The sequence below is a fragment of the Aotus nancymaae genome, unplaced genomic scaffold (assembly GCF_030222135.1).
Source record: "Aotus nancymaae isolate 86718 unplaced genomic scaffold, 86718_ANA_hifiasm-v0.15.2.pri h1tg000099l, whole genome shotgun sequence".
NCBI classification, from domain to species: domain Eukaryota; kingdom Metazoa; phylum Chordata; class Mammalia; order Primates; family Aotidae; genus Aotus; species Aotus nancymaae.
The window spans coordinates 3,835,055-3,971,317 of record NW_026988514.1 but is presented as its reverse complement, the minus strand read 5'-3'; the positions used below and the strand labels follow the sequence as shown (position 1 = coordinate 3,971,317).

General features: G+C 48.1%; 2 protein-coding genes, 1 long non-coding RNA gene and 2 other non-coding genes across 11 annotated transcripts; 3 read left to right on the top strand and 2 right to left on the bottom strand.

Moving 5' to 3' along the window:
- The first annotated feature begins 65,259 nt into the window (after positions 1–65,259).
- LOC135271990 (U6atac minor spliceosomal RNA) lies at positions 65,260–65,380 on the top strand. Its single transcript, XR_010340109.1, has one exon. It is a non-coding gene; the product is annotated as a U6atac minor spliceosomal RNA (small nuclear RNA).
- A 1,297-nt stretch (positions 65,381–66,677) lies between these two features.
- Positions 66,678–93,106, bottom strand: LOC135271947 (uncharacterized). 3 transcript variants are annotated; one of them, XR_010340072.1, is made up of 5 exons: positions 92,887–93,106; positions 92,159–92,272; positions 76,130–76,222; positions 69,268–69,520; positions 66,678–68,950 (listed from the first exon to the last, which is right to left on the bottom strand). It is a non-coding gene; the product is annotated as an uncharacterized LOC135271947 (long non-coding RNA). The 3 variants fall into 3 exon arrangements; XR_010340070.1 differs by having other exon boundaries at positions 92,159–93,106; XR_010340071.1 differs by lacking the exon at positions 69,268–69,520 and having other exon boundaries at positions 92,159–93,106.
- A 4,845-nt stretch (positions 93,107–97,951) lies between these two features.
- Positions 97,952–98,055, top strand: LOC135271987 (U6 spliceosomal RNA). The gene has a single exon (XR_010340107.1). It is a non-coding gene; the product is annotated as a U6 spliceosomal RNA (small nuclear RNA).
- Positions 98,056–100,994: 2,939 nt separating this feature from the next.
- Positions 100,995–106,090, top strand: FXYD4 (FXYD domain containing ion transport regulator 4). Of its 4 annotated transcripts, none has more exons than XM_012477099.2 (9): positions 100,995–101,094; positions 102,111–102,156; positions 103,093–103,150; positions 103,825–103,857; positions 103,961–103,987; positions 105,283–105,357; positions 105,450–105,489; positions 105,787–105,824; positions 105,903–106,090. In XM_012477099.2, the coding sequence occupies exons 3-9, from the start codon at positions 103,114–103,116 to the stop codon at positions 105,920–105,922; spliced, it is 270 nt and encodes an 89-aa protein (XP_012332522.1). In that variant the 5' UTR covers positions 100,995–101,094; positions 102,111–102,156; positions 103,093–103,113; the 3' UTR covers positions 105,923–106,090. The 4 variants fall into 4 exon arrangements, with proteins under 4 accessions (XP_012332522.1, XP_012332519.1, XP_012332523.1 ...); XM_012477096.3 differs by having other exon boundaries at positions 103,018–103,150; XM_012477100.2 differs by having other exon boundaries at positions 100,996–101,066.
- A 9,703-nt stretch (positions 106,091–115,793) lies between these two features.
- Positions 115,794–135,453, bottom strand: HNRNPF (heterogeneous nuclear ribonucleoprotein F). Of its 2 annotated transcripts, none has more exons than XM_064370101.1 (3): positions 135,388–135,453; positions 124,787–124,921; positions 115,794–117,890 (listed from the first exon to the last, which is right to left on the bottom strand). In XM_064370101.1, the coding sequence occupies exon 3, from the start codon at positions 117,836–117,838 to the stop codon at positions 116,591–116,593; it is 1,248 nt and encodes a 415-aa protein (XP_064226171.1). In that variant the 5' UTR covers positions 117,839–117,890; positions 124,787–124,921; positions 135,388–135,453; the 3' UTR covers positions 115,794–116,590. The 2 variants fall into 2 exon arrangements, with proteins under 2 accessions (XP_064226171.1, XP_064226172.1); XM_064370102.1 differs by lacking the exon at positions 135,388–135,453 and adding an exon at positions 133,962–134,040.
- Positions 135,454–136,263: the final 810 nt, after the last annotated feature.

Below are 136,263 nucleotides of genomic sequence, written 5' to 3'. Positions count from 1 at the left end.
TGGTTGGAGTTTGCATTCTTGTGGGAAGTGGGCAGTGAATGAAAACACACATAAGTAGTTCATGTGTCAGATGCTTCAGATCCCAGAGAGAGGCCCAGCGAGGAGAGGGAGAGAGTGAAGAGAGGGGGAAGGGAGTTTGTAGGGTGGGGAATTTTTTTTTTCTGAAGGGGAGGCCTTGCTGTGTGGCTCAGGCTGGAGTGCAGTGGATATTCACAGGCGCAATCACTATGCTTTACATCCTGAACTTCCTGACTCTAGTGAGCCTCCTGCCTCAGCCTCCTGAGTAGCTAGAACTGTAGCCTCTCATCACCATCCTTCCCTGCTGGGTTGGGGATTTTTATTTTGGGTCGTCAGGGAAATCTAGGCTGAAAGGGTTGTATTTGAGCTAAGATCTAACTGAGGCAAGCCATGCTGAATCTGAAGAATGAACATTTTCAGCAAAAAGAACAGCACATGCAAAGGCCCTGGGTGGAGGATGCCTTAGAAGGAGGCCGGGTGGAGATGAGCGAAGAGTGGTAGGAGGAGCCTGCAGGAGCTGCCAGGTGGACCTGATCACGAAGAGCCTAGCCAGCCATCATCCCTCTGTGGCTTTGACTCAGAGGGAAGTGGAGGGTTTTGCACAGAGTAGTATTATGATCTATTTTTTACAAAAAAATATGTGGAAGATTTCAAACACTTATAATAATAACGGCTAAAAAGATATATACAATAACTCAATGGGCCAACTTCAATCATTATCGGTTCATGGCGAATTCTGTTTCATCCGTATGCCCACCTACCTTTCTCCGTACTATTTTTTTGTTTATTCATTTTAAGAAAACTTTATAGCTTTTTTATTTTTTTGAGAAAGGGTCTCGCTCTGTCCCCAGGCTGGAGTGCAGTGGCACAATCAGCTCACTGTAACCTCGAACTCCTGGGCTCAGGCAATCCTCCCACCTCAGCCTCCCAAGGATAATTTTTTTTTTTTTTTTTTTTTTTTTTTTTTTTTTTTTTTGAGACAGAGTTTCGCTCTTGTTACCCAGGCTGGAGTGCAATGGCGCGATCTCGGCTCACCGCAACCTCCGCCTCCTGGGTTCAGGCAATTCTCCTGCCTCAGCCTCCTGAGTAGCTGGGATTACAGGCAGGCGCCACCGTGCCCAGCTAATTTTTTGTATTTTTAGTAGAGACGGGATTTCACCTTGTTCACCGGGATGGTCTCGATCTCTTGACCTCGTGATCTACCCGCCTCGGCCTCCCAAAGTGCTGGGATTACAGGAAGGATAATTTTTTGTTAAAATTATAACAAAAAACTTTTTTGTTAAGTATAATTATAACAACTTTTTGTTAAGTATAACATACATAGACAAAAATCATAAGATTGTGCTCCATGAATTTTCAATAAGAATACACCCATTCAGTGAGAATATTAATAGCTCTCTGCACTTGGATTTTCACTGTAGAAAGGTTTTTAATGACAGATTCATTTTCTTTAATATGTATAGGACCATGTGGATGATTCACTTCTTCCTGTGTAACTTTTGGTAAATTGTGTTTTTATGGATTTTGTTCATTTTTTCTAAATTTTCAGATTTTCTGACGTCCTCATATTCTTGTTCATAACATGGTTATATTATCCCTCAGATGTTTGTAGAATCTGTAGCTATGTCCCACTTCCATTCTGATATTGGGGACCTTTGTGTTTTTCACTGTCTCTCTTTTTTTATCAGTCTTGCTAGGGTTTTGTCAATTTTATAATTTTTTTTGAAAGAAACAACTGTTGACTTTGTTCAGCTTTCTCTGTTGTACTTTATATGTCATGAATCTCTGCTCTTAGTTTTGTTGTGTGTAAAGCTCTCCTCTGGGGGAGTATTAACTGTCTTTCTAACCTTCCTTCCTTCTTTCTTTTTAGTTTCTGAAGTTGGAGGCTAGGTTCATTGGTTTTCAGCTTTCTTTCCTACTCTGTGAACTTAAAGCTATATATCTGCCTGTTAAGCACTGCTTTACTCTCTCACACAATTTTTTTTTTTTTTTGCCACTATCATTTTGCTCAAGAGACTTTTAAATTTTCATTTTGAATTCTCTTTTGGCCCATTACTTATTTGGGAGGACATTCCTTGATTCCAAATATTAGGGGATTTTCTAGCTACCCTCCTGTTACGGGGTTCCAATTTAATCACACATCAGGCAGAGTATACTCTGTGTGATTTCAATTTTCTGAAATCTGTTCATACATTCTTTATGGCCCGGAATATGTTCTGTTTTGGTAAATGCCCCATGTGCCTTTGAAAAGAGTGAATATTCTGTACATTTCAGTTAGCTTGGTTACTCAAATCCAAATCGTCTATATTGTTAATGAATTGGATCTCATATTCTATCAGTTCCTGAGACAGGTGTCTGAAAATCTCCAGTATGGTCCCCAACAGGAAACAACCCAAAAGTCCTTCAGTGGCTGAATGGATAAACTAATTGTGGTATATCCATACAATAGACGACTACTCAGCAGTAAAAAGGAGCAAGCCATTATTCAATGCAACAACCTGAATGGCTCTCAGGTACGTTATGTTCGGTGAATGAAGTCGGACTCCAAAGGATCTGTTGGACTTTTATATGACATTCTAGAAAAGACAAAACTGTGGAGATAGAGATAGTTCAGTGGCTATGAGGAACTAGTAGTAGGGGAAAGCAAGCGTTGACTAGAGCATTGGGAAACGTTTAGGGACCATGAAGAATGTCCCTGTATCTTGATTTGTGGTGGCGGTCACATGACTATGCATTTGTCAAGACTTAAAGTAACTGCACAGCAAAAAGAGTGAATTTTACTGTATGTAAATTGAAAAATATATTTTTCTATATGGAATCTAACTCTGTTGCCCAGGCTGGAGTGCAGTGGCGTGATCTTGCCTCACTGCAACCTCTGCCTCCTGGGTTCAAGCGATTCTCATTCCTCAGCCTCCCTAGTAGCTGAGATTATAGGCTTGAGCCACCACACTCAGCTAATTTTTTGTATTTTTAGTAAAGATGGGGTTTCACCATGTTACCCAGGCTGGGGACCTTTGCCTCAAGTGACCTCAAGTGATCCGCCCACCTTGGCCACCCAAAGTGCTGGGATTACAGGCGTGAGCCACCATGCCCAGTCAAAATGTAATTTTTAATCTTCAATGTAATTAGGGGATTTTGTGAATACTTTGTGATTGCTTTTTGTTCAGATGTTGTCCTTGAGTGTTTGGTTTGCCACCTCTGTTTTTACGGGGCAGGCACTCTTCTGCAGGGGGGTGTTCTGGCCACAGGATCCAGGGAAAGGGGGGCTGGGAAGCGCATCTCCAGGGATGTCTGCACAGCAGGATGCAACAGTACTTCAAGTGTTGCTTTCTTTGGGGCTTTGAGGTAGAGGAACTTCTGCAGGCTACGGAAGCTAAAACTTGTGCATCAGTGACACTTCAGATACCCACTGTTTGCTGTGACACAGACATTGTCCTGCCCAAAATGTGCTCCCCCTTCAAGATCTCTCCAAGGTAGACCCATCACCACCATGGCTCCAGTTGGCAACATGGATCATTGACTGTACCGGGCCCTCTAGATCATTGAGCCCCCACAAACCAGCTCTTCTGGGGATTTCAGCTTTCCCACTCCTGATTCCATGTGCCAGCTCCTTCAGCTTTGTTTACATAGAATGGGTTTTCAGTTATTCCATACCAGTACCCTACGTTTCCCTATTCCTTTTACCTTCATATCTCCCACCTAGCAGAATTCCTGTGACAGAGGAATCCAACTCTGCCTTCTCTAGGTCTCCTGTTAGGTCTTCAGCACTGTAGAGCACAATCCCCAACCTTTTTGGCACCAGGGACTGGTTTCATGGAAGACAATTTTTTCAAGGACAAAGCAGGGTGGGGGTGGGGGTGTGGGGGGATGTTTTTGGGATGAAACTTTTCAATCTCAGATCATCAGGCATTAGATTCTTTTTTATTTATTTCTTTATTTTTGATTTTTTTTTTTTTTAAGATGAGGTTTCACCATGATGGCCAGGCTGGTCTTGAACTCCTGACCTCAGGTGATCCACCCACCTCGGCCTCCCAAAGTGCTAGGATTACAGGCGTGAGCCACCACGCCCGGCCGGCATTAGATTCTTATAAGGAGCGCACAACCTTGATCACACACATGAGAAGTTCACAATAAGCCTCGCACTCCTATGAGAATCTAATGCCCCCACTGATCCGCCAGGGGGTGGAGCTCAGGCAGGAGTGCTCCCTTGCCTGCTGCTCACCTCCCACTGTGCAACCCCATTCCTAATAGGCAACAGATTGGCACCAGATAGTGGCCTGGAGGTTAGGGACCCCTGCTGTAGAGGATATCATAGGGTCCTGCTATTATGCCAAATTCATGATCAATTCTTCAGTGAAACTGAAAACTCAACACTACTCAGTCATTCTGCTGTGTTCCTGTCTCTTCTTTTTTTTTCTGATTGTGAAATATGTCCTACATACTGAAGAACTGTGAAATGTAGATGTGCAGGCTCAAGAATAAACCCACCACTGGGGTGAAGCAGTGCAGCACAAGCCCTCCCCACCGCCGCCTCCCAGAGGTAACCACTATCCCGATGTTTATTTCCCTGACCCTTTAAACTTCCACCCCTAGATAGGTATGCCAGGTTTTGAACTTTTGGGAATGGAATCATACTCTTTCTACTGTTGCTTGTTGTGTCATCAATATTATGTTTGTGAAATCCACCCATGTTGATGAGTGTAGCTCTCGTTCATTCATGTCAACTATTGTTTGGTACTCAATGAAAATACAGTGGTGTCCCCGCCCCCAATCCAGGGTTTCACTTTCCAAGTTTTAGTAACTGGCAGTCAACTGTGGCCTAAAGATAGGTGAGTACAATACAGTTAGGATACTTTGAGAGAGAGAGAGACCACATTCACATAATTTCTATTTTGTTATATTTTTATAATTGTTCTCTTTATTATTGGTGATTGTTGTTAATCTCTTACTGTGTCTAATTTATAAATTAAACTTTATCATAGATATATATGTATAGGAAAAGATAGTATATACAGGATACTACAGAAATATATTTCATGCATCTGCTGGAGGTCTTGGAGGGGAAAGCTAAGGGGAGACTACTGTATTCTGTAGTATCCCACCACCAAAAAAGTTATGTATGAGGTAATGCATACGTTAACCAGCTTGACTTCACCATTTCACAGTGTATGCATATTTTAATACAACATATTGTACACTATAAATACATGCAATGTTTATTTGTCTACTTAAGCAACTAATTAACTTTTAAAGGCACACTGCAGTAGATGAATTCAATCTACTGCTAATAGACATTTGGGGCATTGACATGTTTTTGCTATTATGAACAATGCTGTTATGAGTATTCATCTATTCACTGAACAATGTTTCTTGAGTACCTACTGTATACTGGTCACTATTTTAGGCATTGGGATACAGCAGTGATCAAGAAGATGAAAATTCCTTCCCACAGGGGTATTCCGGAGGTGGTTGACTACAATGAGCGGGAAGAAATCGGGAAATTGTGTTGTATGTTAGAGGGCAGTAGGCACTCACTGGGAATGAAAAGCAGAGAAGGCGAAAAGTACCAGGGTAGGGGCTACACAGCCCTGAGTCAACATCTAGGCAGAGACTCATTCTAGGCCACCTGCATTTCTGACCAACTGGCTACAAATTTAGAATTCACTGGAACACCCTCGGAACTCAGTGTTCTGCTCATGATGACATCTTCACCACAGCAGAAAGGGCCAAGTCAAGACCAGCCACAAGAAGAGTCTCAAAAAAAAAAAAAAAAGCAGTCTTGAAGGATGAGGTCTGGGAGGGTCCCAGACACAAAGCTTCCATGGCCTCTCCCAGGGAGTCAGGGGCATCACCATCCTGACACATCCATGGGTAACAGCATGCACGAGGCATTGCTCATGAGAGAGGCTCACCCGAGCTTGTGTGTCTAAAGTTGGGTTTCTGTGTCCAGGGCTTCGTTGCACAGGCATGACTGAGCCACCAGCACCACGTGCTTCACCTCTAGCTCCTCTCCCAGGAAGCTGGCATGATAGCAGGTGGCTCCAAGCCCCACCCTCTAACCAAGCCCCACCCTCTAACCTTTCTGACCTGACCAGCCCTACTCTGAGCCATCTTGGGATAAATTCAGATGTGGTCCGAGGTGTCCACCAGGAATAACAAAGACTTTCCTGTCACTGGGGAAATTCCAAGGATTTAGAGGCTCCTTTCCAGAAACCAGGAAAAAAGCTGGCCCCATTCCTCATTCCACAGCACCCTGTGTGGCTGGGGAAGAGTAAATGTGGCCAAGAATAAAAGAAGCAAGATCAGAGGGTTGTGAGGACTAGACCCAGGGAGTGCTGGGTACCTGTCTCCTGGTGCCCAGGTGCAAGACCTCCTCAGATGTAGGCTGGAATTTTCAACTCCTGGGTCTTAGGCAATACACATGTCCAACTCTTGGGAAATGTCCCATTGTTTTCTATAGAGTAAAGCCCTCCAAAATGTCCATGTCTGAATCCCTGGAATCTGTGAGTATGTTTCCTTACATGATAGCAGGGACATTACAGATGTGATTAGCGGAGGATCTTGAGATTATTCAGGTGGATCATCTCATCTCAAGGGTGCTTATAAGAGAGATACAGGGGGGTTTGAGTCATGAAAGGAGATGTGATGACAGAGGCAGAGGTCAGAAAGAGTGAGGCCAGGAGTAGTGGCTCACGCCTATAATCCCAGCACTTCGGGAGGCCAAGGTGGGAAAATCGCTTGTGACCTGGAGTTCAAGACCTGCCTGGGCAACATAGTGAGACCCTGCCTCTACAAAAAAATATAAAAATTAGCTGGGCATTGTGGTGTGTACCTATGGTCCCAGTTACTCCAGGGGCTGAGTTGGGAGGATCACTAGAGCTGGGGAGGTTGAGGCTACAGTAAGCAATAATTGCACCACTGCACTCCAACCTGAGTGACAGAGCAAGACTCTGTTTAAAAAAAAAAAAAAAAAAAAAAAAAAGAGGAAGAAGAAAGAGAGAAAAAGTTTGAAGATGCTCCACTGCTGGCTTTGAGGATGGAGGAAGGGACCAAAGCCAAGGAAGGCCTGCAGCCTGTGGAAGGCAGAAGAAGCACAGAGACAGCTTCCCCCTCCAGGCTCCAGATCAACCAGCCCTGCTGACATCTTGGTTTTGTCCCAGTGAAACTGATTTTGGACTTCTGACCTCCAGAACCACAAGATTGTGGATTTTTCTTGTTTAAGCCACAAGATCGTGGTAATTTGTTACAGCAGCAGTACAATTACATAATCCTTGCCAACCCCTCTAAGGGATGACTTTCCTACTTTGGCCAGTCTGTTGGTTGTATTATGCTGTCTCATTGTGGATTTAATTTTTACTTTCCTGATGATGAATGATGTTAAATATCTTTGCAGATATCTATTAGTCATTTGGGTTTACCCTTTAGCAAAGTGCCTACTCAAGTTTCTTGTTCAATTTTGTTTTTTCTCCTCCACGATTTTTAGCATGTATACAAAGTTGTGTAACCATCACAACAGTCAATTTTAGAACAATTCTATCACCCTACGAGGAAACCCCAAACCATGTAGCTTTTCTTCCCACCCCATCCCAGTCCTTTGCAACCATTGATCTACTTTGCCTTTATAGACTTGCCTATTCTAGACAGCTCATGTAAATAAGAACCATATAACATGTGGCCTTTTGTGTCTGGCTTCTTCCACCTTGCATAATGATTATTTTCACGTTTTTTAACTGACAAATTTAAATTGTATACATGTATTGTGTACAACATGTTGTTTTGCAGTATATGCTCATTGTGGAATGGCTAAATCAAGCTAATTGACATAGGCACTACTTCACATGCATGTCATTTATGTGTAATGAGAACATTGAAATCTACTGTCTTAGCAATTTTCTTTTTTGTTTGTTTGTTTAATATTTATTTGTTTATTTATTTTTAGAGACAACTTCTTATTATGTTGCTCCAGGCTGGTCTCTAACTAGTTTTTTGTTTTTACTTTTGTTTTCCTTCTTCTTCTTCTTTTTTTTTTTTTTTGCCAAGGAGCAAGAAACAGTGGTCTCTAACTATTGAGCTCAAGCGGTCCTCCTCCCTCAGCCTCCCCAGTAGTCTCTTAGCAACTTTCAAGAATATAATACATAGTTATCAACTATAGTCATCATGTTATACAATAGATCTCCTGAACTTATTCGTCCTGTCTAATGGAAATTTTGGATCCTTTGACCAACATCTCCCCAACCCCACCCACCTCCAACCCCTGGTGACCACCATTCTACTCCCCATTTCTATGAGATCAACGTTTTTAGATTCCACATATGAGTGAGATCGTGCAGCTTCATCCATCTGTCACTGCTTAGTTCGCTTACTATAAGTCTTCCAGTTTCATCCATGTTGTCCAGATTACAGGATTTCCTTCCTTTCTAAGGCTGGATAGTACTCTGTTGTGTATAGGTGCCACGTTTGCTTTATCTATTCATCTGCTGATGGACAGTTAGGTCGTTTCCATATCTTGGCTATTGTGAATAGTGCTGAAAACAACATGGGTTCAGACACCTCCTCAGCACACTGATTTCATTCCCTTTTGATACATAGCAGGTAGTGAGATTGCTGGATCTTTGCTCAGTTTTCTATTATTTATTCTTCTCACTGATTTAAAAGATTTCTATACTAGATGCTAATGCAATGAGAGTTAAATGTATTAAAAATATCTTCTCCCTCTTTGTGGCTTATGTTTTATTCTCTTAGTGCTGTCTTTCGATGTAGAGAATGTCTTTACTTGTATAATGAAGTCCCTCATTTGACTGTCTTCCTTTATGGTCTTCACTCTCCTCTTCTCTGAATTCTCCAAACACTCTCAACAATTTCAAATCCTCTGGCCTTCCCTAGCCTTCTCTCCATTCCCCTCCCTGTCAAAGAATGACTCTCCCTCTTTTACATCCTAGGGAAATTTAAAACCACTGTTAGGAACTGTCTCAACTCTTACCCCCTGGTTTATACACTTGCCTACACACTGCCCTCATTCCCTCCCATCTTAAAAGAGCACATAATCTCTTTTTTCCCATCAGTCATGCTCTCACCCTCTGCCCTGGATACCATTCCCACCATCCCATCCTCTTTAATGTCATGCCATTAAATATATCTTTCTAGGAGAGGGAGGAATATTTTTCCTCTACCCTTTTAGGTTCTCAGCTGGGGCCCCTATTACAAAAGACAGATCGACAAGAGAAAAACAAACAGAGGCTTATTAACATATACATCTCACATATACATTGTAGACATATACACACACACACGTTTATGCATTGTATAAATATAAACACATATTGTGCGTGTGTATGTGTGTGTATATATATATGTACACTTATATAAACTGGAGAAACTCAGGGATGAGTAAACTCACAAAGTTGGTTAGAACTTGGACTTTCTTTTTTCTTTTTCCCTGACAACTTTCATTTAAAGAACTTGGGCTTAAATACCATCTTCAGCTAAAATAAAGGAAGAATGGTGTCAAGGAAGCCAGTCATAGGGATGTGACAAGGAAAAGCACAGCAGCAAGTGTAAAGTTTGGTATGCAGATTTAATTCAGTGCCTCCTCCATTGATAAGAGTCTCTTATGATTTAGAGTCATCCTTTTCTTCCTGGTATAGAAAGAGACACCTTTACAAATGGAGACATTTTAAAAATAAACTTCCCTTATAAAGGGATAATTAATTAATTATTTATTTATTTTATTTTACTTTATTTTATTTTTTGAGACATGGTCTTGCTCTGTTGCCCAGGCTGGAGTTCAGTAGCATGATCTCAGCTCACTGCAACCTCTGCCTCCCCAGTTCAAGCGATTCTCCCATCTCAGCCTCTTGAGTAGCTGGGATTACAGGAGTAATCCACTGCACCTGGCCAGGATTGTGACGTTTTCCATAAAGGCCAATACATATATACAGCGATTTGACTGGTTACAGCTTGCTGCATGCCAAGGAAGACTGCTTGAATGTTCTGTGAGGAGGAGTGATGTGCTTGAATGTTCTGTGAGGAGGGGTGATGATCTGTGGGGGTCTCATCTCTGGCACAGCAAAGCCTTTCCTAATCACTTACAAGAAGAAGCAGAAGTTGCAGCTGCAGGCTATGCGACTCAGATTGTGTAGCCACATTCCTCAAGGCCCAAAATAATTTAGAGTTCCAACAGCTTTAAGTTGGAATTATTTTATTTCACACACCCCAAACTATGCTTCTTTGGCATGAGGATTTATCTGAGCTGATTACCTTGAGAAACAGCAAGCTCAAGAGAAGCTCTAAAAGCAGAATATAAATTACCCTTTTAAGGCCAGACACGGTGGGTCATGCCTGTAATCCCAGCACTTTGGGAGGCCAAGGCAAATAGATCACATGAGGTCAGGAGTTTGAGACCATCCTGGCTAATATGGTGAAACCCAGTCTCTACTAAAAATACAAAAATTACACAGCTCTCATGACGGGCATCTATAATTTCAGCTACTTGGGAGACTGAGGCACAAGAATCACTTAAACCCCGGGAGGCAGAGGCTGCAGTCAGCTGAGATCATACCACTGCACTCCAGCTTGGGTGACAGAGCAAGACCCTGTCTCAAAAAACAAAAAGAAAGAAAGAAAAGAAGAACATCAGAGAATGAATAAATGAAGGTAAAATAAAAGCTTTTAGTGTCTTTAATTGCTCTAACAGATAAAAGTTTCTTCAAAATAATAATAGACTCTATTAGATCATGTGTTCTTGCACATGTGTGTGCATGTGTGTGGTGATCATGCCACTGCATTCCAGCCTGGGCTTATGTAAAAGTGAAATGAATGACAGCAGTAATACAAGGGATAGGGGCGAGAATTAGAACTATTTCATTATTATAAGGTACTTGAACTCCCCATGAAATGATGTAGTGTTTTTGTTTTGTTTTGTTTTGTTTTGTTTGAGATAGGATCTCACTCAAGCTGGAGGGCAGTGGCACAATCATGGCTCACTTCAGTTACCATGCCCAGCTGGCTAATTTTTTATTTTTTGTAGAGACGGGATCTCACTATGTTGCTCAGACTGGTCTCAAACTTCTGGGCTGAAAAATCCCCTCCTGCCTTGGCCTTCCAAAGTGCTGGGATTACAGGCGTGAGCCACTGCACCTGGCTAATACAGTATTATTCAAAAGTAGTCTTGGATTAGCTGTAAATATATAGTGCAAACTCTAGAGCAAACACTAAAAAAAGTGTTTAAAAAAAGAAGTATAATTGATATACTAAGTATACTTATCAATATAGCTGATATACTAAGAAAAGAGAGAAAATGCAATCAAGAAATTGCTCAATGAAAACCACAAAAGGCAGAAAAAGTGTAGAAGGCAAAAGTAGAAAAAAAGGACAAGGACAGCATATAGAAAACAATGGCAAATATGGTAGATATTAATCCAACTGTATCAATAATTACTTGAAATGTCAATGGTGTAAATGCTAACGAAAAGGCAGATTGTCAGAGTAAATCAAAAAACAGTACCCAACTATATGTTGTCTATAAGAAATTCCTTTAAAAAAAAAAACACAAATAGATTAAAAGAGATGGAGAAAGATATACCATGCTGGCACTCATCGAAAGAAAAAAGGAGTCACTAGTCACTATGTTAATTTCTTTTTTTTTATTTTTTGAGACAAAGTCTCGCTCTGTCACCCAGGGCTGGAGTGCAGTGGTGTGATCTCAGCTCACTGCAACCTCCACCTCCCAGGTTCAAGCAATTCTCCTGCCTCAGCCTTCTAAGTAGCTGGGATTACAGGTGCCTGCCACCACACTTGGCTAATTTTTGTATTGTTAGTAGAGATGAGGTTTCACCATGTTGGCAAAGCTGGTCTCGAACTTCTAACCTCAAGTGATCCACCTGCCTCGGCCTCCCAAAGTGCTGGGATTACAGACATGAGCCACTGCGCCCAGCCACTATATTAATTTCAAACAGAGCTGACTTCAGAGCAAGGAAAGTTATCAGGGGTGAAGAGGGGCATTACGAAATGATAAAGGGGCCAATACTCCGAGAAGGCATAACAAGGCTTCATATGTATGTATCTAACAGCAGAGCTTCAAAATACGTGAGACAGAAACTAAGAGAACTACAAAGAGAAGGAAGTAAGTCCACTACCACAGTTGAAGACTTCAACTTCTCTGTCATAAATGGACAGATCCAGGAGAGAGAAAATTAGTAAGGACACAGTGGAACTCAACAGCATCATCAATGAACTGGATATAATGGATATGTATAGGCTCCTTCAGCTAACCAGCAGATTATGCGTTCTTCTCAAGCTCACATGGAACGTTCCCCAAGGAAGGCCACATTCAACAAATGTAAAAGAATAGAAATTATGCAGTATCTGCTCTCAGACCACAGTGAAATTAAATGAAAAATCAATAGCAGAAAGATAGCTGGAAAAACCCCAAAACACTTGGTGACTAAACAACACACTTATAAATAACACATGGGTTGAAGAAGAAACTTCAAGAGATGTTTGTTTGTTTGTTTGTTTGTTTTGAGACAGAGTTCTGCTTTGTCACCCAGGCTAGAGTGCAGTGGTGCAATCTCAGCTCACAGCAACCTCCTCCTGGGTTCAAGCAATTCTAGTGCCTCAGCCACCTGAGTAGCTGGGATTACAGGAGTGTACCACCATGCCAGGCTAATTTTTTTAATTAATATTTTTAGTAGGGATGGTGGTTTGCCATGTTAGCCAGGCTGATCTTGAACTCCTGGCCTCAAGTGATCTGCCTGCCTTGACCTCCCAAAGTGCTGGGATTACAGGTGTAAGCCACCACACCTGGCCTCAAGGGAAATTTAAAAACATATCTAACAAAATGAAATTAAATGTAACATCAAAACTTGTGAGATACAGTGAGAGCAGTGCTTAGAAGGACGTTTATAGCATTGAGTGCATATATTAGAAAATAAGAATGATCTAAAACAGTCATTTCTAGTTTCCTAAGCTTTCACTTTGGGAAACTAGAAAAAGAAGAACAAATTAAATCCAAAGTAAATGGAAGGAAAGAACTAATAAAAGTTAGAGCGGAAATCAATGAAATTGAAAATAGGAAATCAATGGAGAAAATTAACAAAACCAAAAGCTGTTTATTTGAAAAGATCAATAACATCAATAAGCCTCTAGCCAGACTAACTTAAAAAAGAGAGAGAGATGACAAGAATTACTAATAGTCAAAAATGAAAGAGGGGACCTCACTGCATATCCAATGGACATTACAAGGATAATAAAAAACGACTCTATACCCACAAATTTGATTACCTAGATAAAATGAACCAATTTCTTGAAAGATGCAATCTACCAAAACTCACACAAGAAGAAATAAACAATCTGAATAAGCCTATATTTACTATAGAAATTGAATCTATAATCAATGACCTTCCAAATCAGAAAGTACCAGGTTTAGACGGGTTTCCTGGTGAATTCTACCAAATAAGCAAAAAATTACATAATCTCTTTCAAAAGAAAGAAGCAGAAAGAACATTTCCTAGCTCATTCTATGAGGCCAGAGTTACCCTAATACCAAAATTAGACAAAGATATTACAAAAAAAGATTCAACTATTTAAGAAAATATCATCTACACATATTCTTAGCTGGGTTCATGGAAACTATAATAAGTGCAAAATTCTGAAAGGAAGAAACACGTGGGGGACCACTGTCCTCTCTCTGCAGTGGAGTCTCCCGCTCTGACCCAGTGGGTCACCTTTACCAGTAAAACCAGAGTCCACCTGACATTGGATCAAGGCAGGTGCCAGGGTCAGCCTGCAAATTAATTATTTTAAAGCTGAATTTTTCTCTATTTTAAATAAATTGATATAAATCGATCATCCTGCTTACCCAACATTGGAAACGACTGCTATATTCGGGATCAAATAGTTTACCAAATACCCGCCCTGTGCTGAGTCTGTAACATGAATTACTTTATTTAATTATCACAACTCTATGAAGTGGATTCTAAGATACCCCTCATTTATTAATGAAACTGATGATCGGGCATGGCGGCTCATGCTTGTAATCCTAGCACTTTGGAAGGCTGAGGCAAGTAAATTACTTGAGGTCAGGAGTTCAAGACCAACCTGGCCAACATGGTGAAACTCCATCTCTACTTAAAATACAAGTCAGGCATGGTAGCAGGCACCTGTAATTCCAGCTACTCAAGAGGCTGAAGCAGGAGAGTCGCTTAAACCCAGGAGGCGGAGGTTGCAGTGAGCTGAGAGTGCACCACTGCACTCCAGCCTAGGTGACAGAGCAAGACTCCATCTCAAAAGAAAACATTTAAAAATTTAAAAATTATATATATATATATATATATATATGAATGAAACTGATGATGAAATTGAGGTTCAGACATCATCAAGCAACTTCGGTCACTCAGCTGTTGAGGGTTAGATGAAAACCTAGAAATTTCTGGCCCTGATCAGAGCCATTGCTCTTAATCATATTTGTCGTGGCAGCCATAGCTGGGGCAGTGTCCCTGTTCTTTGCCTAGTGCAGTCATTCTTCTTATTGGACACAAATCAAGTGAGACCTTATGCACCTTTTTAGTGACCCAAGGCTTCAGTCCCTTCTCAGAGAGAGGGTAGAATCCAGAGATGCCCCAGCTGTCTTGCCTCTAGTTCTTGGATCTCTGCAATAAGGGATGGTCATGGGGCTCTGCCAGTGGTTGGGTCAGGATTTCTTTTTATTTGGTGTTGTCCCATCCTTTTCTGGAAGAATATCTTGAATATACAAGTTTCTGATTTGTCAGTGTCAAACCTCTCCAATTTCTGGCATCGATGCATGCTTTTCCTATTTCTGTGTTCTGTTCTTGGCCATTTCAATGGAAATTTGGAAAGAATTTAGAGTTGCATGCAAATGTAGCCATTTTATCTGAAAGTCTCTTGCATCAAGTGCAAAAGCTAAATCTTCTTCTTGCCTCTAGAATGTGATTATGGACAAGTTTTCTGAACTGATGAGACATTATTTGTCTCATCTGGGCTAATGGCTTGTACCTGAAACTATTATGTAGAGTGTACTTCTGTCAAATTAATGGAGCCAGGAGGAGCTGGAAGGTAGAGGAGGGTGAGATCTTCAAAATGTCCCCAGGCTACACTTTTCAGTTCACCCCACCAGGACCTATTCAAAGGCTGCTGTTTACAAGGCTCTTTCTAGGGTTAAGGTTTTCAGTGTGAGCTCTGTGAACCCCTGAAGAGTGGGAAGAGGCTGAGTATGAGACTCCAGAGCCCCCCATTTCCACTTCACTCAAGCTGCTGCATGAGAAGATCTATTCTAGGAACATGGTCCAGATCCCGGTTGGACATTTACACATGATCTAAGCAGGACTGAGCCAGGGGCACTATTCCAGAGTGGGAAGGGTGCAGGGGCTCCTGGGTTTCAGTCATCACCCTAAGTCAGGAAGTCCTGAGCCCGAAGCCAGGAAGTCCTGGCAGAGCTGGAAGGATCCTGTCACAAGAGGTGGTAGGGAATCCTGTCCCCTCTGTACCTGAGAGTAAGGTACAATTTATCTCCTTAAGGAGGTCCAATTTCTCTCATTTCACAGAAGAACTGGGGTTGTTTTCATTACATGGAAAGTGAAAGAGAGAAACATCAAAGCAACACTTACAAGACCGATGCCCTCCACCCTGGAGGGCTTCTGCCTCTGAAGTGCAGAGTGTGCCACAACAGCTGCTCTGAGAGAAACGAGTCCACATAGGGCTCTCAGCACCCGCTTCCGAGGCTGAGTACAGCCAGGCGGTGTCAGACATCTGCTGTCATGAAGGCTCAAGATCCTGCAACTCTGCAGCCTAATCCAGCTTTCTAGGAACATTGGAATCCCACTCTGCCTGAGGGTCCTTGGCCGCCGGCCACAAGGAGGTGCGCTGTTGGTCAGCACCGAGGACAGCTACATATTGGAGACCCAGGAACTCAGCCTGGGTTTTTTGGACACTGAATCATCAGCAGGTCTCCAGTCAGGAGCTGTGAAGATTGAGCATGGGGGCCTCCCTGGCCACATGTGGCTGGCATCCCAAACTAAAAGGTGAGGGGGCCTAGGGGCACATGAACCAGAGGTGGAGAGAGATGGGCATGCTGTGAGCTAACTCAGTCCCAGCACTGCCACTTCTGTGTGAACTGGGCCAAGTCCCTCGTGCGCCTGAGAAGCAGTTTCCACATCAGTAACATGGAGTAAACTGAGGGTACCTCTTTGGTTAAAGGAGGAGGGAACACCAGGAAAGTGCCTGGCAATGCCAACAGAGCACACACACACACAACTAAAAATATGCTTAATTTAGTGCAGCAGAGCAAGCCCTCACAGACCAGCTTTTGAATGGTAAAAATATTGGTCTAGGGCTGGGCGCGGTGGCTCACGCCTGTAATCCCAGCACTTTGGGAGGCCGAGGCGGGTGGATCACGAGGTCAAGAGCTCGAGACCATCCTGGTCGACATGGTGAAACCCCATCTCTACTAAAAACACACAAAAAAATTAGCTGGGCATGGTGGCGCATGCCTGTAATCCCAGCTACTCAGGAGGCTGAGGCAGGAGAATTGCCTGAACCCAGGAGGTGGAGGTTGCGGTGAGCCGAGATCGCGCCATTGCACTCCAGCCTGGATAACAAGAGCAAAACGCCGTCTCAAAAAAAAAAAAATATCGGTCTAAGAGTGGTGAGCCCCAAGAGGCTGACAGCATTCCTCAGGAGATACAGTCCATGTCCCTCTCCTATGGGGTGCATTGGGCCTCCTTAAGACAGCAGATGTTGGGTCCTTGAAGAGGAACACGGGGCCCCATGGACCCTGCCATCTGCTTCCCTCATCTCCTAGGCCCAAGCTGGTACTGGTCAGGAGAATCTGTGGGTGCCCCTTCCTAACTCCCCTATTTCCCTTCTCCTTTCTCCTCTAGAAAGAAGACAGAGGGAAGAGGGCACACTGCCCTCCTGCTAATGGAGGGGGAGGCTTGAGCATTATTTTCTTTCCAGAGGTTGATGTGTTTGTCAGAATCCAACTTCTGCCCCTGCTCACAGATTAAACCACTCGTTTCTAATTGGGATGAAAAGCTCCTGCGTGGGTGTCGCTGTGAAAGGCATTGTTTTTCAACTAAATGGATCATACACTGATTGGGAAGAGTTCTCACACTTTTGATGCTTCCCAGAAGCAGCCAGTGGACGCTGGGTTGCTGGGGAGGCTTAAAGCAAAGGCCCCTAGAGAAGCCACAGGAGGGTTTCCAGGGCTGGGTCAGGCCATGCTGCTGTATCCCATGCACATTCAGCGTGCAGCACAGGGCAGGCTCTCAGCGCACCCTCGCTGAACAAATGAGGAGGGAGAATGAATGAATGAATGAAGGGAGGAAGCAGGAGTAGACATGGGAAATGCAGGGAAGACTCACATTAGTCGAGCTGGGCAAGATGGCCCTCAGGTCCCGGAACACCCTCCTCTCTGGGGAGGACAGGCAGCCATTTCACAGAGAAGGAGATAGCCTGAGGGGTTGGGAGGCTGGCTGCACCCCATGGCAGGGACAGGGCAGAGCCCAGCCTTCTGCCTGGGCTTGGGTGGGTCATAGTCAGGCCCCCAGCCATTCTGTCAAGAGGACTGGGGAGGCTTCCTATGGTGACCCCAGGAGTGGAACCACAGCTGGCCCTGGGGTGGCCCCTGAACCCATGCCTGGGCTAAGGGATGGGAGAGTAAGTTTCTGCCTCATCCCGGGGCAGAGGGAGACTTTGCTCAAGGAACTCCCTGCAGCTGGGTCACTGCTCCCAATTTTCATGCCTTGTGTGACCCCATCCTTGCCAGCCCTCCTTGGGGGCAATGGGGCAGCTGAACCTCTCCCCCGTGCTCTGGGGCTGACTCAGTGGAGGGGACGGCACCAAGGGGCCATGGATGCTGAAGCGACCACCCAGCTCTGCCTGCAGCACAGCTGACACCATGTGATGAAGCCAAGAGTGCCAACTGAGGCCCGCTCAAGCTGGGGAGAGGAGACAGGAGACAGAAAGAAAAGGATTCTTTGAGAGGGAGTGGGACCAGGACAGGAAAGAGGAAACAGAAGCAGATGTGGAGAAAGAATAATCCCACCCTGCTGAGGACCACAGAGTGCTGTGGGCTGCTCCGAAGGGAGTGTGTCTGTGCACATGTCTGCAAGGGCACGTGGCGGTGTCTGGTGTGTGTACCCAGAGTGCTAACGGGGCACACTCAGGCGTATAGGGACACCCCATGAAACAGCAGAGCTTGTTAGAGTCTCTGGACCCCAGAGTGGGGAGGATTTTGGCTTTCTCTGCTCCAGTGAGTCTCCACAGACCCCACAGGCCTGTGGCACAGGCACTGCCCAACCAGCCCACAGGGAGGTGATGAGACCCTGTGACACCTGAATGCACCTCAGTGCACAGGTGCCTCCTAAGCATGCTCCGTGTTCATTCCCATGTTGGCCTTTCAGAGAGGAATACTGCACCCATTTTACAGAGGACAGAGGGAAACCAGCGAGGTTAGTTTTCTAGCCCCTTATTGCCACAAATGGGTGGCTGAGCCGGAAGAATCTCTTGAGCCCAGGGATTTGAAACCAGCCTGGACAACATAGGGAGACTCCATCTCTACAAAAAAAATTAAAAAGTAGCCTGGCAGGGTGGTGCATGTCTGTAGTCCCAGCTATTAGGAAGCTGAGGCAGGAGGATCACTTGAGCTTGGGAAGTCAAGGCTGTAGTGAGTTGTGTTCACACCACTGCACTTCAGCCTGGGTGACAGAGCAAGACCCTGTCTCCAAACAACAACAGCAAAGATGCTGGGCTGTGCTGCAGGCTCTGGGAGGAAGCAGCAGAGGGACCTGCGCTCTGAGGGATTTGAGACCCTGGGCAGGAGTTGAGGGGTCAGCCCCTGTCCTCCTCCTTCACTTGCTCCAGGACAGGGCAGAAGTGTAGGCATCTGGGCTTCAGAGGCCAGGCAGAGTCTGGGGCAACCTCAGGCAGCTGGGTGACCCGACTCCAGAAACCCCCTCCAGGTGAGCCCACAGCTGACCACAAGGCTTGCCCTGCCCCCTTGTGCCTTGGGCAGAAGAAACAGAACAGTCACACTAGTAAACAGGAAACGGAAGGGTGAGGAGGAGCCCCGTCATGAGTCACTGTGATTTAAACACCCAAGGCGGACAAGTAGCACAGAAGAGGAAACCAACGCATCTCATGGAAAACACATTCAGGGACCCAGAGCTAATCTGACAAACAGAATAAGACTTTAGAATAAGTATAATTAATATCCACAGAGAGATGTGCGTGAATCGGAAGCCAAAACATATTCCATTGCAAATCTTGACAGCATCCAGATTGGAAAGGAAGAGGTAAAACTCTCTCTGTTTGCAGATAACAAAATCTTGACTATAAAAAGTCCTAAGAAATTTAGGATACACACACACACACACACACACACACAGCCAATAGCAAGTTTAGCAAGGCTGTTAAGGTGTAAGGTGAATATGCAAAAATCAGTCATATTCTTATACACTAGCAATGAACAACATCAAAATCAAATTGAGAAAACAATGTTAATTTGGAGGAACACCATAACAAAATGCCACCAACTGGGCAGCTTGTGGGTAGCTTACAATGTATTGTCTCATAGCTTTGGAGGCTGGAGGTCCAAAATCAAGGTGATGTGGGGTTGGTTCCCTCACAGGGGGTCACGGGGGAAAGCTCGGTCCCAGGCCTCTCTCTTATTTGCTCCTTGGCTTGCAGCAGCAAAACCCCAGTCTCCACCCTGTGTGCCTGCATCTGTGTCTGTGTCCAAATTTCCCTTTTTATAAGGACACCAGTTACATTGGATTAAGGCCTACCTGCTCCAGTGTGACCTGATTCAAAGTTACCTATTTGCATTTGCAGTTATCCTATTTCCAAATAGGATCACAGTTGCAAGTACTAGGAGTTAAGACTTTAACATATGAATTTTAAGGAGATACGGTTCAACCCATAACAAATTCTGTTTACAACACATCAAAAAGAATAAAATATTGACTGGGCACTGTGACTCCCAGCACTTTGGGAGGCCAAGGCAGGAGGATGGCGTGAGGCCAGGAGTTTGAGGCCAGCCTGGGAAATTTATAGCAAGACTCCATCTCTGCAAAAAATATGTACATAATTAGCTTCTCAGGAGGCTGAAGCAGGAGTATCACTTAAGCCCAGGAGGTCAAAGCTGCAGTGATCCGTGTTGACACCACTGCACTCCAACCTGGGTGATCCTGTCTCAAAAAAATTAAAATAATGAAATATTTATCATGGACACAGGGAGGGGAACATCACACATTGGGGCCTGTTGGTGGGTGGGGTGGGGGCCAGAGGAGGGATAGCAGGTGTAGGAGGGCTGGGGAGGAAAAAAAAAGAAATATTTATAAATAAATTTAACAAAAGAAAAGCAAACCTTGGGGCCAGGCGTGGTGGCTCATGCCTGCAATCCCAGTACTTTGGGAGGCCAAGGTGGGTGGATCACCTGAGGTCAGGAGTTTGAGACCAGCCTGACCAACACGGTGAAACCCTGTCTCTAGTAAACATAAAAAATTAAACAAGCATGGTGGTATATGCCTGTAATCTCTTGGGAGGCTGGGATTACAGGCATGCACCACCATGCTACTTGGAAGGCTGAGGCAAGAGAATTGCTTGAACCTGGGAGTTAGAGGTTGCAGTGAGCTGAGATTGTGCCATTGCACTCCAGCCTGAGCAACGAGAGCAAAACTCTGCCTCAAAAAAAAAGAAATGCAAAACTTGTACACTGAAAACTATAAACATAGCTGGAAGAAATTAAAGAATACTTAAATAAATAGAAAGACATCTGTGTTCATGAATTGGGAGACTTACTATTACTAAGATGGCAACACTCTTTAAAGATCTCTGGGTTCACAGAATCTGTATCAGACTCCCAGGTGAATTCTTTGCAGAAAGTGACAAGCTGTTCAGAAAATTCATATGAAAATTCAAGGAACCCAGGATAATTAAAACAGTCTTCAAAAAAAAGAACGAAGTTGGAGGACTCACAATTCCTGATTTCAAAACTTACTACAAAGCTACAGTAATCACCAGGTGCAGTGGCTCACAACTATAATCCCAGCACTTCGGGAGGGCAAGGAGGGAGGATCACTTGAGATCACAGGAGTTCAAGACCAGTCCGGACAACGCAGAAAGACCCTGTCACTACAGATAATTTAAAAAGGAGCTGAGTGTGGTGGTGTGCGCCTGTGGCCCCAGCTACTTGAGAGGCTGAGGAAGGAGGATCACCTGAGCCAGGGAAGTCGAAGCTGCCGTGAGCTGTAATCCAGTGCCATTGCACTCCAGCCTGAATGGCAGAGCAAGATTTTGTCTCAAAAAAAAATTAATTAATTTAAAAAATAACTTTTAAGGGGCCAGGCTTGGTGGCTCATGCCTGTAATCCCAGCACTTTGGGAGGCCGAGGTGGACGGATCACCTGAGGTCGGGAGTTCAAGACCAGCCTGACCAACATGGTGAAACCTCATCTTTAAAAAAAAAAGAAAAAAGTATTTAAAAATAATAATAATAACTTTTAAAAGAACAACAGAACAAGCTGGGCTTGGTAGTACATGACCGTAGTCCCAGCTACACAGCAGGCTTGAGCCCAGGAGCTTTGGGAGTTGTATGCAGTGATCATATGTGTGGCAATAGCCACTGCACTCCAGTCTGGGCAACAGACTCCATCTCAAAAAATAAATAAATAAATAAAATCCAAACGGAAATTAGCAACCACTTAGAAATGGATGACAGAACAGAATGTTCCACTTTTTAAACTTGTGAAATGTTTCAAAGCAATATCCAGAGAAAATTTAGAAGCCTTAATGCGTTTATTAGAGAAAAAGAAGATTAAAAATAAATGAACCACTATCGTAGTTCAAAAACAGGAACACCGACATTAAAATAAGCCCAATAAAGTTGAATAAAGTGATTGAAAGAGAAGAAGGCAAGGCTGGGTGCGGTGGCTCATGCCTGGAATCCCCCACCCTCACCTGTGGGAGGCCAAGGTGGGTGGATCACTTGAGCCCAGGAGTTTCAGACCAATCTGGACAACATGGTGAAGCCCCGTCTGTACTAAAATACAAAAAGTAGCCAGGTGTGGTGGCACACACCTCTAGTCTCTGCTACTTGGGAGGCTGATGCAGGAGAATGGCTTGAACCTAGGAAGCGGAAGCTGCAGTGAGCCAAGATTATGCCACCGCACTCCAGCTTGAGCGACAGACCAACACCCTGCTTCAAAAAACAAAAACAAACAATAAAAATAAAAAACAGAGAAAAAATAGAAAGTCATGAAATAGAAATAAATGGGAAAATAGAAATTCAGTAGGCAAAAACTCACCCTTAGAATGGAGTGATGCTGTGAGTTTGGACAAAAGCAGACGAGGCTCAGGGTTTTGCATGAGCATTTGCAACCTGGGTAGTGCAACCCAGGCAGACAGTCAGGAGAAGAGGGAAGACACAGACAGATGATGTGGGGAAAGATGAAGTGGGGAAAGGAAATTAGTCATCATAGCCCGATATGTATGAGGAAATGTTTGAAATCACAGGCATCATGGAGAAATGTACAGGAAAATACAAATTATCAAAACTAGTGAGAAAACCCCAGTAGACTTAAGAACTACAGGAAAGGAAATGGACGAGAGAATACAAGATTTATCATAAAATGCAGCGTCATTTTTTCAGACAATGTGACTTTCTACATTGTCTAGAAAATTGAACTAACAAACTATAAGAATAATTAGGACAAATTCAACTATGTGGCAAGATCTATCTACACAAAGCTCTCCTAGCTATGAGCAATGATGAATTATAACATAGATAAGAAAAATGTCCTTCGTGATAACCACACTCTTACAGCACAGGGAGGGGGAACCCAACAAAAGATGGGCAGGACCGATGTGGAGAAGACTATAAAGTGTAGTGTGTGTGAATGTATTTTAATTAAAAATTGCATGAACAGAGATATACTGTGTTCCTCAATGGAAGATTGAATACGGTATGTATGTCAGTTATCCCCCTAAATTAGTGTAGAGTTTAAATTCGGCATCAATTACAATCAAACAGGATTTCCCCTATAAAACTAACAAGCAGATTCTAATATTAGAAGTAGAAAATGTACAAAAATAGTCAAGACAAGAGTGAAGAAGAGAAGAATGCAATAGAGATTTTCTGTGATATACAAAATATGCAATAAATGATTTTAATTGAAATGATATATAAGAATAAACATATAGCCAGCCTGGACAACATTGGAAGACCTTGTCTCGGCCTAAAATAATAATACAAATCATCTAAGTGTGGTGGTGTGCACACCTGTAGTTCCAAATACTCAGGAGGCTGAGACAGGTGGATCATTTGAGCCCAGGAGTTCAAGACTACGGTAAGCTATGATCATGCCACCACACTCCAGCCTGGGCAACAGAGTGAGACTCTGCCTCTAACACAACAAAAAATAACAATAAATAAAATTTTTTAAAAGGATAAATATATAAAACTGATATTCACTTTTAAAAAGAATAATGTCCTGAAATAGGCCCATGCATTTAGTAACTTCCTTTTTTTTTGAGGCAGTCTTGTTCTGTTGCCCAGGCTAGAGTGCAATGGCGTGATCTCAGCTCATCCCAACCTCCGCCTCCCAGGTTCAAGTGATTCTCTTGCCTCAGCCTCCCAAGTAGCTGGGATTACAGGTGTGCGCCACCATGTCTTGCTAATTTTCCCTTTTTTTTTTTTTTGTATTTTTAGTAGAGACGGGGTTTCACTATTTTGGCCAGGCTGGTCTCGAGCTCCTGACCTCGTGATCTGCCTGCTTTGGCCTCCCAAAATACTGGGATTACAGGTGTGAGCCACTGCACCCGGCACATTTAGCAACTTCCTATAAACTAAAAGAATGTAAAAATACAGATTATTCAAAAAATGGTTCTGGGTTTACTCACCACTACATTTGTAACATGAGATACAGAGTTATCTCACAACACTAAAACAAATCCAGATGATGTATTAATCTAAATTATTGCAAGAAAATTATAAAACCTTCAACTCATTTGATAATAAATGAAAGTTAAAAAAGAAAACTATGAAACTTAAAGAAAATATGCAAAAATATAAGTGAAGAAAACATAAAAAGATATATATTGAGGTAGAAAAGTCATTTATTTCATTTTACTATTTTATTTTGAGATGGAGTCTTGCTCTGTCGCCCAAGCTGAAGTGCAGTGGCGCAATCTCAGCTCATTGCAACCTCCCCGTCCTGAGTTCAAGCGATTCTCCTGCCTCAGCCTCCCGAGTAGCTGAGACTACAGGTGTGTGCCACCATGCCCAGCTAACTTTTGTATTTTTAGTAGAGACGGAGTTTCACTATGTTGGCCAGGCTGGTCTTGAACTCCTAAGCTCAAGTGATCTGCCCTCCTTGGCCTCACAAAGTGAGGGATTACAGGTATAAACCACTGTGCCTGGCCGGTAGAAAAGTCATTCTTAAGACATGAATTACAAAAGCTAAAAATGAAGGATTAATACATTTGACCACATCAAGTGTAAAACAGAAACTTTCTATTGAATAAAAGACACTAGGCAAAGCAGGGTAGCTCACACCTGCAATCCCAGTATTTGGGGAGGTTGAGGCAGGCAGATTGCTTGAGTCCAGGAGTTCCAGACCGGCCTGGGCAATATACCATCTCTACAAAAACTAGCAAAAAATAGCTGGGCATAGTGGCACACGACTAGTCCCAGCTACTCAGGAGGCTAACATGGGAAGATCAGTTGAGCCTGGGAGGTTGAGGCAGCAGTGAACTGTGATGGCGTCACCTGCCGCCCTCCCAGCCTGGATGACAAAGCAAGGCCATCTCAAAAACAAACCTACAATTAAAGACATTAATTGCAAACCTAAAAGGCAAGATACAGTGTAGAGGCAACATTGGCCACAGCTACACCAGGAAAAAAAATCCCTGATTAATGAAAATTCAGCAACTGAGTGAGGAGAGGACACAAACAAGCAAGTCGAAGAAGAGGACGCACTGGCCACTAGGAGCCACGGAAACATGCGCAATCTCAACGGCCACTAGGAGCCACGGAAACATGCGCAATCTCAACGGCCGCTAGGAGCCACGGAAACATGCGCAATCTCAAAATACAAGACACAGTTTTCACTGGTCAGTTTGGCAAAAACTGTGAATGATAAAAATGTTTAGGATGGGTGGGGTGTAAATAGGTGCTGCATTTCTGGAGGGCAGTTTGTCCATAGCTACTAATGTCCCCAGTGTCTGGCAACATGGAAAAGTGTAAATAAATAAATGATCCCTATTCAGCAGTTTAGAAATGAGGTCGTCCTATATGCATTAATATAGACTACATTGCTAATTGGGAAAAGCCTGTCGCAGAAGCATGAATCCACGGGACACTTTTCAAGTTATCCATTTGTGTTCTCACAGATAAAGCTCAAATTACACACAAGTGAATTAAGCGGAAGCTCTCAGGAGGGACGTACACTGGAAGGTTGCCATGTCATCTCCTGGGGAGGGCCCCAGGCTTGGTGGCAGGGAGCAGGCGGCCTCGGGGGACTGCTACTGCATCTGAATATCTCCCTGCCATAAATGACAGTACAGTTTTGTGTATTGTATTGTGCATACAATGGATTCCCGGGCTGTTTTCTCAGGTCACGGAATCCTCGGAAACATAAGGAAGAGGCCAGGACTCAAGTGTTCTGCCAATCATTGGGGGTAACTTGTCCCTGGGGCAGAAGAAAGAGCTGCCTTTTCCATCCCTAAAGACACATTTCTAGTCCTTACTAATATCCTGGGGTGGAGGTGCAGGGAGAGAGACTGAGTGAGAGAAAGGCGCTGGAGCCCCTTTCTGACTCTGAGACAGCGAGGCCCCGGTTTTGCACACCGCGCCGTCCTCTTCGCCAGCAGGACTGGGTGGCATGGCACTTCCTGACAGAACGTCTGCTGTCTTTCTCCAGATTCCCTTCGGTGCCCTTCTCCGAGGTGGAGATTGGTGCTTCTGTGATCATACCAGCAGGTGTCAGCAGAATGTTCTGGACACCGTCCCAGACCCTGGCTTCTTCCTCGTGATCCTTTGGTGGTTTGTTGGAAACCCTGAGGGCTGGGGTCGTCCAGTCAGCTCCCAGGTGAAGGTGTGCAGAGTCACCCAGCTCCTGACTCTGAAATGCTGAGAGTGAACGCGGCTTCGGAACAGATGGAAGGCACTGCTTCTCTCCCACACACCCAGTGATGGCAGAAAAGGGCAGTGCAGTCTTCTAGTCACCCTTCCAAGTGATGGGACAGCTGCAACCCAATTTTAGATGCTCCGAGAGGTTAAGTCAATTCCCCAGGGCACACAGCCACCAATGACAAAGGCAGGACTTGAACTCAAGACTGTGGCTCTGAACAATGCCCTCTCTACTCTGCTACACCACCAAGAAGGCGTTTCTGGAGGGCTTGAGGCTGCGTGTATCATTTCCTGTGAATCCCAGGGTGACCAGGTGCAAAAGGCCTGCCACAGCTCGGACCCCCGGGGTCTTGCTCTGGGCCTTCCCCTCCCTAGGCTGGAGCAGCTCCACCTGTGGGAAGATCATGCTGTACTTTAGGGTCTCTGAGAGCCCCCAAGCACCACAGCCCCGTGACTGAAAACTCCAGAAAGAAAACTGAAGTGCAGCTTCACTTCTCTGCACCTGGACTCAGGATGGGCCTTGTCTGGCCGAGGACCCTGGACTTCATGTCTGTCAAAAGGCTGTGCCACTGAAGTTCCCTGAAATAACCCTGCCCAATGAGGGGACACACCCTACAGTCCTCTGGTCCAGGGAACACTTGTGAGCAACAGCCGCTGGACTTGGACAGCCGATCCTGCCCTGCATGTGGATGACTGCCCACTACCCTAGAGTCCCGGATCCTGGAAAGAGAGATGGGAATGGGGAAGCCTGGGTCCATCCGTCAGCCAGGACAAGCACCTCCTCCTTGATCCTGGAGACATTCTGGGGGTGGGGGTGAGCACAGGGGGACTTCCCAGGGTTGAGAAGCTGCTGCCTGTGGGGCGAGAATGGATAGATCACTTGAGATCCTGTGGTTACCTCACCCACTTCACCTGTGGTCCCCCCACCTCCTGTGGTGACTCCACCCCTTCCTGCGTCCACCCAGGTCCTCCTGTGAACACCCCACATCCTTTTGGGGTCCTCTCACCCCCTCCTAGGGACATCTTACCCCCCCTCTGTGGTCACGTACCCCCTTCTAGGGTCATCTCACCCGCTGTGGTCTCCTCATCCCCTCCTGGGGTCATCTCACCCCCTCCTGGGGACATCTCACCTCCTGTGCACACCTCAGCCCCTCCTGGGGTCACTTGCCCCCTCCTTTGGCCCTCCTTGCCAGTCTCGCTGACCTCTCAAGCCCCCAGCCTCTGTGTGGTCCTCTGAACACCCCAAGTCCCTGTACCCATAGCTGGAGCTGGACTCTGGCTTCAACCCTGCCGGGCTCAGCCCTGAGCCACCCCCTGACAACTGCAGCAGCCCTGAGTCACTGCTCACCTGGCCCCAGAGCTCTGTGGATCTGCTCCTCTCCTCCTCACAGGGCTCCAAGGGGGAGCCTAAAGGGCAAGTGGACATCCAGCTGTGGAGGGTGCCACTTGCTGGGAGTCCCTGCCATCCCTCCCCACTGTTGGGGGCCTGCCTCCCCAGCTGACAGCAGACTGGGGATGGAAGGGCTCCGGCAAGGAAGTCTGAGCGGCAGTGGCCTGGGCACCCCCAGGCAGAGCTGAGGGGCCGGGTACTGGGCTCCCTTTGCTCCTCTCTGCCTCCCACAAGCCCACAGGTCCCAGGTGTGACCTGTGCATGCTAAGGCCCCGGCTGAGGGAACTCGCAGTGGACAGTCCACATGGGTAAGAAATAGTCCTCTGAGTCACCAGCCTCTGAGATCTGGGCCCCTTCATCACAGCAACATGTCTTAGCCTGAGCGGGCAGGTGTCAGACACAGCAGGTGGGGGTACGTGTGGGCCCCTCACCATCTGCCTTTTAGGGATGAGGAGGGTGTTGTGCCAGCAAAGTGAGTAAGAGAAAACAGTCCCTCAAGAGCAGAGCAGGCAAGGGCAAGGTCCTTTCAGGGATGGCCGGGCCGAGGGCAGTGGCTGGGAGCCACCAAGTGGCAGCGGGCAGGCAGTGGAGGGGGCGCTCACGAGGCTGGGAGCTGTGCCTGTGTCCAGCAGGCCGAACCCCTCTGCCTCCTCTCACCCCTCACAGGAAGGCATTAATACAGGAGGACGTTAATCCCTACATCTGGAGACCGAGAGAGACCAAGTGACGTTGCATTCTTGGCTGTGTTTCTTTTTGCCTTTCTGTTTTTTGTCTGTTTTGTTTTGTTTTGTTTTTGTTTTGTTTTGTTTTTGAGAGAGAGACAGGATCTTGCTCTGTTACTCAGGCTGGAATGCAGTGACTTGAACATGGCTCGCTGCAGCCTTGAACCCTGGCCTCAAGCAATCCTCTTGCCCTCAGCCTCTCAAGTAGCCAGGACTACAGGAACACATCAATACACCCGGGTGACTTGTATTTTTTTCTGGAGCTGAGTCTCACTGTGTTGCCCAGGCTGGTCTAGAACTCCTGGTGTCAAGCAATCCTCCTACCTCAGCCTCCCAAAGTGCTAGGATTCTAAGTGTGAGTCACCATGCCAGGCCTGTGTTTCAGTGCAAAATAATATCATTGCATATCTTTCAAGTCTCTCAGGAATTATGAAATGTTGCAGATGCCTCATTTGGTGAAGTCGAGGATGCCATCTTAGATGTGCAGGCAGAGGCCATGCCAGCTAGCACAGGCCTAAGGCATGTGGAAGTGGATGGCACTGCCAAGGGATCAGAAGCTGGGTGCACCGGTCAGGGGTGGGTGAAGGAGGTGGAACCTCCTGGGGGGAGGGCACAGCCACATGGAGAAGTCCCGTGTCCCCACCCCTGCCCCAGGCTCCTCCATAGGTGTTCCGGCAATGGGCAGGTTGGTAAGAGGCAGGCTGTATGAGGCTTTGCACGAGGAGAGGTAGAGTCATCTTCGTGGCCCTGCCCTGAAGGAGGGAGACCACCACCTGGTGAGAGACACTCGGAAAGAAACTGCTGGGGAAGCCTGCAGTCCATCTACCGTTAATGAGAATAGTCCCCTTGGAGGCACAGGGCAATCTCACGGGGACATTTATCTCAGCAAACATGAAGCCCAGCCACAGAGATTTCAGTGAAAGGAACACAGATTTCTGCTTCTTGTTAATTTCATGCTTGACTTAACCATTCTTACATGATTGTGGCGCTGGTGACTGTTCACAGGCAACACTATTATTTTTCTTCTCCAGCTGATACTTCTCTTTCTTTGTCCCAAAGATTCAAACTCTTGCTTTTACTCAAGTTCCCTGTCTTAGGGATGCATTCACATCATTGCGAGAGCATGTTTATTTTGCCTGTCCTGGCCGGGTGCAGTGGCTCACACCTGTAATCCCAGCACTTTGGGAGGCTGAGGTGGGTGGATGGATTGAATCCAGAAATTCAAGACCAGCCTGGGCAACATGGGGAAATATTATTTCTACAAAAAATTAGCCAAGTGGAGTGATGCACACCTGTAATCCCAGCCACTCGGGAGGCTGAAGCAGGAGGATTACTTGAGCCAGGAAGGTTGAGGCTGCAGTGAGCCGTGATCACGCCACTGCACTCCAGCCTGGGAGACAGTGTGATCCTGTCTCAAAAAAACAAAACAAAACAAAAAACTTGTAATAGTAGGTGCTCAATAAATGTTTATTTTTTAAAAAGGAATATTATAATCGTTCACATTTTTAGAATGATGAAATTGAGGCTTGGGAGAGTAGGACATTTGCCCAAGGCCATTCGGCACATAGATAGCAGAACAGCAGTGGGAATTCAGATCCCTCAGACCCCAAAGATTGAAATCTGCCTTTGTGGGTGGGAATAATTCCACCTCTCCTCAACAGCCACATTGGACTGAAGCCGGGAGTTAGGTAAAGAGGCACTTGGGGAGGACATAAGGAAGAACTTGTCAGCAGGATGGGCTACATGGTTTTGAATAGACTGTAATTTAGGCTGCACATTAATCTAGGAGCTCTTGATTGCATTTCCAAAGGTGGCCACACATGCTCTTTCCACGGTGCGACGTGGACATGCCTCCATCGAGAGGTAGAGTCCAAGTTCCCTCCCCTTGACCAGGGCGGCCCTCAATAATTGCCTTGACTCATAGCGTGTGACTTCAGAGACAGACCCCACAAGGCCACACAGCTTCATCCTGGACCTCTCTTGGAGCAGGCACCTTGGGATCAGCTGCAGGTGTGAAGTCTGGCTGCCCTGAGGCCACCATGCTGGGGAGGCCACTTGGAGAGTCTGCCAGAGATAGCAATGCAAGCATCCTTTGAGATGGGAGGATCACTTGAGCCCAGAAGCTCAAGACCAGGCTAGGCAACATCGTGAGACCTCATCTCTACTAATAATAAATTAGTTGGACGTGGTGGTGTGCGCCTGTAGTCCCAGCTATTGAGGAGGCTGAGGTGGGAGGATCACCTGAGCCCAAGAGGCAGAGGCTGCAATGAGCCGTGATCGAGACCCTGTCTCAAAAAACAACAACAAAAAGAAATATTATTTAAAAAAACTCTCTAATTCTATTTTTCTTGTGCCTCTTTTTGCTCCCATTTCTAGCAAAATATGCTAAAAAATTTCTCTAACTTTCATTGTCTATACTCATTCCTACCCCATCACTCTTGAATCCATTCCAATTCATTTCTTCAACCAAAACTGGTCTTGTAAGACTTCAGTGACCCCTACAACAGCCAATTCTTTTTTTTTTTTTTTCAGACGGAGTTTCACTCTTGTTGCCTAGGCTGGAGTGCGGTGGCACGATCTTGGCTCACTGCAACCTCTGCCTCCCAGATTCGAGTGATTCTCTTGCCTCAGCCTCTCGAGTAGCTGGGACTACAGGCATGTTCCACCATGCCCAGCTAATGTTTGTTTTTAGTAGAGACAGGGTTTCACCATGTTGGCCAGGCTGGTCTCGAACTTCTGACCTCAGGTGATACGCCCGCCTCAGCCTCCCAAAGTGCTGAGATTACAGGTGTGAGCCACCATGCCCAGCCCACAGCAGCCAATTCTAGGCACCAATCCTTAGTTCCCTATGACGTAGCCTATAGTGACCTATCTGTGTGGGCTTGCCCCTGCTTTTCTAAGCCCCTCCTTCCCCTGTGTCCTCCTCCTCCACAGCCTCTCCTCCTCGGCCTCCTCGCCTGCCCAGGACATCTCTGCCCTGTTCCCTCCCCTCAACCCCCTTTCCTGGTCCCCCACCTCCCACCATGTATTGGTATGCCCAAGTCTCAGTCCCTGTCACCGTGCCTCTCTCTGCATCCACCTACTCTGTGATCTGTCCCTATCTGGCACTGCAGACATGGTGCGGGTGCTACCAGGTCCAGACTCACACATCCAACCTGGGCCTTGCTGGCTGGAGCCAGAATCCCAGCCTCCTTTGGGTGATGACCTGTTGATCACTTTACTTGAATTCTAAGAGACATCTCAAGCGTCACATCCCACATCCACATTTCTGATCTTCTCCCCAAAATCCTCTCCTCCTATTGTTGCTTACTTCAAGTTTACTCCATCCTTCTGGATTCTCTGGCCAAATATTATGGAGCTGACCTTGACTTCTCTAATTTTTTTTAAACCATCTTCCTTTTGGCTTGACTGTGGAGGTAGGAATTGGATCCAAGTACTGTGCCCACCCGTCCTCTATGTGTGGCACCTTCACTGTCTCCCCGAGGGTTATTAAAGCAGCCTCCTAGAGGGCGTCCCTGCCCCTGCTGCCCTTTCATCCATGCTCCAAATAGCACAGAGGCGGTGGATGGTGGGTTGCAGGGGCGGCTAGTGAAAGGTCCACCACGGAATCCTGCATCACCAGGTGTGCACACCACACTGGTCTATCCGGCCTCACCTCCTGCTCTTCAGCCTCCCTGCTGTTTTCCACCTAGGGACTCATGTCTTCTGCGTCTTTTTTTTTTTTTTCCCTATGGTGTCCCCACTGAAAATTTCCTCTCTGTTCTACCTTTACCCCAGATGTCACCAGTGACTTGTCCCCACACCTGCTTCAGGACTTTGCCCAGGTGCCATCTCTGACTACCCTGTTTAACATGCACCCGGCATTCCCTCCCACATCTCCCTCATTTTTCTTCATAGTCTTTTTAACAATGTGTGTATGATGCGTGTTGCCTTTTTATCAGTTTTATCACACACACACACACACACACACACACACACACACACACCAGAATGTAAATATCACCAGGCCTAGCTCACAGATGCCTTCCCAGCACCTAGAATGGTGACTGGCACATAGTAGGTGCTCAAAAAATATTCCAAAGGAACTTGCTATGATTCTCCAATGTGGTGCTCTCCTTTGAACAACTCCATCGTTATTGCTTTTGCATGTCATTTTGCAGGGATGTCTATGTGTGTTCACTATGAGAATCTGAAGTGGGTCCTTTCAGACCCTCAGTATACTCATGTGAAACACTTTTAACCTGAGATGTGACTCGTGTACCTAGAAAGCAGCATTTTCCTTCTCCTACTTGCAAAAGTAGGATCTGGAACATCAAAAAGCTCCTTGTACACCATATCAGAGAACCCAGTCTACCCCCTCCCACCTCAAATCACCCCTAGTCTCAGGGATAGACATTGCCAGTGGTGAGACGTGAAAGACATCTCCTAAGGTTTTCTGAAAGATGATCTTTTTTTTTCCCCTGGGTTCAAGTGATTCTTCTGCCTCAGCCTCCCAAGTAGCTGGGACTACAGGCATGCGCCACCATGCCCAGCTAATTTTTGTATTTTTAGTAGAGACAAGTTTTCACCATATTGGCCAGGATGGTCTCGATCTCTTGACCTCATGATCCACCCGCCTCGGCTACCCGAAGTGCTGGGATTACAGGCACGAGCCACCGCGCCTGGCCGATGCTCCTCTTAAGGAGAACAACATAGGAACAATCTCTTTTTCCTTCCTGCTTTGGCATAGTCATGCGAGGAGTTAATGCCAGGACCTATGGCAGCCGTCTTATACCCATGAGGAAAAAAGTCAATAGAATCACAGAGAACACAAACCAGATCCCTGCCAAGACTGAGGGGCTCATAATTCCTCCCTGAAACGCTCTGCTGTCGAGTCAGCCTCAGGGTACATTAGCTTCCCTCCAGTGACCTGGATCACTCCACATCCCTGCTCTTCAGGGAGTTCGTGTGCTCCCTAACACCCCTGCTGTGAGGGCGAAGTACACACTGGATTTTGAATGCTTTGTAAGAAAAAAAGGATGTAAAATGTCTGGTTAATAACTGTTACATGGCTAGTCACAGTGGCTCACACCTGTGATCCCAGGACTTTGAGAGGCTGAGGTGAGAGGAACACTTGAGACCAGGGGTTTGAGACCAGCCTGGGCAACAAAGGGAGAGTCCATTTCTACAACAGCAACAAAAATGTTAGCCAGGTGTGATGGCACGTGTCTGTGGTCCCAGCTACTCTGGAGGCTGAGGCAGGAGGACGATCACTTGAGCCCAGGAGGTTGAGGCTGCAGTGAGTTGAGATCACACCACTGCACTCCAGCCTGGGTGACAGACACTCCATCTCTGAAATAAAAATAATAATTGGCCAGGCATGGTGGCTCACGCCTGTAATCCAGCACTTCGGATTACAGGCTGAGGCAGGCAGAATACAAGGTCAAGAGATCAAGACCACCCTGGCCCAACATGGTGAAATCTGTCTCTACTGAAAATACAGAAATTAGCTGGGCATGGTGGTGTGCACCTGTAGTCCCCTCAGGAGGCTGAGGCAGGAGAATCGCTTGAACTTGGGAGGCGGAGGTTGCCGTGAGCCGAAATTATGCCACTTCACTCCAGCCTGGCAACACAGCAAGACTCCATCTTAAAAAAAAAAAAACAAAGATCAGGCACAGAGGCCCATGCCTGTAATCCCAGAACTTTGGAAGGCCGAGTTGGGTGGATCACTTGAGGTCAGGAGTTCAAAACCAGACTGGCCAACATGGTGAATCGCTTGAGCCCGGGAGGTGGAGGTTGCGGTGAGTCGAGATCTTGCCATTGTACTCCAGCCTGGGTGACAGAGTGAGACTCCGTCTCAAAACTAAATAATTAAATAAATAAATATTATATTGAGTACGTATTAGAGTAATGATATTCGGGGTATATTTGGTTAAAATCTATAAGATGAACTGCACCTGCTTCTTTCTACTTTTTAGATATGGCCCTAGGAAAGCTGAGTGTGCATATGGGCTCCACAAGCTGCTGGACTCTGTGGCCCCCTGGGCACTCTGAGGTCACACTAGGAGCCCCCAGACAGGGCCCTCTGCTCCTGGCTGTGGACAGAGTGGCACCCCATTCTCCACCTGGAGGGCTGCATCTCCAGTATAGCCTGCCAGCCTGCAGTGCCATTACCCCAGCTTAAGGCGATGATGAGACTGAGGTTTCTAAAATGTCTGTCAAGGGGCAGCAGAACCTGGCTCTGACCCAGCTGTTGGGCCACAAAGCCTCCCCCCTGGCCCTTCTAGCCCCACTGGGGCCTCGCATCTGCACCGACCTGCTCCTGGGAGCGGGTATCTACACCTCCTTCCTGCATAAAATTAGTCCATTTTTGGCCAGGCATGGTGGCTTGCAAGAGTGAAACGCTGTCTCAAAAAAAAAAAAAGAAAAGAAAAAATTCATCCATTTGAGGTGTGAATCAATGATTTCTAGCTAATGTATGCAGTTGATCAACGCTCACCACAATCCGGTTTTCAGGCATTTCTGTCGTCTCGCCCCGCCCCCATCCTGACACCCACTTTCCGTCTGTGGACCTCCTTCTCTTAGCACTTGACGCAAATGGCATCTGATCATACATAGCCTTTTGCATTTGGCTTCTCTCACTTAGCATGACCTTTAAAAGGGGTGTCCATGCTGTGGCATATTTTTTTTTATTGCAAATGATTTATTCCTCTCAGAGACGGCAGCTGCACTTGTTCCTGAACTTGTAAGGGGGTTAATTTGGGGGGCAGGATGCCCCTCCTGAAGCCCATTCTGAGTGTGCCCTCCCCAGCCCTAGTCAGCGAACCTCTCCATGGGCAGGTCAGCCTTGCAACTCCCTCATGCACATGGAGATCGTCACACTTACTGTCAGATCTGATTCTGGAGAGGAAAGGAAATGCCAGATTCATGTCACTATTTTCAATGGAAAGACCATGAGACTCTTCAAAATAGCCGCTCCCCAGCCTAGTCTCATGTCCTGCACTGATGTCTCCAGGTGTGGCCCTGGGCATCTGTGTGTTTAAAATTCCCGTAGTGGACAGAGTTGACAATGGAAACTTTGCTTTCTGCTTAACTCTTACATTTCCTCTTATTTTTTCAATTGAGAACTAATGTTTGAGTTAGAAATTATGACATTCCTGGCCGGGTGCGGTGGCTTATGCCTATAATTCCAGCACTTTGGGAGGCCAAGGCTCATGAGGTCAGGAGTTCAAGACCAGCCTGGCCAACATGGCGAAACCCTGTCTCTATTAAAACTACAAAAATTAGCTGGGTGCGGTGGCAGGCACCTGTACTCAAGAGGCTGAGGCAGAGAATGGCTTGAATTCAGCAGGCAGAGATTGCAGTGAGCCGAGATCACGCCACTGCACTCCAGCCTGGGTGACAAAGCAAGACTCTATCTCAAAAAAAAAAAAGAAATTATGACATTCCCAAGTTCTACTTCAATCTTTTTTTCCTTTTTATATGATACACATGGCTTATTTAATAATTGTTTAGCAACAGTACATCTCAGTCTCACAATTGGCCTAATGGATTAACATTTTGTTTTGATTACTCAAATAATTGTGCTTTGATGATCAATTGGCCTGTTAGCAACATGGCTTCTTTCTTAGCTATATGCACACTGACAATAGGCCTCTTACACGTGGCTGTGTGCTCACTGTGTGGATGGGATGGAATCCGAAGGTCCCGTCCTCCCAACTCAAGCAGCGCATGTGGTTTCCCAGCAATCTCTGTGACACAAAACCTGAGAGAGCAAAAGGCCCAAAACATTCAGTGTCATGGGTGGACACTCTTCCAATTCCGGTTTGCACTTTTTTGGTCAAGGAGTGTGTTTGCGCATGCGTAGAGAGGAGAATCTGTGACACATATGCTATTTTTGCACTGACACCCAGGGTATTAAATACACATTAAAAATAGAAAAGCTGACGTTTGGAGTGCATCTTTCTGCCTCTTATGCTGCCCCTAGGATGCCCCCAGGATGCAGAGGTGGAAACCAACACTTTCCTGCTGTGGGAACAACCACGGTGTTGACTGTGTCCCACCTCCTTTCCTAAAGTCAGCCTGGGCATGCCCACAGGAGCAGGCACCCCGACCAAGGGGGAGCCTCGTGGTGCAAAACACAGGAGGCAGCTGTTTCATTTGGTGGACATTCTCCATACATGATCACTGCACCTGCAAACCACAGCTCACTATGGCACAGTGACCTGCACATTTGATCTCATGCTTGATTTTAAAGAGGACGCTCCTAAAGTCTTAAATGTGGCAGTTGCAGGTCTTGGTAGATAAATTTTAACAAGAAAAGGAAATTCCCTTATAGATGTAGTTTGCAAAGAGGTTTTGTCTGTTTATTTTTAATTTCTGCATCCACCAGATAGATCATGCTTTGCGGGCTTTTTTGTGGTGCCTTACAAGCGATGTACTCTGGTTTTTTGTCTTGTGGATTTTTTGAGACAAAGCCTTGCTCTGTCACCCAGGCTGGAGTGCAGTGGCATGATCTTGGCTCACTGCTACCTTCACCTTCTGGGTTCAAACGATTCTCATGCCTCAGCCTCCCGAGTAGCTGGGATTACAGGCATGCGCCATAATACCCCACTAATTTTTGCATTTTCTTTTTTTTTTAATTTTTATTTATTTATATTTATTTGAGACAGGGTTTCACCTTATTGGTCAGGCTGGTCTTGAACTCTGAACCTCAGGTGATCCGCCAGCTTCGGCCTCCCAAAGTGCTGGGATTACAGGCGTGAGCCACCACGCCCGGCCCAATTTTTGTATTTTCAGTAGAGACAGGGTTTTGCCATGTTGGCCAGGCTGGTCTTAAACTTCTGACCTCAAGCAATCCGACTGCCTCAGCCTCCCAAAGTGCTGGGATTACAGCCACGAGCCACCGTGCCCAGCAGCAATCCACTCTGTTTATTTTTATGGTGGTTGTCCTTAAGATCCACACTTACATTTATTTACTTGTATTTGTTTCATAAATTTAACAGTTGTCTATTTTTTTTCTACCACAAAAAGAATTTTACCAATTCTCAAGCCCCTCCCGTTGTCTCTCACCCCTGTATGTGCTGTGCCTCACTGGGAAGGTTTCATGTATACTTATGATGAGCAGGCTCACAGTGCTGTTTCTTACCCTGGGTATTATGTAAAGAGACACCCATTCCTCTGAGAATGAAAAAAAGAGAATTTCAGTATTTTGGTTTTCATTTAATAATAAAAGAAGTTGAACATTGTTTTCTGGCTGCTAAAAATGTATAAATATATATGTAGAGAATGTGTCTTGCACTGTTGCCCAGGCTGGGGTCCAGTGGTGTGATCTCAGCTTACTGTAACCTCTGCCTCCTGGGCTCAAGTGACCCTCCTGCCTTAGCCTCCCAAGTACCTGGGACCACAGGCATGCACCACCATGCTTGGCTAATTTTTCAATATTTTTGTAGAAATGGGGTCTCACTATATTGCCCAGGTTGATCTTGAACTCCTGGGCTCAAGCAACCCTCCCGCCTCAGCCTCCCAAGGTGCTGGGATCACAGGCTGAGCCCTGCCAGGCCTCAATGCACATTTCTGGCTCTGAGCTGTCTGTTGATGGCCTTTGCCATTTCCTTCTTCATTTTCCTTTTTATTGTCTATCTTGTAATACTTGTTGATTGTAGAAATTAGTAAAAACAAAGAAACTAGAAGGTAGAAAAAAGTGGCAGGCACCTAAATTCCCAATGTAGAACCACATTACATGTTTCACCCTGTGACCTTTCAGGTTTCTCTCAGATATCCACCACATGGACCTGATGTGGAAATTTCCACACTCTAAATGGTGATGCTACACATTCAGACATTGAGACAACCTCATAAATTTCCTTCAGGTATTAATTTTAAGAAATGCTCCTTGAATAAACCCCCATGCTCCAATGCTGACATGGAAAGGAGGCATTCAGAGTAGAGGAACAGCTTTCATTGAAATCTTGATTTTGTTCTGAAATTAACCTTAGGAATGACATGATCCTTTCCCAATCAGCACAGACAGGGCTACCGTCCATCCTCCTCTGCTGGGTGTGGCTTCAGGATTTTCCCACCTTTATTTCTTTTTAAGTTTGAGAAACATAAAGGTTTGCTTATGATCTCTTAGATTATTTTGAACTCTTTGTTGTGTTAACAGACACTGGAAAGGATAAGAAAAAAGAAATTTTAATTCCTCCAAACGGTTTTATCTTAGGTGATTATTTTTTACTTCTTTACTTCACTTATATCATACATAGGAAAACAATCATAGAACTCATCTGAAAAACCTACTGTCAACAGTAGCAGGATCACTTGAGGCCAGGAGTTGAAGACAAGTCTGGGCAACATAGTGAGACCCAGTCTCTACAAAAAATACAAAAATTAACCAGGTGTAGTGGCTCGCACCTGTGGCCCCAGCTACTCCTGCTCAGGGGCGCTGAGGTGGGAGAATCACTTGAGTTTGAGGCTGCAGTGAGCTATGATCTCACCAGTGCACTTTTGCAAGACTTTGTCTCTAAAAAGAAAAAAAAAGCTACTGTTGTTTATTTTCGTTTGCTTCTTTCCTTCTTTTTTGTCCCCTCTTATTCCTTTTTTCTTCTCTCTTTCCCTTTGTCACTCCCTCTCTCCCCTGCTCTCCTTCTTTCTCTTTAGGATGGACCTGAGAAGGCAGACGCTCCCTCTCCGCGTGGTGGCAAAAGGGCAGGATCAAGACATCTGGGATACTGTGAAGTCTGGTTTGGGGTCTTTCAACGTGAGGCTGATTAGGACTAGGATAAGGGTCACAATATAGCAATTTAGAAGAGTCGAACACAGCAAGGCGAAAGTTCAGAGAGCCCTAGGGATAGATATGTTTCTGCTTTCTACTGAAGAGTTGATGGGCCTTTCTGGAAGTTGCTGGAATAAACGATGAAGATGTCTCAGGGCTGTGCTGAGAAGGCAGCCCAAAAGCTACAGCCGCTGGCGAGGACGCTGAGCCCAGCCACAAGCGCGGCCTTGGAGCCCCCTTGTGGTCAGAGGACAGCGCCGGTGCGGGGTCGGGGGACGATCCATGCAGTTTCAGCCCCCGGGCAGTTCACCTGCTCCCCTTGTTGGATGAACATTTGAGGATCATTTGCAGGGCCGCACCTGCACAACAGCATTTTAAATCAAACACTGGGCCAGGAACAGTGGCCCACGCCTATAACCCCAGAACTTTGGGATCCCTAGGCAGGTGGATCACTTGAGGTCAGGAGTTCAAGACCAGCCTGGCCAACATGGTGACACTCCGTCTCTACTAAAATACAAACATCAGCTGGGCATGGTGGCACATGCCTGTAATCCCAGCTACTCGGGAGGCTGAAGCAGGAGAATCACTTGAACCTGGTAGGTGGAGGTTGCAGTAAGCTGAGATCGAGTCACTGCACTCCAGTCTGGATGACAAAGCGAGACTCCATCTCAAAAAAATAAATAAATAAAAATAAATAAGTCAAACACTGGGCTGGGCATGGTGGCTCATGCCTATAATCCCAGTGCTTTGGGAGGCTGAGCTTGAGGCCAGAAGTTCCAGACCAGCTTGGACAACGCTGCAAGACCCCGTCTCTACAAAAAAACACACAAGTCTCTAGCTCACTGCAACCTCAAACTCCTGGGCTCAAGCGACCCTCTCACCTCAGCCTCCTGAGCAGTCCAGACTACAGGCATGCCACCACCCCAGCTTATCAACAGCATCCCAGTCATCAGGTAGGTCTAAAGAAAAAGAAAGCGGCAGTGTCCTGTGAGGCCTGTGAGAGTGAGGCCGCCTCCACCTGGGCTCCAGCGGCTCCCTGCCACCTTCCAGGCTCTAGCTCAGTGACAGCCCAGTGCAAAGAGCAGCTCCCGCCACAGCCCTGGCACTGCTTAGGGACATCAAGACAGGGAGGCTTCCATTTCAGATGCCTGCCCTGTTGTGGTTTCTGCTCTAAAAAAATCACCTAATGGTTAGTCTAGTTGCCCAGGAACAAGAGATTACAACGAAAGGAACCTGGGTGAGTTTCAAAGGAAACTGGCCAAGGGGCAGGCACTCTGGTCAGCATCTTCCCTGCTGCAGCCACTTCGAGGGTAAATCGCACACGGGACCAGCCACAGACCACACTCTCTTGGCTATCCCAGGCCCACAGCAGGGACAGACCTGGCCCCTCACTGACAGCATCCCTACCCCAACCCATAGCAGTGCCCCTCATGAAGGCTTTACGCTATGGTGGGGGCATTCAGTGATTCATGCAGGTCCCCAGGTGAGCCCCAGAATGTCATGGGACCCTGGCCTGCCTTCCACACCCTTATCCCCAGCCCAGGCCTGAGGCTCCCCACGGACGCTGCCCCTTTGCAAATGGGAGCAAAATGGGAACAGGAAAGAGTCCATCTCAGGCCTTCCGGAGCAGGATGGGTCTCTTCCAATAGGTGGCTTTTAACGCCTCAGGGGTCACAGACCCTTGGAGAGCTGAACAAATTGGCCATCTCAGAATATTTACTTTGTCACCTACAAACACAATTCTGAATACACTTACCCCACACACCAGCATGAATGTGATTTCACAAACTGAGCTCTATGGGCCTCAAGTCCAGACTGGTTCTCAAGGTAGACTTGCTTCTGAGGACTGTTCATGGGTCCCTCAGACCCTAGAGGAGGCAGTGCAGGAGGAAGAGACCGCCAGCAAGCCCTGGGCCTCTGCAATCAGACCAGCAGCCGGCAGCCTGGCAGCTGGTGGAGAAGAAGTTTTTACTCAGCCATGAGCTGCTGGCCAGTTCCATTGGGGAGACAGTCAGGGGCTTGGACATGGAATCGGTTCACTGCTAGACAGCCCAGATCTCAGCAATGAGAATGTCTGCTCATCATGATGACAACCCTCAGGACAGCCCAGCACTCAGCAGGGGTTAGGCCGATGATGCACAGGACAGGCTCGTCCTGGGAAAAGGACGTCCCTGCCATTTAGCCAGCCTGAAAGTATTCTGGAAGGAGGGCAGAAAACCTGCCTCAGCCAGTGCCTCCCAGGGCATCACGACAACATGAAGACAGGAGTGTGTGGGAGGGAGCTGAGGAGAGACTGGGGGCTCTGGGCCAGGGAGGCAGGGGAGGGCCTGGGGCTGGAGGTGTCTCGGGACAGAGGAAGCTGGGCTTCACTGGTAGCCCCACTGGCCCTGAGTGCTCCCCACCTCCTGTCCCACCGATTGTCAGCCAAGCATTCTAGAAAGAACACCGTGAAAGCAGAGCAGGCCGGAGAACGCCATGGAGAGTTCATGGAAACAGCAAAACCTCAAACAGCTCGGTGTCAGAAGGCAGAACCAGCTCTGTGACCTTGGGGACAGGGCTGACCTCTGCAGGACAGATAGGGATGAGCCTGTGCCTGCCACCCACCCAGCAGTGCCTGAGCTGAACCCCCTGCTCCACCATGAACAAACATCTGGCATCAACTCACTCACTGCTCTCCCCATTCTGCTTTAGTAGAGAAGAGCCTGGGTCAGGCTGAGCACGGGTTATGCTGACCCTTCCCATCACCGGGAGACTGGCAGAGGCGGCAGCATGAGGAAGGGGATCCCAGAGAGCACAGGTGACAGAAGTCCCAGGAGCCAGAGGACGGGGCAGGACTTTGACTTGCAGCACCTGATTTCAGATGCTGGGTTGGCCACAGGCCATCTGCTCAATCTTGGACAAGTGACTCCACACTCCTGGGCTTCCTCTCACTTTTTCAAAACTGGTGGCTGTAGGCATTGAATGAGTTAAAGTACCAAGTGCTCAGAACTGGGACAAGCACAAGTTGTTCTCCAGGGCTGGTTCTCCTGATAGAGAATGTCCTCGCTGTGGAGGTCATGAGAGAACTTCATTAACCTTTGGGGATCCCGCGTCCTCTCAGCTCCATCCTGAGGCCGCCTGGGATGCCAGTGCGGCACCTTTGTCAGGCCCCAGCAGCAGCATGTAATGAACTCCAAGTCCTTAGACCCAGATCCCTTTGGTAGAACTACTAGGATAAATGCTGCCCACACTGGTGTGTGCAGCAGATTCCCCTGGAGAGTGTTCAAATAACATAAAACAAAACTATTCTTGAAAAAAAATTACATTTACACTAAAGTGCTTCTTCCCCTGGAGGCCAGGGGAGGCCCCTCTTTTGGCCCAGGTTCTATTCTAGGACCATGATATTTCCATGAAAAGGAGGCAAAACTGTTTCAGAGATCCCACCCCTGCCCAGGGGAAGCCTGGGGCTGGGACCCCTTCAGTAGGGGTCTGAAGCCTAGATCTTCCTGGAAATGCTTTTACACTGCTTGGTCTTCGAAATATTTCCATTTTGAGATGTTCTTCTCTGAAAATTCCTCCTCATTCAGAGCCTGCCTGCAGCCAGCCCTAGAGCGTGGAGGTCACCAACGGTCTTGGTACAGGGACACCACCTGTGTTTCAGATAAGTGGACAGTTTTCTGTCATTTTTCCTGCACTTTTTGTCTCCTCTCCTTGTTTAGATTATTTTTGCTTATTCCTTTCTATTTCTGCACGTTCTTGTTTTTTCTTTTCTTTTTTGAGGCAGGATCTCGCTCTGTCACCCAGGCTGGAGTGCAGTGAAGCAGTCATAGCTCACTGCAGCCTCCACCTCCCTGGCTCAAGTGATCCTCCCACCACAGCCTCCCAAGTAGCTGGGACCACAGGTGTGCACCACCACACCCAGTCAATTTTTGTTTGAGTTTTTTTGGTAAAGATGGGGTCTCATCATGTTACCCAGGTTGGTCTGGAACTCCTGGGCTCAAGCAATCTGTCCGCCTCGGCCTCCCAAAGTGCTAGGATTACAGGCATGAAGCAATGTGACCCGCCTGGCTAATCCTTTTCTTTTCTTCCTTTCTGCGGATCAAAGGCCTTCTCTGCTACTCACTGCAGCACTGTGCTTCCTGCCTTCCCTGACCTGGGAGCCTCCGCAGGCCAGAGCCCCAATGGTGCGGCCTTGTGGCTGTACACCTGAACTGCCTTCCCTCCCTGTGGCTGGAACTTCCTTCCAGATTAGCAATGTGCACCTGGCCTGGCTTCCAGAGACCTTGGGTGATTCCCTGGGTGAGGCCCATTCCTAGCCTTGCAGGTTTTCAGAAGGTAACTTTGCTGCTTTGGCCAGAAGCCCACAATCTGGCAATATTCAGTGCTGTGGTATTTCTGTGCAGATAGTTTTAAATTTTGGTTCAGTTCCTTGCTGATTCATTTGATTTCTTAAGGAGGGTGGAGCCTCAAGAATAAAATGATGATAAGTGAGGACTTCCGGTTCTGGTTCTGCATGGAAGGAGCTTGGAAGACATCCTTCAATAGATGTGTGGCACTAAGTTCCCTGCGGCCTACTCCCGAGGAAATCATTTCCAAGTTGGGCTTTTCCAACCCCAAGCTTGGCCAGGCCACGTCCCCTCTCCCCAGAGGCCCTGCCACCTCCCCGCACTCTTGTATCTCCACCCTCGCCTCTGGTTTGCAGCGGAGGCTACTCCCTCCACCGGTGTCACCTGCTGTTCACGTAGCATGCGGCCACACCTTCTGGTCAGTGCTCTGACTCACCTGCTTGTGTCCCGTCATTCTTCTGTGGGCCGTGTCTTCAGGATGGCCCTTTGCTGGTTCCTTGTCCCTAAATTATCTCCAAAGGTGAGTTTTTCCCAAACCACGTTTTCACAGGACATTTCGAGGGCTGTGTTCTAGGCTTGTGCAGGTTTTGTTATAATTCAAGTTTGGGATGTGGTCATTCTCCTCACTTTAAAAGAATACATGAGGTTGTGTATAGTGGCTGGAGTCTGTAATCCCAGCACTTACGAAGGCTGAGGTGGGAGGATTGCTTAAGCTCAAGAAGTCAAGTCTGCAGTGAGTTGGGATCGTACCACTGCACTCCAGCTTGGACAACAGAGTGAGACCCTGTCTCAAGAAGGCAAAAAAAAAGAAAAAAGAAGATATCGTGTGTGAGAGGTTATAAAGGTAAGGTATAAATAATAAATAGAAAGACTGCCCGTAGAAAGCAGGACACACCATGTCCTCGGGTGGCCTCTATGCGCCTGAACATGGGTCAGCCTCTCAAAGGTGCGACCACTAGCCTTGGAGGTGAGCATAATCCCTGAACAACCCCCCGGTTTCATTCTTGTCCTCAGTGTGAATTGTTTCCTTGCTCCTTTTTGTGGTTTTCTTTTGTGTTGTGGCCTGAAAGAACACACCAGAGGACTTCGTGTGCCCCCCTCTTCCTCTGTGCACAGTCTTGCGCCTGCCTCACCCTCGGGCAAGAGGCCAGCCTCTGCAGACGTGCCTTTGTGATGTCATCTTCCCTGTGATCAGACACTAAACTCATAAGACACCAAGACTGGCGGCTTGGCTTTACACCCAAACCATCTTGGTGCTTCACAGACAGCCAGATCCCTCACCTCATCGCCAGAGATGGCAACCACACAAGAGAGGCCCTGGAAATATCAGGTACCGTAGTGTCCTTGACCTTTAATTAGCTCCACATTTTCTGTTTGCTACGAACTGAAGAGCTAACCTGCTGACCTGTTTATGCAGCCCAGAGGGTGGAAAATGTTCCAAAATCTAAAAGTAAAGCTTAGAAGCTAATTTTGTATATGCAAAATGTACAAGGTATGAATAAACTGTTATATTAATAAAATGCCCTAGAATTCTTACTCTTTCCAGAGGGAATGGGAAGGCCTGGGGCCACGTCCGTGTCCTGGCTGTGCTGTGCTGTGTGCCCCTGGGGAAATGCCTACCAAATCGGTCTGGGTCGCACCCCACAAGGGGTTACTTCTCCTCTCAACTCTTCTGTTGCCAGCTACTGCCATCATTTAACCAGGCTGTCAGGTCACCTAGGGGTAGATGGTTTCTGCTTTTCTGCCATGCTTGTCTGGAGACTCAATTTAAGTTAAAAGCTAAAGACTATATCTCTAACAGAGGACCATCTCAAAGCCAGGGTGGAAAGAGCCGGATTGGACACTCAGCAAATGATACCACAAGGATGTGGCTGGTGGTGCAGACATCTTTGCACCAGTCAACGTTACCCGTGAGACTGCGCCCGGGAGCTGACTGAGGTTTTCTAGGACTCTCAGGAGGGAACAGAAGGAAGAAACTCCCCACAACTCCATGGCTGGCTGGGACACAAATTCACATTCAGGAAGCCACAGAGGGGAGCGTCTTGTCACAGCTGGAATCCTAGCTCAGGGGATGGAGACTGAGTCACAAGCTGGCTGTGGCTTCTCTGCATTTCCATTTTGCCTTTCTACCGAATAATGACAAGAGAGCCTCCCCACTGGTGGGTTGTGTGTTTTCAATTAGTTAATATGTGCAAAGAGCATCAAACAGTGCAGCAACATGAATGAGCTCATGCTGTGGCCCCTCATCTTCATTTAGTGCCGCTGGAGACCTCGAGGAAGAGGATCCCTTTGAACTTTGGTGACTAACATCTATCCATCTCAGCTCTGTCCTGGAGGTCAGCTGAGATCGTGGGTAAGTGCTTCACCAAGGCCACTCACTGCCAGCATGGGGCGGGCTCTGAAATCATTGCAGTGTGTTTCCACAGCCTCTCTGTAACAACATCTGCTTACTGCCGCAGCTCCATGCTCCTGCTGGAGCCCATGCCTGTCTGGACACCCCTCCCTGTTGGAGGACTTAACATCCCTGCCTGTTTTTGCCTCGAGTTCTTCAGCATGGAATCTCTGCTCCCAGGAGCAGGGTGGGGGAGTAAATGGCCATAGCTGAGCTTCACTCCATGTGGTTAGACCTGAAGGTGAACTCCAGTCAACAGAACCAGAGTGGGCCCTGGAGATCTGGGGCCCAGTCCCCCTCTGAGAGCCATTACCAAGCACATTGCTAAGTGATCCACAAAACTGAAGTGTTTGTCAGAGTGCTTCAGAGTGTGTCAGGGTGGATTTTAAATGTAGGAGAACAGCAACGAGAGGATCCCTTCTTTAGGCTCTTGCAGTAGTTCAGGTGAGACAGACCAGAGCAGGAGTCCCGGAGGTGGTGGGGGCGACAGATTCAGACATGGACCAGATAGGACATGCGAAACAGGGTCAAGGTCTGGGCCTCCAGGTAAGCCTGGCACCTTTGCTGAAACAGGGAACACTGCTGGAGGGTCATAGTTTTTTGAGGAGTATCAGTAATTCTATTTTGAACATGTTAGATTTGAAATGAACATCAGACATCTGATATGGTTTGGACTTGTGTCCCCATCCAGATCTCCTGTTCAACTGTAATCCCCAGTGTTGGCGATGGGGCCTGGTAGGAGGTGATTTGATCATGGGGGCGGAGTTCTCACGAAAGAGTTAGCATCATCTCCTCGGTGCTGTTCTCCTATTAGTGAGTGAGTGAGTTCTGGAGGGATCCAATTGTTTGAAAGTGTGGGGCACCCCCTCCTTCCCTTTCTTGCTCCTGCTCCTGCCATGTTCCACACCTGCTCCCACTCTGCCTTCTGCCATGAGTGAAAGCTCCCTGAGGCCTCCCCAGAAACAGATGCTGCCAGGCTTGTGTATTGCCTGCAGAACCCTGAGCCAATTAAACCTCTTTTCTTTATAAATTACTCAGTCTCAGGCCCTTCTTCAGCAGTGTGAGAATGGACTAATACAACATCCAAGCATGATGTGTGTGAGGCAGTTGGCTGCTTGAGCTTAGGTCCACAAAAACAGGCTGGAGACAGCGGCTTGGAAAGTCAGCATGCAGATGGAATTTAAAATCATGGCTCAATACCTTCATTTAAGGAGGGTGAAGAGATCAAAAGAAGCGTCCAAAGCCGAAGTCTGCAGCACTGCCACTGCAAAGGTGAGAAAGTGAGACCAAGGGAGGCCCCCTGAGAAAGGTTGAAGACCAGGAAATGCTGTCTCAAGCCAAGTGGGGAAAGGGCTTCAAAGAGAGGGTGAGGTCCAACGGAAGCTGGGCAGGGTGTGGGAGGGTGGTCCAGAGTCCCGTAGGTGTTCACAGTGGGACATCATTGTCATAAAGGATGGCATATCACAAAGGATGCTTCTAGGTTCAAGTACAGGAAAACCTTGCCAAAGTGGCTTAAACAACAGGATGTTGGCCAGGCGTGGTGGCTCATGCCTGTGATCTCAGCACTTTGGGAGGCTAAGGCAGGTGGATCACCTAAGGTCAGGAGTTCAACATCAGTCTGGCCAACATGGCAAAACCCCATCTCTATGAAAAAATACAAAAATTAGCTGGGCATGGTGGCACACAGCTGTAGTCCTAGCTACTTGGGAGGCTGAGGCAGGCGAATCACTTGAACCCGGGAGGCAGAGGTTGCAGTGAGATGAGATCGCACCACTACACTCCAGCCTGGTGACAGAGCAAGAGTCCATCTCAAAAAAAAAAAAGAAAGAAAAAAGATGAAACCTGACAATCTCCTTTATTTTGGAAAATAAAAAGGAAGAAAGAAAATAAAATAAAAATACAAAATTAGCCAGGCGTGGAGGCGTGCTCCTGTAATCCCAGCTACTTCGGAGGCTGAGGCAGGAGAATTGCCTGAACCCAGGAGGGGAGGTTGCAGTGAGCCAAGATCCTGCCACTGCACTCCAGGCTGCTCGATGAAGCAAGACTCTGACTCAAAAAAAAAAAACAAAAAACAAAAAACAAAAAACAACAGAGTGTGATCTCTGGGGTCTGGAGACCCAAGGCACCTGGGTTGGATATCTCTAAACCACACAAAGTGGGCGCTGGGGTTGGCTTCTTAAAGATGCTCTTCTCCCCTAGTCATGGATGGCACCGCAGCTCTGCACGTCGTTTACCAAGGCCACTTTCCCATGCCACACACAGAGAGTCCTTGGTTTCTGGTCCTGCCCGTCAGAACTGGGTGGAACTGCCAAGTTCGTCTAACTCTACGCCAACCCCTGACAAAGGGAGGGAGGCTCCGCTCTCAGTGCACTTTGCTCAAGATGCCTGAAGAGTGATTACTTTGACAAAGAAAGGAAGATTTTTAGGGAAGAAGCGACTTTTTTTTCGCGGTCAAGGAATGAAGGCCCCAAGAGACCAGGGTAGACGGTGAAGGAATCCGGAAAAGTGACAGAAGCGGTGAAGAGAGGCGAGGTGGGGCCAAAATCTTCACTAACCAACAAGGAGGGCTGCAGGGGCTTTGGAAGACCTCTTTTACCGCAACTGTGGCCCCTCCGCACCTCACCTGCCCTTTCAGTGCCTGTGCGGGGGTCTCCTGCGCGAGCTCGGCCTCTCAGACCGAGCCAGTTTACTGTCACCATGGCAACAGCGCGTCCTTGGCGGGGGCGGCTGCCAGTGTCTTTGTGACGCAATCAGATCTAAGCCAGTGATTGGCCGTCTGGGCGCGGGGCGGGGCTGACTCCGTCAGAAGGGGCGGGACTGAGGTTCCCGTAAAGGCCCCATGGCTGGGCTAGGTCGAGGGAGATGATGGATGCCCGTTCTAGACACTCCACGGAGGCACCACAGAGAGGAGCCTGCAAAGAGCAGGGAGAGCGGCTTCAAAAGCACTGTTCCCGGGCAAAGTCACTAATGCCCAAGTCAAGCCTCCCACTGGACACTCCTGGGCTCCCATCCTCCCTACCAAGAAACTTTGTGAAACCCACGAAACAGCTAGAAATGGATCCCAAAAGACAGCCAAGAAAACAGACGACAGAGAGGATCAAGGCCCAGCAGGACCCGGCGCCTACAATGCTCGTGCCCCAGGGTGTCTAGAATGGGAAGGTCCCAAGGGGCTGGAGTGGGATGGAGGGATGGTGCAGCCCGCAGGTTCCCTCCCGGCAGAGCGGCAGGAACTCGTGCTTCCTAAGCTTTCACGGAGGGCTAGTGGCCCCATTGCCTGAAAACGTCGGTCTGTTTGTCAGGAAGAGTTCGGAGCATATAATTTTGTGGAGCCATTTTCTTCTAGGGAGTTCGCATTCCTGTGTGGGAGTTGGGGAACCCGGAAGAGGGGGCGAGAGAAAACAGCACATAACTGAACGACAGATGAAGATAAATTGTAAACGAAATTTTTTAAGTGTTTAATCAGACAATGAAGAGAAACTCAAAACAATAAACCTTTTCAAGGAAGTACACAATAAAAATCTCTTGGAGAAATCATCAGGGCTTAAAGATGAGTGGAAAATCGACTTGCTTCTTGGGACCCAAAAGAAAACAAATTTTTTTAGACAGAGTCTTGCTCTGTCGCCCTGGCTGGAGTGTAGTGGCTCAATTCTGACTCACTGCAACCTCCACTTCCCGGATTCCAGTGATTCTCATGCCTCAGCCTCCCAAGTAGATGGGATTACAGGCATATGCCACCACTCTGAGCTAATTTTTGTATTTTTAGTAGAGATGGGTTTTCTTGTTGTTGACCAATTTGGTCTTGAACTACTGGCCTCAAGTGATCCACCCGCCTTCGCCTCTGAAAGTGCTGCAATTACAGGTGTGAGCCACCATGTCTGGCTGAATTTTTTTTTTTTCTTTTTCTTTGAAAGCTAAGCCTTGAAGCATTTTTTTTTTTTTTTTGGAAGGAGTTTTGCTCTTGTTACCCAGGCTGGAGTGCAATGGTGCAATCTCGGCTCACTGCAAGCTCTGCCTCCTGGGTTCAGGCGATTCTCCTGCCTCAGCCTCCCGAGTAGATGGGATTACAGGCATGCGCCACCACACCTGGCTAATTTTGCATTTTTAGTAGAAACAAGGTTTCTCCATGTTGGTCAAGCTGGTCTTCAGCTCCTGACCTCAGGTCCACCCATCTTGCCCTCCCAAAGTGCACGAATTGCAGGTGTGAGCCACCACACGTAACTAATTTTATTTTTTATTTTTATTTTTGTAGAGATGGGGGTCACACTCTGTTGCCCAGGCTGGTCTGGAGCTCCTGAGCTCAAGCGATCCTCCCACCTTGGCCTCCCGAAGTGCTGGGATTACAGGTATGAGTCACCATGCCTGGCCCCAATTGCAAGATTTTATTAAAATTTTTATATGTCAAAATTTTAGAGGTTAAAAGACCCTCCTGAGGAAGCTAAACAAAGTGCAGAGAGGTACAAAGCTGAATTCCATCCACTCAGAAAGAAAACACTGCCCGGCAGAAGATGCTGGAGCAGTTACAACATGAAGCTCCAGGCCAGTGGGAGCAGCCCCTGCGTGAGAACTCCCTGGAGCGTCTATTCCAGAAACTCTGCCTTACAGAGGGGATGATGTGAAGTTGTGAGCAGTTTCAGCTGTAGGCAGCAGAAACTTGGCCCAACAACAGAGAGAGAAGATAAAATGTCAGAGGAGAGAGAGGACAGATGTCACCCAGACAAATTCTTTCTTAACAAGGGTTGAAAAAGGAGGCGGCTAGTTCCATGCAGTGTGAGCCATGGGAGGTGGGCAGAATCACAGCACACTGCACAAAGCAAAGGCGAGACGTGAGAATGAATGCAAGCCTTTGCTGGGAGCCTCCGTGACCCCATCAGCCACAGGCCAGGGCTCTGCCACAGAGGCAGACTGCACATGGATGTGTGATGTCTGCATGGGCTGCACAGACCCTCGCATGTCCACTCCACGGATCCATCACAGGCCTCTGCAAAGACCTCCTCTTGCCCTGCCTTCTCTTATTAGTTTCCTGGGCTGCTATAACAACTTAGTGACTTAAAAGAACAGATTAGTTTTCTGTCACAGTTCTGGAGTCCAGAAGTCTGAAGTTAAGGTGTCAGCAGAGCGGCACTTTCTCCAGAGCCTCTAGGGCAGAACCCATACCTTGCCCCTTGGAGCCTATGGTGGCTGCTGCTGTTCCTGGGCTTGTGGCTGCACACCCCAATGTCTGCTCCCACCATCACGTGGCCTTCCAACTGTGTCTGTCTAATCTCCCACTGCCTCTCTCAGGATGGCATTCAGGGCCCACCCAGATAATCCAGGATGACCCTCACCTGAAGATCCTTAAATGACTCACACCTGCAAAGACTCTTTTTCCAAATAAGGTCACATTCACAGATTCCAGGGAGAGAACATGGATACACTTTGTTGGGGGGGCAGGCATTTTTCAGCCCACTATACCTCCCAATCTTTCTCCTTTTGGTCCCCTGAACCAACCCAGCCATCAGCCACTGCCCATCAGTTTCATGTATACTCTAACCTCAGTCCACTTCTTTCCACACAGTGAATGACCAGTGTTCTGTCAGAATTTCTGCCCATTAAGAGGACTTTCCCCCACCACTGTTTTTCAGGGCCATCCCATGGTGGGCTATACAGCAGCATTTGGGGCTTACACCCGCCTATCAAGCCATGACCCAAGTTTGGCCCTTTTACTCCCACCTCTACCCCAGTTCTGAGCTGAGTGAGAGAGGGACCCAATGCAACCTTAGCAGACAACATGAGGCCTGGACCACCTGCTTGTGCAACTCCTGGGTGCCATGTGGCCCTGCTCTGGCCCAGAATGGGATGTGCCATCACCAACATACTGTGAGTGGCTGTTGGGCCCACCACTGACTGTATAACTTGGGTTCTAGCCAAACCCAGCTCAGGGTGGGCAGTTCTGGCTGCAGAGTCACTTGATGTCTCTTGCTTGGTGCTCTGTCTCCATCAGGGCCCGGTAGCATGCTGGGTGCTTTTCTGGTTTGGTTTGGTTTTTTGGGTGATATGTGTATAATTCTCAGTTACAGATGGTGTGGTCTTGATCCAGAATCCTAAATGTCTGTATTGCAATTCTCCCATGGGAAGCTGCCGTAAACTCCAGATTCCCCCTTTTCTCTCATAGATACCTCAAATACAGTAAGGTCTGCTGGATCTTATGATGCAAGAAGCAGGGCTGCTGACCCACCTCCTGAACTTGCTACAGAGCCCTTTCCAATTCTGGGCCCAAAGCCCAGCTCAATAAGGAGTCTGGAGCAGCATGCCCCTACATGGTATTTGCTACCTTTAAACCCAAGGGAGCCTACTAAGCACTGTGCTTTATTCTTTTTGGTGGGATATATGAGACGCAATCATTTGTCTTTCACTTTGGAGGGAATGTCCCAGACCAGTGGATCCCTGAAGTCTTCACTAATGTGTTTAGCAGGTTGGAAGATACAAGGTCAATATATACCAATCAATTAGGTATACAAAAATTAACTCAAAGTGCATTCAGAGGCCAAGCAGGGAGGATCGCTTGAGGCCAGGAGATCTAGACCAGCTTGGGCAACATAGTGAGATCCCATCTCTACAAAAAGTTTTTAAATTAGCCATTAGTAGTGGCTTCTCCCACCTCAACCTCCTGAATAACCTGTAGTTCTAGCTACTTGAGAGGTTAAGGCAAGAAAATCCCTAGAGCCCAGGAATTGAAGGTTATAGTGAGCTATGATCATGCCACTGCACTCTAGCCTGGGTGACAGAGCAAGACTCTGTCCCAAAAAAAAAAAAAATTAACTCAAAATGGATCATAAACCTAAACATAGTTTTAGTGTTAGCTAAAACTATGAGACTTACATAGCATGGGTTAATCTCAGCTGATCCGGATTAACCACATTGTGATGGTTAATTTTAGGTGTTGACGCAACTGGATTAAGAAATACTGGCCAGGCTTGGTGGCTTATGCCTGTAATCCCCCAGCACTTTGGGAGGCCAAGGCAGGCACAAGGTGAGGTAAGGAGATGGAGACCATCCTGGCTAACCTGGTGAAACCCCATCTCTACTAAAAATACAAACAATTAGCCAGGAGTGGTGGCACATGCCTGTAGTCCCAGCTACTCGGGAGGCTAAAACAGGAGAATTGCTTGAACCCGGGAGGCAGAGGTTGCAGTGAACCGAGATTGCACCAGTGCACTCCAGCATGAGCAACAGAGTGAGACTCCATCTCAAAAAAAGAAAAGCAATACCTACAGAACTGGCAAAACAGTACTCTGGGTGTGTCTGTGAGAGTGTTTCAAGGAAACTGGTGTGTGAGTTGCTGCACTGAGTCAGGAAGATCTGTCCTCAATGTGGGCAGGCACCATTCAATTGACTGGGGGTCCAGAGAGAACAAAAGCCTTGGGACTTGGACTGAGCCATGCTACCAGCATCTCAGGGTCTCCAGCTCGTAGACAGTCTGTCATGGGACTTCTCAACTCAGTAATCATGTGAACTAATTCCCCTAATAAATCCCCTCTCATATGTCTGTATCTGTAGGTCCTATGGTCAGTCTCTCTGCAGAGCCCTGACCAATACACACATGCTTATTACAAGGTAGTGACCCTTGGCCAATGCTGTGCAATGGATTAACTAAAGATAAAGATGTTCTATAACTACGAGTCTGTGAGTTGTTTCAGGGCAGGATTACCAGCCTGTTGGCATTGTTCAGTAATAATTGAACTCATTATTTGTACCAGGTTTTAGAGGGATCTGGAAAATTTTGAAAGCTAAAGCTGGTAACAAGGTCAGAACATATCTACATGATCAGCTCACTCTAAGACCCTCCACTCCCTCCATGAGAAGACATCAGGCTTCTTGGGACTGAGGTGCTTCCACACATAGTGTTCAAGGGCAAGATCTGAAATCAAAGTGCATCCTATGTGTCCCAGGGTTAAAAATATCCAGATCTCAAAGCCCCTTTAGTGCATAACCTTCTGCTTTTGCTACTGTGCCTGCAAAAAAAAAGCATGAGTACAAACTGAGTCCTGCAGGTCTTTTCAGCAGCTGAACACTTAGAGTGATCAATGTGTAATTCATACAAATTCCTTAAAGAAGGCATAGGAGAACATCTTAACGGCCTTTGGTTTGGCAAAGATTGCTTAGATAAGACACAAACAGCATAATCTATGAAAGCAACAAATCAATAAATTGGACTTTCTCAAAATTAAAACTTTGGCTCTTCAGAAGACTGTCAAAATGAAAAGGAGAGCTATATACTGGGGGAAATATTTGAAAAATATATATCCAACAGAAAACTTGAGTCTGGAATACATAAAGAACTCCTATAACTTAATAATAAGAAAACAACCCAATTTTTAAAAATATATTTTGTATATGAGCAAAAGACATAAACATATATTTCACCAAAAGGATATATATTGCCAAATAAGCTCATGAAATGATGATCAATGTGATTAGCTATTAGAGAAACGCAAATAAACCCACAATCACCGTACACCTATTGAGTGACTAAAATAAACACTAGTGGCTTGGTGTAGTGTCTCACACCTGCAATTTCAGCACTTTGGAAGGCTGAAGGGGAAAGATTGCCTGAGCTCAGGAGTTTAAGACCAACCTGGGCAACACAGTGAGACCCTATCTCTACAAAAAAATAATTAACTGGGCGTGATGACTTATGCCTATAGTCTCAGCTATTTGGAAGACTGAGCCAGGAGACTGAGGTTTCAGTGAGCCGAGATTGTGCCACTGCACTCCAGCCTGGGTGACACAGCGAAATCTTGCCTCAAAAAAAAAAAAATTGTGATAACATCAAATGACAATGAAGATGCAGAAAAACTAGATCACACATTACTGTTAGGAGTGTGGCCAGGCACCGTGGCTCACATCTGTAATCCCAGCACTGGGAGGCTGAGGCCAGTGGATCACTTGAGGTCAGAAGTTTGAGACCAGCCTGGCCAACATGGTGAAACCCTATCTCTACTAAAAATATTTTTTAAATATCCGGGAGTGGTGGCAGGCACTTGTAATCCCAGCTACGCAGGAGTTTGAGGCAGGAGAATGGCTTGAACTCGGGAATCTGATAGTGTTGTTTTGTTTTGTTTTGTTTTGAGACGTAGTTTTGCTTTTGTTGCTCAAGCTGGAGTGCAATGGCGACATCTCGGCTCCCTGCACCTCCGCCTCCCGGGTTCAAGCGATTAGCCCAGCTAATTTTTTGTATTTGTAATAGAAACGGGGTTTCACAACGTTAGTCAAGCTAGTCTTGAACTCCTGACCTCAGGGAATCCTCCCGCCTCAGCCTCCGAAAGTGCTGGGATTACGGGCAAGAGCCACCATGCCTGGCCGGTAGTTTCTTATAAAACATATATTGGCCATAAAACCCAGCAACCACACTCTTAGACATTTACTACAGAGAAATGAAAACAGTATTCACACCAACACCTGGTTACAAATGTCCACAGCAGCATTATTCACAAATGCCAAAGACTGGGAAAAACACAAATACTCTTCAATAGGTGAATGGTTAAAGAAACTTCGGTACCCCCATACCATGGAATACTACTCAGCAGTAAAAAGGAACTGACAATTGATAATTGATACAGTCAGCAATTTGGATGGATCTCAAGCAAAGTATGCTCAGTGAAAAAACGCCAGTTCAAAAGGCCACATACTGTATGATTCCATTTACGTAACTTTTTTTTTTTTTGAGACCAAGTTTTGCTCTTGTTTCCCAGGCTGGAGTGCAATGGAGCTATCTCAGCTTACTGCAACCTCCACCTCCCGAGTTCAAGCGATTCTCCTGCTTCAGCCTCCCGAGTAGCTGGGATTACAGGCATGAGCCACCGTGCCTGGCTAATTTTGTTTTTAGTAGAGGCAGGGTTTTTCCATTGTTGGTCAGGCTGGTCTCGAACTCCCAACCTCAGGAAATCCACTTGCCTTGGCCTCCCAATATGCTGGGATTACAGGCCTGAGCCACTGTGCCTAGCAGCATTCTTTTGTTGATGGACATTTGAGTTGTTTCCAGTTTCTATTACCAATAAAGTGTCTATACATATTACTGTGCAAGTCTTGTGTGGACATATGTTTTCATGAAACCTGGGTAAACCTACAAGTGAAGTGACTACGTCATATGGCAGGTTTAACTTTTTTCTTTTTAGAAACAGGGTCTCGCTGGCTGGGCACGGTGGCTCATGTCTGTAATCCCAGCACTTTGGGAGGCCGAGGCAGGCGGATCACCTGAGGTCAGGAGTTTGAGACCAGCCTGGTCAACATGGTGAAACTACGTCTCTACTAAAATACAAAAATCAGCTGGGCGTGGTGCATGCGCCTGTAATCCCAGCTATTTGGGAGGCTGATGCAGGAAAATCACTTGAACCTGGGAGGCTGAGGTTGCAGTGAGTGGAGATCGTGCCATTTCACTCCAGCCTGGGTAACACAGCTAGCTAGACTCAGTCTCCAAAAAAAAAGAAGAAGAAGCAGGTCTCGCCATGTTGCCCAGGCTGGTCTCTAACTCCTGGGCTCAAGCCATCCACTGGCCTCCACCTCCCAAAGTATTAGGATTACAGGTGTGGGCCACTGCCCTTGGCTGTATGTTCAGCTTTGGCTTTACAAGAACCTGCAAAACTGTCTTCAGAGTGGTTGCATTTCACATTCCCACCGGCAGGGCATGAATGTCCCAGTTTCTTCACACCCTCACTACCACTTGGCATGGTAAGTCTCTGGTTATAGCCATCCTAGTGGGTGTGTCGTGGTGTCTCTCCATGGTTTCAGTGAGTGTTTCCCTAATGACTAATGATGTTGAGCATCTTTTCCTGTGCTGATTTGCCATCAGTTTATCTTCTTTGCTGAGGTGATTATCCAAATCTTTTACCCATTCTTTTTAAAAAACAGAAACAAAAATACTACAGCACAAGTGGCTGTTCACAGCCTTCCCCTTCCCTGTGTCCTGAGGAGGTGAGAGTGTTTTGCTGCTTCTTATGGGCCCCTTGCTGTGGGAGTGGGCAGAGATGGGAAGAGCCCAGGCTGATCCACATTAGAACAGACCCGGGAGTGCTTGCGAGAAATCCAAGAGTCCTGTCGGAGGGGATGGGAGGGGAGAGGAAGAGAAGGCTGGAAGCTTAGAGGGAGGGGGCAGATGGGGAGAGAAGAGGAGATACTGGAGGATCTGCTGCTTCAAGGCGCAGCTTTGGTCGGGGGTGAGAAGGATGATGTCAGGAAGTTCTGCTTTGCATGATGAGATGGGACCCTCCTCTCCAGAGTCCTCCCGAGAAAACCTGAAGCAAAGCTCTCCATGGCTGCTCAGGGATTTGGACCTGCATTACTTTTGGCTATGTCACTCCATTGAGGTGATGTGGAGAAGAGTGAGGTGGTGTTATCTGGGTGTCACTGAGCAGTTGTAGCTTTATTCTTGGTGCTGGATTTCGTGGACCACTGCCTGGGATAGCAATAGAAGTGCAGCAGTGGAGAGGAGTGGGTGGAGAAGCATTTTTAAAATACTGTATGTTAAGAATTTTAAAATTTGGGCCAGGTACGGTGGCTCATGCCTGTAATCCCAGCACTTTGGGAGGCCAAGGCAGGTGGATCACTTGAGGTCAGGAGTTCAAGACCAGCTGGCCAACATGATGACACCCTGTCTCTACTGAAAATACAAAAATTAGCCAGGCATGGTGGTGCCTGCCTGTAATCCCAGCTACATAGAAAACTGAGACAGGAGAATTGCTTGAACCTGGAAGGTGAAGGTTGCAGTGAGTCGAGATCAGGCTATTGCACTTCAACCTGGGCAACAAAATGAGACTCTGTCTCAAAAAAATAAGTTTAAATTTTGAAATGATTATAGACGCACAGGAAGTTGCAAAAAAAGTGCAAGGAATTTTTGTGTACCTTTCACCCGGTTTCCCCCAATGATAACATCTTTCCTAACTATGGTTTAGTATCAAAGCCAGGACGTTGATGTTGGTACAGTCCTTAGAGCTTGTTTGTACTTCATCAGTGTTACATGCACTCACTCGTGTGTGTTGTAAGTATGCGTGTGAATAGTTCAGTGCAAATTTGTCACATGTGTAGGTTCATGTAACCAGCACCACAGTCAAGATACAGAACAATTATCACCACGGAAGTCCCTCATGCTACCCCTTTACCTATGTCCACCCCCTCCTCCTCTGCCCCTAAACCCTGATAACTGCTAAACTGATTTCCATCTGTCTATTTTGTCATTTCAAAAATGTTATATAGGCCAGGTACGGTGGCTCACACCTGTAATCCCAGCACTTTGGGAAGCCAAGATGGGCAGATCATGAGGGCAGGAGATCAAGACCATCCTGGAAAACATGGTGAAATCCCGTCTCTACTAAAAATACAAAAATTAGCTGGGCATGGTGGCGCATGCCTGTAGTCCCAGCTACTCAGGAGGCTGAGGCAGGAGAATCACTTGAACCCAGGAAGTAGAGGTTGCGGTGAGCTGAGAACATGCCACTGCACTCCAGCCTGGTAACAGAGCTAGATTTCATCTCAAAGAAAAAAGAAAGTTATATCAATGAAATCATATAGTATGTGGCCTTTTGAACTGGCTTTTTTCTCACTGAGCATAATCTGCTTGAGATCCATCCAAATTGTTGAATGTATCAATTATCAATTGTCAGTTCCTTTTTATCGCTGAGTAGTATTCCATGGTATGAGGCTACCAAAGTTTCTTGCCTGTCAGTTATACCTCTATAAAGTTATAACAATAAAAGCCTTCTCTAATGAAGCTGATTCTTCACAGTATTTTTCTCTATGCCCCTGAGGCACAAGTGTCTTACCAAGGCTTCCCACATACCTTCCATGCTTCTTGATCATCTGCTCCAATTGACTGATGTCACTGATGCTGTCACTATAGTGTGTGATCATCTGTGGGGTACCCTGACGGCCAGGTACGCTGGCTCTATATTTTGGCAGAGGGAGAATTAACATCATCATGGGGTAACACTTTAAATGTAAACTGCTGTCCATCTCAAGTGAATGTCAAGTCTTTCTGGCCTTCCCTCCTGAAAGGAATGGTAAATATGTTTTGCTCTAATTAATTGATGAACCATGTGCCTATGGGTGTGGTGATCTGCTTTACCACATCTGGCACAGCAGCTACAGTTGAGCCCCTTCCTGACTGAGCTGTGGTCATGAACGGCCACTCTCAAGCTCTGGCTGGGTTTTTGCAGGGGCCAATAAGATAGTAATCACCAACCTGCATCTTTTAGGCCTTTTACAGTAGCACTAAACTCCATCTCTGTAGGGATGAAATTTTTTTTCCTTATTATCTTAGCCAGGTGATTTGAGGGTGGATTTCTGTGGCTTCCACGTGGACTTCCTCCATTATGATAGCTCTTAATCCAGCTAAGAAGCCAATGTGGCTGGGTGCGGTGGCTCATGCCTGTAATTCCAGCACTTTCAGAGGTGAAGGTGGGTGGATCACCTGAGGTCAGGAGTTCGAGACTAGCCAACATGGTGAAACCCTATCTCTGCCAAAAATACAACAAATTAGCCTGGTATTGTGGTGGACACCTGTAATTCCACTTACGCAGGAGGCTGAGGCAGGAAACTGGCTTAAACCCAGAGACGGAGGTTGCAGTAAGCCAAGATTGTGCTATTGCACTCCAGCCTGGGCAACAAGAGCGAAACTCCATCTCAGAAAAAAATAAATCAATGCGGGTGTTCTCAAAATACCAGATATGTCTATTCAATCACACAAAGAACCTGGGAAAGGGACCTCTGGGTGGATCCCTGAATGCAGCGGACTTACGGTGAGTTGGGCCTGAGTCAAAACTGCCTAGCTCTCACAGAGCCCCAACACTAACAGTGGACCACAATGAGGCTTTGGGTCCCTGGGTATCAATGCCAAGATGGATTCTGTGTCTACCAGCATTTGAAATGTCTAAATTCCTCTTTACGTAGTATGTGGCGACTCTAGTAAATTGCCATAAGTGCCTTGGGGGAAGAATTGAGGAATCATGACCACTCACTCACACTGCCATGAAGGAGTTCTTTCTCCTGGAAACTCAGCCTCTCCTTCAGGCACTGGGGTCTGGTCTGAAGCTTTTCACTGGGGTGGCTGCCCTCAGCCTCAATCTCCCATCTTGGATTTCTTTTGGTCATGTAGATTAAGCAATGACTTTGGAGGCTGTTCTCCTTGGCCACAGGAATAACCTGCTCAATTCGCCATCTCCACACCATGTGGAAGGTAGGATCTCCCTGGCTGCCACAGCAATGTTGGCACCTCTGCTTAGAAAGGGCCATGCTTCCTCCAAGCCTCCAGCAGCTACACAAGCAGCATGTTGGCATCACTTCCTGGGCTCTTTCGAGGATGTTATATCCTGTATCTTAGAAGAGTGTTCTCACATCAGCCTGGGCAACATAGTGAGACCCCTCACCTCTACAAAACATAGAAAAAGTTAACCTATCATGGTGGCACATAGTCCCAGTAACTCAGGAGGCTGAGGTGGGAGGACTGCTTGAAGTCAAGACTGCAGTGAATCGTGATTGCACCACTGCACTCCAGCCTGGGCAACAGAGCAAGATCCTGTCTCAAATAAATAATGAATAAAAATAAATAAATAAACTCTTGTGTGTTGAGTTTATCCAACCTTATGTTCTGCCTCCTCCCACCTTGTCCCGGGATCCTCAGGATGTGTACGCACATCCGGCCACACACGTGCATACGCACACACCTCTCTCTCTCACTCGCTTTCCCAGTCACCTTGGTCAAGTCCTGCAGCTTCTTCGGGACACAGTCCCTGGCCTTTCTTACCAAGTCCAGCACCTCCCCAGCCAAGTATTGTCTCAAATTTGAGTGTGACCAGGAGGTGGGCTGGCCCCGAGGGTGGCCATTGCCTTGCAAGTCAGTGGCGGGTGGGCACCTGGGTGCTTCCCTTCAGATGACCACATTCCAAGCTTCAGGAAGCCTCTGTCCCCACAGAGGAAGCTAAACTGACCAGGACTAAGAGTTCATCATTCTCTCTAATTATGCCCTGAGCTTGATTCTCAGCATTTGTAGCCCTCCAGCAGCAGGAAATAGTCTCTTTAGCTGCAGCCTGAAGGCCCTGTGACCAACACTGTGCTGCAGTGCGGTCGGTGGTGAATCATGCTTAGCCTTTCACTGTCTTTCTCTAACCAATGGTTTCAGGGGCACCCATCCAACTCCAAGCTTTATCGACATCCATCCCCAGGACCTCTCAGAAGACTGAGCTATGGCATCCCAGTGCATGTTTTCCCATTTTAATTCACCAACCTTGGAGGTTCTAACAATGTTGCCTTCTTCAGCATGCCAGGGGCGTCAACCCGCCACCCACCACCAGAGTTGGGACCAGCGGTGATGTGAAGCAGCTCTTCCTCCTGGAACATGGAGCCTGCTTCCTCCACCTGCCCTGGAACCAAGCCCCTAGGTCAGATTCTCTGGAAAATTCAAGCTGGTCCTGTGCAGGCAGGAGCCACAGGACCCTCCGCATGAGAGAGTGAAGAAGACAGGATGCTGCGACAGACCTGGCACCATCCCTGGGAGAGCTCTAGTCCTGGGATAGCTGGTCAGAGACATCCTGCCTTGAGGCAAGGGAGGTCTGCCCTGCCAGGCCACTGGAGGTGCCAAGATACCAAGAGGAGGAGCATGACTATGGGCCAAGGGCAGTTTCTGCAGGGGACTCAGCGGAGAGCCACCAGTGGCCACTCTTCCCAGTGGCTGTGAGACCGAGTGCCTCAGTCCTGAGAGGATCTTGGCCATGGGCACAGAGCACCAGAGGCCTCGGAAAGTCCTTCTGAACATGACTTCTCTGTGCCTAACCCTGAGCAGCTCCAGGGCTCCACCCTAAACTGTGTACAGCTTTGGACATGCCGGCAGTTGGATCCCACAGATCCAACCAGGCAGACAGCACCTGGTGTGGAGAGAACAGAGGATGCAGCCGACAGAGCACATTGCGGGTTTGAGCTGTTGCAAGGGCGGGAGGCAGGGTGGACCAGACAGGGAGGGGCCGGGGGATGCTGCGGCTGGAGCTGAGGCACGGACATGATGCGGGGAAGAGGAGGAGGAGGCCATGGGGGAGGTCTTCTGGTGGGGACCAGACATGGCCAGAGCAGTGCTTGAGAAAATTCCATCCAACATGATGGATGTTAGGGGGAGATGACCCTGCCTTCCCTGAGCTTTGGTTGTACTGGCGGAGGCAAAAACAGCCCCAACCTCCGGGAGTGTCAGGAAAGTGACACAGACACACCAAGAGGCAGAAAGGACTGTGCAAGGCCAAGTGCCAGCAAGCCGAGGTCCGAGGCAGGGCCGCATGGAGGGGATCCGCAGGGCTTCCAGGCTAGTGTGCCCCGGGGGCCTGCTCGAGGACTGTCCAGTGGGGAGGCACTGTCCTCATCTCCAACTGCCAAGAAGGGAATGTGACTCTGGAGGAGGAAGAGACTGGCCCAAAGCCACACAGCCATGCAGCAGTGGGGACAGGACCTGAACCCGAGTCAGCGCTAGAACCACATCCCCAACCACAAGTCCACACTGCCCACATTGAGGTGACCAGGAGGACAGGAATGAGGAGCAGCCTTGACAAAATGGCCCACAGGGATGCCGGGGCTGGGAACCAGACTGCTGTGAGGGGACAGAAAGGGAGCGGCACGCTGGGAACAGACACTCAGGAAGGAAATGTGTCAAGAAGGAAAGAAGAAGAATGCACGCAGCAGCCTGAGGGGCTGGCAGTGTCCAGCAGGCTTGTTAAGGAAGTGGGCAGAGAGGGGCTGCTGGGACGGAGGAGGACAACAGGCTCCAGAGGGGTGTGTGTGTGTCCAGGAAGAGCCACAAAGATACAAAGAAAACCAAGGGGACCAGGAGCCCCCAGGAGAAATAAGACAGAAAACTTGGTCAGGGTGGGGCAGGGGAGGATCAGGGAGAGAGGGAGGACTCCGTTCTCCTCTGAGGTGGAAAAGATTTGAGTGGGATTTTTTTCTTACTGTTGTTGGTTTCTTTCTTTTTTTTTTTCTTTTTAGAAGGAGTTATTGCCCAGGCTGGAGTACAATGGAGCGATCTAAGCTCACCGCAACCTCCACCTCCTGGGTTCAAGCGATTCTCCTGCCTCAGCCTCCCAAGTAGCTGGGATTACAGGCATGAGCCACCACGCCCAGCTAATTTTATATTTTTAGTAGAGACAGGGTTTCTCCATATTGATCAGGCTTGTCTCAAACTCCCCGCCTCAGGTCATCCACCTGCCTTGGCCTCCCAAAGTGCTGGGATTATAGGCGTGAGCCACCACGCCCTGCCTGTTGTCATTTTTTTTTTTCTTTTGAGACAGAGTCTTGCTCTATCGCCCAGCCTGGAGTGTACAATTAGAGCTCACTGCAACCTCCGCCTCCTGGGTTCAAGCGATTCTCCTGCCTCAGCCTCCTGAGTAGCTGGGATTACAGGCACCCACCACCACGCTAGGCTAATTTTTTGTATTTTTAGTAAAGACAGGATTTTGCCATGTTGCCAGGCTGGTCTCAAACTCCTGAGCTCAGGCAATCCGCCTGCTTGAGCTCTCCAATGTGCTAGGATTATAGGTGTGAGCCACAGTGCCCGCCTACTTTTAGAGTGATTTTTATAAGTGTGAGGTAAGAGGCAGTAGACAGGAGCCCTGCCACAGGAGAGGCTGGCCTGGGGTGCTGTGTGGGGCTGTGAAAATGCTGTGGGTGGAATTAGGCGGGAAGGGAGTGTGGCAGAATTCCATTCTAAAACAGGATAGTCAGGGAAGGTCTCAGAGGCAGTACTAGAGGGAGATGTGAAGGTGCTGAGCTATCCAGGGTGGGAACCAATGTCAACGCCCTACAAGCGGGAGAGGCCTGGTGCTCCTGGTGCCTGTTGCTGGAGCTGGAAAAGCAAGTGAAGCTGGAACAGAGTGGGCAATGGCGAGAGGAAGAGGAGGTGAGGGCAGAGAGGCGACAAGGAACTTCACACAGGGGCGTAGGAAATCTTGCGTGGACTCTGGGTTGGATTCTGAGGCAAGTCTGTGCCCTCAGAAGGTTTGCGGCCGAGGAGGGACCTGGCTAGGGATGACTGAGCTGCTGCTGACTTAGCTAACAACTGAATGAGGAGAGCAAGTGTGCATGCAGGGAGTCCAGTCGGGAGGCTACGGCGGGAACTGGCGGGAACGCAGGAGGCATGGACTGTGACTCATAGTCTAGGCCATAGTGGGGAGTGTGGTGACCGTGGCCTATTTCTGGAAGTAACTTCAGCCTTGGCATGAAGGATTTGCTTGTGGATGTTGTGCTGGGTGTGAGAGATGAGGCAGTCACAAGAATCCTGGCTAGGTGAATGGGATGATTAGTTTGAAGGAGACCAGTGGCTGCGAGTTCAGCTCAAGGTGTCCAGGAGACGTCCAGGTGGACATGTTTGGGGAACAAATGCATAAGAGCCTGGGGTTCAGGAGAGAGGCCCAGGATAGGAGAGACATTTGGGAACCGTGTCCCTTCAGGAAGAAGGGATGCGGTCACCAATGGGAGTGGATGCTTTAGAGAAAAGTTCCAACACTGACAATGCTGGGGGCATTTCAACATTGAAAGATTGGCACAGTGACGAGGAACCAGCGAGGAGACCAAGGGCTGGTCTACGAGGTAAAAGAGCCATGGGACAGAGGTGCTGAAGGCCAAGAAAAAGATATTTCAGGCCAGGCGCAGTGGCTCATGCCTGTAATCCCAGCACTTTGGGAGGCCGAGGCGGGCAGATCACTTGAGGTCAGGAGTTCCAGACCAGCCTGGCCAACATGGTGAAACCCCGTCTCTACTAAAAATACAAAAATTAGCCAGGCATGGTGGCACACACCTGTAATCCCAGCCACTCAGGAGGCTGAGACAGGAGAATGTCTTGAACCCAGGAGGTGGAAGTTGTAATGAGCTGAGATTGCGCCACTGCACTCCACCCTGGAAGACAGGCCAAGACTCTATCTAAAACAAAACAAAACAAAACAAAAAACAAATCAAAATCAAAAAAATTTTTTTCAGAAAGAAGCGATCAACCATGATATGCCTGTCGGGCAGGAAAGGCAGGTGGAGTTGGAGGGGAAAGAAGTAGAGTGCCTTGGGACGAGGAGAGAAAATGGAAACAGCAGGCCGGGGTGTGGTGGCTCACGCCTGTAATCCTAGCACCTTGGGAGGCTGAGGCAGGTGGATAGCCTGAACTCAGGAGTTTGAGACCAGCCTGGGCAACATGGTGAAGCCCTGTCTCTACTAAAATACAAAAAAAAAAAAAAAATTAGCTGGGCATAGCAGTGTGCCCCTGTAATCTCATTTACTCAGGAGGCTGAGGCAGGAGAATTGCTTGAGCCCGGGAGGCGGAGATTGCAGTAAGCCGAGATTGTGCCATTGGACTCCAGCCTGGGCAACAGAGCAAGACTCCATCTCAAAAAAAAAAAAGAAAGAAAGAAAGTGGAAACAGTGAAGGCAGACAATTCGGCGTGACTTTGCTGTTAAGGGGCACAAAGCAGTGAGGTGGATGTTGCAAGTGGAAGTGGGGTCGAGAGAGGGTTTTAGGAGAGAACGTGCTGAATGAAGGGAAAGAAGGTTGGCACACCCCTTGACAGGGATGGAAGAGGCCCTGGGCATAACACACACAGGGTTAAGGCACTGCCACCTACTTCTGGCATCTAACCCACATTTTTTAATCTTTTTATTTCTTTTTTTTTTTTTTTTTTTTTCTTTTTCTTTCTTCCTTTTTTTTTTTTTTTTGAGGCGGAGTCTTGCTGTGTCCCCAGCAGGCTGGAGTGCAGTGGCGCGATCTCAACTCACTGCAACCTCCGTCTCCCAGGTTCAAGCGATTCTCCTGCCTCAGCCTCCCGAGTAGCTGAGATAGGCGCACGCCACCATGCGCAGCTCATTTTTGCATTTTTAATAGAGACTGGGTTTCATCATGTTGGCCAGCCTGGTCTCCAACTCCTGACCTCAAGTGATCCGCCCGCCTTGGCCTCCCAAAGTACTGGGATTACAGGCGTGATCCACCGTGCCCAGCCTTTACATCTTTTAAAAAAGTAAAAAGAGAAGAGAACAAAGCCACATGTTTCCACGCGGATGGGACCGTCTCTGGGAAGAAGGCCAAAGGGAGAAGCGCAGGAAGGACGTCCTGGAGTGAGGAGACAGGGGAGACCTGGAGAAGTTGGGGGTCGGGAGGGAGGGAGGCCGCCCAGACGCCGGCGCGAGGGGCTCACTGTGTGATACATGGGACGCCAGGCTGGGCGAGAGTCAAAGGCAGGAACGTGGGCAGGGGCTGCAGGGGCTGCAGTGGGCGAGCAGATATCCTGATGGCTGCTCTCAGGCGAAACCTAGGCCGAGTGTGCTGCGAGTCGAGCAGGGAGATGCCTTGGGAGAGTGGCTGGCGCAAGCCTGCAGAGGGTGTCCAGGACAGTGTGTGCCGGCTGCCGTGCGCTCTGGCGCCACGCAGGGTGGAGTCCTGAGCCGGGCCCGCGGAGTGCGGTGCGCCCAGGGTTGCGGGCACGCAGGCTGTGAGAGCCACGGAGGCCCAGGCTGGTCCGGGCCTGCCACCTCTCTCCATTCGCAGGCTAAGCCCTGGGGCCCTACCCTGTGCTGCCAGTGCCTGCTGCGCGGGGCCCAGGCCGCCCGCGCCCTGCCCGGCCCTCCCTAGGGCCTGCGCGCCTCACCCCGGGGTTCCATCTCCCTGGTTTCCACTAGAGACGGGGTACGTGGGCCTCTCGCAAGGCGAAGGGTGATGCTTGTTTACCATCGCCATGGAGACGGCGGCGGGTGGGTCGCCAGGCGTGGTGGGCGGGGGAGAGGCTGCTCTATCCCCAGCCCTCCCTTCTCCTACCCCTACCCTTTGTCTTGGGCCCCGGCCCGGTGAGCCTGCCTGAGGAGGAGCGCACACCTGGCTCTGACCTGCAGAACCGCCAGGGGATAGAGTGAGGTCTGTGATAATTAGTTAACAGAGAAAATTAACACATCTCATTCTAGTTTATTTCTGTGCTCGTGGAAATAGTGAATGATTTAGAATCCTACGACGGTGTGACAGTGTCCGCTTTCACACCCTCAGGTGGTTCTGATGCACTCTGGGTATAGGACGCTCTGGCTAGTGCCAGATGGTGCTGAGTTCATGCTTTCCAGTTGGTGGCACTTTGTCATTTCACCCTCAAGACAGTACTGTGGAGGGGTCGCTAAGAGTCTGAATCAGCAGGTGGGCATTTGTAATAATACCAGTAAGAACACCGCAGGTCTGTCCAGCTCCACCCTCTGCTACATTTTTTTTTTTGTTTTGAGACAGGATCTGGCTCTGCTCCCCAGGCTGGAGTGCAGTGTTGGGATCTCAGTTCACTGCAACCTCCACCCCACAGGCTCAAGCGATCCACCCACCTCAGCCTCCCAAGTAGCTGGGACCACAGGCAGGCACTGCTGTCCAACTAATTTTTGTATTTTTTATAGACACAGGGTTTCACGATGTTGCCCAGGCTGGTGTCAAACTCTGGGCTCAAGCAATCCACCCTTCTTGGCCTCCTAAAGTACTGGGATTACAGGCGTGAGCCACCATGCCCAGCCTATTATTCATTTTTCCAGTTGCCATTTTCCCCCAAATATATAGAAAACAATGTGCCTCATATTTCACAAATGTTGGTATCTTCCCAGTACCGTGAGCAGGGCACCGTCTGCAGTGGATCAGACCAAGGTGGTCCCAGCAGCACTGATTCTGCTGAGCCTAATGGCAGCAAGCAGAGGGCAGTTTATTGGTGTTCGGCCCTCTGTGTCCTTAACAGAAGTCCCTGCCAGCGGCAGCCTTCCAGCCCAAGGCTCTGGGCCTCTGGAGGTGGAGTTCTCTCAGCTGGCCCAGGGATACGGTGCTGTGGCCCAAGCTCTGGCTCATCAGGTCAGAAACAGAAAATCAGCCTCAGAATCTCTCATCTCTAGCCAGCATTCTCCCTGATGACTGAGTCACAATTGTCCTATTCCTGATGGGTGTGGTCATAGAACAGTGCCTGTGGGTGGTTTTCCTTCTGGAGTCTCCCCAGAACTCTTGTGACCCAAGGAGTGCACAGTGTGCATGTGAGTGCACATCACACACGTGTTGTGCGCAGGCCCCTCGTCCTCAGCGGCACCCCAAGATCAGGCACTGGGCAGGTTTTTATCAACGTGCAGCTGCTCTGACCCGGCACCAGGATGGCTGTGGTGTGTGTGAGGCCCTGCCCCTCCCAAGAGCTCTCAGAATTGGGGTGAGGTATACAGAGGAAGCAGCCACCTGTCACAGAAGATGGAGTAGAAAAGTTAAGGGAAAGGTATGGCTGGGCATGGTGGCTCACACCTATAATCCCAGCACTTTGGGAGGCTGAGGCAGGAAGATCACTTGAAGCCAAGAATTCAAGACCAGTCTAGGCAATATTGTGAGACACTGTCACTACAAAAAAAAAAAAAAATTTTTTTTACCTTAGCCAGGCCTGGTGGTGCGTGCCTGTTTTGCAGCAATGGGGCAGGCTGAAGCAGGAGGATAGCTTCAGCCCAGGAGTTTGAGGCTGCAGTGAGCTGTGATCACAGCACTGCCCTCCAGCCTGGGTGACAGAGCAAGATCCTGTCTCAAAAAAAAAAAAAAATAGAGAAAGATATGGACAAACAGCTGAGGAGTTGAGATACCAGCAATCAGGAGGCTTTCCTAAGAAGGGGAAATTAGCCCTGGGCTCTGGAGAAGACATGGAATTTCTGATGTGGGAGGGTGAGGTGGTGGGCACCGCCAAAATCTCCCCTCTGTCCTTGCCTCCTTGCTCTTCCAGCTCTGAAGCAGGCTGGCACTTGCTTCTCTGTCTCATCCCTTTCTTTTCTTTATTCAAGAAAAGCTACCAAAACTTGTAAGAGCAGCAGAAGTCTATGGCATTTGAACCATATCCTGCTCCCACCCTACCCTACTCCCAACTCAGCTTGACAGAAGATCTACTCTGGGCTGCTGCAGCCAAGAAAATAGGGCTCTGGCCAGTGCAGTGATTCATGCCCGTAATCCCAGCACTTTGGGAGGCCGAAATGGATGGATCATTTGAGGTCAGGAGTTCGAGACCAGCCTGACCAACATAGTGAAACCCCATCTCTACAAAAAATACAAAAAAATTAGCCAGGTGTGATGGCATGTGCCTGTAGTTCCAACTACCCCGGAAGCTGAGGCAGGAGAACGCTTGAACCTGTGAGATGGACGTTGCAGTCAGCCAAGTTCACACCACTGCACTCTAGCCTGGGTCACAGCGTGAGACTCTGTCAAAAAAGAGAGAGAGAGTGAGAGAGTGAGAAAGAAGAAAGAAAGGAAGAAGGAAGAAGGGAGGGAGGGAGGGAGGGAGGAAGGAAGGAAGGAAGGAAGGAAGGAAGGAAGGAAGGAAGGAAAGGAAGGAAGGAAAAGAAAATAGGGCTTCCTCTCCCCTTAGCTCCCAATCAGGGGCTACTTCAACTCCAAGGTGAAGAGGCTAAATTCTTGTTTTGTGTGTCCAAGAGGTGAGGGACTCCCTTGACACATAGGATAGAGGCTCTACTACAGGCACAGCAGGCAAAAAATACAAGGTTCTGACGACCCTTACCCAGCTCACTGACAGGGCAGAGGTTCGCTCCAGAAGAAAGAAGCCGGGAAGACCAAGGCTACCACACCAACCCAGCTCCTTGAGACGTGGGCCACAGATATCCAGGGGGAGCAGCACACAATTAAACAAGAAAGCTGTGGCTGGGCACTGTGGCTCACACCTGCAATCCCAGGGACTCAGGAAGCTGAGGCCAGAGGATCGCTTGAGACCAGGAATTCCAGACTGGCCTGGGCACATACCAAGACTTCCATTTCTAAAAACAAATAAATAAATGAATATAAATAAAAAAGAAGGCCAGGTGCGGTAGTTCATGACTGTAATCTCAGCACTTTGGGAGGCCGAGGCGGCCTGATTACTTGAGCCCAAGAGTTTGAGACCAGCCTGGACAAATCCCATCTCTATAAAAAATAAAAAGAATTGGCCAAGCACAGTGGCTCATGCCTGTAATCCCAGCACTTCGAGAGGCTGAGATGGGTAGATCATTTGAGGTTAGGAGTTCTAGACCAACCTGACTAACATGGTGAAATCCTGTCTCTCCTAATAATACAAATATTAGCTGGAGGTGGTGGCATGCGTCTGTAATACCAACTACTCAGGAGGCTAAGGCATGAGAATCGCTTGAACCTGGGAGGTAGAAGTTGCAGTGAGCCGTGATTTCACCACTGCACTCCAGCCTGGGTGATGGAGTGGGACTGAATCAAAAACAAACAAACAAACAAAAAATAAGCAGGGCATGTTGGCACACGGCTGTAATCCCAGCTACTCAGGAGGCTGACGCCAGAGAATCACAAGCTCAGGAGGTGGTTGCAACAAGCTAAGATTGTGCCACTGCACTCCAGCCTGGATGACAGAGTGAAACCCTGTCTTAAAATAAAATAAAATAGGCTGGACACGGTGACTCATGCCTGTAATTCCAGCACTTTGGGAGGCTGAGACGGGCAGATCACCTGAGATCAGGAGTTCAAGACCAGCCTGACCAGCCAGGCACGATAGGTCACGCCTGTAATCCCAAAACTTTGTGAGGCCAAGGCAGATGGATCACTTAAGGTCAGGAGTTCGAGACCAGCCTGACCAATATGGTGAAACCCTGTCTCTACTAAAAAAATACAAAATTAGCCAGGCGTGGTGATGCATGCCTGTAATCTCAGCTACTGGGGAGGCTGAGGCAGGAGAACTTCTTGAACCCGGGAGGTGGAGATTGCAGTGAGCTGAGATCGTGCCATTGTACTCCAGCCTGGGCAACAAGAGTAAAACTCTGTCTCAGGAAAAAGTAAATAAATAAATAAAAATAAAAAAGACTAGCCTGACCAATATGAAGAAACCTTGTCTCTACTAAAAATACAAAATTAGCCAGGCACAGTGGTGTGCGCCTATCTATAGTACCAGCTACTCAGGAGGCTGAGACAGGAGAATTGCTTGAACCTGGGAGGCGGAGGTTGCAGTGAGCCGGTATTGCACCACTGCACTCCAGCCTGGGTGACAGAGTGAGGCTCTGTCTCAAAAAAAAAAAAAGGTGCTCACAGTTCTGCAGACTATATAGGAGGCATGATGCTAGCATCTGCTTGGCTTCTGGGGAGGCCTCAGAAAACTTACAATTGTGACAGAAAGTAAAAGAGGAGCAGGCAGGTTGTGTGGCCAGAGCAGGAGCAAGACAGAGAGAGGGAAAAGGTGTTCACTGCTACCTCTGCCTCCTGGGTTCAAGCGATTCTCCTGCCTCAGTCTCCTGAGTAGCTGGGATTACAGGTGACTGCCACCACGGCCGGCTAATTTTTGTATTTTTAGTAGATACAGGGTTCCACTATATTGGTCAGACTGGTCTCAAACTCCTGACCTCGTGATCCGCCCGCCTCGGCCTCCCAAACTGCAGGGATTATAGGCGTGAACCACTGCGCCCAGCTGGTGCCACACACTTTTAAACTACCAGATCTCAGCCAGGCACAGTGGCTCACACCTGTAATCCCAGCACTTTGGGAGGCTGAGGTGGGCAGATCACCTGAGGTCAGGAGTTCGAGATCAGCCTAACCAATACGGTGAAAGCCCATCTCTATTAAAAGTACAAAAATTAGCTGGGCATGGTGGCAGGCACCTATAGTTCCAGCTACATGGGAGACTGATACAGGAGAACTGCTTGAACCTGGGAGGCAGAGGTTGTAGTGAGCTGAGATGTGCCACAGCACTCCAGCCTGGGTGACAGAGAGATACTCTCTTTCAGAAAAAAAAAAAAGGTGCAGCAAACCACCATGGCACATGTATACCTATGTAACAAACCTTCATGTTCTGCACGTGTATCTCAGAACTTAATGTATAATAATAAAGCAAAACAGGCCAGGCGCAGTGGCTCACACCTGTAATCCCAGCACTTTGGGAGGCCAAGGCGGGTGCATCACAAGGTCAGGAGTTTGAGACCAGTCTGGCCAGCATGGTGAAATCCCGTTTCTACTAAAAATACAAAAAATTAGCTGGGCATGGTGGTGCACGCCTATAATCCCAGCTACTTGGGAGGCTGGGGCAGGAGAATCGCTTGAACCTGGGAGGCGGAGATTGCAGTGAGCTGAGATCTCGCCACCGCACTCCAGCCTGGGCAACAGACCAAGACTCCGTCTCATAAATAATAATAATAATGAAACAAAATTTTAAAAACTACCAGATCTCACAATAACTCAGTCACTATCTTGAGGGCAGTACCAAGGGGAATGGTGCTAAACCATTCATGAGAAATGCAAGCCCATGATCTAGTCAACTCCCACCAGGCCATTCCTCCAACACAGGGGATTGCATTTCAATATGACATTTGGGTGGGGACACACATCCAAACTATATCACCCTGTCTAAATAAACAAATATAAAGTAAGCTCTGAATCTCTTCCTGAAGGAACTGACTTTGTTTGAAACAGAGTGTGTGGCCAGGAACCATGGCTCACACCTGTAATTCTGGCACTTTGGGAGGCTGGGACAGGAGGACTGCTTGAGTCCAAGAGTTTGAGACCAGCCTGGGCAACATAGCAAGACCCTGTCTCTACAAAAAATAGCTGAGTGTGATGGCATGTGCATGTAATCCCAGCTACTCTGGAGGCTGAGGCGGGAGGATTGGGTGAGCCTGGGAGGTCGAGGCTGCAGTGAACTGTTCCTACATCACTGCACTCCCTGGGTGACAGAGTGAGACTTCATCCAAAAAAAAAAAAAAAAAAAAAGCCAGGCACAGTGGCTCACACCTGTAATCCCAGCACTTTGGGAGGCTGCAGCAGGCAGATCACTTGAGGTCAGGAGCTGGAGACCAGCCTGGCCAACATGGCAAAACCCTGTCTCTAGTAAAAAATACAAAAATTAGCTGGGCGTGGTCTCATACACCTGTAGTCTCAGCTACTTGGGAGGCTGAGGCAAGAGAATCACTTGAAGCCTTGAACCTGGGAGGCAGAGGTTGCAGTGAGCCAAGTTTGAGCCACCACACTCTAACCTGGGCAACAGAGTGAGGCTCCACCAAAAAAAAAGGTTGGGGGGAAATGGAGAAATTCAAGCTCAAGGGCACCCTTGAAACCAACAGCTCCTGGCCAGGCTAAGTGGCTCACACCTATAATCCCAGCACTTCGCGAGGCCAAGGTGGGTAGACTGCTTGCACTCAAGAGTTCAAGACCAGCCTGGGCAACAGAGTGAAACCCTGTCTTGGAAAAAAAAAAAAAGGAAAGAAAACAAAACAACAGCTCCTCCTTTTTTTTTTTCAATTTGAGACAGAGTGTCACTCTTATTGCCCAGGCTGGAGTGCAATGGTATGATCTCAGCTCACCACAACCTCCGCCTCCCAGGTTCAACTGATACTCCCTCCTCAGCCTCCCAACTAGCCGGAATTACAGGCATGCGCCACCATGCCTGGCTAATTTTTTGTATTTTTAGTAGAGAAGGGGTTTCTCCATGTTGGTCAGGTTGGTCTCGAACTCCTCAAGTGATTTGCCCACCTTGGTGGCCTCCCAAAGTGCTGAGATTACAGGCGTGAGCCACCACCAAAGTGCCCCATTTTTGTTTTTTTTTTTTAGATGGAGTCTCACTCTGTAGCCCAGGCTGGAGTGCAGTGTCATGATCTCAGCTCACTGCAACCTTCAACTCCTGGGTTCAAGCAATTCTCCTGCCTCAGCCTCCTATGTAGCTGGGACTACAGGCATGCGTCACCACGCCCAGCTAATTTTTTGTTTGTTTGTTTTGTTTTGTTTTGCTTTTGAGACGGAATTTCGCTCGTTGCCCAGGCTATAGTGCAATGGCGTGATCTCAGCTCACTGCAACCTCCACCTCCCAGGTTCAAGCGATTCTCCTGCCTCAGCCTCCTGAGTAGCTGGGATTGCAGGAGCCCACCACTGCACCTGGCTAATTTTTTGTATTTTCAGTAGAGATGGGGTTTCATCACGTTGGCCAGGATGGTCTCCATCTCTTGACCTTGTGATCCGCCCTCCTTGGCCTCCCAAAATTTTGGGATTACAGGCATGAGGCACCAAGCCTGGTCAAGCTCCTCTTGCCCTGTATTAAGGGCAATACAGCAGGCACCATGGCTCATGCCTGTAATCCCAGCACTTTGGGAGGCCCAAGCAGGTGGATATCCTGAGGTCAGGAGTTCAAGAACAGCCTGACCAACATGGTGAAACCCCATCTCTACTAAAAATATAAAATTAGCCAGGAGTAGTGGCACATGCCTGTAATCCCAGCTACTCGGGAGGCTGAGGCAAGAGAATCATTTGAACCCGGGAGGTGGAGGTTGCAATGAGCCGAGATTACGGTGTTGCACTCCAGCTTGGGCAACAAAGCGAGACCCTGTCTCAACAACAACAACAACAACAAAAAAAGATAGCAATACACTAAACCAGGAGTCCCCAACCCCAAGGCCACCGACCAGTACCTGATACCCATCTGCTGCCTGTTAGGAACCAGGCCTCACAGCAGGACGTGAGAACCAGGAAGGGAGACAGCTAAGAAAGGCCCACCTGCTCAAAGATGGACCTCATCAACTACCTTACCTGAATTTAATTGTATCAGATTGCTGAGAAATTTATGCCCCAGAACACTCTCAAAAATAATACAGTAATTAGTGAAGACTAGTATATGTAATACAAAATGAGGCAGACAGCTTAACAGAGAAATCAGAGGAAGAAATAGTCAAAAAGAGCCCTACTAAAACCATGTCATCCCAGGGTGAATGTGTACATGCCCATATGCATATGTAATTATATGTAATATCTTTTTTTTTTTTTTAGGGGCGGGGTCTCACTATATTGCCCAGGCTGGAGTACAGTGGCTATTCACAGGCGCAATCCCACTACTGATCAGCACGCAAGTTTTGACCTGCTCCATTTCTGACCTGGTCCAGTTCACCCCTCCTTAGGCAACCTGGTGGTCCCCCGCTCCCAGGAGGTCACCATATTGACGCCGAACTTAGTGTGGACACCGAATCAGCATAGCGCACTATAGCCCAGAACTCCTGGGCTCAAGCGATCCTCCTACCTCAGCTTCCCAAGTCTTGCTCTGTCACCCGAGTCTCGCTCTGTCACCCAGGCTGGAGTGCAGTGCATGATCTCAGCTCACTGCAACCTCTGCCTTCCAGGTTCAAGCAATTCTCTTGCCTCAGTTTCCCAAGTAGCTGGGACTACAGGCATGAGCCACCACACCCAGCTAATTTATTTTTACTAGAGACAGGGTTTTGCCATGTTGGCCAGGCTGGTCTCGAACTCCTGACCTCAAGTGATCTGCCCACGTCGGCCTCTCAAAGTGCTGGCATTACAGGTGTGAGTTACTGTGCCCAGTTTTTTTTTTTTTTTTTTAGACACAGGGTCTCTCTCTATGACTCAGGCTGCAGTATAGTGGCCCAATCACAACTCACTGCAACCTCAAACTCCTGAGCTCAAGGGATAGATCGCCCACCTCAATCTTCTGAAGTAGCTAGGACTACAGGTGTGCAAACCATGCATGGATAATTTTTTTTAGAGATGAGCACTCACTATATCGTCTCAGCTGGTCTCAAGCTGTCCTCCTGCCTTGGCGTTCCAATGCCTATTTCTTCTTATTATTAGTTTTTGATTCTCGCACTGTTGCCCAGGCTGGAGTGGCACAATCTTGACTCACCGCAACCTCTGCCTCCCAGGTTCAAGCAATTCTCCTGCCTCAGCCTCCCAAGTATCTGGGACTACAGGTACCTGTCGCCAAGCCCAACTAATTTTTGTATTTTTAGTAGAGATGGGGTTTTACTGTGTTGGCCAGACTGGTCTCAAACTCCTGATCTTGTGATCTGCCCGCCTCAGCCTCTCAAAGTGCTGGGATTACAGGCGTGAGCCACCACATCCAGTCTCCCAATGCCTATTTCTTTATAAATATGTATTAATTTATCTACCTGAGGAGTGTCATAAGAGGCTCCATGTTGCAGGGGAAATAGACTCCACTATAATAGAATAGTGAAGTCAAAAAATAAATAAACATGGGCTGGGCGCGGTGGCTCACACCTGTAATCTCAACACTTTAGGAGGCCAAGGCAGGCAGATCACCTGAAGTCAGGAGACCAACTTAGCCAACATGGTGAAACCTTGTCTCTACTAAAAATATAAAAATTAGCCAGGTGTGGTGGTGGGTGCCTGTAGTACAAGCCACTCAGGAGGCTGAGGCAGGAAAATCACTTGAACCCGGGAGGCAGAGGTTGCAGTGAGCAGAGATCACACCATTGCACTCCAGTCTGGGTGACAAGAGCAAAACTCCATCTCAAAAAAAGAAGAAGAGTCTTAGGAGTACATTTAACAAAATAATCACAAAATGTCTACCCCAAAAAATACAAAACATTGTTGAAAGAAATTAAAGAGTAAGAATCATAAATAAGGTTGGGTGCGGTGGCTCATACCTGTAATCCCTGCACTTTGGGAGGCCGAGGTGGGCAAATTCTTTGAGCCCAAGAGTTTGAGACCATTCTGGGAAACATGGTGAAATCTTCTCTCTACAGAAAAATATAACAGTTAACCAGGTGTGGTGGTGCACGCCTATGGTACCAGATACTCGGGAGGCTGAAGTGGGAGGATCACTTGAGCCTGGGAGGTCAAGGCTGCAGGGAGCCATGATCACACTACTGCACTCCAGCCTGGGTGACAGAATGAGACCCTGTCTCAAAATAAAAAAGTTCAAGTCCAGGCGTGATGGCTCATGCCTGTAATCCTACCACTTTGGGAGGCCGTAGGCAGGCAGATCACCTGAGGTCAGGAGTTCAAGACCAGCCTGGCTAACATGGTGAAACTCCATCTCTACTAAAAATACAAAAATTAGCTGGGCATGGTGGCAGGTGCCTGTAATCTCAGCTACTTAGGAGGCTGAGGCAGGAGAATTGCTTGAACCCAGGAAGCAGAAATTGCAGTGAATCAAGATAGCGCCGTTGCACTTCCAGCCTGGGTGACAGAGCAAGACTCCATCTCAAAAAATAATAATAGGCTGGGCATGGTGGCTCACGCCTGTAATCCCAGCACTTTGGTCCGGGGGATCATGAGGTTAAGAGACCAAGACCATCTGCCCAACATGGTGAAATCCCATCCCTACTAAAAATACAAAAATTAGCTGGGTGTGGTGGTGTGTGCCTATAGTCCCAACTACTCAGGAGGTTGAGGCAAGAGAATCACTTGAACCCGGGAGGCAGAGGTTGCAGTGAGCCGAGATCACACCATTGCATTTCAGCCTGGGCAACAGAGTGAAACTCTGTCTCAAAAATAATAATAATAATAAAGTTAAAAGCGTAAGTGCATATATATATATGCATGCATACATATATGTACACACATACATATACATATATAGCATCAGCCACGAGATCCTGCCAGAAGATGACAGCTCCTAATGCCACTTCCCAGCACAGGAGTTCAGTGGCCACACATGCAAGGCTGAGACCCTCACAAAGAGCAGGACAAGGTGAACACATCAGTGATAAAAAGCACGTAGGATATAATATATTCAGACAACATGGAGGAAATTGACAGGCTCTCTATGCAAGAAATGTATTACACATCTATCTTCCTACATGTAGAAATGTAGAGTAGTTTAGTAATCACCATGCATAAATACATAGAATGGATAACTATAGCAGTTACATAAATACTGAAAGAATGATGAAAAATGTAGAATAGTCCTAAAATTAATTCTAAGTGGAGAAATGATATAGGTATGCAAATATACACATATATGTATCTCTGTAAATTGGTAAAGTTATGCATTTGCATATCTATAGTAGTTGGATAAATATAACATTTAAAGGGACACTATATATAGAAATACTATAAAGCATGGGGCCCAGTGGCCTGCACTGTAGTTCCAGACTTAGGAGGCCAATGTGGGAGGATTGCTTGAGCCTAGGAGTTTGAGACCAGCCTGGGTAACATAGCAAGAATTTGTTTTGAGAAAATGGAAAAAAATACTATATTTCTTTTGTTTTTTGAGACAGAGTCTCACTCTGTCACCCAGGCTGGAGTGAAGTGGTACAGTCTCGGCTCATGCCACCTCTGCCTCCCAGGTTCAAGTGATTCTCCTGCCTCAGTCTCCCAAGTAGCTGGGATTATAGGTGCTTACCACCACACCCAGCTAATTTTTGTACTTTTAGTAGAGACAGGGTTTTCCCATGTTGGTCAGGCTGATCTCGAACTCCTGACCTCAGGCGATCCATCCGCCTCAGCCTCCCAAAGTGCTGGGATTACAGGCGTGAGCAACCACGCCCGGCCACACATTTCTTGATAGATAAGATACATACAGTTATTCAATAAATGTATATCCAGATACTTAATGGTTAGGGAAGCTTAGTTAAGGCACCTGGACACCATGAAAACATGCTTTTCCCACCAAAAGCTCCAGCTGGCTCAAGCCACAGGTGGTCCTGTCCAGTCCTGTATCAAGGTACCAGTGGGGAAACTGAGGGCCTGTGGAGGCAGGCACCCAGAGGGCAGCACAGCCAGTGAGGAGAAGGGAAGGGAAATACAGGAATGTGATGTTTTTGGTATTCGAGGTGCACTGAGCATGCTGTGTGCCAAGTAAGCCCTGCAGGGGCATTACTCATTTCATCTTCCCTACCCTGAGGTGGCTGATTCCATCATCCCCAAGTTACAGTAGAGGAAACTGAGGCCCAGCAAGGAACAGCTGCCACACCAACAACTTTACAAGCCTTTACAATGTCATGAGAATTTGTGGGCTAGTCTGGATTTTTAAAGAAAACTTCAGGTTTGAGCAAACTTGTGGACACTCAAAATCTACTCTCCCTAACCTGGGAGTGTCTCCGCAAAAATAAAAAATAAAATAAAATCTCATGAGAATTAGTGTACTAGTCCCGATTTTTAAAGAACACTTTAGGTTTGAGCAAACTTGCAGACACCTGAAATCTGCTCCCTGTAACCTGAGTCTCTGTACCAGGAAGAGCAATGGGGAGGGTGGAAATGATGCCGAACTGTCCTAGACTGCCCTCTTCTGGCCAGAGGAGGTGGGCTCAGCCGTCTCCTTGAACAAAAACCACTCTCTTGGCTAGAGGCAGAGGCCAGTCAGGAAGGGCCCTGTGCGGGTGACAATTTCCACTAACTACTCACTTCGTGCCTGGTGCGGCTGTGACTAGGGTGGGGAGTTGCTGGCCTTGGCCTGGAGAGGGGACACGAAAAGAGACATCTGAAGCCACGGAAATTTCAGAAACAAGCAAATGCAGGGTCACTGGGAGACACCCGGACATTACGAAGATGCAGAGATAAAGTTGGAAATGGCCGTTCAGCAGAGGGAGAGAGAGAGATGGGGCGAGGACAGGGAGAGAGACACCCGAAGAGAGACAGAGAGACTCTCCCAGACAAAGACCCACCAAGCCAGAAAGACGCAGAAGGACTGAGACACACAGAAGGCCCCCAGCTGGCCCTGCACCTGGAGACACAGTGGAAAAGGAAGCGTCTTCTCTGAATTGAGCCAAGACAGGCAGGGAGCCTTCAGCAGGAAGAGCTCTTCCCCTGCCCTTCCCGTAGTGTCCAGACAGTCCTCCCGCCCCAGCCCAATACCAGATTTCAAAGTTCCCAGGAGCTCTGCATCCTAGTCCTCTGGGATTTATTGGTACAAATGGTCTTGCTGTGGGACTTTCCCCAGGATGGGTTAGGACTCTGTGGCAGCAGGCTCAGCTTTCCAGCTTCCTAAATTCCACTGCCATATCGCTTTACCAGTCTCATTCTCCTGGTGAGCATGTTTGCCTTTTCACACAAAAAAATAGAGGTTTCCTCCCAACCAGCTCTGTCACACCGAAGCTGATAAGGAACTGTGAACTTTACTGGGCATGATGACTCACGCCCCTAATCCCAATACTGAGAGGCTGAGGCAGGGGGATCGTTTGAAGCCAAAAGTTGGAGACCAGGTTGGGCAACGAAGCAAGACCCTGTCTCTACAAAAATAAAAATAAAAAGGCCAGGTTCGGTGGCTCACGCCTGTAATCCCAGCACTTTGGGAGGTCAAGGTGGGTGGATCACCAGATCAGGAGTTCAAGACCAGCCTGGCCAAGATGGTGAAACCCTGTCTCTACTAAAAATACAAAAATTACCTAGGCATGATGGTGGGCACCTGTAATCCCAGCTACTCGGGAGGCTGAGGCAGAGAACTGCTTGAACCTGGGAGGCCAAGGTTACACTGAGCCGAGATCACACCACTGCACTCCAGCCTAGGCCACAGAATGAGACTCCATCTTAAAAAAAAAGAACTGTAGCTTGGAGAGGCCAGTGACCCTTCCCGGGTTTTGATGAAGACCCCTGCCTGGTTGATGAACAGAACCTGTCCCAACCTGCCTGGACAGCCTTGGGGCCTCATCTGGCCCCCACCCAGTGGCGAAGCAGAACAAGGACTGCCTCCTCATGAGTGCAGCCTCCTGGAGAAGGCTGGGAAGTCCATCGTGGAAGGCCTGGGGAAGGAGGAGATGTGAACTCCTCCTCAGTCAGGAGATGACATTCTCCTGCAATCTTCCTCTTGTCTTCCCCACATCCAAGGCCACATTCAACATTCTTCACCACTCTGCTGCCTGTGCCCAGAGGCCCAGATGCTGGAACCTGACCGCCTGGATCTAATTCTGGTCCCACCACTTACCAGCTGGCTGACTTGGCAGGCGATTTAACCTACTGTGCCTCCATTTTCCACACATAGGATGGAATCTTGCTATCATTAACGTCACTGAGCAGGCTGGGTGCAGCAGTTCATGCCTGTAATTCCAGCGCTTTGGGAGGCTGAGGTGGGAGGATCGCTTGAGCCAAGAAATTTGAGTCCAGCCTGGGCAACACAGCAAGACACCCCTCAAAAAAGAATCCAGCCTGCCCAGCCTGTGGGTGCTGATTGCTCCAAACAATCTGTGCATTCCCCATAAAGTCCAGCCTGCCCAAACCATGGCCAGTAATTCCAGAGAACAATCCCTCCAACCGGGCTGCCCAAACTGCCTGTCAATCCTCAAGAATGGCCCCTTACCCAGACTGCACCCCCACCCACTCCATGGCTGCTAATCCTGGAAACAATCCCTCTATTCCCACTTCAGAAGGGGGCTGCGCCGCCCGCCCCAGACACCTCCGCGCCCTCCGAATGAGCCGCGCGTCTGCGCCTCCTAGCGGCCACTGTGCTGGGTGCTCGGCGCATCTCAACTCGCGGCCACCAGGCAGGCTGCCCCGCACGCCGCCTCTCCCTTTCCTGCGGCTCGGAGGGACCCCGGCGTGAACATGCGCTTGTTTTTCATCGTCTCCATCTAGGGGCTTCCTTGTAAAGTTTGGAGCTCCGTGTGACCGGCGTTCCACGCGCTCGTTCCATCAGCTTCTCGGTGCCCGCACACAGCCGCGCGTGCCAGTCAGTGCCTGGGTCACCGCGAATTCCGTCCCAACCCGCCCCGGCGCCGTGACGGTCTGTCCTGTCACTGGAGACGTTTCTTCTGTCAGTGCAAATATATGTCATTTCTTGTTTTTTTCTATTAAAGACAGTGCTTGGTAGGAACATTCCTGCACTAATGGGGTTTCTGAAGCTTCAACCCTACGCGCCAGGCCCAACCACGCCCGGGACCCCGTTCCACGGCCCGACCCACCCACAGCCAGCCAGCCACCTAGCTCAGATCCTGGCCCACAACCTGCACCCCACACCCGCCCGACACTCAAACCCTCTCCCCAAGGCCTCCCCCACCAGCCGCCCCAGCCAGCTCCCCACGGCCTGAACCTCCTCCCACACCCGGGCTTCCCCAGTGTCCAGGAACTTCTCTGCCCAATCCCCCAGTATCCCGGCCCCCTGCATTCCAGGCCCCACACCCCCTGGCCACCGTCCCCCACGTCCCGGCCCCACCCAACTTCTGACTCTCCCATGCCCAGGGCCTCCCTCACAGCTCTCCATCACTTTGGTCACCTCCCCAGGCCCAGACCCCTACCCGGAGCCAGGCTACCCTAGGCTCCAGGCCCCCTTCAAAACCCCCAAACCTCCCCTCCCCACACACAACCAGGGGCCCCGTTAAGGCCCTTGGGGGTTTAGTGGCAGCAATGTAGGTTAAGCATCCTCATTCAAAGAATGCTCAAGACGGCACTGTACTGGAGAACCTGAGAGCCCTGAAATCTTGCTGCTCCTATATGAAAAACACTTGAAAGACGTTTCCCCAAATTTGACAATGTCCAAAAATTTCACATTAGCAATGGGGAGCATATATTCATGGCAATTGGTGGGGGGGAAATGTTAGCAATAATAAGTGAACTAGATGGAATGCACATTTTCTAAGCTATTGGTAAAAAAATTTTAAGACAGGGGGTCAATCACATCAGAAGATCTGTTTATCCTCCATTCTTTCTCAAAGAAATTGTTCTAATATTCTAAATCATTATCATATGAAGCAGTGATCATGATTATGCAGTTACTGGTACCAGTAAAATGTAATTACAAGGGAATTGATTTTAAAACTTAACTTTTGGAATTTTGTTATGCTATGCTTTTTAAAATTTGCAGTTGCTTTGCTTTCATCATTCTAAAATCATTCTTTTATCATTATAAATAAACACACACTTTGAGACAAACTAATTATATTCATAATTTTGTGTTCTTTTTTCTTTGGAGATGGAGTCTCACTCTGTAGCCCAGGTTGGAGTGAAGTGGCACCATCTCGGCTCACTGCAACCTCCACCTCCCGGATTCAAGTGATTCTTGTGCCTCAGCTTCCTGCTTATAGGTGTGCACCAGCCACAACACCTGGCTAATTTTTGTATTTTTAGTAGAGACAGGGTTTCATCATGTTGGCCAGGCTGGTCTCGAACTCCTGACCTCAGGTGATCCATCTGTCTACAGCCTCCCAAAGTGCTGGCATTACAGGTGTAAGCCACTGCACGTGGCCTAATCTTGTGTTCTCTTCTTAGAGACAACTTCCCCTATGGTGCCGACTTCAGCTGCCACTTTCAGATCTGCCCTCCTCCTACAGGGACAGGTGTGTCTGGTCCTCTGAGGGACACACCTGGGGCATTCCTGCTCAGCACCACATGTGCACAACTTCAGCTTTCAGAGCCAATGCTGATTGTTTTCTAAGGCAAGTGTGCCAATTTAGGACTGGAAATGAGTCCCATGCACCCCCTAGCTGCCCAAACCCAGGAGCCTAGAGGGATCCTAATCACCTGTGTCAGTGAAAATATGCAAAACGGCAAACTCTACCCATCCCTCAGGGCAAAACTGGTTCTCTAATTCCTCTGTGGTACAGGCTATAAATTCAGACCCTCAGTGTGGAAAATCCCAATGTTGATCATTAGAAGTTAATATATTAATATTTTACCAGTTTATTAAGGACTTAGAGGCAAATAATAGCTCTCAAGAATGTATACATCAAACCACAAGACATTTTTATTTTACATTATATTTTTAAAACTTGCTGCTCAATTTTTTTGACTATATGATGACATAAACTTTATTTATTTATTTATTTAGAGACGGAATTTTGCTCTCCTCAGCCAGAATGGAGTGCAATAGCACAATCTGGGCTCACTAGAACCTCCGACCCCTGGGTTCAAGCAATTCTCCTGCCTCAGACTCCCAAGTAGCTGGGATTACAAGTGCCCCCCACCAAGCCCAGTTTATTTTTGTATATTACTAGAGACGGGGTTTCACCATGTTGGCCAGGCTGGTCTCGAACTCCTGACCTCAGGTGACCCGCCCACCTTAGCCTCCAAACGTGCTGGGACTACAGGCCATGAGCAGCTACCTCACCTCCCTCCCCCTCTGCTCAATTTTTAAAAATGTGATTGGATTTTTTTCCCCATTGTTTACTAAATTTCCCGACTTCTTCAATAGTTCCTTCTGGTTTGGTAAACATTGCTCTGAGGCACGTGTCCTTCCCTTTTCTACTCTGATCAGAGGAGAGCACATCCTTTGTTTACTGCTGAGGCCGAATAACAAATGGTTGGGTTTTTATATTAGCTGCTGTTGTGGAGACAACAAAGATGTTGTGGAGACAACAAAGATGTTGTGGAGACAACAAAGATGTTGTGGAGCTCTGATCACATTTGAATCTAGATTTCAGGTAGCCACAAATTCAATGAATTCTTTAACTTATTTAACAGACAAGCTTCTATAAACTACTGACATTAATGGTCACATTCTATGCCAAGAAACACAGATCTAAGACCTTTCCAAATCACAGTGCCATGGGTTTCTGGAGCCACCAAACCCACCGTTTTACAGTCTTTCAACTTTAACATTCAGTGCCAGTAAAAACATTCTTGCGTTCTATTCCTACCAAGTAAATAAGTAATTACCCTTAACAGATGCTTAATCTCATTATAACTAACTTACTTTTATAAAGATTTAGATAAAGGAGTTCAATAGAGAGACTTTTCTTGGATAGAGCCACTGGTTGAAGATAAGAAACTCTTTTCATAAATTATGCCTTAATCTAAAATCTGGTTAAGTATTTGACTTCGTTGGCTCAGTTTAACTGGAGAAATGGCAAAGAGAACTTTATGACTGTGGCTTACAAATATTTAAAACTTGTTTTAGCCGGGCATGGTGGCTCATGCCTGTAATCCCAGCACTTTGGGAGGCTGAGACTGGCGGATCACCTAAGGTCAAGAGAAGTCTGACCAACATGGAGAAACCCCATCTCCACTAAAAATACAAAATTAGCTGGGCATGGTGGCACAGGCCTGTAATCCCAGCTACTCAGGAGGCTAAGACAGGAGAATCATTGTAACCCAACAAGCTCACCGCTGAGACAAAGACAAGGCCAAATTACAGGGTCCGTATTGCCGGAGGCCACGGAGGACTTGAGTCTCTCTAACCCGTGGTGGCACCGAAAGGAGGGTGTCAAGACCTTTTATGCCTGTAAACCACCTCCTGGGCGTGGGTGCAGGCGAGGGGCTTTGGACATTCCGAGGGCCAGAGAACTTTGGACATTCCATAAACCACCTTCTGGGTGGGGGTGAGGGTGAGGGGCTTTGGACATTGTGAGGGCCAGGAGACTTTGGACATTCCATAAACCACCTCCTGGGCGGGGGTGAGGCTGAGGGGCTTTGGACATTCCGTCCGAGCGCCAGAGGACTTTGGACATTCCAATTGTTACTTAAGTGGTTCAGAGAAGTCAAGATAAGCATTAGTTTACACAATTGTCTGGATAGGGTGGAAATTACAGACCTTATGGGTAGTTTCTTACAGACCTTAGTTACTTATTACAAGTCTTAAAATGGCACAGGGACCAAAATGGCATTGGTTTGGACCACTTGCCTGTCACATTAGGGTTACAGAGAGCAGTTTCAATGGAAACCCAAGGTATGGTCGAGGTATGCAGTTTATGGGGCAATTACCATGTCACAGTTGGCTCAGTTTAACTGGAGGAAATGGCAAAGAGAACTTTATGACTGTGGCTTACAAATATTTAAAACTTGTTTTAGCCGGGCGTGGTGGCTCATGCCTGTAATCCCAGCACTTTGGGAGGCTGAGACTGGCGGATCACCTAAGGTCAAGAGAAGTCTGACCAACATGGAGAAACCCCATCTCTACTAAAAACACAAAATTAGCTGGGCATGGTGGCACAGGCCTGTAATCCCAGCTACTCAGGAGGCTGAGACAGGAGAATCACTTGAACCTAGGAGGTGGAGGTTGCGGTGAGCCGAGATTGCGCCATTGCAACAAGAGTGAAACTCCATCTCAAAAAGAAAAAAAAAAAAAAAACACCAGAACAAGGATCACTGAGAAAAAAAAGAAAAAGAAAAAGAAAACAAAACCTGTTTCACTGACTGACTGACCTCTGAGAAAGCTGTCTCTGTGCCCCAGCAGTCTGCCTTGAAGCCTGCTTTATGAATCTTCACTACACCTGTCAGTCAACAGTGGGAAGATGACACTATCTATTTCTTCCTCCCACTAGCAACCCATCATGACGTCAGCCATTGGAGGCAGGAGCTCTGGGCTGCCCCTTTGCAGCCACTGGAACTGCACTGCCAGGAGCAGCCTGGAACTGCAGTGAGATGTGTATATTGAGTCAATCCATAAATACCAAGTAATTCTATAAATAAAAATTATAGGAGACCCCTGTTTTGGACTAAGCTTCTGCACTAGGCCCCAACAGATCAGTTTAGTCCAAAATAAGGGACAAGGGTCTCCTATAATTTTTTTTGAGACCGAGTTTTGCTCTTATTGCCCAGGCTGGAGTGCAATGGTGCGATCTTGGCTCACCGAAACCTCTGCCCCATGGGTTCAAGTTATTCTCCTGCCTCAGACTCCCAAGTAGCTGGGATTACAGGCATGCGCCACCACGCCTGGCTACTTTTGTATTTTTAGTAGAGACAAGCTTTCTCCATGTTGATCAGGCTGGTCTCAAACTCCCGACCTCAAGGTGATCCTCACAACCTCAAGATGATCCACTCACCTTGGCCTTCCAAAATGCTGGGATTACAGGTGTGTTGCCATATAATTTTTATCTAACATAACTTTCAAAGTATTTTCATTCTAATACAACTACTCCAAAACAGATTCATCTCTGGCCTTCCATCAGGAGAGAGATAACAGTCCAGCTTCCCAAATAGGCCAGCTTCAGTGCATGATAATCAAGTTCCCTCTGCCTTTAATCCTCACAACAAAAAGGGACCTGAGGTTAGCCAATCCATTCTTTTATCTATAGTTCTGTCTCCTTGTTCTTGCCCTAGAAGGAAAATAACCTTAAAATGACCAATTCACCACCAGGTGCAGTGGCTCACGCCTGTAATCCCAGCACTCTGGGAAGCTAAGGCAGGTGGATCACAAGGTCAGGAGTTTAAGACTCAGCCTGGCCAAAATGGTGAAACCCCTTCTCTACTAAAAATACCGAAATTAGCCGAGCATGGTTTCAGGCACCTGTAATCCCAGCTACTTGGAAGACTGAGGCAGAGAACTGCTTGAACCCGGGAGGTGGAGGTTGCAGTGAGCCAAGATCATGCTGCTGCACTCTAGCCTGGGTGACAGAGCGAGACTCCATCTCAAAAAAAAAAAAAAAAAGACCAGGCCGGGCGCGGTGGCTCACGCCTGTAATCCCAGCACTTTGGGAGGCTGAGGCAGGTGGATCATGAGGTCAAGAGATCGAGACCATCCTGGTCAACATGGTGAAACCCCGTCTCTACTAAAAATACAAAAAATTAGCTGGGCATGGTGGCACGTGCCTGTAATCCCAGCTACTCAGGAGGCTGAGGCAGGAGAATTGCCTGAACCCAGGAGGTGGAGGTTGCGGTGAGCCGAGATCATGCCATTGCACTCCAGCCTGGGTAACAAGAGAGAAACTCCGTCTCAAAGGAAAAAAAAAAAAAAAAAAGGACCAATTCACTTTTTCTTCTTTGTTTCTGCTTTCTTCAGCCCTTTTGGTCTATAAAACCAATCTCCTCTGCTCAGTTACCTGGAACACTTGTTCCATTCTATGGAACGAAGTGTTGCCTGATTCAAGAATCACAAGGCCAATTAAGATTTTTTTAAATGGAGCCAGGCACAATGGCTGATGCCTGTAATCCCAGCACCTTGGGAGGCTGAGGCAGGTGACCCAGTCTCCACTAAAAATACCAAAATTAGCCGGGCATGGTGGTGCACACTATGTTGTTGGCCAAGCTGGTCTTGCACTCCTGGCCTCAAGTGATCCGGGCCAAAATTCTAACTGCCCAAGAGGTTCACCTTGCCCGCTGCCTAGACAGAGCCAATTCATCAAGACAGGGGAATTGCAATAGAGAAGGAGTAATCCAGAGCTGGCTGTGCAGGGAGGCTGGAGTTTTATCATTACTCAAATCAGTCTCCCAGAGCATTTGGAGAACAAAGTTTTCTGTTTTTTTTTTTTTAAGAGATGGAGTTTCACTCTGCCACCAGGTTGGAGTGCAATGGCGCTATCTCAGCTCACTGCAACCTCTAACTCCCTGGTTCAAGCAATTCTGCCTCAGCCTCCTGAGTAACTGGGATTACAGGCACGAGCCACCACACTCAGACAATTTTTGTATTTTTAGTAGCGATTGGGTTTCACCATGTTGGCCAGGATGGTCTCAATCTCCTGACCTCGTGATCTGCCCACCTTGGCCTCACAATGTGCTGGGATTGCATGTATGTGCCACCTCGCCTGGCAGGGGAACAGTTTTTAAGGATAACTTGGTAGGTAGAGAGGGAGTCAGTGAGCCAGAAGTGCTGATTAGACAGGGATGAAATCATAAGGAGTCAAAGCTGTCTTCTTGCACTGAGTCAGTTCCTGGGTACAGGATACAATACAGACAAGCCAGTTTATCAATCGGGGTGTTGCCAGCTGATCCACAAGGGTAGGTCTACAAAATATCTCAAGCACTGACTTTAGAAGCAGTCTAGGGAGGGTAAGAATCTTGTAGCCTCCAGCTGCCTGACTCCTAAACCATAATTTCTAATCCTGTGGCCGTTAGTCTAGTCCCCAGGCAAGAAGGAAGTCAGCTTTGAGAAAGAGCTGTTACTGTCTTTGTTTAAACTATAAACTACAAACATGCCAGGCTTTGTGGTTCACGCCCATAATCCAAGCACTTTGGGAGGCAGGTGGATTACCTGAGGTCCAGAGTTCAAGACCAGACTGACCAACATGGTGAAACCCTATCTCTACTAAAAATACAAAAAAATTAGCCAGGCATGGTGGTGGGCACCTCTAATCCCAGCTACTCCAGAGGCTAAGGCAGGAGAATCCCTTGAACCCAGCAGGCGGAGGTTGTGGTGAGCCGAGATCAAACCTGCATCCCACCACTGCACTTCAGCCTGGGCAGAACAGCAAGACTTCATCTCAATAACTAAATAAATAAACAAACTACAAACTAAGTTGCTCCCAAAGTTAGTTTAGCCTACACCCAGGAATGAACAAAGACAGTTTGGCAGTTAGAAACAAGATAGAATCGGTTAAGTTAGATCTCTTTGACTGTCTCAGCCAAAATTTTGCAAAGGCAGTTTCAACATGGTGAAACCTCATCTCTACTAAAAATACAAAAATTAGCTGGGCATGGTGGTGCACTCCTGTAGTCCCAGCTATGCAGAAGGCTAAGGTGGGAGGATCACTTGAGCTCTGGAGGCAGAAGTTGCAGTGAACTGAGATTGCACCACTGTACTCCAGCCTGGGTGACAGCAAGACTCTGTATTAAAAAAAGAAAATGGGGCCAAGCACAGTGGCTCACGCCTGTAATCCCAGCATTTTGGGAGGCCGAGGCAGGCAGATTATGAGGTCAAGAGATCAAGACCTTCCAGGCCAACATGGTGAAACCTTGTCTCTACTAAAAATACAAAAATTAGCTGGGTGTGGTGGTGGTTCATGCCTATAATCCCAGCTACTCAGGAGTCTGAGGCAGAAGAATCACTTGAACCCTGGAGGCAGAGGTTGCAGTGAGCTGAGATTGTGCCACTGCACTCCAGCCTGGCGACAGAGCAAGACTCCATCTCAAAACAAATATTAATTAATTTTTAAAAAACAGGGCCAGGCACAGTCACGCCTGTAATCTCAGCAGTTTGGGAGGCTGAGGCGGGTGGATCACAAGGTCAGGAGATAAGAGACATTTTTGGATTTCAGATTTTTTTTTTGAGACAAGGTCTCACTCTGTTACCTAAGCTGAAGTGCAGTAATTTTATATATTTCAAATCATATTGTGTATGAAGCTAACACAGTGAAACCCCATCTCTACTAAAAATACAAAAAATTAGCCAGGTGCGGTGGCATGTACCTATAGTCCCAGCTACTCCAGAGGCTGAAGCAGGAGAATCGCTTGAACCTAGGAGGTGGAGGTTACAGTGATCCGAGATCACGCCACTGTACTCCAGCCTGGGAAACAGAGCAAGACTCTGTCTTTAAAAAAAAAACAAAAAAAATGCTTGGGACCAGAGGTATTTCTGATTATGGAATTTATGTTTTGGATTTTGGAATATTTGCATACACTTAATGAGATATCTTGGGAATGGGTCCCACGTCTAAATAATTTATGTTTTATATATACCTTATACACATACTCTGAAGGTGATTTTATATATTTCAAATCATTTTGCATATGAAGCAAAGTTTTGACTGTTTGACTATGGCCTGTCACATGAGACCAGGTGTGGAATTTTCTACTTGTGGCATCATGCTGGTGCTCAAAAACTTTTGGATTTTGGAACATTTTTGGATTTATTTATTTATTTATTTTTTTTTTTGAGACAGTGTCTCACTCTGTTACCCAAGCTGGAGTACAGTAGCACAATTCCAACTCACTAAGCCCGATCTGATGGGCTCAAGGGATCCTCTCACCTCAGCCTTTTGACTAGCTAGGACCACAGGTGTGTACCACCATATCTAGCTAATTTTTTTTTTTTTTTTTGAGACAGAGTTTCGCTCCTGTTGCCCAGGCTGGAGTGCAATTGTGCGATCTCAGCTCACCGCAACCTCCACCTCCCAGGTTTAGGCGATTCTCCTACCTCAGCCTCCCAAATAGCTGGGATTACAGGCATGTGCCACCACGCCTCGCTAATTCTGTATTTTTGGTAGAGACAGGGTTTCTCCATGTTGGTCAGGCTGGTCTCAAACTCCTGACTTCAGGTGATCCGCCCACCTAGGCCTCCTAAAGTGCTGGGATTACAGGCATTAGCCACGTCGCCCAGCAACCTGGCTAATTTTTATATATTTTGTAGAGATGTGGTTTCACCACATGCCCAGGCTGGTCTCAAACTCCTGAGCTCAAGGGATCCACCCACCTTGACCTCCCAAAATGCTTGGGATTACAGGCGTGAGCCACCACGCCTGGAAGAATTTTGGAATTTTTGATTTTTGGATTAGGGATGCTCAACCTGTATGTAGAAAACAGGTGCCAGGGAACAGGCTCTCAATGAGTGCAGGAGTCAGGTGCTATGCAAAGGAGACACAGAAAGGAAGAGGAGTGTTTCAACAGACTATGACAGGTGGCCAGTAAACGACTTCCAAGAATAAAAATATACTACTTAGGCTGGGTGCAGTGGCTCACCCCTATAATCCCAGCATTCTGGGAGGTCGAGGTGGGTGGATCACCTGAGGTCAGGAGTTTGAGACCAACCTGGCCAACATGGTAAAACCCCATCTCCACTAAAAATACAAAAAATTAGCCAAGCATGGTGGTAGATGCCTGTAATTCCAGCTACTCGGGAGGGTGAGGCAGGAGAATCTCTTGAACCCCAGGAGGCAGAGGTTGCAGTGAGCCGAGAACATGTCATTGCACTCCAGCCTGGGCAACAAGAGCAAAACTCCATCTCAAAAAAAAAAAAATATATATATATATGTATATATAAAACAGGTTAAGTTTGTGGGTGACAGAGGAAGGAAACAGACTCAAATCAAGCCAAAAAAAAGGGGGTGGGTATGGAGTAACTAATATTAAACAAGGGTTAAGTAAATCTTCAAATGGAGATTTGGGATAAAAATAGTATGGCGATCAGATTCCACTAGATATATTAAGAATCATGTAGCCATTTTACTTTAAAATGTCAATATTAAAACATACCAGAAATCATCTTTTGCAACTATTTAAGCTTATGATGAAAAACTTTAAATAGCAACATAAAACTGTGGAGTGGATATGTAGTTTTTCAGAAATGAGAGCAAACATCCAAAGACTACTTTATTACATAAATATGGGAATGGGAGAGTGGCCCAGAAACGAAATAGCAGGAGCTTAAACTTTTGAGAGGTCTTGAGGAACCTAAAAGATTCTAAGGTTCAGCACAGGGGCTGAGGGAGAGTGCCGAAAAAAGGGATTCAAGCGGGGCCTTGAATGCCAAAGCTTGTACTACACTTCATGTGTCAGAGGATAGCAAAGGGCGAGTCACAGAGCTGTTTAGGAGGCTGAATGGACAAGAATAGTTTAATGATTGGATATGGGGATTTGGAAACAAATGAAGTCTAGGATGATGCTCAGGCCTTCGGCTTTACCACTTGGATGGAGCGCAGAGAGTAGGTGGACTGGTTTAAAGCAGAAACCAAGTATTTATTTTAGGAAATGTCAAGTTTTAGCAGCCTATGAGACATCCATGTGGAGAAAGGAGGCAGGTGGTCTCCAGCTGAGGAGAGAGGTCAGAGAGGCAAGTTTCCAGGAAGAAGCAGCCAAATCTCAGAGGCTGCTGAGAAGATTAAGACCCAATTATCCATCCAAAAGCGTATCCATCCACCCAAATATTACTCAGTAATTTATTTATTTTTATTGAGACAGGGTCTTGCTATGTTGCCCAGGATGGTCTCAAAGTCCCTAAGCCTCCCAGTGCTGGGATTACAGGCGTGAGCCATGTTGCCCTGCATGCTCAGTGATCTATCTATCATTTTACTCAATAGTTAATTCACACATACATCCAGTTCCCACAGTGAATTCCATCCATATGCCAAAGTCTCTGAGAACAGGAAGCTGAGCGACCTGAAATCACAGCCCTGGGCAAAAAGGGAGGTGAGTGGTCAAGACAGATACACCCATACCTGTGATGTAGGGCTTGGGAAAGGTGGGCCTCCGGAAGCAGGTGAACAGGAAAAGTGGTTTTCCAGGTGAGGCAGCTGTTGAACTGGACAGAGTGGAAATGGCTCACAGTGGTCCTTTGGAGAGAGGATGAGAATTTGGATGGAGAGAAAAGATTGAATACGTGAGATATGGAGAAACTAGAAGGACGGGCTCTGACTGTGCAGGGACAGAGAAGCGGGTTGCCTAACTTCCCTTGGGTCGAGTCACACTGTATGCTGAGCGCTGTGATTTTGGAGCACTGTCCATGTCCTCGAGGGGGGTCATAGCCTGAGGGGCTGGCGCACATTTCAACAACAGTTATCTCCATATGACTGTGCTTAGTGGTGGCCTGTGCTATCGCGTGGGAAAGAGGAAATTCTGAAAGGTCAGAAATGGTGGGGGAACGGAAAAGTTTTTTATGTTAAGTGCCTGCAGGAAATGAAAGGGAGGTGCCCAAGAGCTGAGAAGTCTGGTATGGGGAAGCATGAATAGGAGTTGCACCAGGGTGCTAAGAGGTGACCTGTGCAGTAGGAGGAAACCACTCGAGTTCTCCCAGGCGCGGAACGAGCAAAGGTTGATGACAAGTGGCTTCGCCTGGCATCTTGAACCCTTTCGGCTCCTTCTCTTGCACAGGTCTTCATTCTCACCCTGCTACAAAGCCCTTACCAGAACGTTCTGAAATGCAAACCTAACCTAACAACTGTCTCACCTCAGCAAGGAGTGAGTCAACAAGAAACTCCCCGGGGTCCCGGGCGCCCTCTGTAGGGTTGCGGGCCTCACTCCTCGAACCCATCCCTGCCCGCCCTGAGCTCGCCCCCAGGGCTGGCCCTGCACATCAGCTATCCCTCCCAGCCTCCAAGGTCCCGGTTACTGAAGACCGCCACCAACACGACATGGCGCAGCATAAAGAGCCAAACAAATGGACTAAGACGCCAGCAAAGAAGTAACCGGAGACGCGCGTATTACAGGGGAAACGGTTGCGCAAGCGCGGTAGAGCAGGGGCTTGAGCGGCACTTCCGGTAAGCTGGAGCAGCCAATCCACTCGAAGAGGGTCGGGACCACTTCCGCGGAGGAAAGCCCCTCCAACACTTCCTGGGCCCTCGCCTCTCTGGCGACTTCTCTCGCGGGCCCGCCTCAACGGCAATCTTGGTGCTGATTGGTTGGCGGCCAGAGCAGTTCTCCTTCGATTGGCTCTCTCATGGCCCCTTGCGGGAGGGCCGCCTAGAGGTCTTGGGGTCGTTTCTGGCGGACTAAGTGGTCGTAACTTCTAGAGTCCCGAGGGTTGTCGCTGCCGGGGGAGATCTCCGTGCCATTTCCGTGCCACTTTGTCCTTAGGGCTCAGAGCCCCCTGCGCTAAGACTCCGGCCCATTTCTGCCCTACACGAGGGAGTCAGCCTAAGGCCGAGCCCTGCGATAATCAGCCGCGCCTGGCGCTGCTCGCCTCCCTAGCACAGGCAGGAGGTGAGCGGAGTCGGCCGCCTCCTTCCCCAGAGCCCTCCAAAGGAGTGAGCTCCACATCCGTGGGCCCGAGGAATCTGCGGAGAGATGAGATGAACAGGGGGACTCCGGGGGCGGGGGTCCAGGCAGGAGGCCAGTAGTCCTCATGGAGACAGCTGGGAGAGGCCTTGGAGCAAGCAAGGAGACCTCGGTGTTCCTCCTTTGCCTTAAACAGACAGTCTCAGCCTCTGATGACCACGCACAGGCAGCAAGGGAAGAGGGTGGTCCACGATCAGCCTTCAGTATACATTTGTGGCATTAATCCCTCCCAGGCCAGGTTGTGAAGAAAGCTCGTTAACCTCAAGATTCAGAAGCACCATTCACAGCTCAAGCTTTAGAGTCAAATCCAGGCTGTTAACTTGCCGTGTGCACTTCCGACTTACCCTCTTTCTGCCTGTTTGCTCATCCGTAAAGTGGGAACCACGACTGAGTCTACTTTGAATCTGATTATGCTGCATGTACTCAGAAGACAGGGCTCAGTTGAGTGACTGCTCAGTTTACAAGAGCTATTACTGTAGTTGGGAAGGGCCCTCAGATCGGTAGCCTAGGAGAAAGGGGGCCACCATGAGAGAGACCCCAGAGGGAAACTGTTCCAGAGAAGAGAAATGTCTTGCTTAAGGTCACACTATGCCCTTGTAGCGAACACGGGGCGGGCACTCCGCCCAAGTTTCCAGACTTCTGAGCTGAGTTCTGGCACATCAGGCTACAGGGGGGTACTAAGCCTCAAAAAAGCAGGCGTTCCTAGGAAAGAGGTCCTGTAAGTCCCAAAAGCCACCTTTGCTTTGGAAGGTCTCCAAAAGGAACCTCAGATGCACTTCTCCAGAAGGCCCTAGCATTTTTGCCCCCACCCAACAACTTCTGCCTTCAGGGATCCACCATTCCTATTCCTATTGCTATGAGGTATTACAATATTTAACAGGTGGAAAGAAAACTTCATCTCAGCCAGGTGGTACTGATACCCGTCCAAGGCAAGGGACAGGTTGAGGCTTGGGCAGATCCGGGGATTAGAAATCCAGCTCTTTGAGTGTACCTTCTGCCAGCACAACGGTACATCACTACCTCATCCACGATGTGTACCGTGCTTTAGCACGTGTCTGTGCCCTCTGAGAGGCCCCCAATGTCTGGCCACACACTCAATCTGCAGCAACACCTTTTACACTGGAAGCTATGCAAAGTCAGTCCGTAGGTTAATGAACTTATCTTCTTAGGTATTAAACCCAGTACTTACAAATAAATGACCATGAAATGGTGTAGAAAACTTTTTTTTTTTTTTTTTTTTTAAATAAAGAGGTTTCACTATGTTGGCCAGACTGGTCTTGAACTCCTGACCTCAGGTGATCTGCCCACCTTGGCCTCCCAAAGTGCTGAGATTACAGGTGTGAGCCACCACGCCCGGCTGTAGAAAGCTCTAAAAGCTTTGGATGTTAAGTGTTGACTGGCTGGGTGTGGTGGCTCACGCTTGTAATCCCAGCACTTTGGGATGCTGAGGCGGGCAGATCACCTAAGGTTGAGTTCAAGACCAACCTGACCAACATGGAGAAACCCCATCTCTACTAAAAATACAAAAAACATTGACTGGGCGTGGTGGTGCATGCCTATAATCCCAGCTACTTGGGAGGCTGAGGCAGAAGAATCACTTGAACCTGGGAGGCAAGGTTGTGGTGAGCCGAGATCGCGCCAATGTACTCCAGCCTGGGCAATAAGCACAAGACTCTGTCTCAAAAAAAAAAAAAAAAAAAATTAGGCCAGGCGGAGTGGCTCACGTCTGTGATCCCAGCACTTTTGGAGGCCAAGGCAGGCGGATCCAGAGACCATCCTGGCTAACACAGTGAAAACCCATCTCTACTAAAAATACAAAAATCAGCCGGGTGTGGTGGCACGCGCCTGTTGGTCCAGCTACTCAGGAGGCTGAGGCAGGGGAATCACTTGAACCCGTGAGGTGAAGGTTGCAGTGAGCCAAGATCGCGCCACCACACTCCAGCCTGGGTGACAAAGCGAGACTCTGTCTCAAAAAAAATAAAATAAAATAAAATAAGCTGGAGGCTGAGGCAGGAGAATTGTTTGAACCTGGGAGGCAGAGGTTGCAACAAGCCGAGATCTGACCACTGCCTCCAGCCTGGCGACAGAATGAGACTCCATCTAAAAAAAAAAGTGTTGGAGGCCGGGCACCGTAGCTCACACCTGTAATCCTAGCACTTTGGGAGGCCAAGGTGGGTGGATCACCTGAGGTCAGGAGTTCACGACCAGCCTGGCCATCATTGTGAAACCCCATCTTTAAAAAAAAAAAAAAAAAGTGTTGGCTGGGCCGGGTGCAGTGGCTCACACCTGTAATCCCGGCACTTTGACAGGCCAAGGCAGGCAGATCACTTGAGGTCAGGAGTTTGAGACCAGCCTGGCCAACATGGTGAAACCTCATCTCTACTAAAAATATGAAAATTAGCCAGGCGTGCTGGCATGTGCCTGTAATCCCAGCTACTTGGAAGACTGAGGCAGGAGAATTGCTTGAATCTGGGAGGGGGAGGTTGCAGTGAGCCAAGACTGCACCATTGCACTCCAGCCTGGGTGACAGAATGAGACTCCATCTCAAAATAAAATAAAATAAAATATTGGCTGGGTACAGTGGCACATGCCTGTAGTCCCAGCTACTCGGGAGGCTGAGGTGAGAGAATCACTTGAGCCTGGCAGGTCAAGGTTATAGTGAGCCATGATGGCACCACTGCACACCAGCCTAGGCAACAGCAAGACCCTGCCTCAAAAAAACAAACAAAAAAGAGCTGGGAGACCCAAACAGAAAGTGGGAGAAGACATACCCTGCTGCAGTAGCACCACCGTCAGAGAAACCACCATGGCAGGGCAGCTGGCTCAGGACATCGAGTCCTCAAAATGATGTTCTCACTAATCTCCTTTTATAAATGAAGAAACAGAGACCCAAGGAAGTGGAACCCTTCTCCAGTGTCATGTGGCTTGGGAGAATGGCCCCAAGTTTGAACTCTGCTCAGCTACTGCAGAGCCACTACATTCTACTTCCTGCGTGGAGAATAGCTGGGGAACACGTGCCCAGAGACCTGCAGAGAGAGAGTGGGAGGCAGAGGCCAGGAAACAGGGTCAAGCAGGCCAAGATCTGCCTTCCAGGGGACCATGGCATCCAGAGAGGCCACACCATAAAAAGCATAGTGAGGCAGCTGCCCTAGTCAGTGAGAGTGTCATCTAGCCACCAGGCTGGGATCCTGACCTCACCATCCACTCCACACGTGACATGGAGCAAGTCACTCAACCTTTCTCTTTCTCAGTTCTCTCGCTCTTAAAGTTGGGATTGTGAAAATAAATAAAATTTCAAAGCTGAAATAAAATTTACAACCCCTAAAACACTTTAAGCTTTGAGAGAGATGTGACTATGATCTGAATCATGTAACGTTTCACAAGTCTACTTCTTAAATTATTACTTAACTCTCTTTCTCAGTGAGCTTGTTTTATAAATGACAAAAAACAAGAGACTATACATCCCCCCTCCAATCACTAATCTTTGTTATAAATTGACTGCTGGCCGGGTGCTGTGGCTCACGCCTGTAATCCTAGCACTTTGGGAGGCTGAGGTGGGTGGATCACCTGAGGTCAGGAGTTCAAGACCAGCCTGGCCATCATGGTGAAACCCCATCTTTATATATATAAAAAAAAATATATATATATATATATACACAAAGAAAAAATAAATAAATAAATAAATAAATTGACTGCTTTGGCTGGGTGCAGTGGCTCACCCCTGTAATTCCAGCATTTTGGGAGTCTGAGGAAGGAGGATCACTTGGGCCCAGAAGTTTGAGACCAGCCTGGGCAACATAGTGAGACCCTGTCTCTACAAAAAAATAATTAGCCGGGCATAGCAACTCTCGCCTATCATCTCAGCACTTTGGGAGGCTGAGGAGGGTGGATCACCTGAAGTCAGAAGTTCAAGACCAGCCCAATCAACTTGTTGAAATCCCATCTCTACTAAAAATACAAAATTAGCTGGGCGTGGTGGTGTGCGCCTGAATCCCAGCTACTTGGGAAGCTGAGGCAGGAGAATCACTTGAACCTGGGAGGCAGAGGTTGTAATGAGCTGTGATTGTGCCACTGCACACCAGCCTGGGCAAGTAGAGTGAAAAACTCTGTCTCAAAAATAAAAATAATAATAATAATAAATTAAGTGCTTCTTTTATTATCCTGAACCTAACTCAGACCAGATGACAACTGAACATGGATCTTATGACAATGACATCTTCAGCGTAAAATGTTAAACAGTGCTTGCTTCTCCAGCACATATATTAAAATCAAAACAATTCAGAGATTAGCATGGCCCCTGCACAAGGACGACACACAAATTTGTGAAGGAGTCCTTATATATTTATATATATATACACACACACACACACACACACACACGCAGGGTTTCACTCTGTCACTCAGGTTGGAGTGCAGTGGCAAGACTTCAGCTCATTGCAGCCTCTGCCTCCCAGGCTTAAATGATCCTCCTGCTTCACCCTCCTGAGTAGTTGGGACCACAGGTGTGCACCACCAGGCCTGGCTACTTTTTTCTATTTTTGGTAGAGATAGGGTTTCACCATGTTGCCCAGGCTGATTTATATTTTTTAATTAAAAAATGAATAAATTGGCTGGGGTCAGTGGCTCACCACTATAATCCCAGCACTTTGGGAGGCCAAGGCAAGAGGATCACTTGAGACCAAGAGTTCAAGATCAGCCTGGGCAACATAGTGAGACCCAGTCTTCATTTTACATATAAATATTTAAATTTTAAATAAATAAAGTGTTTAATAGACCTCTCCTCTAAAAAAAGAGTACTTCAACTAATCAGATCTCTTTTTTTTTTTTTGAGACATAGTTTAGCTCTTGTTGCCCAGGCTGCAGTGCAATGACGCAATCTCAGCTCACTGAAACCGCCCTCAGCATTCAAGCGATTCTCCTGCCTCAGCCTCCCGAGTAGCTGGGATTATAGGCATGCACCACCACGCCTGGCTAATTTTGTATTTTTAGCAGAGATGGGGTTTCTCCGTGTTGGTCAGGTTGGTCTCGAACTCCTGACCTCAGGTGATCTGCCCGCCTTGGCCTCCCAAAGTGCTGGGATTATAGGCATGAGCCACTGTATCCAGCCAATTTTTTTTTTTTTGAGACAGAGTCTTGCTCTGTCACCCAGGCTGGAGTGCAGTGGCACAATCTGGGCTGACTGCAACCTCTGCCTCCCAGGTTCAAGCGATTCTCCTGCCTCAGTCTGGGGTGCTGAGACTACAGGCACCCATCATCACGCCCAGCTAATTTTTGTATTTTTGGTGGAGACCGGGTTTCACCATGTTGGCTAGGCTGGTATTGACCTCCTGACCTCAGGTGATCCACCCACCTCAGCCTCCCAAAGTGCAGGGATTATAAGCATCAGCCACCCCCGCCTGGCAAATATTTTATATTTTTACACAAGTGACTGCTTTATATTTTTTTCCATTTAAAATATGTCTGGGGCAGCTTGGCGGGGGCCTTGTGCCCATGTGCTGCCCGTAAAAAGAAAAAAAAAAAAAGGAAGTCTGGACCAGACACAGTGGCTCGTGCCTATGATATATATACATACATATATGTATATTATATGTATATATGTATATTCATGATGCTTGAGAGGCTTGGGAGATATTTTCAAGTCAGTATACAGAGTTGTCTCAAAAAGGGGCCCACACTCTCCAGCCCCCCACCTCCCCTCATGTAAGCTCAGGCAAGAGATCAAGGACAGTGCCCCTCTCTCTGTTTGCCACCAACCAGCCTGCTCAGGAGAGGCCTTGCCAGGCCATGTCCTGCTGGGGGTCTTCCCATGGAGACAGAGGACTCCATGTCTCTGGGAGAGAGATGCTTTCTACCCAGCCCAAAGTTCCCTCAGCCATTTAGCCCCCAAGGACCCCTCACCAAACCCAATTCTCTGTTCTCACCTTGACCACCCTCAGTGCTGTGCCCCAGTCCTAACCTTCCATTACTAGTGAAACCAACTCCCCTTTCCACCTGAATATAGAGGGAGCCACGTGGGCCTGCCAGCTTGCTTGATTATGTGCAGAGGGTCTTATAGATACCCTGGAGAAATCAGAGGAAAGTAGGCCCTTGATTCCTCCTCCCTCTCATGCTCCTTGCAGAGAGTGTGCTGGCTCCTGCCCCTGCCACACCCTCCACTCCCCACCAGCCACAGGCAGAGCTCCTGCTCCTGCCCTTTCTATCTGTCTAAACCCTCTAAACCAACAGGGCATGGTGGTACACGCCTGTAATCCCAGCACTTTGGGAGGCCGAGGAGAATGGATCACCTGAGGTCAGGAGTTCAAGACCAGTCTGGCCAACATAGTGAAATCCCTCCTCTACTAAAAATACAAAAATTAGCTGGGCATAGCAGTGTGGGTTTGCATCTGTAATCCCAGCTACTTGGGAGGCTGAGACAGAATTGCTTGAACCTGGGAGGCAGAGGTTGCAGTGAGCCGAGATTATGCCACCGCACTCCAGCTTGGGCAACACAGCGAGACTCTGTCTCAAAAATAAATAAATAAATAAATAAATAAATAGACAAACCATCTAAACTGCCATTGCCCTCCCTGACCCTCCCAGCCCAGAGACCCCCATCCCTTGTCAGCCATACCCTCTTACCTTCTGAACAGGGACAAGTGTCTCTCATTTGGAAAAGAATTAGGGATGGGAACAGTAGAATAGGGAGGCCTGGGGTCCTCCACATGCCTGTGTGGGGTGAGTTTCGGCCCCAGCATCAAGGCAGGCCTGTGGTCCACAGAGAGAGGCAGCCACTCCTCAGCCAGGGGTGGCTATCCTCCTCCTGACTTCATCTCTCTGCTGTTGGGGAGGCTAAGTTGGTGTCAGGGCCCTGTCAGAGGGTGAACCACCCCCAGGGGTGCCCATCAGCCACCAGCCTCCCCTCATTGGACACCCAGTCCAAGTGACAGCAGTGGCACAGCTGAGCACAGGGAGCCTCATGGCCAGTGCCTGGCTCCTGGTCTCCTCCAAGGTCCCCAGGACACCCCCACGCAGACATCCCAGCACCCCTGCAGCTGGCAAAAGAGCCTAGAAACATCCTGGCCAGCACCCTCTGGGCCCCTCTTTTATGATCTGGGTGAACTAAAGAAGCCAAAAAAGGGTTTGCAGCCAGGCCTGCCCCTCCCCCACGGCCCTGGGTGTGTCAGGCCAGTCAGCCTGAGTCTCAGGAAGCCTGACCAGTTCCCTCCCAAGTAGCTGAGATTACAGGCGCCTGCCACCACGCCTGGCTAATTTTTCCCTGGGCGGGGCTGTGGGGTTTAAAGAGCCAACCTACCTGCTTGGACTGTCCACAGCCCAGCGGCGTCCTCAGACCTGTTCTCTGCACTGCCAGCTCAGGTGAGCCCTCACTCAGGTGACCTCAAAGGTGAGCAGGCGTCCACTTCGGGGCTGCTAGGTGAAGGGGGTGGCTGCCCAAGAATTTAATGAGGAGCCTGTTGAGGGGTCTGAGGACAGATATGGCTGCAGCTGTGACTTGGAGGCCTCCTGTGTTGCACCCACTGTCATATGGACGGTGGGCTGGGGACTGAAGGAAAAAGGAGCCAGCCCTTGGCTAAAGAATATGTGAACTGGTAGTTTGTGCCTGTGGCCCCAACTGCTTGAGAGACTCAGGTGAGGAGATCACCTGAGCCATGAGAGTTCAAGGCTACAGTGAGCCGAGACCACGCCACTGCTCTCCACCCTGGGTAACAGAGCAAGACCCTATCTCAGAAAAAAAAAAAAAAAAAGAATATGTGACCTAGAGTTGAGACCCTCCTATTCCAGGAACTCCAGGTTGGTGGAGGTAGCACCAATGAAGACTGGTGGAAGCCAGCTTTGGAGACTGCTCCTAACCCAAGAACCCATGTTCAGAAGCAGTGTCTAACAGTCTCTCCCTCCAGTGCCTCCCTCCTGCTGCAGAAGGACCGTGTGTTTACTTATGGATGTATTTATTTTTTATTATTTATTTACTTATTTATTTTTTGAGATGGAGTCTTATTCTGTCGCCTAGGCTAGAGTGCAGTGGCAAGATCTCAGCTCACTGCAACCTCTGCCTTCTGGATTCAAGCAAATCTCCTGCCTCAGCCTCCTGAGTGGCTGCGATTACAGGCACCTGCCACCAGGCCCGGCTACTTTTTGTATTTTTCGTAGAGATAGGGTTTCACCATGTTGGCCAAGCTGATCTCGAATTCCTGACCTCAGGTGATCCACTCATCTTGGCCTCCCAAAGTGCTGAGATTATAGGCGTGAGCCACCGCTCCCAGCCTATGGATGTATGTATTATAACAGATTTTTAGTGCTGTGTGCTAGCCATGGTTCTTAAGCTTGACAAATAGTAATTCACATAATTCCATCAACATAACCTTATGAGGTTGCTATATTCTGATGATCCTCCTCTTACAGAACTCTGGCAAAGGAGCAGTGAGGAGCCTGCAGAGTCACACAGTCGGTAAGTGGCTGAGAAGGGACCCAGCCCAGAGAGCTGGCCCTGGATCTGTGATCTCATCAGGAGGCCAAAGCTGGGTGCAGCAGACGATGACAATGGCTTCAGTATTGACCATTTGACCATTCTAGGCTAACAATAGCAGAGGGCTGGGAGGGGGCCTGTGCTCAAAGACTCAGCCTCCCCAAGGACAAGTAAATGGGGTCCTGGGTACCTCCAACTTGAGGGAGAAATGTCACACCACTGGGAGGTCTATACTCTGAGAGCAGAATCTGGGGCTGCTGGAGCAGGGTCCCCAGCCAGGGCTGGCAGGGGAGGTCCTGACTGCTGCAGTGTCTTATCCCAGGACTCAGTGCTCGCTCCCTCCTCTGCACCCTTGCTGAGGCTCTCTAGGAATTCAGCCTGAGGGTGCTGGACTCTGGCCGCCCTAGACCCAAACCTTTAGGAACGATATCCTAGGGCCTGATAACAATGCCCTTTGTGTGGGGTTAGGAAGGCAGGCTCCAGACCCTGACTTAGAATAGCAGCTGCCTGACCCTGGGCATCTGATTACACCTCTCTAAGCTCCATTTTTTTTTCTCCTCTGAAATAGAGACAACAATCGTATCTTCCTTATGGGGAGGAGTCGGGGGTGGGTTTATCGCATGGGTTTTCACAACGCCTTCTACAGCACTTACTTAGTGCAGGCCCTGTTCTGAGCTCTTAGCTCATGTTTACTCGATCGCACAACTACCCCAGGCAGCCACTATCCTCTCCAGATGGGAAGACAGAAAGTAGTCATTTGCCCAAGATCGCCCCACAAGCAACAGCATCCGTGGGGTTTGTGTACCTACTCTCACCATGGGGCTCTGCCCCCACCCCCTCTAGCTGGCCAAGTGAGCCGTGAGCCTGGAGCAGATCCATTAGCTGCAGACCCCAGCCCCAGTGCCTCTCCCCCTGCAGCCCTGCCCCTCGAACTGTGACATGGAGAGAGTGACCCTGGCCCTTCTCCTACTGGCAGGTGAGTTCTCCCAGTCTCTCAGGACCATCCTGCATTCACCCCACCCACAAAAGCAGCAAAAGCCAGAGAACATCTCCCAAAGGGGACCTGGTGTTCAATCAGCATGCTTTATTTACATTGCCAATTTAGAGAAAAACGTGAAGGAAATGACAGTACAGGGAGAATGAGAATATTGCAAAAAGGTCCTAATGGCTCCAGAGGAATTGAACTGTGGAAAACATTAATCACCAGTGACTTGAAGACAAAAGCAGGCTAGCATGGTGACTCAGGCCTATAATCCCAGCACTCTGGGAGGCCAAGGTGGGAGGATAGCTTAAGCCCGGGAGGTGGAGGCTGCAGTGAACTAGGATTGCACCACTGCACTCCAGCCTGGGTGACAGAGATTCCAACTGAAAAAAAAAAAAAAAGACAAAAGCACTCCCTGTTCTTCAGCAGGCAGAGACATAACAAGTCATCCCAGTCAGTGGGCAAACCTGGAAGGCAGGGCTCTGGGCAGGCAGGGCTCTAGGTGGGGGGCCAAACCCTGAGACTGTGTAGGGCTGAGGAGGATGTGAGGAAGGGACCTGGTGGCTCCAGGGTCACTCCACAACCTCGGGTCTGGGGTCCTGCTGCCCAGTTCACTTGGACACCAGTGTCATGAATTGACACCCTTTTTATCTGCTCCTCCCACACAGGCCTGCCTGCCTTGGAAGCCAATGACCCGTTTGGTGAGTGAGGCCCCCAAACAGCCTGCCCACTCTGCCCACGTCTCCCCTCTGACACCCTCATCCTGTCTCCTGGTTCTGAAATCTTATCCACCCCTTTTTCCAGCCAGTAAAGATGATCCCTTCTACTATGGTAAGAGCTGATATTCACACCCCCACCCTACCCTTGCCTATCCTGGACCTCTTTGCCAGACAAATTGGTGAGGGGTGGTGTGAACCCAGTGTAGACAAAGTGGGATGGGGGATGAAACCTGGTCTCTGTGACAGCCTGTCTCCAGCAAGGGGAGGGTGCCCACAGGATGCTTAGGAACACTCCTGGAGAAGGGCTGGTGCCTGGGCGGTTAGGCCCCCAGATACTTCACCCCTACCCTCCTGCCTTCACTCACCCTCACCCTCCCCTTCCCCAGTCCCTATCCCCAAGGTGGTCCTCCTCTGCTCCTCTCCCCTGGGCCTCAGCTCCAAAGGTCATCTTCCAGGACAGCTTTCCTTGATCATCCTTCAAAGCCCCTTCTTTGTGCACATCCACTTTTTTCTTCTTAGTGTTTCCCCACCAGACACAGAATGATGGCTCTGTTGCTTGTTTTTCTTTTTCTTTTTTTTTTTAAGATGGGGTTTCACCATGATGGCCAGACTGGTCTTGAACTCCTGACCTCAGGTGATCCACCCACCTCGGCCTCCCAAAGTGCTAGGATTACAGGTGTGAGCCACGGTGCCCGGCCTTGTTTATCTTTCTTTATGTATATGGCAGTGGCTGGCCCAAGCAGGAGCTCACGAATGTCTTTTTTTTTTTTTTTTTTTTTGAGTTGGAGTCTCGCTCTGTCGCCCAGTCTGGAGTGCAGTGGCAAGATCTGAGTTCACTACAACCTTCAACTCCCAGGTTCAAGCGATTCTCCTGCCTCAGCCTCCTGAGTAGCTGGGACTACAGGCACACACCACCATGCCCGGCTAATTTTTTGTATTTTTAGTAGAGATGGGGTTTCACCGTGTTAGCCAGGATGGTCTCGATCTCCTGACCTCGTGATCCGTCCACCTCTGCCTCCCAAAGTGCTGGGATAACAGGTGTGAGCCACCACAGCCATGTCTGGCTTTTTTTTTTTTTTGAGACAGAGCCTCGATCTTTCTCCCAGACTGGAGGGCAATGCCTCCATCTCGGCTCACTGCAACCTCCACCTCTCGGGTTCAAGCGATTACAGGTGTCCACCACCATGCTGGTCTAATTTTTGTATTTTTAGTAGAGATGGGGTTTCACCATGTTGGCCAAGCTGGTCTCGAACTCCTGACCTCAGGTGATCCACCCACCTTGGCCTCCCAAAATGCTAGGATTACAGGGGTGTGCCACCGTGCCGGCCTATGAATGAGGTGAGAATGAATGAGTGAGTGAAACCCCAGGCTGGAGCAAGCTCACTTTCTGTGCCCCACCACCCCCAGACTGGGAAAACCTGCAGCTGAGCGGGCTGATCTGCGGAGGGCTCCTGGCCTTTGCTGGGATCGTGGCGGCTCTGAGTGAGTGGCAGGACAGGTGGGGCTGTTGGGGTAGGGTGGGGCAGGAAAAGGAAGTGCTCTGATTCCAGCACTGACCCCTCTCTCCCTCCCAGGTAGCAAATGCAAATGCAAGAGCAGCCAGAAGAAGTGTGGGTGAGCTGAGCCCAGTGGTACACCCCTCCTTCAGGACAGACCTATTGGGGGACAGTCCTGACCTGGAGAGTGGACGGCATCCTGGCCACTCACTGAGTTTGCAGCCAGCTTTGTTATTCACATAGTCAACCCTGAAGGGCCCCAGTCAGGGAAAGCTGTGACCTCGGTATTGTGTGAAATGACAGTGGAAGGAGAGCAAGGAGGTGTACTCCTGGGGTGGGGCGGCAAGAGTCTGGGGTGTAGGGAGAAGGTCCTCCAGGCTAACCTGATACTTCTCTGATGTGGTCCTTTCGCTAGTCCTGTACCTGAGAAAGCCACCCTACTCATCACTCCAGGTAGGATGGGCTTCTGCGGGGCTGAGGGGGTGTCTGTGTAGGGACTGTGTCTGATGGCCTGCCTGCCACTCTCTGCAGGCTCTGCCACTACCTGCTGAGCACAGGACTGGCTTCCAGGGATGGCCTGAAGCCCAACAATGGTCCCCACCGCCTCCTCCCCTGGGAGGCCTTATCCTCCAGGAAGGACATCTCTGCAAGGGCAGGCTGTTAGGCGTCTTTCTGATCAGGAGGCTTCTTTATGAATTAAACTCGTCCCACACCCCTTCTTCTGTAGTCTTGTGATCATCTTTGCTTCTGGGGGTGGGGTAATCCCTTAGATTGCTGACTCTCCCTGGAGGCCCACTCCCAACAAGCTTCCCAATCACTGAGTCCCTGCCGCCCAGTGGTCTCCTATGACTCCTACCCCAGCAAGCCCCACAGAGACCCATGTACCGTGAGACACCACAATGCTATGACAAAAGACCTTTCCATCACAGGAGCCCTGTAAGTCCTGGTACCCCAGGTACTCATTACTTCCTTTAACCTAGAGTGACCCCCAGAGCTTGCCCTACATTCAGACCTCATCTCATCTAGTGAGTGCTCTCTATGGTAGGAAATGTAGCAGTTCCTTCAACCCATCCCAGTGAAACCCTCACACCGCATGGGCCCCCTCCTCCCAGGAAACATCCTGTGAAACTCCATGCAGAGCTACATTTCAAGAAGTCCCACATAGTGCATGTGGGAGACAAACACCACAGGTGCGATTCCGAGTTCTTTGGCATGCCCAAACTCCCCTCCTGGAAGACCTCCCTGGCAATGTCCCTGTAGCACCCCAGACAGGAGTGTGAAGTGCCGTGCCTGCCTGGTGCCTGTTCTGCCGTCCTGCCCTTTGACGGCCCAGGAGAAGGAACTGAACCCACTTCTAGCCTCTGCCCCCAGCAAAGGCCACAGCACCACAGAGTCCCTGCCAGGTGGCAATTTCCAAATGAGGCCAGGGCCTGGGCAGAAAGCGCAGCCATCCGGTCTTAGAGACAGAAAGCTGTCTCCAATGATGCACCCTCCCTCCATGTCTCAGGGTGGGCCACATACTCGAGAAGTATGATGTGCCCTAGACTTAGGGTCTCCTGACTTGTGGGCTGGGGTCAGAGGTTGGTGCAGGGCCCCAGAGGTGCAAACATGAGGTCCACATGTCTGCCAGGGCCTTTGAAACAGGACATATAGGGACTGAGACCAAGGTTACAAGCTGGGGCGGAGTGGTACTCAGGATACCTGGCTAAGTCCAGCCACTATCAGGGAATCTTGGGCGGGTCACAGAAGGCAAGCCCCAGTGCTTTGGGGAAGCTGCCCTGTACCGGCAGCCCCAGGTGGTATGGCCAGGCCAGAGGTGGCGCTGAGTCTGCACAGGTGGCCCCAGGGAGGGGCTGTGCACAAGCCACCCTGGTGGAGGGAGCCAGCAGCATGACTGGAATGCAGGTGATAGCATCACTGAGGAAGCAAGGCTGAGCCCTGCAGGGATGCAGATGCAGGGGTGGGAGCCACCAGCAGGGCTGGCAGAAGGGGGCTCCTGAGCATGCCGCCTCATCCAGGGGGTGCGGAGCAGAGTTCTCTCCTTGTTGGAACGAGAAGACACTGGTGTGAAGGACTGCTTTTGAGAACATGAAAAATGAGCTAAGAAAGCCAAGTCTGGAGTGGCAGACCCAGGGGAAGCTACACAAAGGTGAGCGGAAGCAGTGCATGCTTTCTGACTGAGGAACCCAGGGCTGCGCAGTCACGACTATCAGGAGCCCTGCTGTTTGAAATCCTAGCAAACCCTGTCCTTTCATGGTGGTCCCATGACCCCAACAAGAGATGCAGCCTCGACTTCCCACCCCACTGCCCAGCTGGGGAGCAGAGGTTTCTGGATGAGACATCCACCCACCTCCACCTTCACATGTCGTGTCCCGGGGCCACATCGTGGTAGAGACCTGTTGCCCAGGCTAGTCTTGAACTCCTGAGCTCAAGCCATCTGCTTACCTCAGCCTCACAAAGTGCTAGGTAGGAATATAGGTGTGAACCATGGCACCACGCTCTCTCTTTTTATTTCTATATATTTTTTACTTTCTTCTTTTTAAATTTTTTATTTCTTTTTCTTTCTTTTTTTTTTTTGAGACAAAGTCTCACTCTGTCGTCCAGGCTGGAGTGCAGTGGCACGATCTTGGCTCACTGCAACCTCCACCTCCCAGGTTCAGGCGGTTCTCCTGCCTCAGCCTCCTGAGTAGCTGGGATTACAGGCATGTGCCACCACGCCCAGCTAATTTTTGTATTTTTAGTAGAGATGAGGTTTCACCACGTTGGTCAGGCTGGTCTCGAACTCCTGACCTCGTGATCCACCCGCCTCAGCCTCCCAAAGTGCTAGTATTACAGGCATGAGCCATCACGCCCAGCCAAATTTTTTTATTTCTTAAAACTGGGTCTCCCTCTCTCGCCCAGGCTGGAGTGCAGTGGCATGATTATAGCTCATGGCAGCCTCAACCTCCCAGGCTCAAGCAATCTTTCCACCTCAGCTGCCAGAGTAGCTAGGACCACAGGTGCATGTCACCATGCCCAGCTAATTTTTTTGATGTAGAGATGGGCTCTCACTGTGTTGCCTAGGCTGGTCTGGAACTCCTGGGTTCAAGCGATCCTCCCACTTCAGCCTCCCAAAGTGCTGGGACTATAGGCGTGAGCCACCGCACCTGGCCTGCCTCTTTTTTCTCAACTAAAACAAAGCAAAACAACAACAACAACAAAAAAAAACTTTACATTTAAAATAATTGTAGATTCACATGCAATTGTTAAAAAACATTATAAGCTTTATCAGTGAAGAAATAAAAAACAATACAGAGAGGTAAGCCAGTTTCCCCCAATGGCAACTCGTTGCATAACTATAGTACACTATATCACAACAGAATATCGAAACTGTGGTGAAACCCCATCTCTACTAGAAGTACAAAAAATGAGCGGGCATGGTGGCACAGGCCTGTAATCCCAGCTACTCAGGAGGCTGAGGCAGGAGAATCGCTTGTACCCAGGAGGCAGAGGTTGTGGTGACCTGAGATTGCACCACTGCACTTCAGCCTGGGTGACAGAGCGAGACTCCATCCCCCAAAAAAATATTGAAACTGATAGAAACATCGACCTCACTGAGATTTCACCAGCGTTACATCACTCATTTGTATGTGTATGTTTAGTTCTGTGCAACTTTATCACCTGTGATTCCTGTGACCGCCACAGTCAAGATCTAGAACAGTTCATCACAAGGAAACCTCCTGCTCCTCTTTCATAACCACACCCATTTCCCTCTCTACTTAGGCCCCCAGGACTAACCTCTGGCAAGCACTAAACTGTCCTCTATCTCTAATTTTTGTTATTTCAAGAATGTTAGAACCTGTAATCCCAGCAATTTAGGAAGCTGAGGCGGGTTGATCACCTGAGGTTAGGAGTTCAAGACCAGCCTGACCAACATGGTGTAACTCTGTCTCTACTAAAGATACAAAATTAGTTGGGCGTGTTGGCAGGCCCCTGTAATCCCAGCTACTTAGGAGGCTGAAGAAGGTGAATCGCATAAACCCGGGAAAGGGAGGTGCACTGAGCTGAGATCACACCACTGCATTCCAGCCTGGGCAATAGAGTGAGACTCCATCTCAAAAAAAAAAAAAGAAGATAAAGAATGTTAGGCTGGGCATGGTGGCACATACCTGTAGTCCCAGCTACTCAGGATAAGGAAAATGGATCGCTTGAGAGTTTCAGGCTGCAGTGACCTGTGTAATCATGTAATCATGAATCATGCCTGGGTGACAGAGCAACACCCGGTCAAAAAAAAAGAGCTATGATCTCACCACTGCTCTTTAGCATGGGCAACAGAGTAAGATTCTTTTTTTTTTTGAGACACAGTTTCACTCTTGTTGCCCAGGCTGGAGTGCAATGGCTCAATCTCAGTTCACTGCAACTTCCGCCTCCCAGGTTAAAGTGATTCTCCTGCCTCAGCCTCCTGAGTAGCTGGGATTACAGGAACCCACCACTGCACCTGGCTAATTTTTTGTATTTTTAGTAGAGACAGGGTTTCACCTTGTTGGCCAGGCTGGTCTCGAACTCCTGACCTCAGGTGATCTGCCCACCCCGATCTCAGCCTCCCAAAGTGCTGGAATTACAGGCGAGAGTCACAATGCCAGACATTTTTTTTTTTTTTAAGACAGAGTCTCACTCTGTCACCCAAGCTGGAGTGCAGTGGCATAATCTCAGCTCACTGCAACCTCCGCCTCCCAGGTTCAAGCGATTCACCTGTCTCAGCCTCCTGAGTAACTGGGATTACAGACACCCACCACCATGTCCGGCTAATTTTTGTATTTTTAATAGAGACGGGGTTTCACCATGTTGGCCAGGATGGTCTCAATCTCTTGACCTTGTGATCTGCCACCCTCAGCCTCCCAAAGTGCCGGGATTACAGGCATGAGCCACCTCAACCAGCCCATTTCTGTCTTCTTAAAAAAACAAAAACTAGGCCGAGTGCAGTGGCTCACTCCTGTAATCCCAGCACTATGAGAGGCCAAGGCAGGTAGATCATGAGGTCAGAAGTTTGAGACCAGCTTGGGCAATTGTTGTAACTCTGTCTCTACTAAAAATACAAAAAATTAGCTGGGCATGGTGGCACACGCCTGTAGTCCCAGCTGCTCAGGAGGCTAAGGCAGGAGAATCCCTTGAACCTGGGAGATGGAGGTTACAGTGAGCCGAGATCAAGCCACTGCACTCCAAAGCGAGACTCCATCTCAACCAAAAACTAATAATAAAACTGAGATGCCTTGAGACTTGATGCATCTGCTCACATCCAGATCATGAGGGTGATCTTAGCACAGGTGATTTATCTCCCATACTGCTAAGTATTTGGAAGTTGCTTCTTGACAGGTAACTACACCAGACGTGGTGCCTCATGCCTGTAACCCTAGCACTTTGGGAGGTTGAGGTGGGTGAATCGCCTGAGGTCAGGAGTTGGAGACCCACCTGGCCAACACGGTGAAACCCCATCTCTACTAAACACAGGAAATTAGCCAGGCATGGTGGTTGGCGACTGTAATCCCAGCTACTTGGGAGACTGAGGCAGGAGAATTGCTTAAATATAGGAGGCAGAGATTACACTGAGCCCAGATGGTGCCACTTCACTCTAGTCTGGGCAACAGAACGAGACTTTATCTCAAAAAAAAAAAAAAAGGTAACTAACCCTGTCCTGCAGAAAACGTGGCCTTGATTCAGAACACTCAGTCAGGGTTTGGGCTATAAGCGTTTATTGAGACTTGTCAGAGGCGCCACATGAAATCTCTGAGGAACACAGGTACCTTTTTGATGGGGCCTGTGCTGTCATTTTTAACAGCTGGCAGAGCAGCTGGTGGAGCCCTTGCAGTCTTCTGGTCAACTGGTAATTAGCAGGAGTAGTATTTTTTTTTTTTTTTTTTGAGACAGGGTCTCACTGTCACCCATGCTGAGGTGTAGTGGTATAGCATTGGCTCACTGCAACTTCTGCCTCCTGGGCTCAGGTGATCCTCCCACCTCAGCCTCCTAAGTAGCTGGACTACACGTGTGAGCCACCATGCCCCACTAATTTTTGTATTTTTTGAAGAGTTGGGGGTGTTGCCATGTTGCTCAGGCTGGTCTCAAACTCCTCAGCTCAGCCAGGCATGGTGGCTCACACCTGTAATCCCAGCATTTTGGGAGGCCGAGGTGGGTGGTTCACCTAAGGTCAGGAGTTAAGACTAGCCTGACCAACATGGTGAAATCTAGTCTCTACTGAAAATACAAAAATTAGCGGGACATGGTATATGCACCTGTAATCCCAGCTACTCAGGAGACTGAGGCAGAAGAATCGCTTAAACCGGGGAGGCTGAGGTTGCAGTAAGCCGAGCTTGAATCACTGCACTCCAGCCTGGGCAATAGAGTGAGACTTCATCTCACAAAAAAAAAAAAAAAAAAAAAAAAAAAACAAACCTCATCACCTCAAGCGGTCCACCTGCCTCAGCCTTCCAAAGTGCTGGGATTACAAGTGTGAGCCACTGAGCCAGGCTTCAGGGTATTTTCAAGTGTTAAAGCAGCTGTCTCTAAAATCCAAAAAATACTACCCCAAATTATGCCACTTTCTTAGTGGCAAGAGTTTCTGTAAACAGAACCCTTGAGATTTCTTTTTTTTTTTTTTTGAGATGGAGTCTCGCTCTATCGCCCAGGCTGGAGTGCAGTGGCGCAATCTCGGCTCACTGCAACCTCCGCCTAGCGGGTTCAAGCGATTCTCCTGCCTCAGCCTCCTGAGTAGCTGGGCTTACAGGTGCCCAGCTAATTTTTTTTTGAGACGGAGTTTCGCTCTTGTTACCCAGGCTGGTGCAATGGCGCGATCTCGGCTCACCGCAACCTCCGCCTCCTGGGTTCAGGCAATTCTCCTGCCTCAGCCTCCCGAGTAGCTGGGATTACAGACACGCGCCACCATGCCCAGCTAATTTTTTGCATTTCCAGTAGAGACGGGGTTTCACCATGTTGACCAGGATGGTCTCGATCTCCTGACCTCGTGATCCACCTGCCTCGGCCTCCCAAAGTGCTAGGATTACAGGCGTGAGCCACCGCGCCCGGCATTTTTTTGTATTTTTTAGTAGAGACAGGGTTTCACCATGTTGGCCAGGCTGGTCTCAAACTCCTGACCTAAGGTGATCCACCCACCTCGGCCTCCCAGAGTGCTGGGATTATAGGCATGACCACTGTGCCCAGCCAACCCTTGAGACTTCAACACTCAGCATTTTTAGTGACTCAAAGCATGAAATTTTTTCTTTTTCTTTTTTTGAGATGGAGTCTCACTCTTTTGCCCAGGCGGGAGTGCAGCGATGCAATCTCGGCTCACTGCAACCTCCACCTCCTGGGTTCCAGCGAGTCTCCAGTCTCAGCCTCCCGGGTAGCTGGGATTACAGGTGACCACCGCCATGCTTGGCTACCTTTTTGGTATTTTCAGTAAAGACAGGGTTTCACCATGTTGGTCAGGCTGGTCTCAAACTCCTAACCTCTTGATCGGCCTGCCTTTGGCCTCCAAAAGTGCTGGGATTACAGGCATGAGCCACCACGCCCAGCCAAGAATGAAAATTCTTATTGGGCCCTTACTTGCTTACACAGCTCCGTGCTGGTCAGCAGTGGGATGGCACCTGTCAACAGTAACTGGGAGCCCCCATCTCTAAAAATAAAATAATAAAATATTTATCTCCAAGCACCTGCGTCTCAGTGTTTGGCAGCAGCTATACATCAGGTACACAAGGCTGAATTTGGGGCTCTACAACATAAGATGGAGTATCTTGACCTTTATCCTGGAGGGGAATGCCCTAGTCATGCCCAAGGCCACAGATTGAAAAACATTTTCTGTAGTGTCAGATAGTAACTATTTTAGGTGTGGGTTACGTGGTCTCTGATCAAACTACCCATCTCCCTGCCTGCTGTAGTACCTGAGCAGCCATAGATGGTATTAACAAATGGGCATGGCTGTGCACCAGTGAAACCTAATTTATAGAAAGAGGCAGCATACACTGTAGAGGGTAGCAACAACAAAAAAACAGGCAGCAGGCCTGACCAGTTGCCATGGTGCATGCCTGTAATTCCAAAACTTTTTTTTTTTTTTTTGAGACGGAGTTTCACTCGTTACCCAGGCTGGAGTGCAATGGCGCAATCTCGGCTCACCGCAACCTCCGTCTCCTGGGTTCAAGCAATTCTCCTGCCTCAGCCTACCGAGTAGCTGGGACTACAGGCGTGTGCCACCATGCCCAGCTAATTTTTGTATTTTTAGTAGAGATGGGGTTTCACCATGTTGACCAGGATGGTCTCGATCTCTTGACCTCGTGATCCACCCATCTCGGCCTCCCAAAGTGCTGGGATTACAGGCATGAGCCACCGCGCCCGGCCTAATTCCAAAACTTTGGGAGGCTGAAACACACAGATTGCTTGAGCTGAGGAGTTCAAGACCAGCCTGGGCAACATAGTGAGACTGAGTCTCTTAAAAAAAAAAAAAAAAAAATTAGCCGAGCATAAGTCTTGTGCATCTCCAGTCCCAGCTACTTGGGAATCTGAGGTGGGAGGATAACTTGAGCATGGGAGGCTAACACTGCAGTGAGCCATTATCATGCCACCAGGCTCCAGCCCGGGAAACAGGGAGACCTGCCCCTCCCCAACAGTTAACAATCCTGGAGAAGGAGCCAGTCCTCTGCTCGTCTGCAGTCAGGCCACTGCCTGGGGGCTCTAATCATTCCAGTGGCAGATGAATGTAACCTGCATGGTGATGTGACAACTGTTCCCTCCCTGACCCGAGAAGCTGGCTCTAGAAGGTTGGGATGAATCCTGAATTTAGTTTGTTACATTTACTTTTATATAAAAAAAGGAAGTATAGTATATATAAATAGTACAAAACAATAACCCTTTTGGGGTTTCTTGTGGCGGTTGAAATAGTACCACATACAGTCATCAGAATATAAACCATTCCTCAAACCAATATGGGATCAGCTCCTTGACCTCTGAGGAGCAGGAGTGCTTCCTGCTGTGTTTCCGAATTCCTCCCCACCTTGTTTTGCGGCAGTGAAATGCCTCTTGGTCCTGTCCAAGTGTCTCACTGATCTCTGAATCATGTTCTAGTTGCTTGGCTCTGCCACATGGGTCCAGTGTTCCTTTGAGCATAACTGTACTAAATCCTTTTTCCAGATCAGTATAATAAGGAGTGATGTGCAATTTAAAAAAAAAACAATCCTGGAGAAAGGGGATCCGTTTTGCTGTCCACGTTGCTACCTTGGGATGTCAGGTCGTCTAATACATTCTCTTTCCAATCCCCTAGAGCCCTTTCCACACGTGCATCCCAAATCTAGCATAGACTGTTATGGGTGTGTGAGGGTACTGTTAGAAATCTTCGTAATCTGTCTCATCTTCATGGCACTCCAGCCCCATTTCCAGCTGGAATTTCACCTGTTTCTCTGGGTCTCCCTTACAACGTGTAGGCCTCTGCTTCCCCATCAGTGCTGACACCTGAAGAATGGTGGGCCCATGGGTGGGGAGAAATCCCCGACCAAGGATACAGCAGGGACACAGTTCTCCCTAGGTTCCCCCCATGCCAGTCTTCCCAATGCCTCTCTGTCTGCATTCCTATAGCCTGCCATTCTTGGTAATGCTGCTGCCCTCACATCAGGGTATCCAAACGTGCAGAACAGAACAAAGAGCTGCACTAAACTGAGCGTCTGAAGCCCAATGAGACTAGAATAGGCTTAAGACTTCACAGACCTAATTTTTAATGCAACTCTCAAGGATTTAATCAACGTTTACTCTTTAAATGAACTCAAGATAATAATGACCCTCAATAATGGTAAGATCATAATACATTTAAGTTACAATATACAGCTACTGAAGTCGGAAAAAGCTGAATGACCAAACCAACATGGAGAAACCCCACCTCCTTAACCAGGTATGGTGGCCCAAGCCTGTAATTCCAGCTACTTGGGAGGCTGAGGCAGGAGAATCACCTGAACCCAGGAGGCAGAGGTTGTGGTGAGCCAAGATTGTGCCATCACACTCCAGCCTGGGCAAGAAGAATGAAACTCCGTGCCAAAAAAAAAAAAAAAAAAAAGTAATACTGCGTGCTATATGTAGAGCTGCCTGAATTTAAGTACTGCTTTCTTTTGCCAAGGTGGACAGCAGTTTGAAAACAGGTCTCAAGCTTGATGTGTGTATCCTGCCATAACCCAATTCACAAACATACCCTTACAAAAATCATGAGCCTGACCCCCAAAAAAAGTAAATCGGTAGATTTTATAAAAACCAGACATAATGGCTTAAGCTCTCTAGCTATCATCTGACTCCAGCATCAAGAGCCTAGTAGGAAATTCCAAATGGTTTAGAACCATGCATGTTACAGGTGGCTGGGGCCACATGTGTCCATTTGATACTTCCCGGAATGTATGTTGCTAGTCACCATTTCCACCATTCACGTATTTAACATTTTTATTAGACTTTTATTTAGCCTCATCATAAGAATATAAGGGAGATCATAGATTTGATGTATGAAATTATTTTTAAATTCACACTAAAATACATTACGATTAAAATGAATTATCTTCAACCACCCATTTTGCTATCTTTTGCTGAGCAGATAATCTGTGCCAGTCATTGTGAAAAAGTCTTTATTTTAAGAAAAAAATTTAGTTAACAAAAAATTTAACAAGTTTCACTTAGCAAAATACACCCAAAAGGAAATCACAGTACAAAGAAAGTTTTAAGTCAAGGCCTCACCAATTCCTACAGTATTAGTATTGTGTCTCAATTCTCAAAACTAACTTTTAAAAAGCTTAAACTTAACCTAAAGGATTTTAAATGAAAATATAAACTAGAATGAACAAACATGAGAAATATTTCTTTGAATTGGGGAGCTAGCACCTTTGAGTTTTCCAAAAAAGCACGTCTCCCCAGTGTGTTCAGTGATGTGGCGTAAAAGGTCCACATTTAACATACTTAAACTACTTAAACTCAGATAACATCACTCTGAAGTATACTACCAAAATGTTAATTGAGAAAAGCTGAAAATAGTTTTAGTTTACTTATTATCACATGCTAGAAGAAAATTTTGCATGAGAAACACTGAAGAGGTAATTTTTTTAATCCAGATTTCACAAACTCATGGTGCAAAATGGGTCCCACAGCTTCCTCTATTATAACTGCTCTTAACTGCTTGTTGGCTGCCTGTGTAAAATTTGATTGAAATAACTCAAATGTTCCTAACAAAACTAGTCATATCCACCCATGCTGTTCTGCCCACTGTAGCCGGCCCCATAACAGCCGCTCACTGACTGGCTCTCCAGGCCACTATAAGTGGCCTGGGCGGCAGACACTCCCATGCCTTGCATCATCTGGCTGCTGTATGCCCCATTGCTGGCCCCTGTTGTCGAATTCAAGAAGAGTTCTATGTATCTGTGTTGCATGTTGGCCCTGTCTTTGGACATGGCTGCAACAGCTTCTTCATGAGTAGCAAACTCAACATCTGCTTCGCCTGTCACTCTTCCATCTGGGCCGATCTCAATATGGACTCTCACAGGATTGAGAGGAGAGAAGAAGTTGTAAATGTCGTTCTCGGTCGCTTTGTATGGCAGACCCCTCATGTGGACACAGTGGCCTGTGGTGCTCTGCACTGTGAACTCACTGTCGCCGTATCTGTGGTCATACATTCCGGAGAGACAGTAGCTGAGGTCTCTCCCGAACAGGTCGGTGGTGAAGCCATAACCATCGCTGAGGCCACTGTACTCCTCATAGCCCCCATAGCCTGTGCTGTAGGCACCGGGCCGCATCCTCTCCAGGCCTGCCTGCTTCACAATGCCAATATACCTCCTGGCGGTCCCGGGCCGGTCATAGGGCCCCGGCCGCTGCACGGACATGAACTTCAGAGGGGGATCTGAGTATGACCTAACTTCCTCCTGGCTGCTCTTAAACACCTCGATGTACCTGTGCCCTATCCTCTCCTTGTGCTTCCCTAGAGCTTTCTCAGCTAACTCCTGGGAGGCAAACTGCACAAATGCTTCCCCTGTAATCTTGCCTTCGGGGTCCACAGGCAATGTGATCCCGTTTGGCACGATTTCCAACCCTGAGAAGAACTGAACAATTTCTTCCTTTGTGCATCCAAATGGGAGTCCTCGAAGCCGCACAAAGCCGTCGTTGGCACTGTCGGCACTGTTGGGACCACTGTGCTTCAACACCCAATCCATCTCGGTTCTGTGGGACTTGAACACCTCAATGTACCGGTGGCCCATGCTTTCCCTGTCTTTTTTCAAAGCCAGTTTTACATCATCTTCTGATCCAAGTTCAACAAAAGCCTCACCACTCTGCCTGCCCTCTCTAGTGTAGATGAAATGGACACCTGCGGCCCCATCGTGAATCGTGCAGTCAGAGAGGAAGTTCTGCACGTCCTCAACAGAGCAGGACCAGGGAAGGCCACGGAGCTTGACCACAAAGCCCTCACCTCCCTCAGGGCCCAGCATCATGGACACTTGACAGGATGGGTGTCAGGTGATCTTGGGTGCGGCTTTTTTGTGGCTGAAAAACAAAAACGAAAATGACAAATTTATTTAATATGTGTAAGAAAAATATGCAATAGTAATTTTCCCTCTTTTACAGATGAGGTACGAGGTAGTACGACATTAATAAATATACCAAATACATTTGAGAGCTAAGATTTAACTTCAGATCTCTCAAAAAATTTACATGATTTTTCATAGGCAGTTTGAAAAATCAGGAGTCTACAAGGCAGGACGATGCATGTGAACTTGGTGCCTTGAACACAGAGGAATGTAAGTTTCAGTCAGGTTAGAGCAAGCACATTTTCTTGTTATGTTTATTCCACTATTTGTCATGAAATGTGGCAGTTCACTTATAGACAGCAATGGCTTCCAGTGTCCATGGAGGTATCATTTTGCTCCTAAATTGTCAATTCAAAGTAAATACCAGTCAAGTGTGAGGCCAAACTGACGACATATACAGACAAGCAGACTAATTCACCAGCAGAATTAGTTATGTGCACTGCAAGTAAATGGAGAAACCAGATCTGATGATTCACATGTTCACATAAAATACAGCAGAATTGCTGCCTTTTGCTGAACATCTGCAAGAGGGCATTGGGATGATATCACAAGAGAGCTGAGAAATGCCCTTCCCACCAGGGTGGTACATGAAACCTGAAGTCCAAACTCAAAGAGTAAGGCCAACCACACTCTGGAAGGCAGTCTTTTGAGAAAGAAGAGCAGCTGACCCAGACTACAATGTATATAACATATCTACAAGCAAGAAAAATACTGCAGTATGGGGTGTCAAAGATAATGCCCGAAACGAGCACAGAGTATACAGATATCTTTTTTCTTTTATTTTTTTGAGATAAAGTCTCGCTCTGTCTCCCAGGCTGGCGTGCAGTGGCGCCATCTCATTTCATTGCAACCTCTGCCTCCCAGGTTCCAGTGGTTCTCTCTCCTGCCGGGATTACAAGCCTGTGCCACCATGCACTGGCTAATTTTTTTTTTTTAGTAGAGACAGGATTTCACCATGTTGGCCAGGCTGGTCTTGAATTCCTGACCTCAAGTGATCTGCCAGCTTTAGCCTCTCAAAGTGCTGGGATTACAGGCGTGAGCCACCGTGCCTGGCTGGAAATCTAATGTTTCAAAGTGTCATTTCACATCAACCATAATAGATATAGCTAGTGGCCTTTTCAAGAAATATGGGCTCATCATTTGGGGAAAAAAGCTCCATAAAAAACCCTTTTTTTCTGTTTAAAAAACAGACAAAAAGTATAGTTAGATGTAATTTAAGAAAAGGAAAGGCAAAGCTCAACTGCACTAGCATCAGGGAAATCTTAATTAGTAACAAGTTATCATTTAGTAATTTTAAAGTTTGATGTAGCCATTGTAGATATGACATGTAATTCCCATACAGTGCTTGGTCATTTAAAATTGCCAATGTCTAAAAGGATAACTTTGTAAATCTTACATTTACCTGTGTCTACACCAGATTATAAAGACAACAAGACATGTCTCCCAATAACAGTGTAATGGCACCAATGAAACAGAACTGTATGTAATATCCTGAACATATCACCAAGACCAAACACCAGGCATTTATTCACAAACTGTGATTTGCAATCCAAAGGGCTTTGAAAGTATACAGCCTAGGTAAAAGATGTCACCCCAGCTAATGAGTGGGATATGGAAGTCTCAGGGAAGACAGTCAACGGAAGCCTAACCTGTATTGCTCACTGCCCACCTCAAATGTATTAATACTACGTACATAAAATTATCCTGAAGGGCAACGGACTGGGCATAAGTAATCCTATCTCCAATTTTCAAACTGTGCTCTGGATCTGCAGCACACACTGGGGTTTAGCCTCTCCAGGCCTTATCTAAACCCCCTGCAGCAGTGTATGGTGACAGTAACATGCTGATCTGTCAGAGCAAGGTCACAGCAGCCTCTAGGCTAAGGTTTCTCAGCCTCAGGACTACTGACACTTTGGACCAGTTGTGGGGGCAGGCCCAGGTACTGTAGTTCGTTTAGCTGCATCCCTGGTCTCTGCCCACTAGATGCCAGTAACACCCTCCACCTCCAGTTCTGACAACCAAGTATCTCCAGACATTCCCAAATGTTCTCTGGTGGCTAATACTGCCCCCTAGTTGTGAAATACTGTAGAAAATCAGAGTGAGGCTGGGCACAGTGGCTCCAGCTTACAATCCTAGCACTTTGGGAGGCAGAGGTGGGTGGATCACCAGAGGTCATGAGTTCAAGACCAGCCTGGGCAATATGACAAAACCCCACCTGACTACAAACACAAAGAACTAGCTGGGTATAGTGGCAGGTGCCTGTAGTCCTAGCAACTTGGGAGGCTGAGGCAAGAATATTGCCTGAACCCAGGAAATGGAGTTTTGAGTGAGGGGAGACTGCACCAGTGCATTCCAGCCCAGGCAACAGAGCAAGATTGACTGAAGAAAAAAAAAGAAAGAGAAAATCAGGGTGAACAGCCTCAGAGTAAAGAGGCCCCGAATATCGCCCACTGTCCTACCCCAGCACCCCCCGCTTGTCCAAAGCCCTTCAGATGTCTCCGGTGGACTTACATAAGATTTTCACCCCCTCTCCAGCTGGTTGACATTCCTCTTGGAAGTGCTTTGTCAAGTCAAGTCGGAGTCTAGGAGTTTGTAAGCAAGGAGTGGGGCCCTCTTACAGCAGAGATAATGAACTACAGGCTCTGTTCTGGGTCCAACCTCACATACCCTAATGCTTTATTCTTTCTCCTTTCTCCACTGAGCACTATCTCCTTGGTAATTAAGCATGCTCAGTTCTATCCAAATCATAACATACCTTCCCTGTGCCAATTTTGCCTCCAGTTACTTGTTTTGTTCAGTAAAATCATGTCAAAAGGCCTTCTACTGTCACTTCCACTCCCCACCATTAAAACTACATCATCAAAACCAGGCATGTGGCTCAATGCCTGTAATTCCAGCACTTTGGGAGGCAGAGGAGGGTGGATCACCTGAGGTCAGGTGTTCGAGACCAGCCTGACCAACATGGTGAAACCCCGCCTCTACTAAAAATACAAAAATTAGCTGGGTGTGGTGGTCTACACCAGTAATCCCAGCTACCCAGGAGGTTGAGGCAAGAGAATCGCTTCAACCCAGGAGACGAGGCTGCAGTGAGCAGAGATCATGCTACTGCACTCCAGCCTGGGAGACAGAGCAGGATTCTCTCTTAAAAAAAAAACAAAAAAAAACCAACCAGGCACAGTGGTTCACGCCTGTAATCCCAGCATTTTGGTAAGCCACGGCAGGTGGATCACAAGGTCAAGAGATCAAGACCATCCTGGCCAACATGGTGAAACCTCGTCTCTACTAAAAATACAATAATTAGCTGGACATGGTGGCGCACGCCTGTAGTCCCAGCTACTCGGAGGCTGAGGTTGCAATGAGCCAAGATCATGCCATTACACTCCAGCCTGGCAACAGAGCGAGACTCTGTCTCAAAACAAAAAAAACTGCATGATCCTACTGTACATCTCCATGGCAAGAAAAATATCAAATATTGTCATCTTCATCTTACTTAACCATTTCTTCCTGGACATCCTCTATCTTTCACTCCTGTTGGCAATTACTCTGTGTGGGGTTTTTTTTTTTTTTGAGTCTCACTCTGTTGCCCAGGCTGGGTGCAGTGGCATGATCCTGGCTCACTGCAACCTCTGCCTCCTGGGTTTAATCGATTCTCCTGTATCGCCCTCTTGAGTAGCTAGGATTACAGGCACGTACCACCATGTCCAACTAAGTTTTTTATTTTTATTAGAGACAGGGTTTCACCATGTTGGTCAGGCTGGTCTCAAACTCCTTACCTTGTAATCCACCTGCCTTGGCCTCCCAAAGTGCTGGAATGAGCCACCACGCCTGGCTTGAAATCTCTTTAAAAGTTTTCCAAGCATAATGGCTAGGCCTTACTGCAATCCCATCTATGGCTCACGTGTTCTTTTAAAACTCATCACTGTCCTGCTTCCAAGTCCTCAGTGGTTTCCCACCGAAGTCAGAACAAGGACCAAACACCCAATAGGGTCCCTCAAGCCTTCCAACTTTTGCCTGCAACACTCTTACCTAGCTAACATCACTTCCTTTTTTTCTTTTCTCCCGGAATGTGCCAGGCTTTCTGCTTCTTCAGGGAGGTGACGCACATGGTTAATTCTCTCCCCAAGTATACTCTGTTCAACCTTCTGTCTACCTAAATCCCACTAATCCTTAAGGTCTCAGCTCAAATACACTACCTTTCTCAAGGGGTTTCTCACTATCTAAATTAAGTCTCACTCTCTCCACTACCACAGCACTCTTGCTGCATTCTGTTTAAAAGGGGTCTTCAAATTCACAATGAAAACCTACAGGGGAGACGCTTGTGCCTGTTTTGTTGGCCACTGTGACCTCATCCTCAGCAAAGGCTCGACCTAGCTGGCCCAAGATTAGCCAGGATTAACTACTGCCCATGTTTGGGGCGGGGGGGGGGGATGTCAACACCTTCCTCAAGAATGCAGTGGCCTGGCTAGGCTGAAAAAGACATACAAGCATAAAAACAAAAATATTTCATAGAAGAATCACTTAAAATGCCTACTAATATCTTACATGTCATAAGTGTTTTGTATCAGAAACTGTTTCAGAAGCAAAATGACTTCCTCTCTGAGGGCAAGGTGAAGAGACCATTCCTTTCCAAAATACATGTGTACACTGAAAACATGTACTGCTTATTTTCACTTTAGAATTGGTTTTCTTTTCCATTTCTCAGAAGTCCTAAGGCTTTTCAATAACTAATACTCAGCTGAAAAGAGGCCTGTGGTGTCCTGCTCAAGGTTAAAGTTAGGGACTTTTTCACTCCAGGCTGCTAAGTAAATTTGAGTGTAACAAATATAAATACTGCAGCTGAAAATGGGCTCTTCCTAAAATAGCTCACCTTAAAAACAACTGCAGATGCCTTCAGTGGGAGACACTTCTGGATGGCAATGAACTGTCCTAATAAAACAGCAATATTGGCTGTGTGGGCACAGAGCACTAGCTCTGGGCTCAGAACTCCAGGTAAAGACAGGAGACAGCTGAGAAACCCTTTATAACCCCTGGGTTTATGAAATTAAATCTCACACCCCATCCACCTAACAAGATTTTGGAAGTCTTACCTCTTCACAGTACAACAGAAGAGAAATGCCCTGTTGGTCTTGAGATTTACTCAATTCCTGGGTTTTTTTTTTCTTTTGAGAACTTGTGTACTCTTGTCACCCAGACTAGAGTGCAGTGGCTCCACCCTGGCTCACTGCAACCTCTGCCTCGTGGGTTCAAGCCATTCTCCTACCTCAGCCTCCCAAGTAGCTGGGATTACAGGTGTGGACCACCACATCGAGCTAACTTTTGTATTTTTGTATTTTCTGTAGAGACTGGGTTTCACTATGTTGGCCAGGCTGGTCTCCAACTCCTGATCTCAAGTGATCCGTCCACCTTGGAATCCCAAAGTGCTGGGATTACAGGCTAAGCCACCGCTCCTGGCCAATTCCTGAGTTTCTACCCTGAGGATGGTTAGTGCTGGGAAGAAATTTAAATATCGAAGGTGGGGCACTTGGGAGGGAAATGGGTGGCGGAGAAGTGACAACCGCAGGGGGCTTGACCTTAGGAGTGCTCTTTCATTGGGATAGCACAGGCATGGGACAAGGGTGCTTGCTAGAAATTGTTCAATCTGACTTATAGGAACCCCTCTGTAAGCAGTGTAGAGACACATCCCAAAGACACTTCCGGTTTTATTTGGTAATATCTTTGAAAAATGTTTCAGTAGGAAATACATCATAATCACTAGGATCACCAACATCCCAGTGATAACGCTGTCCCAAAGGACATGGGCTGAGTTGAGGGCTATGGAATTCTAAAAATGAAGCTGCATGAGAAGTTTTGGAAATGTGAAATTAAGAAAATCAGTTAATTTTGCTGAACCTGTCGTCTTTAAATGAAGATAATCAAATCTGCCTTGTCTTGCAAACTTCCAGTAATTATTACATAAGACATTATTAGGGGGAGTGTACAAAAGGAAAGCATTACATTTATCAGGAAACCTACTCAGAGGTGATTTAGTTTCAAGTACTGTGAAATCAGGTTTTCAAGAGGCTTCAACAATCTGTCTTGTTGAAGGATCTAAAGGGTGAAAGCCAGTCATCAATGATCTGATCCACTTCTTCCCGCGTTTATCCCAGCCCCCGTTCCAGCATGATCCGCAGACCAACACCTGAGGCCTCTCTGGGGACATGCACAAGCTGGCAGCCAAGTCCTCGTACACCCATCTAACCCACCGGACCAGCCGCTGTGAGCCTGTGGACCGTGCCCACTGCGCACCGCCAACGCACGTGGAGGGAGAGTCGAGTCTCCCAGCCCGCAGAGCTAGGAAACCGCTGGGGAGGGGAGGGCTGCTCAGCCCTCCAGGAGACTGGACCCGGCAGTTTTAGAGCGCGCATGTTGGTGCCAATTATCTGGCCAACCAGATAATTAAAACACAGACCTTAAATCAACCGATGTGGGTGGAGACTAAGAATCTGCATTTCCAAAAAGCGCTCTCGAATGAGCTCTACGCTGAGTTACAGGTTGGACGGGATTAACGCTTGCCTACAGGCAGAGCCAATTAAGATAAACAGGGCGCGCCCGAGTCCTCCGACTAGTTCGGCTATCTGCAGAGTAAACAGGGCTGTTCAAGCACCACCCACCTCGTTTTCTTTTGTTTAGGACAGCAATAGGGGAGGGATCCTGGCCTCCCCTCCTTGACACACTCCCCGCAGACCCGGCAGCACTCTTGCCAGGCGGCTCGGAGCGCGTCCCGCCTCGCCGCCCCCACTACTCACTTAGTTCCAGTCTCAAACCAAAGTCCACCCGGCCACGGTCCGCGGACTTTCCTGCTCTAAGACTTACCACGGAGGCAAGCGGGACTGGTTTCTGTTGCTATCAGGCAAGCGCTGCTGGCAGCTAAGAGCCCCGAAATTCCACCGAAGCTCAACCACGCAGAGGGCTCCGGGGAAAGTCCAGGTGCATCTTTTTGTTCTCAACCTGCAACAGAAATCCAAGTGGTCGGTGTCAAACGCCTTCGGCGAAGTGGGAAGGCCCGAGCGCGCAGTGTGCGTGTTTTGGCGGGAAACAGCGCCAAGGCCCCGGGACAAGGTGCCGGCGGCGTTCCCGCGGCCTCCTTTCGTCGCGCCGGCAGCTTCGCGACCGCCCGGTCGGGCAGGAAGGTCGGCCCCAGGGCCTGCGCGGGCTCGGGCGGGAGCTTCCGGGCGGGGGCGGAGCGAGTGGCGCGGAGGGGGGGCAGGGGCGACTCGCGGGTGGGGGAGGGGAGGGGAGGGGAGGGGAGGGGAAGGGAGGGGAGGGGACGAGACGCCTGGCGGGCTTCCTGGGCCCGGAGGGCGAGAGCGAGATTGGGTGGGGGCCGCTTTCCTGGCCCGCTGGGCTAACGCAGCCTGAGCCGGAGCTCCTGGACCCGCGGACGGAGCAGGGCAGAGGAGAGGGAAAGGAAAAAGCGCTCCTAGGTCTGGGTCGGTCTCCCGGAGGCCGTGGCGGCGAAACCGGGTCTGGTGGGCCGCCGGGGCGCCCGCGCTGCGGCTCACCACGCCAGGGACTGGCTGTTAGCCCCAAGGAGGCGCGGGGTCCGGAGTCCGGGAAGCGGAGGCCGCGTGATCGAGACCGGCAGCCGGACGTGGGTCACGGGGTGCAGAGGAGGAAGTGCCACCGCCGGTCCCGCCAAGATGTCACCAATGGGAAACGCGTGCCTGCAGGTGCGGCCCCGCGGCCCGCCGCGCTGGGCCCTAACAGGAAGTGGGGGAAGGAGAGAGGCCAGGCGGCGGGAAGGCAGTTCTCCGAGTTCTCCCGAAGGGAGCTAACTGCGAGCGCGACCTGGGGGAAAGTCCAGAGTGCCAGCCACGGGGAGGGGCGGGTACTGCAGAGTGGAAGAGAAGCCAAGTCAGACACAGGCCCTCTCCGAGAGACCGCCTCTAAAATGGAATTAGCGGAAATACCTTGGGTTTGTACATTTGACCATGGACTCACGTATAGATTCTGAAAACATCTTTTGGAAAAAAAAAATTTTTAACTCAATTCCTGAAACTTTAACCTAACAAGCAATTTTGTGGACCTCTGAATCCTGATTCAAATGAACTGGAGAACAATTATAAAGCAATTTCAATAATGTGAGCAGTGACATTTTATATTACAGAATTACAAAACTCTTGTAATTATTCTGTAATTTTATTCCTTTAAAAGACCCTTTTTAGAGCCACAAGTATTTGCACATGATATCTGATTTCTTGAATCTATTTTAAACTACGTGGAAAGTGGACATACACATGAAACAAGATGTGCTGTGAGCTAGTAATTAGTAAAGTTCCTGATGTGTACATGGAGTTTCATTAGGCTTGTTTCTACTTTTGTGTATGTTTGACCTTTTTGTTTTGAGACAGGGTCTGTCTGCTCGGTGGCTCAGGCTGGTGTACAATGGCACAATTTCAAGTTGTCCACAAAGTAGTAGGTGGAGAGAGGGAGGAAAAACTGTCCATGATTAGTAATGGTTGAATCTGGGTGACAGGCACATTAGCCTCAAACCTCCGAGGCTCAAGTGATCCTCTCACCTTAGCCTCCCCAAAATAGCTGGGACTACAGGTGCATGCTACCAAGCCAGGCTAGTTTTTTCTTCAAAGTTTTAGTAGAGACAAGGTCTCTCTATGATGCCCAGGCTGGTCTGTAACTCCTGGGCTCTAGTGATCCACCTTGGCATCCCGAAATGCTGGGATATAAGAGCCACCCTGCCCAGCCCAAGGCAAGTTTTAATTATTGATCAGTCACCATAGGGTTCCTGCCTGTGAGGAACAATGTGTGCAGAAAACTTGAGCCAGGGGTCATATTGTGCAGCTGCAGCTAAGTCTGAGATCAATGGTAGGAGATGACAGGGGAAGGTAGCCTAAAGGCCTGTTCTGGTGTTCAACGGCCAGTGAGAAGGCATTTAATGAAATGTAGTGCAATTGGAGTTTTCACTCACCAAGAAATACTGTGCACCTAAAAGATGCAGGAACTATAGTGGTAAAGACAAAGTTCCTGCCTTGGTGGGTCCAGTAACAGTGGAGTAGGAAGTCAAGAAATTGACAAAAAAAAAAAAAAAAAAAAAGAAAAGAAAAGACAAAAGCCCATTCTTTTTTCTTTCTGTACATTATCTCCCTCCAGACACTTGTTCAAATTCTTTGTATTTTTACCAAAGCCTTTTTTCACTACTAGGATATATTTTGGTGTCGGTTGCTTTGTATTCATATTCTTATCTCATGGTTAATCCTTTAGATTGAATTTAGGATACAGTAGCTGTATCTGTTCACATGAGCAGCACAGATGGGTCTTGGGGGCAAAAACTCCCCATCCTGGTACACAGTATGTGAGCAGACCATAGACCTATTTGTTATGGATGTTTTCTTTTTCTGCTGGAAATTTTATTGGAAATTGAATTTAATGACCTCAAATGTCTCTTCCAACCCAGCAATTTTATAAAATCCCTATTCAGCAACTCTTAAATACTTCCCACTATCATGAACTCAAGATCCATGCATACCTAAGAAATGGGTGTGTATAGATTCCGTTAAAGAAAAATACAATTGATAGCAAGATCGATTTTATTTTTCCCAGACCACCTCCTGTACCTCTCTCCCTTGAGCAAGCAGTGCATAAGTAGGTGCATAGTCAAACCCTGGAGCTGGACAGAAAGGAGGCCTGTGGGGCATCCACTGCCCCTTCAGAAAGGTGCATCCCTTGGGATGGGAATTCTTCCTGAAGCCTCCATGGAAACATGACACCTTGTCAGGTTCCAAGCAGCAGGCCCTAAGCTGTGCTGTCTACGGACCACTGCATTCTGCCTTGGGGGAATTGTGGAGAACAGAGAAAAGGAACTTGACAGTTTACAGAGGAGGGGCTCTAGCACCCAGGAATAATGCACCACACCTCAGACTTGGGCAGGTTTCAAGGAACAAGAAGTGCTAGACAAAAACCATAATGATTTTAACAGAAAAAAAGGAGCAACTTCAGATACTCCATTATAAAATTAAAAAACAAAAAACTTTCTGAAACTAAAACTTTACTGGATTTTAGAAGTTAGTACTGAATTCAAACAAAGGAAAATCAAGTAGAATAAACATAAAAACAGAAACAACAATGGGGGAGAAGATAAGAGATTTGGAGGACATACTTTTTCCAAAGCAGTTTCCTCTATACTTTAAATTTAGGAGTTTTAGCAACATATGCCTGTGCTGGGTCTTTTTAAAATGTCCTAATGGGAACTACAGGATCGAGTTTATGTAAAGCCAGGAAAATTCAATTCTACCCTTTATCACTTCCCTTGCTGTCTCCATCTGTGTCTTTTTCTCCTTCTGGAATTCCCACTGTTCACATTATTTCTCCTGCCTGAGAAGAAACCAACCTTATCGACACCTTGATCTTAAGACTTCTAGCCTGTATGGCAGGGTGGCATACTAATACACCATGTTACCAAACCAGACAAAAATATCACAAGAAAACTAACTTCTGAATTCTATGTACCTTAAGAGGGTCGTATGTGGTATGTAACACCAATTTAAACTAGAAAAAATATGTATTTGTCATAAACATCACAATTCTATTAGACGGCACTATTCTAATCAAATCACTTATGATGGGTTTATTGGGATGTAACACAGTAAGTAGGAGTACCTGTATTTGTTATTAGGTGAAGAGTTTTGTGTAACAAGGAGCATACTATCAGGAGAAATCTAAAAGGAGTCTTAATCTGTGTTGTTTCTTTCCTTAATTATGATGGCTTTTTGTGTCCTTTTTTTTAAAAGGGGGTCTTGCTTTCTTGCCTAAGGCTGGTATATGCAGTGTGAGATCACAACTCACTAGCACTGCATCATCTCCTGGGCTCAAGGGATCCTCCCTGCTTTGCCTGCCAATTAGCTGGTATTACAAGTGTGCACCATCATACCTGGCTAATTAAAAATTCTTTTCTGAAAAGACAGTCTTGCCATCTTGCCCAGGCTGCTGGTCTTAAACTCCTGAGTTAAAACCATTCTTCTGCCTTGATCTCCCAAACTGTTGAGATTACAGGTACGAGCCTACCTGCTTTTTTTTTTTCTTTTTCTTTTTTGAGACGGGAGTCTGGCTCTGTCACCCAGGCTGGAGTGCAGGAGCACGATCTCAGCTCACTGCAACCTCTGCCTCCCAGGTTCAAGCGATTCTCTTGCCTCAGCCTGGGATTACAGACAGATGCACACCACCAGACCCAGCAGATTTTTACATTTTTAGTAGAGATGGGGTTTTGCCAAGTTGGCCGGGCTGGTCTTGAACTCCTGGCCTCAAGCATTCTGCCTGCCTCGGGCTCCCAAAGTGCTGGGATTAAAGATACGAGTCACCACACACAGCCTGTGTCATCTTCAAATCTTCTTCCTAGCCCAATACCATATGGCTATTTGAACTTACAAAGCACTTATGTTTTGATCTAAATTTTTACACTTGCATCTACAGTAAACTTGGAATTGATTTTTTAATTTCCAAAATAATTTTACAATCAGTTCATTAAGTATCACAAGCTAATTTCACTCAGGAACTTTGATGCAGAAGTCCAAATCAAGTATCAGTCAACCAAATCTAGCAATATATAAACCAACGTCATGACCAAGTTGGGTTTATTTCAGGAATGCAAGTGTAGTTGATCATTTCAAACTCAATCCCGGCAATTTCTCATAGTGATGTATCAATGGAGACAAAGTATGAGACAAAATAATTTTTTTAATGTTTTGTAAGAAATGCTAAGCTGAGTTTATGTCAAGCAAGAACTGGGGCCAGGTACAGTGGCTCACACCTGTAATCCCAGCACTTTGGGAGGCCAAGGTGGGCAGATCACTTGAGCTCAGGTGACCTGCCTGGCCAACATTGGCAAAACCTTTTCTCTAGAAAAAAAACACAAAAAAATTAGCTGGGCATGGTGGCACACAGCTGTAATCCGGATGAATCACCTGAGGTCAGGAGTTCAAGACCAGCCTGGCCAACATGGTAAAAACCCAGCTTTACTAAAAATGCAAAAATCTATCCACGAGTGCTAGTATGCGCCTGTAATCCCAGATACTCAGGAGGCTGAGACAGAAGAATCACTTGAACCTGGGAGGTGGAGGTTTGCAGTGAGCCAAGATCATCACAACATCGCACTCCAGCCTGGGCAGCAAGAGCAAAACTCCTATCTCCAAAAAAAAAGGGGAGGTGGGGGTGGCTCATGCCTGTAATCCCAAGTACTTTGGGAAGTCAAGGCTGACAAATCACTTGAGGTCAGGAGTTTGAGATCAGCCTGGCCAACATGGTGAAACCCCCCTTGCCCCCCCACATCTCTACTACTAGATGGGCATGGTAGTGCTACACACCTGTAATTCCAGCTGCTCATGAGCCTGAGAATCACTTGAACTTGGGAGGCAGAGGTTGCAGTGAGCCCAAATCCTGCCATTGCACCCTAGCCTGGGTGACAGAATCCACCTCAAAAAAAAAAAAAAAAAAAAAAAAGGCCGGGCGTGATGGCTCACACCGGTAATCCCAGCACTTTGGGAGGATGAGGTGGGTAGATCACCTGAGGTCAGGAGTTCAAGAGCAGCCTGACCAACATGGTGAAACCCCATCTCTTAAAAAAAAAATTTCTGCTAATAAATGAGAAGGAATGAATTTTCAAAATACCACCAATTTGGAAACCATTTAAGAAAATAATGGATCTAGGTAATGATCACCAATAGCTGCTGTTGTAACATGACAGAAGAGAAAATACCAACCAATATGTGCCTCCAGTAGGAGCACAGCAGCTCAAAAGTATTCTTTCCAAAACCCTGGATCTGAATCGGAACTACCTCCAGGCTGGGCCTTGGCTCATGCCTGTAATCCCAGCACTTTGGGAGGCTGAGGCCGGTGGATCACCTGAGGTCAGGAGTACGAGACCAGCCCGATCAATATGGTGAAACCCCAACTTAATAAATAAGTAAATAAATAAAGCCAAAACCAAAACTACCTCTAGAGGTAACTATCACTTTACAAACAATATAAAGAACAAAGACTCAAAGACTACCAGGGAAAAGCAATCAGAAAAACCCAAAGTGTGGGGAAGGAATGCTGCATGATAACCCGACAAACATGGGGGGGTGGGGCCTCTAAGAAAGGGGACACTCTAGATGATCACTGATATAGCATCCACTCACCACACTTGAAATGTTTAAGTATATTAAGGCACCATACATAGTTTTTCTCTTAAAAAAAAAAAAGAAAAATGTGTAAGTGTAAAACTCACACTGGATTTTGACAGGTTCATAGGAATTTTTTTTTCATTTTTAATTATTCAGGATCATGGAGAAATGAAAAAAGTTTTTAAACTTCCTACATGCAAAATGCTATTGTGGATATATATTAGGTTCAGTTATTAATACAATGAATCATGTTTGCTTTCACCACTAGAGAATGTAATTTTACATTTATAGCTCACGTTATATTTCTATCGGACAGTGCTGCTTTGAATTTAAAAAGTTATCTACAAAATATAAGTTGTGACTTTGTATCCTGACTCAAACCAACTAGCTGTTTAAAAATATTTGGCTGGGCTCACACCTGTAATCCCAGCACTTTCAGAGCAAGGTGGGCAGATCACCTGAGGTCAGGAGTTTGAGACCAGCCAGGACAACATGGTGAAACCCCTTCTCTAGTAAGCATACAAAAATTAGCCAGGCGTGGTGGCAGGCACCTGTAATCCCAGCTACTTGGGAAGCTAAGGCAGGAGAATTGCTTGAACTTGAACCCTGGGCGGTGGAGGTTGCAGTGAGCGGAGATGGAGCCATTGCACTCCAGCATGGGTAACAAGAGGGAAACTTGGTCTCAAAAAATAAATAAAGAAAACTAATAGAGACATTTAAACTCTGGATACTTGATATTTTGGAATATATTTTTAGGTATGGTAACAGTATCATGGTTAGGTTTTTGAAGTTCTTAGAAATACTGGGTAAGTATTTATTAATAAAATCTTTTTGGTCTGGGATTTGCTGTAAAACAAGCGAGGGTGAACTCAGTTCTCCCTCTGCCCACCTTGTTGCCCTCCACAAGAACCATAGCTCAGAGCAACTAAGACAGGGCAGGGGCCCTGGCAGAGGAGGGCTGTCCCGGTCCAACTTGGGACCCAGTCCTGATTGTGTCTCTGGGCACGTGACTTCCCCCAACTTCCATTTTCTCATCTGAAACATTAATAGCAACCCCTTTTACAGTGGTCCTGAGCATGTAGTTAGAAAATGAACTAGGAGTCAACTAATGTGGTTCTTCCGAAGAGCAGAGAACCAGACCTCAGTGGGGGAGAGAGAATTAGAGAGAAGTCACCTCCACGGAAAGGGCACCCCCACTGTTATCTACCCCCACTAGGCTCTCATTTGCCTTCAGGCTTTCCAAGTTTCTGGCCAAGTGGGAGAAGTAACTTTCTATTTACTGAAGTGTTTTCCCTTAAATTAGTTCCAATTTTTACCTGAATAAAGCTTTGTAACACTACGCTTAACTGAAAACTTGCCAGTTTACAAAAAAGTGGCCGGGCATGAAGCCTCACGCCTGTAATCCCAGCACTTTGGGAGGCTGACGCAAGAGACTGGCCTGGGCAACATAGTAATGGTCCCATCTTTACCCCCCCCAAAAAGATGTTAAATTAGAAAATAAACTGTAACATGTAAATACAATTTTTTTCGCATGCCTATAATCCCAACACTTTGGTAGCAAAGAATCCCTTGAACACAAAAGTTTGAAAATCAACCTGGGCAACATAAGGAGACACCATCTCTACCAAAAATACAAAAATTAGCCGGGTGTACTGGCGACCGCCTGTGGTCCCAGATACTCGGGCAGCTGAGATGGAAGGATCGCTTGAGCACAGCAGGATCTCGGCAGCGAGCTGAGAGCACACCACTGCACTCCAGCCTGGGCAAAAAAGTGAGACCCTGTCTCAAAATATAATAAAAATTATTATTATTTTTTAATAGAGATGGGGTCAGTGTCTGCGGCCCAGGCTGGTCTCCAGCTCGTGGGCCCAAGCGATCCTACTCGGCCTCCTTAACTGCTGGGATTACAGGCGGAAGCCACTGCGCCCGACCTATATTGACGCTAATAATCTAAAGAATGCATACAGGAAGGTAATATCTACAAGGCAAAAGATCTTCTTGCTTAGGAATAAAGCACTCTCTTAATAGTCATCAAAAGTAACAATGTCTTATTTTATGATTTAGAAATTCTGTCTAGAAGAGCAGCTAGATGTCACTTTTCAGGGCTCGCACTTAAGGTATCTTTCGCCTACCTGGAGAACCCAAGAAATTTTCATCTTACTAGGAATTCAGAGACAAATACATACTTAACTTTAAAAAATATAAGTAGAGTTATACATGCGTATTTTTGGAAGAATTAAGATGACTTATAGAACGGAACGACCTAAAAGACTACGCTTTCAGAACTCCCTGCTGCCTGAGGCTGCGGCCCTGACCCCGGCACAGCGCCCGCCCCGCGCGGTTCCGGGAAGCCGCCGCCGCCGCCCGTTGCCCTTCGCGCGCAGCCGCCAGCGCGCGCCTCCTGTCCCGCCACGCAGTTGGCTAGCCCGAGCCCCCGGTGCCCAAGAGCAGTTTCAAGAACTAAACAGCCGTTTTAGTTCGCCCCCGGGTCGCTAGGAGACCGAAAAGCCGCAACGAAGGGCGCCCCGTGGGCGATGGCCGAGCCTGGCTCTCCTTCCGCCCTCCCGCTGGGACCCACGCGGCGCCGAGCGGAGGTCCCAGGCGCCTGGGGGGAGGGGTTCCCGGGACCAGGGCGGTGTGGCGGGGAGGGCGAGTCGGGTGCCCCGCTCCTCAGAACCCTAGTCCACGACTCTGAGGTCGGGGGAGCGGGGCGCCGGCGCAGCGGGACCTAGGCCCGGTCCACAAGTTTCCTAGAAGCAGGGCGGAATCGACGAAAATACTTCATACAAACTAGCAAAAGGAAAAAAAAAGGACAACTAAGCCGAAGAGCGCCTAAGAGTCGAAGATTTCCACCTCAAATACAAACACCATACCTCTAGGAGCAGGAGACTAACACAGAGATTGCGCTCCGAGAACACGCGGCGCCGCCGAGGAGGAAAAAGAGCCCAGGGCGGAGAGTGAGGGCTAAGGGAACCGGGCGTGGGAGGAGGGCGGAGCCAGCTTCCCGCAAGGGAGTCTATTACAACTCTCTGGCGCCTGCGGCCACGTGAGCGCGCGGCTTTCATTTTACTCAGGTATTATTACTCTTGTTATTTTAAGAGTAGGTCCCACTCCCGTCACCCAGGCTGGAATGCAGCGGCACTATCACTGCTCACTGTAGTCTCGACCTCTCCGGCGCAAGCGACCCTCCCGCCTTAGCCTCCGGAGTAGGTGGGACAACAGGCGCGCGCCACCACGCGTGGTAAATTTTTTTTTTAATTTTTAGCAGAGACGGAGTTTCACTATCTTGACTAGGTTGGTCGGGAACTCCTGGGCTCAAGACATCTTATCGCCTGGGCCTCCCACCGCGCCAGGCCTGTTCTCACTTTCAGAGCCTTCCAACGGTCGCCAGCGCTCCACCAGGAGGCCCGGCTAATGCACCCGGCCGGCCATGTCTTCCCAGCCGCCCCGACTCCAAAATCTCAGGCCGCGGTGCTCACCTCGTGGGACCAGTGTCTGGGCGTGCGGCTCTCTACCTACGACGCTGCGTCTCCCGATCCCAGTGGAGCCAGTCCTCGTCGGTCCCACGTACCGGCCCCTCGACCTCGAATCCCGTCAGCCCAAATCTCAGCCCCTCAGTATGTGCAATCCTCGCTCGGCCCCAGGTGTGCGGCGCTTGAACTCGGATCTCGCTTCCCTAATCCCAAATCTCAGGCTCAGCCCCACAATCCCCACCCCACTAGGCCCAATCCCCAGGGTGAGGGTACGCGGCCCTCGACCTCGAGTGGTCTCCCGAATCTCAAATCCCAGCCCCATGATCTCCACCCTCAGGACACTCGGTCCCCGCTAGGTCCCGGGTGTGCGGCCTTCGACCTCGGACACTTTGGCCGCCCCTCACCTCGGCCTCCGAGTCTCTACGTTCCCGCTCTCACATCAGGAACACCGGTCGTCCCTCGGAGCACCTAGAGGAGGGTGGAACGCGGGGAACTTGGCAGTTATAGCAGAGGCAGTTGAGGCTTGTTGACCATCACCATGGAAACCCCCGGCTGCGAGCACGGGGCGGGGCCCAACAGAGGCGGGGGCAGGAACGCGACCGGCGCCAGTCCTCAGCGCCTGCCAGTCGAGTGCACGCGGCTTTGCCGGAAGCCCTCCTGCTCCCGGCGTGCCAGGCCCCGGCTCGGCCCTAGGCCCCGGCTCGGCCCTACTCCCCGGCTCGGCCCTTCGCCCTGGACACCTGGAAACAGAAACCCAAGGAGCCCGCGTCCCTACCCCGCTGCTACCTGCCGGCATGACAGCGATTTGGTGCCCAACGAACCTCACCTTAAGGAAGACGCGGCGCAGACCTCCTTCCACGACGGACCGGAAAGACGCAAGGACCGCGGCAGGGTGGAGCCTCTGCGTATGGCTTCCGGGGGCGGGGCCGCGACGGCGCTATTGTGACGCGCCCAGAGCGGAGCCGTCGATTGGGCGGCGTGCCGCGGGGCGGAGCCGACACTGGGGTGGGGGCGGGGGAGGCAGCGGAGACTCTCCAGGCCCGACGTTTCTGGAGAAGAGAGGGGAGGGGACGGGAAGGGAGGGGAGGAGACGGGAGAAGGAAGAGGGAGCGGAGCGGCGGGAAAGATCTCTCTGACTTCTCCTGACGCCCTGGAGGAAGAACAGTGGTGAGACTCGCAGGACTCTGAAATGTGCGTCGAAAGGACGCCTGACTTGAAGACGGGGCTGAAAGAAGGAAATGAGAGCCAATTCCCCGGCGTGGTGGTGCATGCCTGTGGTCCCAGTAATTTGGGAGGCTGAGGCGGGAGAATCGCTTGAACCCAAAAGGTGGAGGTTGCAGTGAGCTAAGATTGCGCCACTGCACTCCAACCTGGCGACAGAGTGAGACTCTGTCTCAAAAGAAAAAAAAAAAAGAAATACATTGAGAACTCCAGAGACCGTCTGAAGGCGTCCCGGAGTTGGGCCAGCGTTAGGAGGGATTTATCAGGTTGAAGTTGTTCCCGTGGTAATTTTGTGGGGTGAGAATCCCTCAAACCTCAGAATGTGACTCAGATCTAGGTCGAGGGCAAGCTTCTCAGTCACAGAGCACCTGAGCACACGGGTTTGTTGGCTAATGGCTACACCAGGAACAGATTTTTTTTTTTTTTTTTTGGATGCTTTGTAAGGCTAATAATTATTATTTTGTTTTGGTGGACCTTCTTC

Coding starts and splice junctions, on each gene's coding strand:
- FXYD4 (XM_012477099.2), top strand. CDS start 103,114: ATGGAGAGAGTGACCCTGGCCCTTCTCCTACTGGCAG. Junction 105,490..105,786: donor AGCAGCCAGAAGAAGTGTGG/GTGAGCTGAGCC, acceptor TCCTTTCGCTAG/TCCTGTACCTGAGAAAGCCA. Junction 105,825..105,902: donor CACCCTACTCATCACTCCAG/GTAGGATGGGCT, acceptor CACTCTCTGCAG/GCTCTGCCACTACCTGCTGA.
- HNRNPF (XM_064370101.1), bottom strand. CDS start 117,838: ATGATGCTGGGCCCTGAGGGAGGTGAGGGCTTTGTGGTCAAGCTCCGT.